This window comes from Salmo trutta, chromosome 2, assembly GCF_901001165.1.
Source record: "Salmo trutta chromosome 2, fSalTru1.1, whole genome shotgun sequence".
Taxonomy (NCBI): Eukaryota; Metazoa; Chordata; class Actinopteri; order Salmoniformes; family Salmonidae; genus Salmo; species Salmo trutta.
The window spans coordinates 36,443,537-36,569,399 of record NC_042958.1 but is presented as its reverse complement, the minus strand read 5'-3'; the positions used below and the strand labels follow the sequence as shown (position 1 = coordinate 36,569,399).

At 41.6% G+C, this 125,863-nt stretch overlaps 4 protein-coding genes across 4 annotated transcripts; 2 read left to right on the top strand and 2 right to left on the bottom strand.

The window, feature by feature from the left end:
- The first annotated feature begins 8,899 nt into the window (after positions 1 to 8,899).
- Positions 8,900 to 35,103, top strand: LOC115154670 (vacuolar protein sorting-associated protein 41 homolog). Its single transcript, XM_029701133.1, has 28 exons — positions 8,900 to 9,098; positions 19,224 to 19,262; positions 20,973 to 21,080; positions 22,550 to 22,627; positions 22,725 to 22,799; positions 23,957 to 24,019; positions 24,186 to 24,251; positions 25,833 to 25,952; positions 26,173 to 26,386; positions 26,503 to 26,600; positions 29,598 to 29,727; positions 29,878 to 29,993; positions 30,136 to 30,192; positions 30,764 to 30,825; positions 30,980 to 31,061; positions 31,274 to 31,366; positions 31,501 to 31,628; positions 31,752 to 31,896; positions 32,204 to 32,245; positions 32,342 to 32,392; positions 32,498 to 32,635; positions 32,948 to 33,002; positions 33,207 to 33,347; positions 33,448 to 33,584; positions 33,919 to 34,018; positions 34,133 to 34,177; positions 34,330 to 34,409; positions 34,532 to 35,103. The coding sequence occupies exons 1-28, from the start codon at positions 9,081 to 9,083 to the stop codon at positions 34,610 to 34,612; spliced, it is 2,562 nt and encodes an 853-aa protein (XP_029556993.1). The 5' UTR covers positions 8,900 to 9,080; the 3' UTR covers positions 34,613 to 35,103.
- A 1,621-nt stretch (positions 35,104 to 36,724) lies between these two features.
- On the top strand, positions 36,725 to 57,070 carry LOC115154654 (titin homolog). The gene is made up of 12 exons (XM_029701107.1): positions 36,725 to 36,844; positions 37,553 to 41,732; positions 41,831 to 42,010; positions 47,682 to 47,840; positions 48,047 to 48,134; positions 48,245 to 48,317; positions 48,414 to 48,522; positions 48,807 to 48,938; positions 49,136 to 49,225; positions 51,720 to 51,863; positions 52,026 to 52,210; positions 55,375 to 57,070. Exons 2-12 carry the CDS (start codon positions 37,554 to 37,556, stop codon positions 55,541 to 55,543), a joined length of 5,508 nt encoding a protein of 1,835 aa, XP_029556967.1. The 5' UTR covers positions 36,725 to 36,844; position 37,553; the 3' UTR covers positions 55,544 to 57,070.
- Positions 57,071 to 58,106: 1,036 nt separating this feature from the next.
- Positions 58,107 to 79,934, bottom strand: LOC115154644 (uncharacterized). Its single transcript, XM_029701094.1, has 4 exons — positions 79,689 to 79,934; positions 67,489 to 68,147; positions 66,603 to 66,762; positions 58,107 to 66,138 (listed from the first exon to the last, which is right to left on the bottom strand). The coding sequence occupies exons 2-4, from the start codon at positions 68,128 to 68,130 to the stop codon at positions 58,679 to 58,681; spliced, it is 8,262 nt and encodes a 2,753-aa protein (XP_029556954.1). The 5' UTR covers positions 68,131 to 68,147; positions 79,689 to 79,934; the 3' UTR covers positions 58,107 to 58,678.
- An 11,442-nt stretch (positions 79,935 to 91,376) lies between these two features.
- Positions 91,377 to 93,544, bottom strand: LOC115154663 (transcription factor Sox-17-alpha-A). Its single transcript, XM_029701118.1, has 2 exons — positions 93,033 to 93,544; positions 91,377 to 92,509 (listed from the first exon to the last, which is right to left on the bottom strand). The coding sequence occupies exons 1-2, from the start codon at positions 93,328 to 93,330 to the stop codon at positions 91,620 to 91,622; spliced, it is 1,188 nt and encodes a 395-aa protein (XP_029556978.1). The 5' UTR covers positions 93,331 to 93,544; the 3' UTR covers positions 91,377 to 91,619.
- Between the last annotated feature and the right edge of the window lie 32,319 nt (positions 93,545 to 125,863).

Sequence of the window (125,863 nt, the reverse complement as noted above, 5' to 3'; positions counted from 1 at the left end):
ATTTAGCACAGTTTTTGAACCTCTTTGAATGTATCCCCTCATTGGGTTTTTATGTCACCAGAGATTCTTAGTCATTAACTATCTAATATAAAGTAATTGCAGAAGGGGGTAGTGGGTCGTATCTACTGTTGGTTGATCATAATTTGGGGAGAAGCAATACTTTGAATGTCAACTAGATGACATTTTATTCCTGCTCAGAGAGAAAATGAATAGCTAATCCCAGCCTGCAATTACATGGAAATGACTTACAATATTATCTTTCTGCTGAAACACATTACATTCCTTTTGATACCTTGTTTGACATTAATGATAAACTGGAATAACTATTCTTTCACTGCCTACTAATGAAGTTACTGGGTGTGTTGGCTAGCTTTGTGTATTGGTTGGAGTTATGCATTGTTCTGGTGGTTGGCGACAGAAAATAAGCATATGGCCGGCTTCAACAAAAAAAACGTTCCTGTCAACCAAAGCATATGTATAATCTCTAGGAACTGTACTTACCAGACATAAAGTGAAATGTGTCCCTCGTTATCAAATGAGCATCAGAATCCAACTTTTGTCCAAACCGCAGCACTTTTTTTTTTGGTGAAGTCGGCTACATTGTGGTATGTTTATTTTTCGTCGCCAACCACCAGAACTAATCACAACTCAGGGTGTCCAACCAATACACACTCTCGATTTTGGGTCCAAAAGCTGTATTGGCCAGAACTGCTCTATGGCTGCTCTCAAGGCTCATATGTTACAGGGAATGCCAATAGCAGGTGTTTCTAAAGGCAATATGTTAATATAATACCCTCTGTTATTTCTAATCAAAACAGCTGGGCATCTATTATTGGCCACTATTCTGGAGCATTGGCCCTCAAATGTAGATAGGGCCTAGGCCTAGGTCATAGCCAAATACACCTAGCCTATGTACTGCTGTCATGAATCTATAGAGATTATAGGGATTACAATATATCTTATTGTTATTGGACACAACAGGCAGCTAGGTGTTTCATACTATTTTAACAATAGGCTACCCTTTTTTCATCTGAGTAGCCGAAAGTGGCAATGCTGACCACTAAAATACTCACAGGAGGTAGTCCCAGGAGGTAGTCCCACATGGCAAACATTTTCTCATAAACAGCTAGTTACGTGCTTCTAACATGTGGCATAACAAATACAACAATTAATCGATTGATGGTGACTCAATATTGCTAGCTAATCCCGGGACCAGTTAACAAAACTCAACTCTGCCTCGATGTAATAGAACAGAGTTGAGCGTTCCTCAGCTACATGTGCTACCTTGATTGATTTCAACCCAACAAAACGGGGAAAAAATGTATATATATATATATATATATATATATATTTTTTTTTTTTCTTTGACGTCACATGTGGACAGTAATGTTAAATTGCATTGTCTAACAAGTGTGAATGTGTTCACTTATTATAATATTCTAAACATTTATACAGTATACTGTCTATAATACATAATGAGGCTAGATGTTTTTTCTATTACTAAAATATGTTTATTTTGTGTTGCACTGTAGCCTATTTCTAGAAAATGCATAGACTAAACTTACTCAGACAACACTGATAGGCCCACAATTGGAGAACACATATTTGATATCCTACAAATGTCCAGAACTGGATAAAATATAAAAGGGAAATGTGTGCTTATGACGTGCTTTTAAGACAAGGTTACAACAAATGTACCTTCTCTGATACCTGCAGGGCCAAAGCCTCTCATGTGTTCACAGTAGACCAGCATGGAGTATTGATTTGGCTGGAATCACTCAGATCTGAGAGAAATGTGTTAGTTGATTGTTTCCCAGCAGGTCCTTCTTCTAGTGATGCGGTGGCCCGGTGGGATAGAGGAGGTAAGAGGTAAAGCCATTTCTAGCTAAGATGCAGCGCTCTGCTTGCATCGATTTTGGGAGGTATAAGTGTAGCTTGGAAGAGTAGCTGCGGCTTTCGCAACATGGGGATCCTAATAAAATACCAAAAATACAAAATAAGCAGGGGTTAAATTGGGCCAGGTCCAGCTGGGTCCGAGACCCGGCACCTAAACTCAGCAAAAAAAGAAACGGCCCTTTTTCAGGACCCTGTCTTTCAAAGATAATTCGTAAAAATCCAAATAACTTCACAGATCTTCATTGTAAAGGGTTTAAACACTGTTTCCCATGCTTGTTCAATGAACCATAAACAATTAATGAACATGCACCCGTGGAACGGTCGTTAAGACACTAACAGCTTACAGACGGTAGGCAATTAAGGTCACAGTTATGAAAACTTAGGACACTAAAGAGGCCTTTCTACTGACTCTGAAAAACACCAAAAGAAAGATGCCCAGGGTCCCTGCTCATCTGCGTGAACGTGCCTTAGGCATGCTGCAAGGAGGCATGAGGACTGCAGATGTGGCCAGGGCAATAAATTGCAATGTCACAGTACTGAGACGCCTAAGACAGCACTACAGGGAGACAGGACGGACAGCTGATCATCCTTAGTGACAGACCACGTGAAACAACACCTGCACACGATCGGTACATCTGAACATCACACCTGCGGGACAGGTACAGGATGGCAACAACAACTGCCCGAGTTACACCAGGAATGCACAATCCCTCCATAAGTGTTCAGACTGTCCGCAATAGGCTGAGAGATGCTGGACTGAGTGCTTGTAGGCCTGTTGTAAGGCAGGTCCTCATGCGCTATCCTTCCTGCAGGCTCATCCTGACATGACCCTCCAGCATGACAATGCCACCAGCCATACTGCTCGTTCTGTGCGTAATTTCCTGCAAGACAGGAATGTCAGTGTTCTGCCATGGCCAGCGAAGAGCCCGGATCTCAATCCCATTGAGCACGTCTGGGACCTGTTGGATCAGAGGGTGAGGGCTAGGGCCATTGCCCCCAGAAATGTCCAGGAACTTGCAGGTACCTTGGCGGAAGACTGGGGTAACATCTCACAGCAACAACTGGCAAATCACGTGCACTCCATGAGGAGGAGATACACTTCAGTACTTAATGCAGCTGGTGGTCACACCAGATATTGACTGTTACTTTTGATTTTGACCCCCCCCCCCTTTGTTCAGGGACACATTATTCCATTTATGTTAGTCACATGTCTGTGGAACTTGTTCAGTTTATGTCTCAGTTGTTGAATCTTGTTATGTTCATACAAATATTTACACATGTTAAGTTTGCTGAAAATAAACGCAGTTCATTTACATTTACATTTACGTCATTTAGCAGACGCTCTTATCCAGAGCGACTTACAAATTGGTGCATTCACCTTATGATATCCAGTGGAACAACCACTTTACAATAGTACATCTATATCTTTTTTTGGGGGGGGGAGGGTAGGGGGGGAGGGTTAGAAGGATTACTTAATCCTATCCCTATCTCACAGTTGACAGTGAGAGAACTTTTTTTTTTGCTGAGTTTATAATCCAAATGAGAGCCAGGCACAGCTGGGACCCAGTACCTTTGGTTATTGGAATTTACTAATGAAAAATTGTTGTCCAATTTACCACAGCCAACAATACGAGTAAGCAACAGCAAAATCAGATAACCCCATAGTAGAATGTTTACCTATTTAATTGTTCAGCTTGTTACATTCTATGCAAGAAAATAATATTCCTCTTCAGGCGATAATATTCCTCTCCCTCCACACAGGGAGAGAAATATTAATGCCCAGTCATTCTACAACATTCTTTAAAAAACCCTAGAGTCGATGTCCGCACCCCCATGGAAATGTAATTAGCGTAATAAAACAATCCCCATAAACATCTGTCAGTTTAAGCTAGAGATATCAGTTTTGCACTGGATGCATCTCCATCCACCGCATCTGCCGCATCCGCCGCTGTCGCACTTCCACATTGGCGGAGAAAGTTGACACTTCAATCGGTTTGGCCTACAAACTATTATATCTCTGGAAAGATGAGACTCTCACGGACATGATGGTGTTCTCCGTTTTGCACTGCGACCTCCATAAGCGTCTTGGGAATCGTCTGAATTCGGTACAGCCAATCTGCCAACTTCGGTCTGTAGCGTCCAAACCGTTTGGGCTCCATACTAATAAGACTCTTACGAACACGTACATGTCGGTTGTGTTGCTCTAGAAGGCCTGCAGGCCTCACAAGACTCGTCTGAAAGTCTCCCTGTACCAGTTGAAAAAATGTATGGAAGTACTGTATATACTGTATGGAGACTGTGCCAAAAATAAGAGGTTAAATACATGTATACATATTTTTTTTTTTTACTGATCTTTCATATATCTCTCAGATATAGGACAGACACTTCAGAACAAACTTCCTTTAGATTGTCCGGCGTACTATCTGTTGTTCCATGTAGTGAATCTGTCATTCAATGCATTTGTATGGGCTAATAGCAGTCCAAAGTCCAAAAATAATTTTTCATCCAATAATTTTATATATATTTTTTGGGATACTTCAAGGGGTCTTTAAATATAAAATCAAATAGCTAAGTGGTCCTTGGTATGACCTTCTTCAAACAATTCCATATACTGTAGCTTAGTAGAACCCCCCCCCCTGCTTAGATAGGGCTTAGACTGTTATAGGTTAATGCAGTTGAGTGAAAACACACCACTGAAAGCAATTTTGATGACCACTGTTAAAAGAGGATGATCAAGGAGCTTTCTAGTGTTACTAGGTTACACTTATTTCTTAAAACCAAGAAATGTGTAAAATGCACAATTTTATAACCTGAGTTTTTAGCAGCGGCATTGGTTTATGCGTCAATGGCATTGAATGCATAGGAAAGACAGGGGATACATGTAACACGGGTCAGGTGTAACAGGTAGGCCTACATTATATTCACAGTACATGATCCTTGGTTGACTGAGTGCCACTGGAATGTTTTGTTTGACATTCAAGTCATCAATATGTTGGTTTTTAGAGTTTGTGATCTAGCTAATAATTAGCCCAATTGGGTAAAAGCAGATGGGCAACTCTCAGCCTATTTATTTATAGCCACTATGCTGCATCAGGTGGGGTAAATTGGGTGATAATGCTTAAATAGCACATCTGCCTGATAATATGGACCAATGTTATTGGGCTAATTTCTGGAGGGGGAAATTACATTTTAGATGTCAGCATCATTCTATTTTAATTCACTTTAGAGTAGAATGTCCTTTTAAAAACTCACTAGAATTGACCTTCTCACACCCTCCAAAACCTGCAGTATGCTGTGATAGATATGTGGCTAAGAGCATTGGGCCAGTATCTGAAAGGTTGCTAGTTCTAATCCCTGAGCCGACTAGGTGAAAATCTGTTGATGTTCCCTAGTTGCTTTGTCTAAATATAATGTGCTTTTGTCAGTATATATTGTTTAGGCTAATACACTACTATAGTGAGATAGAACCGGGTAGAACGGCATATACCTACAGGTACATTTTTCACGTCCCACCTTGTATGATTGAAGACTAAGGATATGCAGGTAGCCTAGTGGTCAGAGCATTGGAGTAGTAACTGCTAATGTTGCTAAATCGAATCCCTGAGCTGACAAGGTAAAAATCTGTCATTCTGCCCCTGAACAAGGCAGTTAACCCACTGTTCCTAGGCCGTCATTGATAATAAGAATTTGTTCTTAATTGACTTGCCTAGTTACATTTTTTTGTTATTCCTGTCTTGATATCACATTGACAAGAACAGATCACCGGAGTGTTAGTGCAATGACAAAAGACTGTTGGGAGAATGATGTCTTTCAAAACATGTGTCTATATTTAGTAGCTGCATTGGTGTCAGAAGTGGGATGGCGTGAGGGACTTGGTATACAGTCGTGGCCAAAAGTTTTTAGAATGACACAAATATTAATTTTCACAAAGTCTGCTGCCTTAGTTTGTATGATGGCAATTTGCATATACTCCAGAATGTTATGAAGAGTGATCAGATGAATTGCAATTAATTGCAAAGTCCCTCTTTGCCATGCAAATGAACTGAATCCCAAAAAAAACATTTCCACTGCATTTCAGCCCTGCCACAAAAGGACCAGCTGACATCATGTCAGTGATTCTCTCGTTAACACAGGTGTGAGTGTTAACGAGAACAAGGCTGGAGATCACTCTGTCATGCTGATTGAGTTTGATTAACAGACTGGAAGCTTCAAAAGGAGGGTGGTGCTTGGAATCATTGTTCTTCCTCTGTCAACCATGGTTACCTGCTAGGAAACAAGTGCCGTCATCATTGCTTTGCAGAAAAAGCGCTTCACAGGCAAGGATATTGCTGCCAGTAAGATTGCACCTAAATCAACCATTTATCAGATCATCAAGAACTTCAAGGAGAGTGGATCAATTCTTGTGAAGAAGGCTTCAGGGCACCCAAGAAAGTCCAGCAAGCGCCAGGACCGTCTCCTAAAGTTGATTCAGCTGCGGGATCGGGGCACCACCAGTACAGAGCTTGCTCAGGAATGGCAGCAGGCAGGTGTGAGTGCATCTGCACGCACAGTGAGGTGAAGACTTTTGGAGAATGGCCTGGTGTCAAGAAGGGCAGCAAAGAAGCCACTTCTCTCCAGGAAAAACATCAGGGACAGACTGATATTCTGCAAAAGGTACAGGGATTGGACTGCTGAGGACTGGGGTAAGGTAATTTTCTCTGATGAATCCCCTTTCTGATTGTGTGGGGCTCCAGAAAAAAAGCTTGTCCGGAGAAGACAAGGTGAGCGCTACCATCAGTCCTGTGTCATGCCAACAGTAAAGCATCCTGAGACCATTCATGTGTGGGGTTGCTTCTCAGCCAAGAGAGTGGACTCACTCACAATTTTGCCTAAGAACACAGCCATGAATAAAGAATGGTACCAACACATCCTCCGAGAGCAACTTCTCCCAACCATCCAGGAAAAGTTTGGTGACAAACAATGCCTTTTCCAGCATGATGGAGCACCTTGCCATAAGGCAAAAGTGACAACTAAGTGGCTCGGGAAACAAAACATCGATATTTTGGGTCCATGGCCAGGAAACTCCCCAGACCTTAATCCTATTGAGAACTTGTGGTCAATCCTCAAGAGGCGGGTGGACAAACAAAAACCCACATATTCTGACAAACTCCAAGCATTGATTATGCAAGAATGGGCTGCCATCAGTCAGGATGTGGCCGTGAAGTTAATTGACAGCATGCCAGGGCGGATTGAAGAGGTCTTGAAATAGAAGGGTCAACACTGCAAATATTGACTCTGCATTAACTTCATGTAATTGTCAATAAAAGCCTTTGACACTTATGAAATGCTTGTAATTATACTTCAGTATTCCATAGTAACATCTGACAAAAATATCTAAAGACACTGAGGCAGCAGATTTGTGAAAATTAATATTTGTGTCATTTTTAAAACTTTTGGCCACGACTGTAGAGAGGTGTCGGGATACTCTCTCCTGAAGGAAGGGGGTAATATAGTGACATTAATCCAACACCTAGCGATATTATCAAGAGGTTCAGACATCTTGGTGTAAGGGTTAAGGTGTTGGCTTGACAGTTGTTGGACCTGGGTTCAAATCCCAGTTGGGGCTATGCATGCTATGTTTAGTAGAATAATAATTAATTATTAAAAATAACAATTTTACTGCAATGACCTCAATAGGTCACGAATAAAAGAATGTCCACTTATAAACCAGGGTTGCTACATATTTATTATTATAGCAGCAGCAGGAATGGATTCTGCAGAGGCGAATTATACACTGTAGATAATCTTTGGGTGCATTCAAAGAGGTAGAGGCCAAAGTGAAAGAGTTGACTCTGCCCGAAAATCTGTCTGTGCAGATTAAGCAGACTTGGCCTGTTTAAAGATGCACTATGCAGAAATCGCTCCTCCATTTCCTGGTTGCTAAAATGCTAATAGTTTGCCTAATTTCAATTTATGTCACAAAACAAGCAAGTATAGTGTAGAGAATCATTGTACCATCTAAATGCTGTGAAATATACTTTCATATTGTATTTTCCGCTGTTTGAAGCTGGCATAAAACCGAAAGTAAAAGCCAGCAAAACGAAACTTAAGAACGGGAAACATAGAAATAATGCACATAGAACAGATCTACTGCTTTTTAGACTTGCGTTCAATGAGAATGACAGATCTATAACACAAAATGTCTATGTGAATTTGGTCAGGTTGCCCAAAAAGTTACATATTGCAGATTTACACTTCCCTCGCTAACTTTAAACATCAGCTATCTGAGCAGCTAACCAATCGCTGCAGCTGTACATAGTCCATCTGTAAATAGCCCACCCAATCTACCTACATCATCCCCATATTGTTTTTATTTACTTTTCTGCTCTTTTGCACACCAGTTTCACTACTTGCACATCATCATCTGCTCATCTATCACTCCAGTGTTAATCTGCTAAATTGTAATTACTTTGCTACTATGGCCTATTTATTGCCTTACCTCCTCACGTCATTTGCACAAACTGTATTTAGACTTTCTTTTTTTCTATTGTGTTATTGAGTGTACGCTTGTTTATTCCATGTGTAACGCTGTGTTGTTGTTTGTGTCGCTTTATCTTGACCAGGTCGCAGTTGTAAATGAGAACTTGTTCTCAACTAGTTTACCTGGTTAAATAAAGGTGAAATAAACAAACAAAAAATATGCTTAAGGGGGCAATGCATCATATATACAGTCATTGGGACAATGAGCGAGTGTCGAATTTGGTCAAGATAAAGGTGAATTGATATTTTTATAGGCGAGGCTTATTTTATAAGTTTCATAATACTTAAATTATAATGAGAGTGATATGTCTTCTACAAAAATATAATTGGCTAGAATGTTCCCACCTGATCGTGCCTCCTCCCGCAATGTATTTCCATTAGTAGAGCGCTCAGTCGACCATCTTGGCAAAATAATAGATCCCCTTTGGTGCAGTCCATTTGACAAGAAAACCTCAGAGACCCATAATACCACACGTTTCCGGTTTCTGTCATGTGATTTTATATGACTTGCATAGTGCGTTTGTCAACAAGAAACCGTTTTGGTATCTGGAGAATTCAGTGAATTCGTTTAGTTTTCTTTTGCGTACCATTAGCTAGCTAAATATTTAAAGCCACTAATGGTTAGTTGAAAACAGAACGCTGTTCTGCAATCGCTTCCAATCATCATGGCAGAAGTAGAGAAGGTAAGCGTAGCCTATCCTCTCATCTGTTTTGCGATCAAATCAATGGACTTTATCTTCGTGCATTGGCTTTTCTAGGATATTATTCTAACAAAATTATTTATTTGCATTTGTAACCTAGTATGCATGTGATGAAGACAGTGCGTTGCTGAAAAATGTAAACAAAGACAACAGTATTTTGCTAGTTATTCGTATAACGCCAGCTTGTAGTCCTAAAACCCGGAAATAAGTTAGCTCTATTTCTTTAGCCAACCCATGTGAAAAATGGGGGAAAGAATAGGGTTTTGGAATACACGCCGAAAATAAGGCCTGAGGTTATACATTTTGTTCTATTAGATGATAGCAGTGAGTTACCATGAATTGTGAATTATGAGCCCTTTTTGTTTTTGTTACATCAATTCTAAAAATGCACAAAGTGATGTTCGCTAATGAAGATCATCTAGAAACCTTCTTTACCACGGACCTTATTTTCGGCATTTATGGTTGATTTTGCAAATACGGGCACTTTTATTTGTACTTTTTTGTTGAAAATGGAACCTCTTGAAACTGCTTTTTATCTGTCAGAATATTTTCTTCACTCTGTCTGGAAACAAGATTGAATAGTGTCTGAGACCATACTATGTAACAATATAAAGATTTTGATCTGTTTCCCCAAATACCCGAGGGGAAATGTCAGTACCACCACGTCATAAATATTGCTATCTTAGTTGAAAAGGCAATTACAGAAATTGTGCCCAAGGTATTTTATATAACATTTCACATTATTTATTTTTTGGGAAGTTTTCTTAATTATATGAATTCATCATGTCTAGATATCCATATATGCCTTGGTGATACTCAAAAACATGTATTTACCACATCAATATTGTAATATTTTACATAAGTCCTAAAATAATCTTAAGAACATGTTCACATATGGGAAAAATCATCAATATCAATTGTAATTTAATACACCTTTTCCTCAAAAATATGTACCTTGATGGTAATGACTTAGTGTTGTGGTAATGACAGCATGGTGGAAATGACATATAAACAACTGATGAAAATAGCATTAAATATTTTTATGTCACATATGTTTAATTTCATTGAAGATATAGAACACACCATTCAAACCTCACAATTTTGGGATTCAATGCATTAGGCAGAAATACATAGTTGGAAACACTGGTTGACATTAAACAAATTATTGTTCACTGGTTGCAGTCTATTAATTCAGACTTGTGAGATAGGTGTGTGTGCTCACTCAATATTAGGTTTTGCCCTTAATACCCTCTTTTGCTCAACGAGAGAGCACATTTCCTCCCAGACTGCGCCATCAAGGATCATATGCCGTTTTGTCACTGGATGAGGCTCAGGGACAAGCCCAAACACATTCTCTGGTTGGTACCATACAATGTCCTCTCTCATTGGCCAAAATAATCGGTTGGGTCCCACACGACTCATCGTCTTGACTAGAGCGCAGCTCTCTGCATCAACATCTTGTATAATACCAGGGTAAGGGTCATATATAAATCATATTTCACAACACTTTCCAATCAGTCCCTCAGGTATGTCAGAAATGGGCTGTATTGCGCTAGGAGATGGCTGTGGTGCTGTGCAGGTTAACGTAGAAGGTTGTGCTTTGTCTGCCTCTGTTTTGGCCCACAGACTGTAATAATTCAACAATCACATAGAAGTGGAGTCATTTGAGGGGCGGGTAGGTCATCATTGTGTAGCTGTAAGACTTAAGGTGAGTGTGGCAGTGTGTTCCTTGACAGGTATGACACCATAACCACTCTTTTCTGGATAGTTGATCTTCTGTTTCTTTGGTTTATTTTCCATTGCCTCCGTTTTTCTAGCTGGGAAAGTTGTGGGGTGGGTTTCAGTTCACCACTTTCTTTTCTCTTGAGATATCTTTCTTTTTGTTTCTTAAGATACTCCTGGTGTCTTTTATAGGATCTTCTTTGATTTTGTTTATGTACACTACATGATCAAAAGTATGTGGACACCTGCTTGTTGAACATCTCATTCCAAAATCATGGGAATTAAAATGGAGTTGGTCCTTTTGCTGATTATAACAGCCTCCACTCATCTGGGAAGGCTTTCCACTAGATGTTGGAACATTGCTGCAGGGACTTGCTTCCATTCAGCCACAAGAGCATTAGTGAGGTCGGGCACTGATGTTGGGTGATTAGGCCTGGCTCGCAGTCGACGTTCCAATTCATCAAAAAGGTGTTCGATGGGGTTGAGGTCAGGGTTTTGTGCAGGTTGGTCAAGTTCTTCCACACTGATCTCGACAAACCATTTCTGTTTGGACCTCGCTTTGTGCACGGGGGCATTGTTTCCGTTTAAGAAATGCTTTGCAACAGAATAGGCCTAATAAATAAGCCCCTGTTAGCCAAGTACCTCAACTCCTCCACAGAGTTGAGAGCAGACTAGTTTTTGAAAGGAATTTCAGACTCCTTTGATTCGCTTTGCAGTTGATACTTAATTTTTTTAAATTCTAGAGCGACTGCCCCTAAAGTAATTTCTCGTTTGACCTATGTGGCATCGATATGAGTCAAACATTTATTCTAGTGCCAAAATTGACTACAAAGTGTAAACAGGATCATTTTGGTCATAAAGTCAGTCTCGTCCAAAACGGAGATTTGCGAGATGATAGGAAAAAATTGTGTCACGGAATGAAGGTACCTACAGTTTTCTGTGGGTTGGATTTATTTTAATCCTGCCCACAACTGGCAGCGCCCAAGTAATCGCCAATTCGCAGCGCACCTACATGCAGCCCGATAATAATGTCCATGGTGAATTTGGTGTAACATTAACTGGCCCGAGGCCTCCCGGGTGGCGCAGTGGTCTAAGGTACTGCATCGCAGTGCTAGCTGTGCCACCAGAGATTCTGTGTTCGAGCCCAGGCTCTGACGCAGCCGGCCGCGACCGGGAGGCCCATGGGGCAACGCACCATTGGCCCAGCGTCGGCCGGGTTAGGGAGGGTTTGGCTGGCAGGGATATCCTTGTCTCATTGCGCACTAGCAACTCCTGTGGCGGGCCGGGCGCAGTGCATGCTGACCAGGTCGCCGGGTGTACGGCGTTTCCTCTGACACATTGGTGCGGCTGGCTTCAGGGTTGGATGTGGATTGTGTCAAGAAGCAGTGCGGTTGGGTTGTGTTTCGGAGGACGCATGGCTCTCGACCTTCGCCTCTCCCGAGTCCGTACGGGAGTTTCAGCGATGAGACAAGACTACCAATTTGGATACCATGAAATTGGGGAGAAAAAAAGGGGTAAAAAAAATACCATTAACTGGCCCAATAGGGATATTAAGAGACCATCAGTAAATTGCACAATGTACATGGGACAATATTTTAAAAGGTCAATAGCTCCAAATTTCGATGATGTAACCCTTTACACTCTTTCCATACAGGTTGAAAATGGCAGATTTGGGCACTGATAAATGCCTGAATTGGAACCCAGTGGCTGTACAGTAACATGCTGTATTTGACCTCAGGCTCTGCACTTCACAGCGCTGTATGGGTTTTGACTGACAGTCGTTCTGAACTTGAACACTGCGTGCGACAAGAAGTTGCACTCATCCCTCCCACTAAATGGGCAGCTTTAGCACATTTTTGTTGATTCAGTGAAGGAAATACTGTATATTAAGAGGACTCGGTGTATTTTGAAAGACGAGATGTTGAGGATTATAATAAATACTGCTTTGTCATACCAGCAAGCCAAGCACTAGTAAGTCCAAATGTGCACTTCACATTTCGATATCATAAAATTGTATGGCGCCATACACTGGGTTATTCTGAAGAAAATGTGCCTATGCTTGCAGTGGTAACGCGTCTTCCGGGCACCTGGGGCAGAGCTGTTGCCTGTTTTGCATGTTATTTTGTCATTAATTTGAGTCACAGTTTGCAAACAATTAAAAAATTGCCATAGATTTACATTTGAAGTGCCCATCCAAGAAGGCTCAAGGTCATTGGCCACAGATAAGATTATGTAAAATCACAACAAGTCGGAAATTGCAAATTCAACAATGAGTGGTTTGGAAAGAATCAGTGGCTAACTGCAGGCGTTGCAAAGCAATCACTATTTTGCTTCCCCTGCCTGCTATCCGGTGGAGAGGGTGTGTGGTCCATGTCTGGGTTTAAGGATTTAAAACATCTGTCTGAATGGGTCTCTTTTCCAAGCTTAAAGGATAAATATTCACACGCAACACCATGGGCCAGAAAAGGTTGAATACATTGGCCATGCTGTCAATCCAGTATGACTTCTGCAGTGTTCAAAACAACTGGAAACTGGGAAAGCTCAGACATCAGCTCTGACCTGAAGATCACTAATGTCATGATTCAACCTTGTTTTTTCCAGAGTTCCCAGTTGTCTTGAAAGCACCATAAATCCACAGAATGCCAGACTTTGATGACAAATTTGCCCACAAGAAGGACCACCCTGACACCTTCCTGTTCAAGTGAGCACAGCACAACAGTCCAAAACGTCCCAAAATGTCTTGTAGACTGCTGCATAAATTATGTAATATGCCAGGGAGATATGTATACTGTAGCTAAGAAAGTAATACTAAGTGTATGTAGTGTAGTAAGCTATTAGTAGCCCATGTGCCTCACCCTAATCATTTGGTCCCTTTCCCCCTCAGAACTTAGCCTACTGTTCTGACTTGGAGGTGTACATGTAGCCTATAGCCTGTTTTATAGAAATGTCATCATTGAATATTTTAAGCGCTTTCACTGTCTGCTTATATGCCCCCTTTATTTATCCTATGGTTCTGACTTGGTATACAGGGAGAATACTGTAAGAACGGCCCATGTTCGGAATTCTGTCGCTGTACGTTTCAAAGTGTTGAACAAATCGTTATATTGACCACGTCCGTCTTAGCTCGCTCATTGTCTTAATCGAAATTACGGCTTGCCTCTTATCGGCCCATGTTCGGAATTCTGTCGCTGTTCATTTCAAAAGTGCTGAATAAATAGTTATAATGACTACGTCCATCTTAGCTCGCTCATTAATGTCTTAATCTAAATAACGGATTGCCTCTTATCATCCCCTTATGCCATAGTTTGTACATCTCAATTGTCAGTAGAAACCACATTTGTTGAAGCAAGTCAGCCATGTCAGCGATGTTTTTTTTTTAAGGCAGTAAATGAGGCTGAATGAACTGTTTGGCTGCCAGACGAGGCTCCGCTAATAGCCAGGTGTAGCAGTGGTAAGGTGTTGGGACTGCTGATGGGACTCTGCTGTTGGGACAGCTTTATGTAGGCCCTAACAGTTTGTGGACACCGTTTGTCACCGTTATAGTGAAATGAATGTATTGTTTAGTGTTGTGTGTTCTTAGTGTGCTCCCTGTACAAGTCAGAACCGTAGGATAAATAAAGGGGGCATATAAACAGACAATGAGAGCTCTTATAATATTTGATGATTACATTTCTCTAAAACAGGTTATAGGCTACATGTGCATCACCAAGTTAGAACAGGAGGCAAAATTAAGAGGTGAAAATATACCAAATTATTAGGGTGAGGCACATTGAATGCCGTTTGGGTATTTGCGTGTCAAAAAAGATGCACGTCACACAACACTATTTGACGTGTTAAATCAGCTTTTAATTTAACACGTCAAATAACACAATTCTATTATAGTATGTTGTGTGTGCTGAATTTGCACGTGTAAGCCAAGCGCCAACACTACTATCCGTAGCACTGTCAAAGTTGTACAAAAAAGTTGGCAAACAAGCACACACCGGGCCACGAATGGGGAAAAATGTAACTTAGAAGAAAAGAGAACCTAAATTGATTGCCAATCAGTCTTTATACGCCTGTGAAGTGTGAAGTGCACCAGTCCCTCCTGCAGCAAAGCACCCCCACAACATCATGCTGCCACCCCCATTCTTCACGGTTGGGATTTTGTTCTTCGGCTTGCAAGCTTCCCCCTTTTAGCTCCAAACATAACGATGGTCATTATGGCCAAACAGTTCTATTTTTGTTTCATCAGACCAGGGGACATTTCTCCAGAAAGTACAATCTTTGTCCCCATGTGCAGTTGCAAACCGTAGTCAGGCTTTTATATGGCGGTTTTGGAGCAGTGGCTTCTTCCTTGCTGAGTGGCCTTTCAACTTATGTCGATTATAGGACTCGTTTTACTGTGGATATAGATACTTTTGTACCCGTTTCCTCCAGCATCTTCACAAGGTCCTTTGCTGTTGTTCTGGGATTGATTTGCACTTTTCGAATCCAAAGTACTTTCATCTCTAGGAGACAGAACGCGACTCCTTCCTGAGCGGTATGACGGCTGTGTGGTCCCATGGTGTTTATACTTGCATACTATTGTTTGTACAGATGAACATGGTACCTTCAGGCGTTTGGAAATTGCTCCCAAGGGTGAACCAGACTTGTGGAGGTGTCCAGTTTCTTTTCTGAGGTCTTGGCTGATTTCTTTTATTTTCCCATGATGTCAAGCAAAGAGGCACTGCGTTTGAAGGTAGGCCTTGAAATATATCCACAGGTACACCTCCAATTGACTCAAATGATGTCAATTAGCTAATCAGAAGCTTCTAAAGCCATGACATCATTTTCTGGAATTTTCCATGCTGTTTGAAGGCACAGTCAATTTAGTGTATGTAAACTTCTGACCCACTGGAATTGTCATATAGTGAAATATAAGTGAAATAATCTGTCTGTAAACAATTGTTGGAAAAATTACTTGTCATGCACAAAGTAGATGTCCTAATCGACTTGCCAAAACTATAGTTTGTTAACAAGAAATTTGTGGAGTGGTTGAAAAACGAGTTTTAATGACTCCAACCTAAGTGTATGTAAACTTCCGACTTCAATTGTATCTCCGTTGTTTATTACATTTATTTATGCAGCAGCATGCAAGACATTTTTGGACTTACCTTGTGAAAGTGGTGCAGCGTTCCTTTTTGGGCAAAATTTGTCATCAAGGTCTGGCATTCTCTGGATTCATGGTGGGAACTTGGGGGGGGGGGGGACAGCCACTCCTTTGAATAGCAGGTTAGTGGTTGCTTTGCAATGCTTGCAGTTAGCCATTGATTCCCTCAAAACGACTCATTGTTCAATTTGCGATTTCCAACTTGTGTAATCTTCATGTCCAATGGCCGATGAGCACCAATTCATTTTATCTACAATTTCTCTTCATTATTTCTCTTCATATGACAAGGATTAAAAAGGATTTGCCAGTAGATTGTCAACTTTATTCATGATGATGACTGCTAGCTAAGACTTTGGAAGTAAGATGTTGACATGATCAGTCCAATTAACGTGATTTGACCTTCATTTTATCTGTGGCCAATGACCTTGAGCCTTCTTGGAAGGGCAATTGTAATATAACACTATGGCAGGACCCAAAGGACTGACATTTTGGATGTCTACCCTTGCTAAGGACTTAAACTTGCCGACGACGTACTGTCCCCATGAGTGACAGAACACTGAGTCAATCCCGGCGCAATGCTCCTATTTTCTGCTGGCTCGCCCACCACCACAGAAAGCACTGAGCTAGGCTGAAACACCTGCATTTTGGAGCTGCCTTACTCAAGAAAACAAAAAAGAGACCGTGTGTGTGCAGCTTTATTAACTGAATTATATATTTTTTGACATTGCTTGCAAACTGATATGTGACACGCTCTGCCCTGAATGACGGGTCGCCACTTCTCATGACTTTTTTTTTTTGTGCACAAATTACGATTTGTTTCCCTGAATTGCCTTGTGAAAACCTAACACTGTCATATCGTATTTTCTAACTTCGCTAGTCATGTTGGCGATATAACAACAAAATTGTGCCCACCTGACCCAGATTGCGATTTATAATGGACACAACAGTAATTATATGACGGCAGGGATGCAAGGTTGTGTTCCAAACAAAACAATTACAAGTTTGCTTGCTTTAATTCCTCAATGGCACAGTGATTAGAGCTAATAGAAAGCACCTTACAGTTGTAGAGTCTTCTTTCAGTCATAAGTGCATTGAAATGACTTAGGATACACTTTAGAGTGGCTACACTAGTTAGTCCTCTCACTCAAACCCTCTACATATGTTTGTCTTATGTTGCACCTACAACATATCTTCCAGGAATATTCTTATCATGTTACTGAATGTATCCAGAGTATTTTAAGATTTCAATCACAAAAAGTATATGTGGAATCCAAACATTACCCTATTGATTGTATCTAGTTGTCTTCACCTTTTGGTCTAATAATTTACAAACTGTTCTCTTTCAATCGCTACCATGGTTATGCATATGCTTTAAATATTTTTTCTGTAAGACAAGTCAAACCAACTTTGCCACAGTTGCACACCAGCCGGTTGAAGCTAATTGGCGAAATCATTTGGCTAACTCTTCCTACCTGCGAACACACACGCGACACCCACATCAATCAAACCACAGTCATGGCCGCTTGCATTTCTTAAAGGGCAATTTCACCACTTTTCAACCTCATTTTGTAAGGCTCTGGGTGTAGTGGGTGCTAAGTCAGGCGCAGGAAGCAGAGAGTACACGATAGTGCTTTATTTGCACACACGGCGAACATAAGCCACCCCACAAATACAGGGCGCACACAAAACAAATGCCCCAAACACTGGGGACTGAAACAGTCCGGAGAACACCCACGACCGAAAACACGTCAGACACAAGCGTGCACAGTAGCAACACACAAACAATCCCGCACACAGAGCAGGCGGGCCTACTGGCTAAAATAACCCGACTAATCAGCCTAACACAAAACAGGTGAAACCAATAAACAGAAAGGGGGAAAAAAGGGAATCGGTGGCAGCTAGCAGGCCGGTGACGACCGCCGAGCGCCACCCGAGCAGGAGGGGAGCTACCTTCGGTAGGAGTCGTGAACATTTGCATTACGTCCAGCACAATACCAGTGTCAACATGTGAAAATGGTGCATTTCTAGGTTTTGGAGAAAAAAATACGATTTAATTAATATCCCATCATGCTTAGGGTCATGTATAAAAAATATTGGGCAGGCCATTATTTTGGCTACCATGGCTATGCCCCCATAGGAGGACAATGTCCCCATCCACGGGGCTATGTCCCTCCCCATCCACGGGGCTATGTCCCTCCCCATCCACGGGGCTATGGCCCTCCCCATCCACGGGGCTATGGCCCTCCCCATCCACGGGGCTATGGCCCTCCCCATCCAAGGGGCTATGGCCCTCCCCATCCACGGGGCTATGGCCCTCCCCATCCACGGGGCTAAGGCCCTCCCCATCCACGGGGCTATGGCCCTCCCCATCCACGGGGCTAAGGCCCTCCCCATCCACGGGGCTATGGCCCTCCTATGGCCCTCCCCATCCACGGGGCTATGGCCCTCCCCATCCACGGGGCTATGGCCCTCCCCATCCACGGGGCTATGGCCCTCCCCATCCACGGGGCTATGGCCCTCCCCATCCACAGGCCACTGAATGGTTTGATGAGCATGAAAACTATGTAAACCATATGCCTTGGCGGTCTCATTCACCAGATCTCAACCCAATTGAATACTTAGGGGACATTCTGGAGCGGTGCCTGAGACAGCGTTTTCCATCAACAAATACCAAATGATGGAATTTCTTGCGGAAGATTGGTGACGCATCCCTTCAATAGAGTTCCAGACACTTCTAGAATCTATGTTAAGACAATTTGTGTTGGTGTTTCCTTTATTTTGGCAGTTATCTGTATGTAGACACTGGTTTGGTGCTGGAAATGATGAATTTGAGGTTAAAAAGTGGCGGAATTGCGCTTTAATGAACCAAATCTAAAGCCAGGCCAAATCAGGAAGTGCAGTTGCCCTTTTAAACCCTTACCATGTAGCCTACCCATGTTTGTCCTCTGTTGTGTCCCTTCCTTTGTTTGCTGAAATCCATACTTTTTAATAAAACGATAATAAAATACAACCACCGACTGTTTCCTCGTATCGACTGAGAGCGACTCGATGTAGTCAGAGGTACACTCCGCCCACTCCCGTCTCAGCTCAACTCCGTTGATGTGAAGTACATCGTGGAGTTGAGTTTGACAGATAATTAGCCAAGTAAAACTCAAACCAAACTGGTCTAAAGCAAACATTGCATCCATAATGTAATGTCATTTTTGCTTTAGAGCTCTCTTGTCTTTTAATAAACATGATTGTATGTCTTCTAGGGAAGAAAACCAAGTGAAGAATCCACAGATGACTCTGAGGTAAGATACTGTGTGCAAACTATGTATATGGCCCGCTAATATAAAGTGGAACATTTTGATTAATATTGGCTGAAGTAATTGTAGAAAATGTATGGGCTGTCTGTGCATTTATTCTCTTCCCACCTGTAAACAAACCAAAACATTTTTTTACAGCAAACGCAAGGCAGATTTAGAGAAATGTTATTATGCAATTTTCCAGATGTTGTGAAAATTGTCTGGATTAACAGCAGAAGATAAAATGTCTGACCCTGTCAGAGACGCATGCAGTTGTGAAGTACACTGTTGCACCACACCTTTTGATTCTGCATACGTTTGTATCATCCAGCTCCTGCAATTGTGTGTCTGGGAATCACTAAATAAAATATAGCATGTCAGACTGCTAGGGAGGGTGAGGAGCAGCCTGTCTTTAAATGATACAGAGAATGAAATGTAAGAAATAGCCAGCACATTGAGCAATTCCACCCCCTACTCCCCAAAGAAAAACCATTCCGAATGGAGAAAGAAAATCTTCACCAGTAAATGAAAAGTCTGCCTGCCCCCTATCACCAGTTCACAAACAGAATCCTCTCTGCACACTAACACTCACAGGTAAACAAGCACCTGGGACTGCATGATTGTATGTCCCCTCTGAATCGCTACAAGCCCCCGCTTATTTAGTTATTGTGGTGTAGCTTGCCCATTCGCTAGGCACCTGTCTCTGTGAGTGGGTTGTCAGTAGACCGACTTGATGAATGAAGTGAGAATGTAGCCTATGTGCTGAAGGCTTTGCCAGAATGGCTAGATCGGAACCAAGTTACATACTCCCACCAGTCCCTTGGTTCATGCTCTTTAGACAGATTCACGTTCACTTGATTGTGTCCCCCATGGGCTGTTGTAATATGACTTAACGATCAGACCCTTGATTTGGCATGCCCTCTAAACATTTAGCCTATATTAATATATTTTAATTGAAATGTGGTGTTGTGGCAAAGTCTCATTAGCCTAACAAAAAGGAAATTTACCACACTAACAAACGTCTGAAAAACGGTGCCTGTAGACCCTCTATGGGGTGTAAATTTGTTGATCTGTGTTAACGCTTTGTAAAACTGTGACAAATGCCCATGCATTAGAAATTTCACAAGGGAATAAACAGGAAATAGACATGCTGGTGTAAAGTGGGAAAGGATGGTTCTTGTAAATTATATTCTTTCCACACACTGAACCCCCCCCCCCCCACACCTTCTCCCATAGTGCTGATAATAGCAGTCTTTGTTTTGTGTTGATGCACCATATAGACGGCCTCAGTCTATGCAGCATTGGTTATAAACTGGGTTATGGGGAATATTCAGGCTGTGACAGCAAATGTACAACAGGAGAATATGGCAGCAGCACACATGCTTGGGGTTCCTAGGAGGGTTGTAATCAATTTATGTTCCTGGGACAGTGTGGCACAGCCAGTAGAGAGGAAGGATGATCTGGTTACAGATGGAGAGTGGACTGGCCTTGGACATTTATTTGTGTATCTAGAAACATTTACCTTGCTGATAGTGAAAGGGAATTTTCTATGGAAATTTTGTATTGAATTTCCTACCTTGCTGATAGGGAATTCCCATACCAAATTCAGATTCTCTATCAGCAAGGTGAATGCATGAATTGGTGCCAGTGTAATATTCTGTGTATTATAGATGGGTTATGCTGGATTGTTTTAACTGAATCCCTCTTTCAAACTAGGAAGAGGACAGCGAGGAGGAGCCTAAGCTGAAGTATGAGCGACTGGCCAATGGGGTGACTGAGATTCTCCAAAAGGATGCTGCCAGCTGTATGACTGTCCATGATAAGGTACAGGTCCTAACCTAGCAGAGCTTTTCAGGCTAAACTACACTAGATTTAAAATGTCATTGTTTACGCACGTTTGCTATATTCAATGTCGGTTAGCATTTTCTTTCTACAATATGGAGAGGCAGGCCATTTCTTTCTCACCCTCCACTCATCCCTTTCACTCGGGGAGGTACACATCAGCCGCCGCCGGCCATTTTCTTTATCCCTTTCTTATTCAGTTTCTTTCAGCTTTTTGCTCCCCTGTTCTCTTTTTGAACGTTTCTGTTTTTCACCGGGCCATCTCTGAGCTGGATGGCTAATCGTTATGGCACCGAGTGCACTCATGCACGTCTGAACAGAGGACGAGTCATACCTGGTTATGTCTGCTCACCTGATGTTTTATTAACCACTATTGATTTTCACTTATTTATTTTTTCTCTCCTCTCTTTGATCCTATAAAAAAAGCAATCGTGCCAGAGTGAGAGACATTGCTGTGCAGAAATTCCACATTTTACCCGACGTTCCTTCTTGCCGGTGTTTTTGTGCTTGTGTACCGCCTGCCAGCTCTGCTACCTGTACTGTGACAAACCCCTTACCCAGCCAACCCCCAGCACCTTTAAAACCACCAGCACTCCGCATTGCCCGATGTTGCCTCATATTTACAGTGCCTGAATCAGAATTTAATTTGAACAATTCCATTCTAATAAATCCTTTTTAAAAGTCACTCCGCCTCGCAAGGTTGACCCCTTTATTTATTTATTTAGGGTATTTTATTTGGGGAGATTGCAGGGGCTCTGTCTGACATGCTCAGCTGTGCCTGTAAATATACGCGTTTCATTATAGGCTGCACTGAAGCATGGTGGGCTCACCGCACACACGGGAGGAAGGGGAGAGGGATTAGGGGGAGGGGCTCGAGCTGGGCCTGTGTGGAAGAACGCACACTTAATCTAATGCCAAAAAGCCTCCCAGTTTTTAAAAATAATTTCTTGTCCCAGCGGACCTACACATACAAACTCTCTCTCACACACACACACACACACACACACACACACACACACACACACACACACACACACACACACACACACACACACACACACACACACACTTCAACACACTCACATACTGTACAGAAGCAGGAAACGTGGGAAACCAGTTGCTGCTCTGTAGAAAATAATAGCTTTATGGTGGGCAGGAGAGGCGGTGGTTGGGTTGCTGGCGACGCGAGGTGAAGCCAGATGTACAGCGCATTTATTATGTTTAACCCTTTTAATTTGAGAGACAAAATACCATTTCACACTGTCTGCTTTAATAAACAGGGTTTTCCCACCCTCTGTAATTTCACAGTTTTTGCCCCAGAGCCCACTGATTCCACCCCACTACTCGCCTCCCCCAGCTATGCTAGACAGTGCATTTTTAATCCTCTTGCCACAGCTTTCAAAAAATCTTGAATTGTCCTAAAGATTAATCTCAGGTTCATTCCATTTCAGTTCCTTGCACTGGGCACTCACTTTGGGAAGGTTTTCCTTCTGGACATCCAAGGAAATCTGACTCAGAAGTTTGAAATTGTAAGTACTCAACTCAATTCCAAATAATCCCCTGCTCTCAGAACGTTCCCAGTCATTCAGTGTCAATGTTGTTGTTGTTGTGGTGGTCTCTCCTCAGAGTCCAGTGAAGATCAACCAGATCAGTCTGGATGAGAGTGGAGAGCATATGGGGATCTGCTCTGAAGACGGCAAGGTGAGATCATCTCTCTGCTCCAAACTGGTGGCAGTACAGAACGAGTGACACTCCACTGGGCACAGATGTCAATTCAACGTCTATTCCATGTTAGTTCAGCATAAATTCATTGAAATTACGTGGAAACAACATTGATTCAATTAGGGAATAGGGTGCCATTTGGAATGTAGCCTAGATCTCTGCACCACCATTAAGTGGCAGGGTGTTATGTGTAATATGTTGAACATCACTGCATTTACCATGAAATTATACAATGTGTTGAACTCATTTCATCAATGCCAAAAGCAAAGGATATTCTTGTTCATATTTAGAATTTAATGGAACTTGTTGCCTGGAGAAAGGGAATTTAGAAATATGGTATGTGCCCCAGTTCCCATATACGTTTTACAAACCAGAAGCTTTATCTTCCTCATACCTGTTTACTTTCATAAATGTACAAATGTATAGGGTTTTGAACAAGCACATGTTCATGCTCATGTTCTAAGGGGAAAGACTCTCCCATCTGTCTGTCTGCCTGGCTGTCAGTCATCAGGTCTCTATGGATACCCTCTCAGTGCTCTCTACCTTCTTGTTATCGCTCCTCTCCTGATCATTATTACCATCCTTCATGGATCCTGCAGTCCAGATATGCTCTCTGATATCGCCTCCTCGCTCGCACTCCAGCGGCAAAACAAGATCTTGTCGCACAGAAAGTGGCGTTGACAATTAAAATCGACGCCGCTGCAGTTGTTCATCCTCGACCAATTCAGTTTGCCATTAATCTGTGTCAATCCCTTCAAATAATCCTGAATCATCTATGGGATTGAAAATGGAGAGTGAAAAGGGCGTGATGTTTCTTTTTGAAACTTTCTTTTTGTCTTTTTTGACTCCCAGACAGTCAGGCTGTGGTACAGTGTAATTGTTACATAAGGTGTTGAGGTAACTATAGTAACTGCGGCTGTGGTAAAGCCAAAGATTAGGACACTCGTATCAAAGCACCAGAGGGTTCAGAGATTCAACCTGGCCACTAATTGGTGACCCAGTGGAAGGGTAGCAGTGATCCAATCAGTCTTGCTGTCCAGAACTCCCCCTGCATACACAAGAGTGCCTCAGAAACGGCTGCAAACACAGTACAGATTTTTTTTTTATACTGACATTCTACACTTTCTCTATTGCAGGTTCAAGTGTTTGGACTCTACACAAGGGAGGGCTTCCATGAGAACTTTGACTGCCCTGTCAAAGTAAGCTGATGTCAAATACATGTACTTCTTTTAACTTCATACTTTTAGTTGAGAGTATGTGTACGAGGTGGTATACTAATATATTGAGTGCATCTCAAGATAGCCCCCATCATTGCTTCTAAACTCTTGATGCGTTCTAAATGGATCCACTTGCCATGTTCTCCAGGTGGTGGCGTTACACCCTCGGTTCAGCAGTTCAAACTACAAACAATTTGTCACCGGAGGCAACAAGGTGAGATTTGAAAGATATTTTTCAATGTGATTAAAGTATATAGCCCATCTCAACAGTGTTAGCGGTGTAGTTGAAAACTGTTGAGCATTAGCTAATGTGGATAGAATATTAGCCATTGTTTTTCAAAATGAATTTATTTAGATTTTGTTCTTGTGAGCCTCCTCCCTTGTGTTTGGTTGATGGCTGTGCACACATACTGTAGGCCTTTGCTGGGTGGTGTGAAAGGCTCTTACTTTCCTTTGTCTCTCTTCTGGAGTGCACTCCGGGGAGAACGGCCCATTTTCACAAAGTGCTGCTCGCTCAACAATGTTTGAAAGGCAATGCTTCACAAGCACACCAAATAGATGTCATTATCAGGAAGGCCCATAGTCTTAGGGTCCTGGACCAGCAGGCACACAGCAGTTTCTTCTCTAATTTGTCTCAGACTCAGAAAACACTTGATATATATTAGGTGTTAATGTTCCCTTTTGAGTTACGAAGACTGCAGTCTGCAGCATCACTTAGTATAAATGATTAAAATAGACCAAAAATCTATACAGTACTGTATTTCAATGACCATTGGAGAGAAAAAAACAAGATGTATACATATCTACAGCACTGGTGAGAGAAAGCTTCTGGAATCATCCAATCCACCTTTCTTTTCTTATGAAACACTCATTGTTAGTGTAACCATTTTCTTTCAATTGGTACTGATTTCTTTCCTCTCCCTGTTCTCAAGACCCTCCATAAAGCGCCCTGTGATGAAAATCAATAAGCCTCAACTGGAGCCACATCCTGTCAAAGGCAATTCAATTCTGTCTCCACAGTTCTGCCAGTGTTATATCCTCTCTTTGTAGAGAACTGTTAACATTTTCAGACTTTTTGAATTAGAGAGGCCGGGGCTCTCTCTCATCTCACTCCCCAGAACATAATACCTATATGGTATTGTACATCCATCTGTATGACACTGAGAGATGCTTTTAAAGGGCCTGAAAGGCTTTTTATGCAGGCCTTTGAGGTGACGCCTCCGCCGTCTACATAATGACTGGAAAGAGTGACTACAGCCATCGTTGTCTCAAAGCCGTTTACGAGAATCAAAGTGATTTCGAGAAATATGGCGAAGGCTTTGTCTGTCAAACCTACTGAAGTAATTAAGTAATCAGGAATTGATTTTGTCTGTCTTTTTTATTATGAAGGTGATCCGTGTTTCAAGACCACATCTTTAATGCAATCTTTAGTTTTCCCTTCCACTTCTTTTGTCACATCATGTCAAACATACACACTGATAGGTTAGTTGAATCATGTGAAGATAGATCATGTCTGCTCACTGAGTTGAAGTAAGTTGGGAAACACAGTGTCTGTTTACTTAACGTTTGTGATAAAGTTAAACACAATCCTCCCGCTCTGGGAGGCCCACTGACACGACAGACTACCCTCCTGTCCCTGTGCTCTACTGCCCTCTGGTGGTGGAAATACACAACCACCAACCACCGCTCCAAGGACACGATTGTTTGTCTGTTTTTGAAACAGTGGTGCTGATTTGGATACCATTGGTGACACACGTGATTCTGATGTGAGTTTTTTTTATGTTACCTTCCCAAGCTGCTGCTGTACGAGAAGAACTGGCTGAACCGCTGGAAGACGTCCACTCTGCACGAGGGGGAGGGCACCATCACTAACGTCCAATGGAGGGCCAATCTCATCGCCTGGGCCAACAATATGGTAAGTAAGGATAACCGTCAAAGCTGCAGATACGTGGCAACAAGAAACATGGTGATTAGTTTGTGGTTTAATATATATTTATGTATTTAATCATTATGATCATTTACTTTATTGTATCTGTTAGGATTTTTATTGCAGCATATAGCATGTCAACTTACATAGATTAGTTCATTAGACGTACAGATAGTGAACATGCTCTGTTTGTCTTGGTCTCTTCCAGGGGGTGAAGATTTATGACATCAGCACCAAACAGCGAATCACCAACGTCCTGCGGGATAACGTCAGCCTGCGGCCTGATATGTACCCCTGCAGTCTGTGCTGGAAAGACAACTCCACCCTCATCATCGGCTGGGGCTCCTCCATTAAGATCTGTGTTGTGAAGGAGAGGGGCCACACAGAGTTGAGAGACCTTCCTAGCCGTTATGTGGAAATTGGTGAGGACATATATTGTAGATAACAAAATGTTTTGTAGAACTTTAATGTAATATAATGTGGGGGTAACGAGCATTAGTTTAGAGTTGAAGAAATGTGGGTTTCTTCTCTCTTGTAGTGTCTGCGTTTGAAACGGAGTTCTTCATCAGTGGCCTGGCGCCTCTAGCAGACCAGCTGGTCACCCTGTATTTTGTGAAGGAGAACTCTGATCACATGGTAATGTTTGGTTAGAAACAGTACATATGTTGCATGATGGAATGGCTTAAGTGGTCACAGCCATGGTATTTAAATGTTGATATTTTCTGTATGTGTGTGTTTACGTCTGTCTGTGCGCGCTCGCTGGTGCGTGCGTGTGTGCATGCATGCATGCATGCATGCGCTTGTCTAAAGTGAAAGTATTCACACCCATTTTACTTTTTCCACATTTTGTTGTGTTACAGCCTGAATGTAAAATGGATTCACTGTTCTACACACAATACCACATAATGTCAAAGTGAGAAAAAACATTTTGGGATGGAAAGCTGAAATGTCTTCAGTCAAGTATTCATCCCCATTGTTATGGCTGCCCTAACTAAGTTCAGGAGTAAATATCACATAATAAGTTGCATTGACACATTCTGTATTCAATAATAGTGGTTAACATGACTTTTTAATGACTACCCCACCTCTGTATCCCACACATACGTATATGTAAGGTCCTTCAATCGAGTAGAGAATTTCAAGCACCGATTCAATCACAAAGACCAGGGAGGTTTTCCAATGCCTTGCAAAGAAGGGCAATGATTGGTAGATGTCAAAAAAAGAAGAAAATAAAGCAGACAGTGAATATCCCTTTGAGCATGGTTAAGTTATAAATTAGGCTTTGGATGGTCTATCAATACATGCATCCTTCCTAACTCAGTTACCGGAGAGGAAGGAAACTCAGGGATTTCACCATGAGGCCAATGGTAATTTTAAAACAGTTAGAGTTTAAAACTTCCTATGGCTTGAATGACAACAGCCAGTGAAAGTGCAGGGCGCCAAATTCAAAACAAAAATCTCATAATTCAAATTCTTCAAACATACAAGTATTATACACCATTTTAAAGCTTTACTTCTTGTTAATCCAGCCACAGTGTCCGATTTCAAAAAGGCTTTACGGCGAAAGCAAACCATATGATTATGTTAGGTCAGCGCCTATACACAAAAAAACACAGCCATTTTCCAGCCAAAGAGAGGAGTCACAAAAAGCAGAAATAGAGAGAAAATGAATCACTAACCTTTGATCTTCATCAGATGACACTCATATGACTTCATGTTACACAATACATGTATGTTTTGTTCGATAAAGTTCATATTTATGTCCAGAAATCTCAGCTTACATTGGCGCGTTATGTTCAGTAATGTTTTGCCTCCATAACATCTGGTGATTTTGTAGAGAGCCACATCAATTTACAGAAATACTCATCATAAATATTGATGAAAATACAAGTGTTATGCATAGGATTATAGATACACTTCTCCTTAATGCAACCGCTGTGTCAGATTTCAAAAAAGCTTTACCGAAAAAGCACACCATACAATAATCTGAGTACGGCGCTCAGACACAAAAACATGCCATACAATATATCCACCATGTTGGAGTCAACAATAGTCAGAAATAGCATTATAAATATTCACTTACCTTTGATAATCTTCATCAGAATGCACTCCCAGGAATCCCAGTTCGACAATAAATGTTTGTTTTGTTCGATAAAGTCCATCCTTTATGTCCAAATACCTCCTTTTTGTTCGCGCCTTCAGTTCACAAATCCAAATTCACGACGCGCAGGTCAGACGAAAACGAAAAAAATCCCATTACAGTTCGTAGAAACATGTCACACGATGTATAGAATCAATCTTTAGGATGTTTTTATCATAAATCTGCAATAAAGTTTCAACCGGAGAAATCCTTTGTCTTCAGAAATGCAATGGAACTGAGCTACCTCTCACATGAGCGCGCATGGCTAAGGCTCATGTCCTGCTGGCAGTCCTCTCACTCAATGAGCTCTTATTCATCCCCACTTCACAGTAGAAGCCTCAAACAAGGTTAAAAAGACTGTTGACATCTAGTGGAAGCCTTAGGAAGTGCAAAATGACCCCACAGACACTGTAGTTTGGATAGGCAATCACTTGAAAAACTACAAACCACTTCCTGTTTGGATTTTTTCTCAGGTTTTTGCCTGCCATATGAGTTCTGTTATACTCACAGACATCATTCAAACAGTTTTAGAAACTTCAGAGTGTTTTCTATCCAAATCTACTAATAATATGCATATCTTAGTTTCTGGGCGTGAGTAGCAGGCAGTTTACTCTGGGCAAGTCAGTCATCCAAGCTACTCAATACTGCCACCATCCATAAGAAGTTAATGATTGTGATATGAGAATTGAGGATGGATCAACAACATTGTAGTTATTCCACGATACTAACTTAAATGACAGAGTGAAAATAAAATATGCATCCTGTTTGCAACACTTAAGTAATACTGCAAAAAAAAATGGCAAAGAAATGTACTTTTTGTCTGGAATACAAAGCGTTATGTTTGACATATTTTCAAGCACGGTGGTGGCTGCATAATGTTATGGGTATGCTTATCATCTGCAAGGAGAAGGGAGATTTTTAGGATAAAAATAAATGGAAAATAGCTAAGCACAGGCAAAATTCTAGAAGAAAAACGTGGTTAAGAATGCTGGAAGACAAATCCACCTTTCCGCAAGACAAAACCTTAAACACAAGGCCAAATCTACAAGTTGCTTACCAAGACGCCATTGAATGCTCCTGAGTTACAGTTTTGACTTAAGTCGGCTTGACTTGAAAATGACTGTCCTAGCTATTATCAACAACCAACTTGACAGTGCTTGAAGAATAAAAAAGAAAAAAAAGAATGGGAAAATATTGTACAATCCAGGTGTGCAAAACTATTAGAGATTTGCCCCCAAAAACTCACAGCTGTAATCACTGCCAAAAGCGTTTCTAATATTGACTCGGGGGTGAATGCTTATCTAATCAGGATATATTAGTGTTTTATTTTTCATGAATAAAAATGTGTACATTTTCGTCCAATTTAGAGTATTTTGAATAGATCGTTACCAAAAAATGACAAATCCATTTCAATCCCACTTTGTAACAAAAAAATAAAGTTTAGTGTGGATACTTTCTGAAGGCACTTCTATATACCATTTGTGTGAGATCAGGAGGAGGAGTTCCGAGCGCGGCCTTGCCTGGACATCATTCAGCCTCTTCCAGAGGGCTACGAGGAAATCTCATCAGACGCCCTGACCGTCCGCAACTTCCAGGAGAACGAGTGTCGAGACTACCGACTGGGTGAGCCAATCAGAAAAGCCCCGGCAAACACTACTCAGTGACACTCTGTATTTACAGATTATTCTAGCTACTATAAACTACTGTGCAGGATATATCATGTACTAAAGATCATTCCAGCGTTCTCTGTCCTGTACCTTCATGTGTCAACAGAACATTCCCAGGGAGAATCCCTCTACTACATCATCAGCCCTAAAGACATTGTGGTGGCCAAAGAGAGAGACCAAGATGACCACATTGACTGGCTGCTGGACAAGAAGAAGTATGAGGTTGGTGTTTATAATCATCCAATCAAGCAGACTTTATGTGGGGACTTCGTATTTTGCTGTGATATATCTTCTGTGTTCAGTACTAATGCATTATAACTGTCGGCTGTTACTGTGTTACCAAAACGTATTTTCTCTCTCACAGGAAGCTCTGATGGCTGCCGAGATCAGCTTCAAGAACATTAAACGCCATGAAGTCCAGGTACTGTATAGGCATTGGGGTTTTGATATTTGTGCATCTGACTTTCTCACATTACTCACGATTCAGTCAGGATTATCCGTAAGCATGGTAGCATCCACCAAATACGTAACTTTTTACTACTTTAATACACACACAAGTGAATTTGTCCCCTAAATTGGGGGGGACAATGTACATAAAGTGCTGTAATTTCTAAACTATTCACCTGATATGGATTAAAGCTGACATTCTGCACTTTAACCTCAGTCATTATCATTTCAAATCCAAAGTGCTGGGGGAAAAAAATGTCACTTTCCCAATACTTTTGGAGTTCACTGCATGTCTTCAAGCCTTGACACACTGCGATCCCTTAGTTTTCTAATGAAAATCTAAGACCTCTACTTTCTTCACTTTAAGTTAGATGGGGCTTTGGTTTTACAGGATTTCTTGACATTAATAATGAGTTACAGATCTGTTGAGGTCAAGGAAAAGAATGAAGTAGATTTTTGGAAACAACATTTGATGAAATTACAGAGGATACAGTCCATTACTCATGTTGTGTTCCCTCATGGAGTGTCTTTTCTTTTGTAATCAGAAAATTGGGATGGCCTACATCAATCACCTGGTGGAGAAAGGTGACTATGACACCGCTGCCAGGTACTACAGCCTTTTAGTTATTTCAGTTTAGTGTTTCTTCTGCAAAATACCAGTGTAAGGAGTAGATGTGGTGATTATTTTCTCTCTGCCTCACTCTCTCTCGTGTTCTCTCTCTCGTGTTCTTTCTCTCTCTCTCGTGTTCTTTTAAGTCCAGGAAGTGTCAGAAGGTGCTGGGAAAAAACATGGAACTCTGGGAGAATGAGGTGTACAGGTTTAAAACCATTGGGCAGTTGAAGGTGAGTCAGGCCACATTGTGACCTTGCAACTTGTGGGAAATTATGGCATTAGAGACTTTGAGCAAGTTTTGGAATTAACAATACTCTCAGTATTGCCTTCAGTATTAACTGTTGTTGTAATTCTCTATCGTTTTCTTTCCCTCATATAACTCCCTCCCTCCCATCTCTCTCATTTTGTTTTCCCACCTCTCCTCCTGTCTCTGCCTCTTCAGGCCATCAGTCAGTACTTGCCTAGAGGGGACCTGCGTCTCAGACCTGCCATCTATGAGATGATCTTACATGAGTTTCTAAAGTCAGACTATGAGGTATGTCTGTCTGTTCCTGATGGTCTGGTGGTCTTTTTACTGCCTAACATTATAACTCGTATTATAACAATTACTCAAGAAGAACCAAATTGAATAGCATTAACCAGCCTCTCTCTGCAACCTCTTTCTCCAAGGGCTTTGCCACGTTGATCCGTGAGTGGCCAGGAGAGCTCTACAATAACATGACCATTGTTCAGGCAGTCACCGACCACCTCAAGAAGGACCCCATGAACAGCACCCTGCTCACCACACTGGCTGAACTGTGAGTGACTCTATACTGGTTTGAGCATTTTGATTGACTTCATTACCTCTCAATTGCTGCAATCCTTATTTTCCTCTGAGATGTATAGTACCACTAAGCTGTGTGTTTCTTCTGTCCATGCAGGTATACATATGACCAGCGGTATGACCGAGCCCTGGAGATCTACCTGAGACTGAGGCATAAAGATGTTTACCAGCTGATCCACAAACATGACCTCTTCTCCTCCATAGAAGACAAGATTGTGCTCCTCATGGACTTTGATAAAGAGGTGGTTCGCCAGCACATGCACAATTGTTTTATTAAGTAGACTCCTTACTGTATCATAGGACCTTGCTACTGTTTAAGGCTGTGTTATGTGTATAATTGTCCTTACTTGAATAATAATATCAACTTGCCTTTTTGAAAGTCAGTCTTTGAGTGCTTTAAACTGTGCAAAAGTCACGGAAAACCTGTCTTGAGTCCTTGTGCCTCATACACACAGCTCTTATTGCATTTGGATTGTCTGGCCACAAAGGTCATAAGTCACTTTCTGTGTCTCCTTGTCTGAAGAATGGCCTTTTCATTTGTGTTGTCAGAAAGCTGTCGACATGCTCCTGGATAACGAAGACAAAATATCGGTATGTGTACTTGGCTTCTCTTAATCTTTCTTGGGGAGTTTGAAATGAAAGCACATGCTGTTCGCTAATGATGATTCTGTCTTCAATGTTCTACAGATTGACAGAGTGGTGGAGGAACTCAGGAACAGGCCTGAGCTGCTACACATTGTGAGTCACACTACAAGTTCTTTAGTGATTATACGTTTTTAATTTCCTATGATTATCTTGATTTGAAAATTGTGTTTAACATGGCATTTCACCTCCTTCTCTCAGTATCTCCACAAACTATTCAAGAGGGACCACCACAAGGGTCAGCGGTACCATGAGAGACAAATTGGCCTGTATGCTGAATACGATCGGCCCAACCTACTGCCATTTCTGAGAGACAGCATCCACTGCCCACTAGAAAAGGTTCTGAGACACTTTCAAAACTGTGTGCTCAAATACAATTTTTGTTAAAAAAAATAATTATTTAACCTTTATTTAACCAGGTAGGCCAGTTGAGAACAAGTTCTTATTTACAACTGTGACCAGGCCAAGATAAAGCAAAGCAGTGCGACACAAACAACAACACAGAGTTACACATGGAATGAAGTACATTTCTTCGAATTTAGATGTATAGTATCTTACCATGTATGTCAGATTACTACATTAGAAGAATAATTAATCATCTTACTTCTGAAACTCAAGTGTGTTGCAACTGCCTTCCCTATCTTTTTTTAGGCTCTAGAAATTTGTCAGGAGAGAAACTTTGTGGAGGAAACTGTCTTCCTGCTCAGTAAGTGTCCCCTTATAGTTTCTGTGACATTAATAACGTTAATGAATAAGCCATTATAACTGGTTATAAATGCTCATAAGTGCTTTATAAATTGTTAGAAATGCTGTTAGATATGAGGTCAAGCTGAACTAAACCTCCAGCCAGTCAGGTAACTAATTGCATTTGGTCTGAGGAAACTGACCCACTGTAACTTGCCCTTCATAGGCAGAATGGGGAACTGTAGACGGGCTCTTCAGATGATCATGGAGGAACTGGAGGATGTGGACAAGGCCATAGAGTTCGCCAAGGAGCAGGATGACGCTGAGCTGTGGGAGGATCTCATCTCCTATTCCATCGATAAGCCACGTAAGTCACGTGAATACAGAAGCACTTTCAAATGATCAGGCCTACTGCATAGTGTTTCCACAGGTGTCATTTTAAGTTTCTGTCTTTTTCCTCTCTCAAGCCTTTATTACTGGTCTCCTCAATAACATTGGGACACATGTGGATCCCATTTTACTCATCCACCGCATAAAGGAGGGCATGGAGATTCCTAACCTCAGAGACTCACTGGTCAAGATCCTCCAAGACTACAACCTGCAGGTAGCCTAGCGGTAGAGCGTTGGGCCAGTATCAGAAAGGTCACTAGTTCGAATCCCTGAGTCGACAAGGTGAAAAATCTGTCAATGTGCCCTTGAGCAATGCACTTACCCCTAATTACTCCAGGGTCGCCGTTGATAATGGATGACCCAGTCCATGACCCCACTCTCAGAGGGTGTCTAAGGGAGAGTGGGATATGCAAAAAACGCATTTCCAATGAAATAGGAAAAATATATCATTATTATATGTCAAAATATCTGCCATCACATAGTGTACCTAGAATATCACTGTAACAACAGCCTTGCCTCTTAAATGTTTTTGTTTCACTGTCTCTCAGATCTTGCTCCGGGAGGGTTGTAAGAAGATCTTAGTGGCTGACTCGCTGTCACTGCTCCAGAAGATGCATAGGACTCAGATGAGAGGGGTCAGGGTGGATGGTGGGTAGTTTTTTGTTTTGTGTGTGGATGTGCAAACTGTGGAGTTAGAACATAATGACTTTGTTAAGCATTAGTTTTTATTGTTTGTGTTTGAATTGTTGATTTCTTTTTCAGAAGAGAACATCTGTGAATCCTGTCACGCTTCAATATTACCATCAGGTGGGCTTACCTTATTTAGCATTATACAGTATAATGTTGCATATTCATATATAGTGTCTACACTTCAGTATTATAATTGGGATGCTTCTTACCATCATTGCATTTGAAGCTATTCAAAACACCTGCGTTCATGTTTTGCTTCTTTGGCGTAGATATGGCCCAGAACTTCAGTGTGGTGGTCTTCCACTGCAGACACATGTTCCACAAGGAGTGTTTACCTTCTCCTGGAACGGTAAGTATCTACCCCATCTCCTTTCATCCCCCTCTCTTTCTCACTTCATATAGAGTATGGACTTTCAGATGAGAGCAGCAGATTTCATGCCTAATATGGCTTTTGCCTTTCTTTTCTTTCAGATTCCTGGGGTCCAGTTTTGCAACATCTGCAGTGCGAAGCGGAGAGGGCCAGGAAGTGGGATAATGGAGATGAAGAAGTAACAGGAAATGCTCACCTTCCCATGCCATCACTTCATCTTTCCCCAGTTGGAGTGAATGGCAGTTAGCTTATTCCTCTGTCACAGTGTGCTCTGTTGTATCAAATGCATAATATGTTGTAATGTTGAAGGTAGACTCCGCGATATGACGTAGAGGCAGAAAGTAAACAACATAGTGTGTACATTTCCGCAACAACTAAGAGCATTGAAGCATGAGGCTCAACTTCTCTGCTGTTTTGGCTCCCTGGCTACCAGGCTGTAACAGTGTGAAGCGAACCTGTGCAGAAACTGTGAGAGCGCAGTCTTGCATCTCGCTCATCCCAATATTTGTGGTGCTTCCTGTGGCCACGTCATTTCGTTGTCTACCTTTAACGGTTACTAAAATAAAATAATAAATGCTGCACTATTTCCTCTTAATTCACTTCTTGCAATTTGCATTGAACCTCAATGATCAATGAATTTAGGATTCCAAATAAAAGGCTTTTGAAATCTCAATGTGTGTTAAAAGGGATCTATCATTTCCACTGTAGCTCATTAAATAATATACTGTATTTAGTAATGGACCTACAAATTCTCTACAAGAATAACAAGACTTTTGGTCTTCAGTGACTCCATTTATTGGAAAGTATCACTTGTTCTATTGAGAAGGACTATACTCTGCTTAGAGAACACAGCCCCGTCTACAGCATCTTCAAACATTATTTTAGTTGGATATCCTTTTGTTGTAGATCTGTCAAATGACTTTGTCAAATGAGTACCCTCATAGCATTTTTCCTAAATATCTCTTAGATTTGATCAGTAGTGCTTTGAAAACTGACAAAGAAAAACAAAGACGAAGCAGCTGTTTTACAAGTGGGATGCACTGTTGAGCACTACATCCTGAGGCGTTCGTACTGATTGTACGGAGATTGTGACAGCCGGTTAAATGGCGTCCTTTGAGAGGGCAAGAACAAGATGTATGTCAGGAGAAGTGCAGTATTCTTAGAGACACATACTTGTAATACGGAGGAGGAATGGAAGGAAAAAGAGGTTGAAGAGCGAGAGGGAGGAAGAGAGTGAGCTTGAATTGGTTAATAATGGCAAAAAAAGGGAGATTTGTTAAAGAAGAATGGTAGAAAGTGTAAGCGGAGTGAGCTATACGCTCACTCTGGTGTTGGTGACGCTCATCGTTTTGTGCGACGCAGACAGGGTGGCGTGAATGGTGAAACAGAAGAGTCGTTGTCTGTCCTTTTGAGTTTTGATGTTTAGAGTCTGCCCGACAAAGGGATGTTAGGATATATAAGTTATCCCGTACAAGCTTTTGTGCCGAATACGTTACAGGTGTCAAGCTTATGGGCATGTGGCAGCAGTGTGTAGGAGGGAGGTTCCTAGGTGTGAGAAGTGTGCAGAAGGGCATGAGACAAAGGAATGTGTAGCATTGGGGAAAGAAGTGGTAAGTGTTAATTATAGGCGTGCCCATGAGGCTGGGGAGCAGAAATGTCCGGTGCGAGAGAGGCAGGTTGAGGTTTCCAGGGTTACAGTAGTGCAGAAGTTGTCATGCTGAGGCAGTGAAGAAAGTAGAGGAAGGTGGGTCAAGGGGGAGGGATCCGGAGAGGAGTGGTTTGAGTAGTAGAGTTGTACCAGTACAGAGGGATAGGCCAACAAGTGATATGTTTCAGTAAGATTGGATTTTTTTGCATTTATAGCAAAGGTTATCAAACTGCAGGGATGGAACGTAAGTCACAGAAAATTGAGGTTGTGGTGACAGCTGCAGAGAGGTATTTGGGTGTGCGAGACTTGATGTCAGAAGAGTTACAGGGTGTGTTAAGTGGTCGTGTCCCATCCTTTCATGTTATTGGCCTAAGGAAGGACTAAATAGATTTAAATAGTGGAGTATGGTGGTGGTTGTTTTGTCAGTGTTGGGTTAGATGTTTGGGTATTTGTTAAAGGGTGTAAAAAAAAAAAAAACATAAAGCAAAGTATAAGGGCGTTATACTCCAGTCCAGTAGGTGGCGGTAATGCAACATTTATTGGATGCCAACTGCCGTTAAACCTAATCGAAAAAGAACTATCGCTTATTATCGCATCAGTACAAACTTTGTAAGTGTATACATTATACGTGTCACTAATTTTGGAATGCTCAACTCGTCATAGCCCCGCCTCCTCAGTTCCGGCATTTTGGCTCCGGAAGTACAGTACTTTTTTTGGTTCACAGGAAAAGGAAAAAGAAACTGCTGTTGGGAAACAAAACAGCAAAGTGAGTTTTAGTGACGAATGTGATTATTTTATAGTTTTCCTATAGTAATACGTATCATAATAAATGACAAGATGTGATTTAGTTTGGCATCTTAGTTTGCTTCTTGCGCATTTGTAGCTAGCCAAAATTTGCTAGCTAACTCGCAACGACGCTATGCTGTCGTTTAACGGTAATTCCCAAGTGTCTTATCTTCTGCTTGCAATCGATTCCACAACAACTAGCGTGCTAATGTTATGCTGAATCGTGAATGGATGGGAGTTTGATTATTGGAGTAACTAGCTAGGTAGCTTTCTTGTTACATTGTTGCAGCTAGCTAACAACATAGCTAACTGTCTAGCCAGTCAGTATTAAGCTGTTGCGCTCATTACAGCAGGCTAACTAGCTAGTTAGTTTTCGTGCTGTTACTTAGGTAACTCGCAAATTCAATTACTAGCTATTAGGCTACAGTAAAATAGTTGAACAATAACCATATCCCACGCTTCGAGTAAGTATTTATTTGCATGGTAGCTCTATCTCTGTCATTGGCTGGCTTACTCTGATAGTTAGCAATGACTTAATACTGACAGACACACATACAAGCTTACTTACCCCATTTAGTGGTTATTGTAGCCTCAATGGGATTGACTGTTATACATGTTCAATAATAACTATGACAACAAACACATGTGCCTATTACCATTCATATGTTGCATTCCTTTTTCTTTATAGAATGCCTGCCCCTAAAAGACACAAGTCTTTTCAGGATCCTCAAGCAAAGAGAAGAAAAATGGATCAGAATGAAGTCGCCATGCCATCCAACAAAGCGACACCAGCCTCTGCAACGTCAAGCAACCCCCAAAGAGAAGCACATTTGCAGAGAAGGAATAAGAAAAAGGCCCCTGCAGAACTAAAAGAGGGAAATAAACCTGTAGGGTCCAGCCGCCATTCCTCCAAGACAAAATCAACCCAAAAGGCCAGGACTAGGACCAAGTTCAATCCACCTGTAAAGAACGCCAAGCTGCTGAAAGCCACAAGTGCCTCCTCAAAGAATCCCAACTCTAAAGGAACCCTAAAAAGACCAGCCAAGATCTTCAAAATTGCTTCCACAGAGTCTGATGAGGAGCTTATCAGAACTCATAAACCCCATTGCATCAGAAAATACTCTAATGGGGATAGAGGTAAGCGTAAAGGGTCACAGTCTAACCTGAATGAAGAAGTATTGCTCTCAGACCCTGTGCAGAGGGATCACAATTATGGTATACCCTCTGCGTCTTGTGGTAGTCATTCTGAAAATGAGGAAAATAAAAGGAAAAGAGTCAGAGAGTCCACCAGAGGCCCAGAGACCCTGAGAGATGTGAAGATGGAAACTCAAATATCTTCAGAACCCTTACCTGAACAATCTGGACAGATGAAGCGGAGCGGTGAGACACATGAGGTGCAGGATAATTCCATTACCACCCCAACAGATGAAGTTAGTGAGAGTATCAATACCAAGCCTGACACAGAAATGGCTCCTCCAGCATCTCCTGAGAAAGCTTCAGACACCATCCATAAACAGGTGAACCAGAATAATTCCATTACCACCCCAACAGATGAAGTTAGTGAGAGTGTCAATACCAAGCCTGACACAGAAATGGCTCCTCCAGCATCCCCTGAGAAAGCTTCAGACCCCATCCATAAACAGGTGAACCAGAATAATTCCATTACCACCCCAACAGATGAAGTTAGTGAGAGTGTCAATACCAAGCCTGACACAGAAATGGCTCCTCCAGCATCCCCTGAGAAAGCTTCAGACCCCATCCATAAACAGGTGAACCAGAATAATTCCATTACCACCCCAACAGATGAAGTTAGTGAGAGTGTCAATACCAAGCCTGACACAGAAATGTCTCCTCCAGCATCCACTGAGAAAGCTTCAGACCCCATCCATAAACAGGTGAACCAGAATAATTCCATGACTAGCCCAACAGATGAAGTTAGTGAGAGTTTTGAGACCAAGACTGACACAGAAATGTCTCCTCCAGCATCCCCTGACAAAGCTTCAGACCCCATCCATAAGCGGGTGAACCAGAGTAGTGAGACACATGAGGAGCAGAACGATTCCGTGACCATCCCTACATATCAAGTTAGTGAGAGTGTAGAGAGCAAGATTGATGCATATAAAAAGTCTGCAGACCCCATACCTGAACTACTAAAACAGAGCACTGAGACACAGGTTATGCAGGAAAATTCCATGACCACCCATACAGATCAGGTTAATGAACATTTAGAGACTAAGATCGGTGCAAAAATATTGTCTCCTCCAGCCATAGGCTTAGTAGCATATAGTAGCAGTAGTGATTCTGAATGTGAAAGTGAGGGAAATGACAGGACGGGACTCACAGAGTCAATAGATGTGAAGATAACTCAAGCATCTTCAGAGAAGGCTTCAGACCCTGTCTCTGAACAGGTGAAGGAGAGCAGTGAGATGAGGCAGATGCAGGAGGATTCCATGACCACCCCTACATATGAAGTTACCGAGGATTCCATGGCCTCCCCTACATACTATGAAGTTACCGAGGATTCTATGACCACCCCTAGTGAGAGTGTAGACGCCAAGCTTGACGCAAATATAAAGCCTCCTCCATCTATAGAAGTATATTCAGAGGAGGCTTCAGACCCTGTCCCTGAACAGGTGAATCCTGAACAGGTGAATCAGATATACATTGAAATAGAGAAGGTGCAGGAAGATTCCATGACCACCCCAACAGATGAAGTAAGTGAATGTTTAGATGGCACGCTTGATGCAGAAATAATGTCCCTTCCACCTTTAGAAGCATCCTCTGAGGAGACCCATACATTCGAAGTTAGTGAGAATGTAGAGACCAAGTGTTCAGAACTTGCACCTGAACATGTGACGCAGAGCACTGAGACACAGGAGATGCAGGGAGATTCCGCGCCAGCTCATGCAGATCAAGTAAGTGAGAGTGTAGACACCAAGCTTGATATCGAGGTAAATTCTCCTCCACCTGTAGTACTATCCTCTGAGGAGACTTTAGACATTGTCTCTGTCTCTGTCTCAGAACAGGTGCTGCAGAGCAGTGAGACACAGGAAGTCCAGGAAGATTCCATGACCACCCCTACAGATGAACTTAGGGAAAGTTTAGGAACAAAGTCGGGTGCTAAAATAAAGTCTCCACCCCTAGAGGTGCTTTTCAGTGCTCTAAAGGAGTCCAGTCTTTGCAAACATCCCCTGTCTCATACGATGCGCTCAAATGTCAAAGAGTTTCTGGGAGTAGAGGATTCTTTAGAAATCACACAAAAAGACTGTGACTTTGGTGTAACAGAGAGCATTGAGTGTACTTTAGACCTGGAGACCCCGATTATTGTCGAGGATATGGAGATCGGCCACTGTGTTGTGGAGGTGGTGGGAGAGAATGGAGATGTGGACAGTGATCTGGAAATCATAGACATCTCTGAGAGGCCAGAGAACACACTTGAGCTAACCAAAGGGTCTGAAGAAGAGTGCAGTGTGGATAAAAGTGAAGATGGTATTGAAAAGAAAGGCACAAGTTCCTCTAACCAAGACAGTACAAATAGTGTTAAGAAGGAAGCTACTAAAAAAACACAGGGTAGCCTGGAAAAACCCAAGAAACAGCAGATGAACCCTCAGGCCCGGACCAAAGCCCGACTAGCAGCACTAGCTGAGCAAAAGGCAGCCGCCTCCAAAAAAGCGAGCAGGCAGCTCAACCTCCTGGCCCTATGTGAAGAAATAGCAGATGATATCGCCACTGACACAATGTTAATAAAGACGAAGGAGGAGGAGGAGCAGGTTGTAACAGTTAAGGCTGAACCCAGCAAGGAGCCAGAATGCACACCGCCTGTCACACAGGCTGAGACTGTTCCTATTCCTACAACTCCTGCCGGGCCCGAGGAACCCTCTCCAGCAGTAGAACCCTCCGCTGAGGAGCCTGCTCCAGCCAAGCCCCCAGCTCCAGAGCCACCTCAGAGGCGTTTCTTCATCAGCCAAGTGACAGTACCCCTCAAAATCCACGAGAAGAAGAAGCTTACCAGGTTCCAGAGGCTGCGGCAGGTGGAGCTACAGCGGGAGAAGAATATGTCCTGGACCATGGTGAAGAAGCTCAAGTCCGATCAGAAGATGATTCCAGAGACTGAGACCAAACCTTCCCCTCCAGCAGCAGTACCTGTCCAAGTGACCACACCCCCACCCCCCTCAGCCAGTCCAGCAGCACCCACAGTAGCTGCACTCTCCCCAACCATTCCAGAAGTAACCCCAAAAGTTGAGCCCCCAAAAGTTGAGCTCCCCAAAGTGACCCCCAGTAAGGGACCCACCCTGAGAAAGAGGACGCTTCCAGCAGAACCCCCACCGATGCCCAACGGGCTGAAAGCTCAGAAGGCCAAGCCTGTGGTGGAGTATAAGCCTTACAAATCCAGGCCCAAGTACTCCTTTGATGACTTTGAATGTGATGACGAGCCGAAACCCACAGTGCAGAAGGCAGCAGTGAGACCTACAGCTACCACTATTCAGAGGGCAGCAGTTAAACCTACAGCCGTTCAGAGGGCAGCAGTTAAACCTACAGCCGTTCAGAGGGCAGCAGTTAAACCTACAGCCGTTCAGAGGGCAGCAGTTAAACCTACAGCCGTTCAGAGGGCAGCAGTTAAACCTACAGCCGTTCAGAGGGCAGCAGTTAAACCTACAGCCGTTCAGAGGGCAGCAGTTAAACCTACAGCCGTTCAGAGGGCAGCAGTTAAACCTACAGCCGTTCAGAGGGCAGCAGTTAAACCTACAGCCATTCAGAGGGCAGCAGTGACGCATACCACCATTCAGAGGGCAGCAGGGAGACCACCTACCACCATTCAGAGGGCAGCAGTGACACCTACACCAGCGGCCGAAAATGGCAAACATGAAGTAACTTTCTTAAACATTGATCTAAAATTATAAAATGCCATTTTTGTGTCAAATTGTATTGAAATTAATTCTTACCCTCTTAATTTCTCCTTCCACAGGACTCGAAACCTACCGTGCAGAAGCCAGAAAACAGGGGTCAAAAAACAGTAGGACCTACCGCCCTGAAAACAGGACATATCACACAGAAAACAGTAGGACCTACCGCACTGAATACAGTACCAACTGTACAGAAGGCCGTAGAGATACCAACCCCTATGTCCAAAAATTGTAAACATGAGGTAAGTTTCTTAGTTGTAATAATACAAATGTATTATTTACATTTCTATAGCGCTTTTCATAGAATGTCAAAGTGCTTCAAGAGCAAAAAACAAACAAGCAATATATCATGACCGGTCAACCAATAGAGGCCAAATCTTTGAAAGCTGCATCCTCCAAAGATGGAGAGGAGGGACAATTTAATAGCTTGAGCGGAGAGAGCTGTTCAGAGGATGGTAGATGGAGTCTGCTGATGATCTTGTATAGGGAAAGTCTGGGTACCAGCCTGACTCTTATTGCCACTGGACTTCTCCGTTTCCACTCTGTGTAGCACCCACTTAGGTGATGCTCTGGGAACCAAAAAGCTCATCACGCAGTTCAGTATAATAGCCAGTCGTCCTCATTACGAGTATTCTGCCTGAGCACTGCTGTATTACTAGATCGAAGCTTCCTGCTTCGTTTATATAAGGAAGTTGGTGTTTGATATTGTGTTTGGCCAGAAGATGTTCATGAAGTTGTGTGGAAGGTAGACTGTTTGTTCAGATCTGCTTCTGTCATTTTCCAGCAATCTGAACCATAAAGGAGAGTTGCCAGTACACAGCTCTGCAATATTTTGAGTTTTGTATTTGTGCTGTATTTCCAGAACTTGAACTTCATAAAGATTGCTTTATTGATTCTGGTGCAGATGTCTTTGCTGGTGCCTCCATCATGGCATATGGTGCTCCCAAGGTAACTAAAACTGGCTTAACTCCAGGTCCTGTTCCTTGATTTTGACTGATTTTGCTGTGTTGATGGACATGACCTTTGTCTTGCTGCAGTTGATAACCAGGCCGACTTGCTGGCCAAAGGACTGGACAGTTTTCTCTTGTAGGTGTGTGTGTAGGTGTGTGTGTGTGTGTGTGTGTGTGTGTGTGTGTGTGTGTGTGTGTGTGTGTGTGTGTGTGTGTGTGTGTGATAAAAGAGCCAGGTCATCGGTGAAGTCAAGGTCTTCTAGAGTAGAATACCAGGTCCATTGTGTTCCTCTTGCCTGATCTTCTGTGGTTCGCCGCATGACCCAATCTATTGTCAGGTTGAAGAGTAAGGCTGACATCACACAGCCTTGACGAACTCAGCTTCACAGCAAAGCTCATGTTGCTCGTTACCGCAGTGCATGAAGAAGTTGCTGTAGAACTGTTTTATGATGTTAACAACATGGTTGGGGATTCCATCAATTCTTAAAATCTTCTTTAGGCTTTTGCAGTGAATGCTGTCAAAAGCCTTCTGGAAGTCAATAAAGTTGTTGAGTTTGTTGCCACTCACTACATTGCTCAATGATGTTTCTGAGAGCAAAGATCTGGTATGTACAGCTCCTTCTTCCCTCCCATGTTCGTTCCTAAGCACTTTGTCTACAGCTGAAGACATCTGTTGTACGATCATTTTGTTAAAGATCTTGCTGGGAACGGATAAAGGTGCGATGCCCCTCCAGTTGTTGCAATCGGATAGAGTGCCCTTAGGTACCCGTATGATGACCCCCAGGGTCCAATCTGAAGGTATCTTTCCCTTCAACCAGATATCAGTGAAAAGTGAAAGGATGTTTGCAGCCCCTACTGGATCGATTTTGAACAGTTCGGCATTGAGGTTATCAGGAACTGGAGCTTTCCCATTCTTTAGTGACTTGATGATAGTGATTATTTCTTCTTTGGTTGGTGGGTTGGTGTTTATGTTTAGATCTTCTAGAGCAGCTTCAGGTGTGGTGTGTTAATTGGATCCACCCGAGGTTCTCTGTTGAGATCTTCTCTGAAATGTTCTGTCCATCTTGCTTCCTGTTCATTTTCTGTTGTCAGGAGATTGCCTTGCTTGTCTTTTGATTTGAGTATTTGACTAGAATTTTCTGCCACAGATTAGGTTAGTGATTTTGTATACTTTTCCTTGCTGGTTGCTTGCTGCTGCTTTTTCAGGTAGGCCCTTTTGTTTCTTCTTACTAGCCTTTTGACTTGTGTAGATTTTTCTGTACTGCTCCTCCAATTTTAGTTTTAGCCTTTAATTTGGCATCTTTTAATTTTAATGTCTGTTCTTTCCTCGATCATTTCCCATGTTTCTGGGGTGATCCATTCCTTGCGTTGCCTTCTGTGTCCTATGGTTTTCTTGCTGCTTTAACCACTTTCCCCCACTTCCTGTCTATATTTTCCTCAGTCGCCGCCTCATCTTTTTCTTCTGTGTTGTTTGAAAGGGCTTGATACTTGTTGCGAACTTGCATTATTAAGGTTTTCTTGATGGTTTGGTACCTCAGCATTAGAGGTCGAGCGATTATGATTTTTCAACGCCGATACCGATTATTGGAGGACCAAAAAAAGCCGATACCGATTAATTGGCCATTTAACATTTTATGTATTTGTAATAATGAAAATTACAACAATACTGAATGAACACTTATTTTAACTTAATATAATACATCAATAAAATCAATTTAGCCTCAAATAAATAATGAAACTTGTTCAATTTGGTTTACATAATGCAAAAACAGTGTTGGAGAAGAAAGTAAAATTGCAGTATGTGCCATGTAAAAAAGCTAACATTTAAGTTCCTTGCTCAGAACATGAGAACATATGAAAGCTGGTGGTTCCTTTTAACATGAGTCTTCAATATTCCCAGGTAAGAAGTTTTAGGTTGTAGTTAATATAGGAATTATAGGACTATTTCTCTCTCTACCATTTGTATGTCATATACCTTTTGACTATTGGATGTTCTTATAGGCACTTTAGTATTACCAGTGTAACAGTATAGCTTCCGTCCCTCTCCTCACCCCTACCTGGGCTCGAACCAGGAACACATCGACAGCAGCCACCCTCGAAGCATCGTTACCCATCGCTCCACAAAAGCAGCGGCCCTTGCAGAGCAAGGGGAACAACTACTTCAAGGTCTCAGAGCGATTGACGTCACGATTGAAATGCTATTAGCGCGCACCCCGCTAACTAGCTAGCCATTTCACATCGGTTACACCAGCCTAATCTCGGGAGTTGATAGGCTTGAAGTCATAAACAGCTCAATGCTTGAAGCACAGCGAAGAGCTGCTGGCAAACGCACGACAATGCTGTTTGAATGAATGCTTATGAGCCTGCTGCTGCCTATCATAGACTTAAATATAACATAACACACAGAAATACGAGCCTTAGGTCATTAATATGGTCAAATCCGGAAACTATCATTTCGAAAACAAAACGTTTATTCTTTCAGTGAAATACGGAACCGTTCCGTATTTTATCTAACGGGTGGCATCCCTTAGTCTAAATATTGCTGTTACATTGCACAAACTTCAATTGTTATGTCATAATTATGTACAATTCTGGAATAAATGTTAGTAATAAATGGTCTTCACACAGTTCACAACGAGCCAGGTGGCCCAAACTGCTGCATATACCCTGGCTGCTTGCACGGAACGCAAGAGAAGTGACACAATTTCCCTAGTTAAAAGAAATTCATGTTAGCAGGCAATATTAACTAAATATGCAGGTTTAAAAATATATACTTGTGTATTGATTTTAAAGAAAGGCGTTGATGTTTTAGGTACACATTGGTGCAACGACAGTGCTTTTTTTGTAAATGCGTGATTCGATGAGAAATTAACAGGCGCCTCATCGATTATATACAACGCAGGACAAGCTAGATAAACTAGTAATATCATCAACCATGTGTAGTTAACTAGTGATTATGTTAAGATTGATTGTTTTTTATAAGATACGTTTAATGCTAGCTAGCAACTTACCTTGGCTTCTTGCTGCACTCGCGTAACAGGTAGTCACCCTGCCACGCAGGCTCCTCGTGGAGTGCATTGTAATCAGCCACAATCGGTGTCCAAAAATGCAGATTACCGTGAAATCGGCCCTAATTAATCGTCCATTCCGATTAATCGGTCAACCTCTACTCAGCATGCCAACATTAAATCTTGTTCCTTTTGTCAGTGGTCTTGAATGTTACAGCTTTAGTATGATGTCGGCAGTCACAAGATGGTGGCCTCTGGCGACATCTGCCCCCTTTCGCACCTTGACATCCCTCAGTGAGCTTCTCAACTTGCCGTTGGTTTCCATTCCATTAGAGTTTTCTATACCCCTTTCTGTAGGATGATGGCGACACCTTCACGATGTTGTCTGTCCTCCCATCCAGAGTGTAGTACTGTTTCTCCAGTGCTTGTTCTCGTGGAACCAGAGCTAGTCCACCTGGCTTCACTCACTCCTAGGATCTGTAGCTTGTATCTCCTCACTTTATTGGTAACCTGTGCCAGCTTTCCGGACTCAAACATTGTTTTAACATTCCATAAGCCAACATGCAGTTTGTATTTGGTGTTCAGTGCTCCCATGTTCACTCACCAGTTTCCCGTAGGCTTTCACTGATGGCGGTCATACAAGTCTTGGAGATCTTTGCATCCAGTTGTAGGATTGTCATTTGTTGCTGTTTCTGTACCTCAAAGGTTTTACGGGATGGGGTTGCTAGCCCCCATACCCAACCGTCTACTTCTGGTTTCAGGAGATTTTGGAATTGGCAGCCAGGTGAAATAAAACATTACTATGTACACATTTACAGTACCGTAAATTCCGGACTATAAGCCGCAACTTTTTTCCCACGCTTTGAACTTCGCGGCTTAAACAATGACGCGGCTAATATATGGATTTTTTTCCGCTTTCAAATTTGTGGGTCCTGACAGCGTGGAGCATTGTCAAAAAATCCACTATCATCAACGGGTTTCGAAAGGCTGGACTGCTGCGTGTTGAAGAGGGCTCAGCGGGGGATTTGCCTCCGGATGAAAGTGACGAGAGCGACAATGAAAACGATCCAATATCGGATGAAGCAATTCTGAGGCTATTCAACTCCGACACCGAAGGAGATGACTTCAGTGGTTTCAGTGCACAGGAGGAGGAAGATAGTGACCAATGACTTTCTTGGTAGGCTACTGTTTACTGCTAATTTTTTGTTGCAAGCCGTGTTTCGTTAAAGCCTATTTAATTTTGTTACAAGCCGTGCTTCGTTAAAGCCTGTGTAAAGTTCATTTGTTTCAATGTACCGGTAGGCACCTGCGGCTTATTTATGTTAAAAAACAAATTCAATTCAGTGGGTGCGGCTTATATTCTTATATATATATATATATATATATATATATATATATATATATATATATATATATATATATATATATATATATATATATATATATATTAATATTATAATATATATATATTTTTATTCTTTAAGGAATACCTGGGATAGGATAAAGTAATCCTTCTAACCCCCCCCCCCTTAAAAGATTTAGATGCACTATTGTAAAGTGGTTGTTCCACTGGATATCATAAGGTGAATGCCCCAATTTGTAAGTCGCTCTGGATAAGAGCGTCTGCTAAATGACTTAAATGTAAATGTAATATTCAGGTGCGCTTAATAGTCCGGAAATTACGGTAGCTCTATGGCAACTATAGAACTATGCTACTTGAAATAACTTTCTTGGTTGTTATGCTGCTTGAGGTAACTTTCTTGGTTGATATTTTACTTTTTTTTAATGCCAGCAGACATTGAAAGCAACCATGCATTTTTTTGTATCCCTGTAGGATTTGAACCCACGACCTGCTAGAGTGTAGCACTAGCAACGCTCTTACCCACATCCTTATCATTTCTTAAATGTTGTCTTGTGTGGTACTGTAACTGTCTTTATCTCCCCTCCTTCCACAGGACTCCAAACTTACTGTACAGAATGCAGTAGTACCTACCGTACAGAAGGCAGACATGCCTAGACCCAGTGTACCAAAGGCAGCGGTGGTACCTATATCTTCCCCCAAAACTGAGCAGAAAGCAGAAGTACCACCTACGGCCAAAACTGGCGAAGATGAGGTAACATCCTTGGACCTGTTATTTCTTTATTAGCATGTAAGAATGGTAGGTTAGTTTCAGAAATTATATTAAAATCCCATTCAATAACTGTACAGGGCACTTCAGTGACACATTAGAAGCAGTGTGGATCATCATACAGCCATTTTTATGGTAAAAATGAATTTGGCGCCAAAATGTATCCCTCTTAACCTCTTGTCTTTCCACAGGATTCCATAGCACCAGTGTCCTCCCCTCCCTCTGAAGAGCCCCCAAGAGATTCTGTTGACAAAGAGCAGTGTGAAGAAAAGCCTGCTGGTACTCTCATGTTTGATAACATCCAAATGACAGTTTGAACAGTGTTATAACACATTGTCATATCATACATTGTGTAACTTGCTTCTTATAGAATGTCTCTTACTTATCAGTTACTGAGATTAAACCCGCATCCCCAGAGGTCAAGACAGAGGAAAAGACAACAACAGAGAAGGCCTCTGACTCGTAAGAATTTACACTCAAATTACAATGACCACATAGTTTTCTGCACAAAAGCTATTTTCCGGAGCAATTCGAACAATGTCTGTGTTTCCATGGCAGTGGGGTCATTCAATCAGCAGGTAATAGCAGTCCCCTCTCTGACGAACGTCTGCAGAAAGAAATCAAGAAACTAAAGGAGACCGACAAAGACGGAAATCAAGCCATTATTGTGAGTGTTTCAGTCCTTCGCCAAATACTGCCTACTGTATTACTGTACTTTGAGTTATCCTTTGTAACACAGTGGTGTTATTCAAAGACTATGCATGTTCTTAGCTTGGTCCCAAATCTGTTTGTCCTCTTACTTGCTGTAATTGTCAAGCCAAAGGTTTGGCATGACAAGGAGTTGGCATGATTGCACAGACTGGCACTCAGGCTAGTATGTTCCTATATTTAGATATAATCTATTAACCGTATGTCAGAACTGACCTAGAGTCTGTGCGTGTCACTTCCTAGGATGCAGGGCAGAAGCACTTTGGCCCAGTAACCTGCGGTGTGTGTGGGATGCTGTACTCTGCTGCCAACCCAGAGGATGAATCCCAGCATTTGCTATTCCACAACCAGTTCACCAGTGCTGTCAGATATGTGGTGAGAATGAGCTGTCTCCCACACATGAATGCGTCCCATAGGACTCTGGTCAAAAGTAATGCACTACTGTATATAGGGAATAGGGAGCCGTTTGGGACGCAGACTATGTGTTGCAACTCATCTTCTCTGACTCAAACATTTCTCACACACACACATCTCTCAACCTATAAACCACTGATTTGTCATGCCGTCCACAGGGGTGGAAGAAGGAGAGGATTTTGGGGGAGTACCCCGATGGTAAGATCATCCTTGTCCTTCCAGATGACCCCAAATATGCACTGAAGAAGGTATGTGTGCTTCAGGCTCCAAATGTACACATTATCACATATGGAAAAACGTTGACTGTAATACGATATAAAAAAAGGCCATTATTAATCTAAACTACTGTATACTTTAAATCCCCCTGATACACACCACTACATATGTCGAGATTTTGTAAACCCCTGATATACAGTGGGGTCCATAATTATTGTCACCCTTGATAAATATGAGCAAAAAAGACTAAGATAAATAATACAAATACTGAGCTATATGGTATGCTAAAAAGAAATTGGACAAGTATATTATTTTACACTAATACAATTGCACAGAGAAAGAGATTTTGTTTAACAAGTAATAAAAAATAAAAACACTTTACAAAATAAAATGTATCATTATTCCCATACCATTATTACAGAGAATCAGGAAAATGATGATACCCTCTACCTATTGGCTAGTTAGCTTATTCAAGCTTTTTTTCAAGATACAACACTGCCCCTTTAAAAAAAACACGATTTATCTGACTCACTTTTCAAAGGTGTCTAGAAATGCACCCATTTTGTGCTCTTGTAGGAAGCAATCACTCCCCCATTGCTGACTGCAAATTGTTTATAACTGGGCTAATAACTAACTAGCAAAGGATATGAACAAATGTACAAATGTGCACACGTCGCTACAGTACAAGTGCAAAGTGAATGGCAAAGGTCTATTTGCATAAAGGCCTACTGCAGCTCTAATTGGTTATGGCGCACATAGTCTGTGTAAGGTGGTACGGGCCTGAGTCAAGCCTGTCAATGCAATAGAATCCTACTCGGATGCGTTCTGCCCGCAACAAAATCTATTGCATAGTTTTTGTTTCGGGATGTTGCATTGAAAGTGGCTAGTATTCCGTTGATTCGATCACAATTCCCACAGTGACGGGAAACATTGATACTGTTAACTAACAGGGAAAACTCTAGATAATTGAAGTTCAATCTTGTGCCGCTTTGCGTGGGCTGATATTTATTTTGCAAGGCAGTCCCAGGGGAGCGTGCGCAGCAGCGCAGCTTAGAGGGAACATTGATTGGCACCCCTGTTTTTCAGTACTCTAGCACCCTCCCCTTGCGAGGATAACGACAAAGCCTTTTTCTAAAAATAATTTTTGAGATTGGAAACAACTTGAGGGATCTTAGACCATTCCTCCATATGAAATCTTTCCAGATCATTGATATCCTTTGTCTGTTCTTATGGACTGCCCTCTTCAATTCAAACCACAGGTTTTCAATGGTGTTCAAGTCCGTAGACGGAGATGGCCATTGCAAAATGTTGATTTTTGTGGTAAATTAACTGTTTCTTTGTGGATCTTGATCAGTGCTTATTGTCTTACTGGAAGATCCACTTGCGGCCAAGTGTCCGCCTCCTGGCAGAGGCATCCAGGTTTTTGGCTAAAATGTCCTGGTACTTGGTAAAGTTCATGAGGCCGTTGACTTTAACAAGGGCCCCAGGACCAGTGGAAGCAAAATAGCCCCATAACATCAAAGATCCACCACCATATTTTACTGTAGATATTAGGTACTTTTCAGCAAATGCTTCTGTTTTTCAACGCTAAACCCACCACTGGTGTGCGTGGCCAAAGAGCCTTACTTTCATAGCACCGGTTCCAATCCAAGTGCCAATGCCGTTTATCTATCAGAGGGTGCCGCAGCACCCCTACTTCCCACGGCTTTGAACACCTTGTAACTGTGGATCCAACATGCCGATTATGAAACGTTGATACTGTAAATTACGAGTTTTCAAATATTGAAATGTGAAGTGCACATTTTAACTCATAGGTGGGTGGTTCGCTTCTTTGACAAAGCGGTATCATTATAATCCTCAACATCTCATCTTTCAGAACACAGACTAATCGTGATTTACAGGATTTCCCTCACTTAAACAAGACATTTGCAAAAGTTGCCCAATTAACAGGAGGTATGGGGGCATCTTCTTGTCACGCACAGTGCTCAAGTTTGTAACTTCTGTCAGTCAAAACCCATACAGCGTTGTGAAGCGGAGAACCTGAGCTCTGACGCCATGTATAGCATGTTACTGTATATCAACTGTTTTCCAATTTAGGCACTTATCAATGACAAAATCTGCCATTTTCAACCCGTATATGGGATGACGGGTGCTGTGAGTGTAATGGGTTAAACACAATTGCTCAGAGAAATACATTTTATTAGTGTAAAATAATATAATTGTCAGATTATTATTATTATTTATTTTTTTAATATACAATATATCTGTGTTTGTATTGCTTATTTTATACAGTATTTTTTTGCTCATATTTATCAAGGGTGCCAATATCCTCTGTACATCACTACAGTTTAATTGTCCTGTAGTCCAGGGTCATATTCACTAGGCATCAAACAGAATGAAAACGGACTAACAGGGAGGGATAAGAAACACTGGTTTTCTGTTGCAAAAGGTTTTGCTACGGTGTGCACTGATGAATACGACCCTGCAAAGAAGTCTTACATAGCCTGTTTATTGGTGGTTTGTCAGGTTGAGGAGATTAGAGAGATGGTGGACAATGACCTGGGCTTCCAGCAGGTTGAGACCAAGTGTCCCTCCCAGACTAAAACCTTCCTGTTTATCTCCAATGACAAGAAGGTAGCTGGGTGCCTTATTGCTGAGCACATTCAGGAGGTGAGAAAGACTGTGTGGGTTAAGGCTGGGAATGTGTGTGTTTGTTGGGAGGGTGAATGTGTGTGTTTGTTGGGAGGGTGGTTGAGATGCAAAGTCAAGAGACTTTATTGTGACGATGTATTCGCTGTTGTTGCATGTATGTGATTGTATGTGCGTGTGCAGGGCTACAGGGTCATTGAGGAGGCGGTGCCCGAGGGCTCGGAGGGAGAGAAGGTGATGTTTGAGCGTCAGAGAGCCTGGTGCTGTTCCACCAACCCAGAGCCAGCCCTCTGTGGCATCAGCCGCATCTGGGTCTTCAGCATGATGAGACGGAGGGGCATCGCCTCACGCATGATCGAGTGTCTCAGGTCAGTCCGTCAGTCTTACTTGGGCATGAATCGAAGAGGGTAGAAAAATCAACATCATTTGCTCCGTGGGGAGGGGGTAAAGGCGTCCGCATGCTTCCCAGCCAAAACAGTTCAGAAGAGTGTTTGCATATTTTGTAGCATTTTGTTTGTTTTGGACTTCGGTAAGGTTTTTTTTCGGCTGTTCGTGCACAATTTATTTTCTCAAGGCAAGCCGAAGTCGGCAGCCAAAGACGACATCCCTTTGTTGGTGATTGGTCAAGAGTAGGTGTTCTTCAATAAAGTCTTTGTCATTCAACGAGAGACGACTCATTTTCATGGACAATTTGCCATTGAGAATTACTGCACCAATCATCTTAGTTAGATGTAAAATTGCGTGACTAAGAGCTCCTCTACAAAAATGTCTAAATGAATGACCGATTTCTTGAGTTAATTCTGACTATTTTGAGGAAGTGTATAATGGCTACGGCGTCCCAAAATGGACAAACAGTACTATTGCCACTTTTGTTCTTCATTTTTCAAGCAAAGTTATTTTAAGGGGGTAAGCTCAGCTAGGTGCCAGCCTAACAGAAGCATGCTGACGCCTTAATGCCCCCTGATTCAGACACATACGCTGAGTGGACAAAACATAGGAACGCATTCCTTATATTGAGATGCACCCCCTTTTGCCCTCATAACAGCTTCAATTCATCAGGTCATGGACTACAAGGTTCCATAGGGATGCTGGCCCATGTTGACTCCAATGCGTCCCGCAGTTGTGCCAAGTTGGCTGGATGTCCTTTTTTGGGTGGTGGACCATTCTTGATACACACGGGAAAATGTTGAGTGTGAAAAACCCAGCAGCATTGTAGTTCTTGTAACAAAACGGTGCACCTGGCACTTACTAGCATACCCCGTTCAAAGGCACATACAGTGCATTCGGAAAGTATTCAGACCCCTCGACTTTTTCCACATTTTGTTACATTACAGCCTTATTCTAAAATGTATTGCATTCATTTTTTCCCTCATCAATCTACACACAATACCACATAATGACAAAGCAAAAATAGGTTTTTAGAAATGTTTGCTAATTTATAAAAAATAAAAAACAGACCTTATTTACATAAGTATTCAGACCCTTTGCTATGAGACTCGAAATTGAGCTCAGGTGCATCCTGTTTTCATTGATCATCCTTGAGATGTTTCTACAACTTGATTTGGAGTCTACCTGTGGTAAATTCCATTGATTGGACATGATTTGGAAAGGCACACACCTGTCTATAGAAGGTCCCACAGTTGATAGTGCATGTCTGAGCAAAAACCAGGCCATGAGGTCGAAGGAATTGTCCGTAGAGCTCCGAGACAGGATTGTGTTGAGTCACAGATCTGGGGAAGGGTACCAAAAAATGTCTGCAGCATTGAAGGTCTCCAATAACACAGTGGCATCCATAATTCTTAAATGGAAGAAGTTTGGAACCACCAAGTCTCTTCCTAGAGCAATTGGGGGAGAAGGGCCTTGGTCAGAGAGGTGACCAACTCTAAAAGAGCTCCAGAGTTCCTCTGTGGAGATGGGAGAACCTTCCAGAAGGACAACCATCTGAGTGGTACTCAGTGATGCTGTTGGATTTGCCCCAAACATAACGCTTTGTATTCAGGACATAGTTAATTTCTTTGCCACATTTTTTATTTATTTTTACATTAGTGCCTTATTGTAAACAAGATGCATGTTTGGGAATATTTTTATTCTGTACATGCTTCCTTTTCACTCTGTCATTTAGGTTAGTATTGTGGAGTAACTACAGCAATGTTGCTCTATCTTCAGTTTTGTCCTATCACAGCCATTAAACTCTAATTGTTTTAAAGTCACCATTGGTCTCATGGTGAAATCCCTGAGCGGTTTCCTTCTTCTCCGGCAACTGAGTTAGGAAGGACACCTGTATATTTGTAGTGACTGGGTGTATTGATACACTATCCAGTGTAAGTAATAACTTAACCATGCTCAAAGGGATATTCAGTGTCAGCTTTTATTTGTACCCATCTACCAATAGGTTCCCTTCTTTGCGAGACATTGGAAAACCTCCCTGGTCTTTGGTTTAATCCGTTTTTAAAATTCACTGCTCGACTGTGGGACCTTACAGATAATTGTATGTGTGGGGTACAGAGATGAGGTAGTCATTTTTAAAAATCATGTTGAACGCTATTATTGCACTCAGAGTGAGTCCATGCGACTTGTTAAGCAAATGTTTTCTCCCAACTTATTTAGGCTTGCCATAACAAAGGGGTTGAATACTTATTGACTCAAGACTTTACAGCTTTACACTTTTTAGTAATTAAAAAAAATGAGTAAAAACATATAATTCCACTTTGACATTATGGAGTATTGTGTGTAGGCCAGTGACGCAATCTAAAATGAATCCATTTAAAATGTAGGCTGTAACACAATTTTCTTTTCAGAAAGTCAAGGGGTGTATACCGTAAATTCCGGACTATAAGCCGCAACTTTTTTACCACGCTTTGAACCTCGCTGCTTAAACAATGACGCAGCTAATATATGGATTTTTCCCGCTTTCAATTTTTTTTCTTTAAAAAAAAAACACATTCTGTGACGTGCTCAGTTTTTTGGCGGCATGAAGCTTTCATTAGACCAATGAAATTGCCGAACGGGTTAAGGTCAAACAACTTTTTTGTTTACTGTTTAGATTAAATCGAGCGCTCTCAAACTTCCCATCATTCTGATTACGGTAGTCATTTTGTCACTCTCATCATGGCAAAGACACAGAGAAATGCATATGATGCAGCTTTCAAGTTGAAGGCAAATTATCTGGCTGTTGGAAAAGGAAATAGAGCTGCTGCACGGGAGCTTGGTCTGAGTCGATGATAAGACGTTGGCAACAGCAGCGTGAGGAATTGACTCAGTGCAAAAAGACAACTAAAGCTTACTGCAAATTTTTTGTTACAAGCCGTGTTTCGTTAAAGCCTGTGTAAAGTTCATTTGTTTCAATGTACCGGTAGGCACCTGCGGCTTATAGACATGTGCGGCTTATTTATGTTCAAAATAATATATATTTTTTAAATTCAGTGGGTGCGGCTTATATTCAGGTGCGCTTAATAGAAATTACAGTATATAATTGAAAAATTTAGTTTTGGAACTTCCAACATTCACTTCTTCTCTCATTGCCCTCCCACAGGAACAACTTCATCTACGGCTCCTACTTGAGCAAGGAGGAGATCGCTTTCTCCGACCCCACGCCCGACGGGAAGCTCTTTGCTTCACACTACTGTGGCACCTCGCAGTTCCTGGTTTATAACTTTGTCAGTGGAACTCGTTCAGACCAACCAAGCCCAAATTTGGTGTAACCAATTGCATCAAGGTGGATTTTTGCTGAGGCCCAGTGTGACTCCTCACCAACCAATCTTGTCGTGGACATCCTGTCACAAGCACATTGTGGCTCTTTTAGACTGAACGTTTAGACTCATCAAAGACTACTGTACTGACTCTTCTGAGGAGAAATCTTGGTTTTTAATCTCAGGTTGAAAACAACAAGGTGTTGTTTAAAAGATTTAAAATCTCCCTTTAATCCCTGCATAGTATTTTGAGACAAATAATATTTTTATTTATGTTTTTTAAATAAGAAACAAGCTTTTATTGGCAGTATTAAAGAGTTGACATGCATTAAGCTTGACAGCAATAGAAAACAAAGAGCATTTCACAATTCATAGTTTTTGAAGATGCACTTAATTTTACTCAAACGGTTCTAAAACAATGTTGTCCTGTTCTAATAATGCTTTTCATTCACGTTGAGCATCTTAAAATGGTTAGAAGTTGCTAATATTAAGATGAGTTGTCATGTGTACACAAGGGGTTGTTCTTACACACTTCCATGTTCATCATCTCTTTACTTTTAACGAAGGGATGCGTTGACCACCTGAGGTTCCATTATGTGATACAGAGTACATTATTGTTAAGGTCACTCTCACAGAATTTATCAGAATGTGGTTGTTTTGATTCTGTTGAGTGAAGTTTTTACTCACCATTTTCTTCACTTCATGATTGTTCTCAGTCTTGCTGCCATGTGTCCTAATCATGTCCATTATTAAAATGGAGAGTCCTATTTGGGATAGTTATCCTCCTTAGGCAGTAAGTAGCATGGACTAGCAGGAAGAAAAACGGAGGTAATAATGGTTGGATTACTGTACGGGGCATTTTTCTGTAGTGCTTCTAGTCAAGGCTCTTTACACAAGTTGCCTCAGAAATATATCTAACTGCAGAAATGTTAAATGTGAGCTGTGATTATAAGTGAATTGGCAAGGCAGTGAGCATTCGCTCGTTTCTGCCTGTGTATGTTTGTGCCTACCGTGAATCATAAACCTCAACCTGACTGTTAGATTTCACTGACAGACTGATCGTACTGTAGACTCCCACAAACGTTCTCGTCCAAACTGCCTTTATATGAGCCCCCCCCACACACCTGAAATCACAATTTTTAATAATTGACTTTCTTCTATTGGCAGAAAATGTTATTCACATTTAGGACCTCATTGATAATATATTAAGAGTTAAAAGTAAATCACGTAATATGAATAATATAAATAATGCCGTTGAAAGGGTTTAAAAGCTCAGGGTTATTTGGTTTTTGAGGGAGTTGAAAACACCATCCATGTCAAAGGTGATTATCACAGCAAACCAAGGGTCAGTTGCTCAGCCATCAAAAAGGGTTGCGAGTCATACATTTTCTGGTATCAATGATTTATTCATCACATTCCCCTTCATTTTGAATCATTTTCTTTTAGAAATATTGTGGGTCGTGTAAGAAAACACATTTGATTTATAAAGAGCTGTCATGTAAATAGTTATTTAAAAATAAAAACTAACCTGCCCTGCTATGGTTGAATTGATTTAAGTTGACGTGTCTCACAGCTCAGTGTTTTGAGCATGAATGTAGTATTCATAATGTGATAACCTTCACAAGTTAAGCTTCATGGTTACATATCACGACTTTGAATAGGTTGGGTGATGAAGGCTTATTCTACCACCTAGTGGACATTCCAACATATTTTCTTTGTACCAGTGGTGGCCAGTACAGACAAAGCCCAATGTTACCATGAAGTTGAGTTGTTTGGCATCTTTCTTATTATTCATTCTGTGACAGACAGGTTTCTATCCGTCTTGCTGTTGAATGTTCTAATTAGAGCCACAGTCATTACCGCCACAGCATGAATCGATGGGTGTTCTATTACTGTCAATCCCATGTATTAGAGTAGTCAGTCACACATTTCCCTGTGAGTTTCATACCAGCTCTCTGAGACTGGCTGATGCTAGTACAGAAAATAATCGATGCTATGACACCAGTCATAGCAACTCAATGGATCTGACCTGGCCACAGTCTCAACTGAAAGGGATTTTGTCTAACATCATTATGTTAGTATATCTTAAATCTGGCCACCATGCTCTCATTCTGTGTCTTTGTAGATGGATTGATGTAAACACTCTCCTGTTAGTGCATTTCTCGCCTCTCCTGTCACAACACCGGGCCTGCTCCATGATTACTTCAGAGAAACAAAAGCACCTTAGAACAACGTGGATACTTCCTCAGGCGGAGGGCGTGAGAAAACACTGAGCTACGTTGATCCTCAGAGCTGCTCTGATACTGATCAGGAAAAATTCTGGAAACGAACGGACTTTTATGAAAAAAGAGGCCAGCAGTAAATCTGAAAAGATCAAAACCAGGAGTTCAGTCTCCATTACAGCATAATTAATGACTACTTCCAAACACTATAGAGGAAATTATTTCCTCAAATGCAGGGCCTGCTGGTGAGCCATTAAACATGAACACCCACAAAATCAGTATATTCACAGAAAAGGAACATCTACAGTAGATGATCCATTTACTAGACAAACACAGGGTAGACGAAACAGGTATAGATTCTGTTTTGTTTTATTGACATATCACAAAAAATAAAGTGAAGAAACACTCAACAGAACAATAAATCACAGCTGCCAGAAATGTAGAAAGGTCATAAACATCTATATACAACTACTGTAATAAAAGTTGATCTGTTATTGCAAGTTATGTTCATGGTTATTATGTTTGTAAATGCAAATCTGGAGCTTTCTGAGTTCACTCTCTTATGTAATGATGCAAGAGAAATGCATGTACACAGATAAATGAACTGTACAGCTAATACACAATACAACATTAAGTACCAGGGGGTTACTTACAGACAATACATTTCTAGAGCATGTGATCAACTAACAATATGTGCCATAAGATCAGTCCAGTGTCTCCTTAGAGAAGATTGTGTAGATCTTTAGGGGGGAAAATCTAATGTAATCCTTTTTAAGATTGAATTTTAAGGCAGCAAGATTTGAAAAACGTTAAAGGGGTGTAGACTTTCTATAGGCACTGTATATGACATCTCCTGGTACCTTGAATACCCTCAATAAGATTCTAAGCTGCCTGTGGAAAAAAAGTCCATATTTAAGTGTGTCAGTCACAGGATGGGGCAGTGCTGGCCACAGGAGAAGTAGAGCATCTCTAGTGCATCTGGTTCCTGTGGGATTTTCATGACATCTGTCTGACCTTTGCCTGTCTGACCTTTGCCAGGCTGTACCACCACAACCTTTCCACCTCCCGGGCCTTCTATTAGAGGGTGCACTTTATTATCTGGCATCTTGAAGTCAGTAGGGGCAAAAGCTATTCCATTCTTCTCAGCCCACAATTTTGGTTTCTCTGTCTTGTCTTTACTGTCCTTTGAGACATCACCCTTAGCACTGCCCTTGCTGACAGGGCTTAGGTCATCCTGGTGCGGGTCTGAGTCACAGCCATGAGGCAGATTGAAATAGGTGCACTTTGGCACCAAAGGCTTCACAGACTTCACTATGTCCTCCAAATCAGTGTGGCCGAAAAGGGAGTAAGGGACGTCTTCTTTTGTATCTTTGCACACATCTTCAGTTGATGCAGATGTGTTCTTGTTGATATCAATAGGCTCTGAGACAGACTTTCTGATCACGTTCTCTCTGAGGAGCCACCTGTCTTTGTCTATCAGGAAACAGTCTCCAGGCCCGACCTGTGCATTGAAGGCGATACACCGTGTTGGATCACTGTATGTGCCTTCAGAGCTTGTGGCATTGAAGTATGATAAGTCAGACATCCCTTTGGTCTGTGCATTATGAAATGGGGAAAGGCTGATCTTACCAGGAAATTGTCTGGACTTTGGTTTCAGGGAAGATGGGGGCTGACTTTCACTGGCACGGTCTTTGACATTGGTATATTTCTTTCCATAAAGCCTTTCGATTGTTCTCCTGACAACGCATTTGGTGATGGATTTCTTCACTGAATCATCCTCACCACTGAACGTCTCAGTTGATGTCTGTGATCGATGACCACCACTGTCAGAAGTCTCCGGTCTGTTGTCAGACAGATCTGAGGTGTTTGGGCTGGGTAGTCTTGTTTGTCCATACTGAATGTCCACAACGCTTTTTGCAAGAAACAATTCCTTTATTGACTTGACCCTATGTCCGTCAGGCTCTCTAGTTATACAACCGTCATAGCTAAATGCCAACAAGGATCGTGGAGCTGGGTGGGACATGACTACAGTCTCTGACGTATTTTTGTCTTGCTCTTTGACATCATCACCGCCTGAGACAGCAGAAACCTCTATTTGGCCAAACGGTTTGATGCCAGTTGTCGCTGTAGTAATGCTTTTCCTTTGCTCTACATCAGCAATCTTCTTATCCAGTATTTTTACTCGCTCTGCTACAGATGGTAATGGTTCCTCAAAACAGTTGGTTGTTTTTGCTTCAGTCTTTTCATAATGTTTATCCTCCTCAGAAGGCTCTTCCTCTAAGGTTTCCTGATACTCCTCTGGGTATGGCTCATCCTCTACACTAACATGTTCTACATCAGAGCCAGACAGCTTCTCTTCATAGCTTACTCGCTTCTCCTCTGAGCTACACTGATTATCCTCAAAGTTTGTTTCTTCTGCAGTATCAGTTTGTTGTTCGAAGCTAACATGCTTACTATTCTTCCCACTAACCTTATCTAACTGCGTACTATTCTGCGTACTATTCTTCCCACTAACCTTATCCATCCTGTCAGCAATAGAATGCTGTTTGAACAAGCTAGGCAGTGTTTCTCTGACAGTATACTCAGTTTCTTTTTGAGTAGTCTGCTCCACCCATAAGTGAGTCTGCTCATCCTGCACGTTAATGTGTGCATTTGCATAGCTCAAGTCATCTTCATGGCTTTCCTCTTCCTCCCCTAAGCTAGCCTTGTCTTCTTCAGGGGTGAACTCTCTTTCTTCTCTACTAACCTGCATCTTCATACATTTAACCCCCTTCTCTTCATGACTTGGCTGGTTCTCAATGTGACATTCCAGCTCTTCCTCTGAGCTAGCCTGCTGTTCTTCAAGATTAGACATGCTTTCCTCACTGCTAACCTTTGCATCCATACGTTTAATCACAGTGTCTTCATGGTTTGGTTGGTTCTCAACATAATGTTCCAGCTCTTCATCTGAGATTGCCTGGTCTTCTTCAGGGGTCGACTTTTTGTCCTCACAGCTATCCTGCAGCGCCAAGCATTTGACCTCTGGCCCCTCATGGTTTGGCTGATCCTCTATGTGACACTCATATTCTTCCTCTGAGGTAGCCTGCTCCTTGAGGGTGGATACTCTTTCCTCATAGCTAACCTGCAGCCCCACATAGCTTGGCTGATCCTCTATGTGACATTGCTGCTCTTCCTCCAAGCATACATCCTCCATACATCTATTTTCTGATACCACATAGCTTAGTTGGTCCTCAACATGACATTCCTGTTCTTCCTCCGAGCTAGCTTGGTCTTTTTCTAAGCTTTCCTTACAGCTAACATGCAGCTCCATGCATTTGATCTCCTGCTCCACATGTGGGTTCTCAATGTAGTATTCCTGCCCTCCCTCCAAGCCTTCCTCCTCCTCCCTGCTAACCCTCAACTCAACAAGTGTAACCTCTGACTCCTCATGTTGGTTTGAGCTAGCCTGGGTTTGTTCAGCAGTGTACTCTCTGTCCTCATTGCTAAGCTGCAGATCCATACATTTGTTCTCCTGCTCCACAAGTGCATTCTCAATATAGGATTCCTGCTCTTCCTCCAAGCTTTCCTCCTCCTCCTCCACATAGCTTGACTGTATGTCCCCTTCCTTCACTTTAGTCTCAAAGGGACACGCTTGCAGTTCCAAATAGCCATCATGCAATGCTAAACTGTAAGCCCGCTCTATGTCTGAGTTTGTCTGTTCTTCATCATGGTCAATCTGTTTGTCGCTACATTTAGCCTCTTCTTCCCAGTTGTCCTGCTCAAGTTCAGAACCTTCCTTATTTGCTGCCTGTCTGCTTCTATGGCAAGTAAAATCCTCTTTAAAGTTTTGTTCTTCTGAGGAGAAGGGCTGCTCTTGCCTACTGCTTTGGCTCTCTGGGATTGGTGACATCTTGTTTTCAGTCACCTCTTTGGGATGGTAAATATTTATAAATCTTTTAATGATGGATTTAACATCAACATTAGCATCAATATTAAGCACATTATCATTTGAAGCCTCTTCCTTAGGGACTGCAGTTGATTTGGCATTTACCCTTTCATCTGGGAATGACTCCACTTTTTCATTTGCTTCTTTAGACATTTCTATTTCATCCCTCTCCATGCTTTCGCTCACCCCGGTTGGAAGGGCTGCCAATGCTTCCTTCAGCTTTTCAGGCAAGTCAAGCTCATGTATTAGCTCATCGATATCCAATGCCTTTTCTCCAATGATGTAGTCCTTCTCTGGGCATGTCTCAAACAAGACATTGTGCTCTGAACTGTTCAGTGTTGAGCTGCGACTTCTGACTTTGCTGTTGTGTTCCTGGAAACCCTTCCAACTTTGAAGTAGTTGTGTGGAAGTTGACTTTTGCAATTCTGACAGACTAGCTTTCAACTCCTCTGCACCCTCTATGTTGGCAATTTCTCGCAGAGACTCCATCATTTTCAAAGCCTCAGCACAGCTTACACTGTTTGCATTCAGTTCAGGTATGTTCCAGTTAGTGAAGCTTTCCTTTAAAGTAATAACAGATAAGAAAGAAAGGAGAGCTTTAGTAGATGACCCAAATGTAGAGGCCACATGGGAGGAGAAATCAGGCAAGCTGTTTGACTTTTCAAGACAAGATGGACGATTGTTGTGTGTGATTTGTCTAATTGACTGAATTGAGAAACAGAGCTTCTCTAGCACAGGTTTCATATCTGGCTGGGGAGGAAGTTTGTCTGTGTGTGACAGTATCTGTGTTTTTGTTAGGGGCTCCTCTGCTGTTACTTTGGTACTGTCTCCCTGATCTGAATTGCTCAGCTTATCATCCCCGTTCATCTCTTTGTGATTCACTAAAGCGGGACTGGGAGGTATTGGCTTCGTCAAAGAGGAATTGAGGTGTACTGGCGTTGATTTGGGCGATAATGGTGTTTTGTGGCTTTTTCTTGGTAAAGGTATATTTTTCAAAGTGGGACTTACTGGTGATGGTTTGCTTTCCAGGGATTGATTTCTAGATACTGGCTTCTTTTTAACCTTGAGACTCATAGGTGGTGACACTATTTCCAATGACTGAGAATACGGTGACAGTCTATTTTTCAATGTGCGATTACTAGGTACTGGTATCTTTTCTGAAGAGAGATTACTGGGAGCATTTCTCATCACAAGAGTTGTGGGTAATGTTGCAATTTCAGGTGAGACGTTGTGTAATGATGTTTTTAAAGAGAAATGTCTTGGTAGTGGTGTCCTTCCTTGTCGAGGACTGCTAGATAATTGGGTATTTTCCGAAGTGGAATCACTGGGTAAGGACTTATTTTGTAGTGATGTCTCTTCCAATGAGTGACTGTTAGGTAATTGTGTTTTTTCTACTGTGATTTGAACAGGATTTGATAGATGGGCCTTCTCCAAAATAGTATTACTGGGTATTGAAGACTTCTCCACTGACGCTCTTTTGAGTGATAGCTGCTTTTCTAGGGAGAGATTACTGATCAATCGTGTCTTCTTCATTGGGAGTTTAGGTGTTGATGGTCCTTTCAGAGTGGAGTGGTTAAACAGTGTTGTTTTTTCCAAAACATGGCCAGTGGGTGATATGGGTCTTTCATCTGATGTGAGACTAGTAGGTGATGTCGACATGAAACATGAGGGACTACTAGCTAATGGAGCCTCGTCTAAGACAATGTTGGATATCTGGGTTTTAGCAGGCAGTGATGTCTTCTCAGATGAGAGACCATTGGAGATTGATGCCTTATCCATCAACACCTTTTCCACAGTAGGATCACTGGATATTGAAGACTTCTCAGCTGAAGCTTTTCTAAGTGTTAGTTGCTTTTCCAGGGTGAAATTACTGACCAATCTTGTCTTTTTTGTTGAGAGTTTAGGTGATGGTGGTTCTTTCAGAGTGGAGTGGTTGAACAATGTTGTCTTTTCAAATACATGGCCAGTATGTGATGGAGCCTTATCTGATGAAGGACTGCTTGATATGGGTTGTTCTTCATCACCTAGACTACTAGGTGATGAACACATGAAATATGAAGGACTGCTAGCTATGGAAGACACATCTAAGTCTTTGTTGGATAATGGTGTCTTCTCCATCTGCGTTTTAGCAGGCAGTTGTGTCTTCTCAGGCAAGAGACTGTTTGAGACTGGGGTCTTCTCTATTAAGGAGCTATTTGGTACTGATTTATTTTCCAATGACAGACCATTTGTGATTGGTGGCTTCTCTTCTGAGATATTTTTAGGCATTGATGTTTCTTCCAAGGAATGACTGTCAGATGGTGATGGCTTTTCTACTGAGATTATTGCAGTAGGAGAGACAGAGAGACCGTTGGAGAAAGGTGTCTTTTCCACTGAGGGATCAATGGGCAACCTTTCCTGTGTAGTATCACTGTGTAATGGAGTCTTTTGCGATGATTGGTCAGAAGGACATGGTAATGTTGTGTTTTCCAAAGCCAGGTTGGTCTGTGTTGCTACATTTTCAAATGTTCTATTTGGAAATTCAGTCGTTTCCAAAGATAGACTACTTGGTATTTGTGTTTTTTCCTTAAACAAAGAAGGCTCATCTTCTTCAGTATCCATTTCACAATTGAATTCTGATACATCTGGAACAATGTCTCCCTCAGTTTCTACCGGAGACATTGTTGGTGTCTCCACATTTTGAGTTTCCTCCACTGGGTCTGGGTACACAGTTGGGAGGGCTTTCTCTAACCAATTCTCAACATATTCATTGATATTAGAAGAGCTCAGATCATTACTCTCTTTATCAATCCTTCTCTCCTCGTGCATAGACCTCTGCCTTTTTAGTGTTCCCTCCACCTGGGCCTCCGTAGGAAATGAAACATGCAATACGTTCTTCTTTACTGAAACTGAAGTCTTGTTTCTATTTTCAGTAACATTTAGTTCTTTCACTGACGATTCCTTTGGGTTTTCAATATTTAAATTGATTTCCTTTCCTTTTAGTTTCTTTTTGTTTTTGATGACACTTCTGGCAGGTTTTGGTCCATACATTTTCCTTATGGATACATTGCTGCTAAACCCCCCAGTTTTCACTCTTTTATTGTTTTCAGGAGCATTTGCATTACTCTCTTTACGTCTTTTGTCTGGTGTTGTAACCTTACGAACCTGGTTCTTTTTCACTTTGGGCTTTGAGAACATTTTCTTGACTTTCTTTACACCAGTGGTGGAGTTTTCTTTGCTTGCTTCAGAGACCCACTCTGGGGTGTCATTGTCTTTGGTGGGCATGGAGAGAGGGGTTTTATGGACATTTAGTACCCTGTTGCGTAGGAGAGATCCTCCAGCCTTAAATTTGGGGATGGTGAACTCAGATGTAAGAGACTGGTCAGCCCTCCACACGCTGATTGACTTTGAGGCTGTAGAGGGTCTACCCAGCTCCAGCTCATTACTGGAGGACAAGTGGGCTGTGTCAGAGGTGGCTGTTCTTCCGTACATCATCCCATATATGGACACACCCTGGACATTGTACTGGCTGTTAGGCAGGAAATTGTCCTGACAGGTCTGCTGCTCGTATATGTGCATTACACTTTCTATGACTTCCTCCCCGCCATTTTGGAACTGCAACATCTCAGCCATGTCTGATTTAAAAGTGGATTGAGTCTTATTGTAATTGCTGATATCTACAGAGCCAACTCCCCTTGGTTTAGGAACTGGCTTGCTGCTGCACTGTCTGACCATGCAGTATTCCTCTTTTACCTCTCCGTTCTCAGTTGTCTCTCTGTAGGAGTTAGAACCTACCATGTTCTCCTGAATCTCATCTCCCAACATTGTTTTGATGCTCTCCACTGAGGCCTGCTTCTGTCTATATCTCCTGGGTCCTGGGGTAGGAGCCCTCCTGGGAGAGACCACACCCACATGTGTTTTAGCATCATCCTTATTGTCTACTTCCACACTGGTAAGTCTGCTGGTCCCTGGAGACATATCATCCTTATCATCATGATCATCCTTTTTAACATTGTACCCATTGATGGTGCCCATGGTGTTGGGTTGTGTTGGTGGTAGGATGTTGGACTCAGGAGAACTGTTCTCCAGCTCAGACTCAGCCGCACTGAGCTGGTTGGCCACACTGGACCTGCTCAGGGTGGTGGTCCAGTGGATGGTTTCTTCCTCTCTGATGGTTAGTCGTACCTTCATTTCCACTGTCATGCTGCCATCCTGGTTCACCCGAAAGGACTTCTCAATGTCATCGTCACCGGGCATGCAGTTGTCTGCCCCTTCACCCCTATCTACATGGTAGGAGTCGCCGTCTGTTTCGGCCACTGACTCCAGAAAATGGCCAGCCTCCAGTTCTACAGATTCTGCGTTGTTACTGGGGAGGTCACACTCACTTCCTGCAATGCAGTGGTTTATCTGATTCACAAAGTATCTCTCTGACGATGGGGAGAAAAGTTTTGATTTGCCGCTAGATATAGGTTTCTTTTTCCCTTTGGAGTGGATCAAAAGAGAGAGTGTAGAACGATGGATGGGTATTTTTTGGGAGGCAAGAATGTTCAGCATGTCAGCAAAGAAAAAGAGAACAAAAACAATAGTTAGGAAAACCAGATCCACAGTCCACACAGTTCATACTGCATAATGACTGGCCGCATATGAAGAGAGTAGGCCTTTGTAGGTCATTCATGGTATTATGGATGATAGTAATGTCTCAGCACTTTCCCACTGCTTATCCCGTACAAGCATGTAGACATGGAGGGGATAGATTACTACTGGACAGACAGTAGCACTGTAGATGTGACACATGAATGTTTAAAAATGCATTTTCAATATTCTCAAAGTAATGCAAAACATGCCAGTTAATAGGCAGATGCTATCCAAATGATTTTTAAAACATCAAGACAAAAACATGCTTCAAAATACATACAAAATGTTGAGTGAACATAATGAGACTTACGGGATGCTGGTTGCTTTAGTCTTTTATTTGCCATTCGTCTAGCAGGCAGCCATGTTGAAGCAGAAGATTTTTGTGTCTTGTAGTTTCCAGATTTAAAGGCCTCCCGACCAGCAGCTACTACAATCCCAGAGCATATAATCAGAGCTGGGAGCCCATCCACCTGCAGACAGAATGAAATATTTTAACTGTAATAGTGGAATAAAATGTTGTTGTGAACGGCATCTATTAATGATTAAAATAGCTTACTTTTAGAATCATGACTTAAGACTAATACTGTATGTATCCAAAATATTTCCATACTGTATGTACCTAAATATGTACCTAAATACTGGTATGTACTTAAATCATGTTTGTACCTAAAGCAGAACTACAATTTAATTGATTTCATACATTTATCAATTCAATTCATCAATTAAATGTATCATTCAATAAATATGTGACACCAGGGCTATGTATGAAATCGATCTCATGACACATCAGCAGAAGATACACATCCTGAGGTCCTTAGCAACACTATCCCAAAATGCCTTCTCAGTTAAAAGGATATAACAATTGAGGAGCTTAAGACTTTCCCTTTTTATGTCAGTTATTTATGGGTCCTGATGTGAGTCCAACTATTATGGATCAGTAAGGCCAATCAGTTAGGGCCAGGTCACCTCCAGTCATGAGGTGAGGCCATCACAGAATAATGCCAATGCATGTTGTGTGAGATAAGAGTTGAGTGCCTGAACCTCCATGTGTTTGGTTACAGTATCAGCACTGGTTTCCTGTCTAACTGGAGCTTGAGATTAAACATATGAAATATGTGTTTTTAAACAATATCAAGCAAATCTGAATTACTAATAGCAGTAACTTTAGTGTCCATAGGCATGGGGAGAGCACTTACCCTTCTTCCATCTGGTGTGTGTAGTTTTAGCACAGGAAAGTGCATCAACTCAGACAAGTAATCCAGCAGAGCCTCAAATGTGGGAGTGGTTCTATTCTGAAGCATCAGATTATGTTTGACACTGGGGTCCCCATTCTGGAATACCATCAACCTCTTAGGTGTGCGTACAATGACAGGGGTATTTATGCGCATGGGCCTGCCAGGGTTCTGTTTGGCCAGCTGCAAGGCCCGACGCCGGGCGCTCATGGGGCGGGTATTGTACCAGGGTGGCAGCTTCTTATTGGCTACTGCCATGTTGATGGGTTTGACCTTCCGCTGGTCAGAGCAGATGTAGGCCTTCCCATCCTCCAGTTCATCTAGTGTGTGCACTGCATGGACCCCTCGGGGGGTGGTGATGTTCCTTACTCCGAATGGCAGCGGGACCTTCTTGGAGAGGCTGTCTAGGAGAGCATCGAAGGTCTTGAAGGTGCGGTTGTTGATGACCATGCGCAGGCCACTGAACTGAGGGTCACCACTCTTGTAGAAGCAGATGCGCTTGGAGGCGATGGGGTCTGTGATATATGGGTGGCGTGACGTGGTCACTGTGTGCCCACTCCCTGAGGACTGGTCCTGGGCGGGCTTTGTGAGCCCCACGTCACTCATTTTGATTGGTTAATAGGCTACAGATAGAAAGGGGAGTTGGATGAAGAAAAAATAATGTTAAACATTAATTACTTGATTATTATGGGATTGTGATATCTGTTGTAGTATATCAGATCAACTTTCAAGGATACAAATCAAACCTGCATTGCAGTGGTATCAGTAGTATCTTAACAAAACATGTTTTTTTCTCTAAATCAAATAAAACGACAGAATAGTTTTGGACGGTGGTTCATTAGCAGGTCGACTCCCCTCAAGGTTCTTATAGATTTTTCCAGTGTCAAAAATGTAATTAGGAGTTGTCTAAACAAACACATTGTGTAAACATTGTTAGGCAGGTTTGATCCTTGTTGGCGTCATTCATTATGGCTGCAGAATCATGTGTCATCAGTCATTAGACTATTAATATCAATAGTATATCATTCTGAAAAATGAAGGCAATTGTGATAACTTATGTGCTGTTAAAACAATTCAATTATATTAAATTCAAATTATATTATTCTTACCAGTGCTGTAAAAAAAATATCTACATGGGAAATAGGTCATAAGAGTCTGGGGGGAAATGCAACAATTGTGTTTCCTAATGTACTTGAATGGGTACACTATTTCAATTATTTCGGATCTATGAACACATGATCATTATGATTACCGAATTATCACAAGAGGGAAGTCCCATTCGCAATACTCATTATGAATAAAGGATGTAAACAAAACCGTCAAAACATTGACTTCTAGCTATTTTCCTCGTTAGGCCTAATTGTTTACTCGTGGCAGATGGAGTGACGTCTTGAGGGCATATGTTGTTTAAGGGATATGGTGACATCAGGTTTAACAGACTACTAGGAAGCGGGAACCTTGCCAAGTAACTGACATTTTCAATTACTTAATTACCCATGTTAAGCTATTATTGACAACAATAAACTACAACCATGAAACAACATTGTAATGCATTATGTATCATTCTTAGCTATTTCAGACTATTGGGTAATATCAAAGTAGTTGAAAATAGTCTGATCCTATTTCTGATGAGGAATTTGTACAAATAAAAATGTGTTCATATAGGGTAACTATTTATCACAGTCCCTTTCGTATCCATCACAAAATATTACTGTAAAGTAACATTAAAGCCACTGTTATATAGAAAAATATATACCGTTATCTATCTTTTATCTACAAGGTTATCTATGTTAGACCTACAAGGTAGCTAGGCTAAACATAGATTAACCTGAACACAGGTATGTGCGATAGCTCAACAACTCCTCTCATTGACAATAAAACAAATACATAAGTGAATGAAAATTTCAATAACATAAAAAGATTGAGTAAACTTACCTAATATCCCATCCTAAAAATCCCAGAAATCCCAGGTGGTGTATCCACAAATGTATCCACAAAATGTTGTCCCGTGCTCTGCATTTTGGCTACTGTTGGCCAGCTCTGTGCTGGGAGCTAAGGGTTATTTTGGGAGGCAACATCATGGTTAATTTGCTTAATCTTTGCTCTAAAATAATCTCCCCTACAACAGTGTTGTGGGAGAAGAGAGGGACTGTGTGTAATAGGCCTGCCCAGATCAAATAATACCATTTATTCAGCTGTCATTCATTGTTTCTAGAACATATATTTGAGAGATTCCCACCTGAGGAGATAATGTGTATTTCTCTGCAAAACCATGACAGTGATTGAAATATGATCACGTTTGTATCTAGGCTCATTGAACATTTAATTTTGAGTGTTAGCCTAATAATTCAAATGTACGACACCCCTTTCCTTATTACACTACCAGTGAGAATAACACGAAATACTGATAAGTGAAATTAGTGCACATTTGCAGGTTTGTCCATTCTGACCACTAGGGCCAGCAGATGAGCAGATGGTAGCTTACTCAATTCTAATTTTCCAGCAAGGCAAGGCCTAATCTCATTGGAGAGACTTCTTAAGGTAATAAGGATTAGGGGGCTTTCAATCAGAGGACCCTCAGAGAGTAGCACTTTATTCTCAATGAGGTGATATGAGGTGTGCACAGCACGTCACGCTCTGCCTTGGCATTGTCAATTCAGGGATACAACCTTTACTTCAAGTTTAGGCCACCTTCCCACTCCTCCTACTTGTAGCAAAAGCAGTGGGTTATGACAGGCAGCAGTAGGCCTAAAATGAGGGATTTGATTTGATTTGATTTGGATCTCTTTTAGTCCCCATTTGGACTAATCTTCCAAGAGTCCTTAAATATTAAAATACAATTTAACAACAATTTTGTTTCATTCACCCGTGCATTGGTTCCTCCTTTAAAAGCTGCGTCATACTGCAGCACACCGTGCAGGCTGCTGCAGCATTCTGTCACGTTATTTAATTGCCAGCCATATTTTACATTAATGCAAGTTAGTGCGAGTTTGACCATCTTTGAGAAGCATTTGATAGTCTCCCATATTGGCATTACTAGAGAATTTAAAACCTTTTTTGTAATAACATAGTACATGGGATTGATTTTATGAGATTTGGCTTAATAAATTTGATTAATATTATGGTGTTTCTATTCCGAGAAAAACATACTTGTACCTTCTAAATGTTCTACTTTTGTGATTCCACATTTCCCTATAGCAGGTATTCCCAAACTGTAATCATAGATTCAGATCCTTCAGGCGAGAAAAAACAGGGGTACGCGCAATGCTGTCGGGTGTACGCCAAATAAAAATGTGATTCACATAAAAAAAGTATATATATATTTTTTTTTTACTTTTATTTTTCTTCACATTTTCAAACGGGGTTATACATTTGGATGAGATTTTTTTCTCACCTGAGTAGCCTCGTTTCACTGCCAAAAATACAATTTAATAATCTAGTGTTCAGCGAAATAACAACACAATGTCAAATACAGGTAGCCTAGTCAAATAATTAACATCCAATCACATTAACCGTTACTCTCGCGGGAATTCCACTAACGGTCCGTATGTAGTCAAACGTAGCTGCTGCTCATGTTGGTATCTGTACTGATGGCGCAAAAGCCATGACAGGGAGACAGTGGAGTGGTAATGCAAGCAGTTGCTCCAGACGCCACTTGGGTACACTGCAGCATCCACCGAGAGGCTCTTGCTGCCAAGGGAATGCCTGACAGCTTGAAAGACGTTTTGGACACTACAGTGAAAATGGTTAACTTTCTTAAACTCTCTTGGGTAGGGGGCAGTATTTTCACGTCCGGATGAAAAGTGTGCCCAAAGTAAACTGCCTGTTACTCAGGCCCAGAAGCTAGGATATGCATATAATTGGTAGATTTGGATAGAAAATTTCAACAGTTTTAGAAACTTTAGTGTTATGTCTGTGAGTATAACAGAACTGATATGGCAGGCGAAACCCCGAGGACAAACCATCCCCCAAAATAAAATTTCTGCCTACCACTGTTTTCAATGGCTGTCACTTTTATTATAAGGCGAAATCCTCCCAGATTGCAGTTCCCAGGGCTTCCACTAGATGTCAACAGTCTTAAGAAAGAGTTTCATGCTGGTTTTTGGAAAAATGAGCCAGAAATTGTCGTTTTTCTAGGTGGCTCCCATTTTGGCTGTAGTGTTTCCAAGCGCGTGGAAGAGAGCGCGTTCTTTGATATTTAACACCGGTAAAGACAATAACGATTCTCCGTCTTAAATTTTATTGTTTATTCACGTATTAGGGTACCTAAGGTTTGATTATAAACGTTGTTTTACTTGTTTGGAAAAGTTTATTAGTAATGTTTGGGATTCATTTTGTATGCATTTTGATGGAGGGAAACTGGGTGGATTATTGACTGAAGCGCGCCAGCTAAACTAAGTTTTTATGGATTAAAGAAGGACATTATCGAACAAAAGGACAATTTGTGATGTATCTGGGACCTTTTGGAGTGCCAACAGAAGAAGACCATCAAAGGTAAGGCATTTATTATATCGTTATTTCTGACTTTCGTGGCGCACCTGCCTGGTTGAAATATGTTTTTCATGCTTTTGTATGCGGGGCGCTGTCCTTAGATAATTGCATGGTGTGCTTTCACCGCAAAGCCTTTTTGAAATCTGACACAGCAGCTGGATTAACAAGAAGTTAAGCTTTATTTTGATGTATTACACTTGTGATTTTATGAAAGTTAAATATTTATAATTCTGTAGTTTGAATTTCGCGCTCTGCAATTTCACCGGATGTTGGCCAGGTGGGACGCTACCGTCCCACCTGTCCATAACAAGTTAAAGCAAGGCTCCTGAACTCTCGTGTATTTTCAGCACTATTCAATGATGTGGGCAGCGACCATGTAACGCTTTTACAACACACAGAAGTGTGGTGGTTATCAAGGGGCAAAGTATTGACACGTTTTTTTTAATTGAGAGATGAGCCTAAAGTTTTCTTTACTGACCATAATTTTCACCTGTCTGACCGCTTGCATGATGACGAGTTTCTCACACGACTGGCCTCTCTGGGTGATGTTTTTTCTCGCCTGAATGATCTGAATCTAGGTTTACAGGGACTATATTTAATGTGCGGGACAAAATTGAGGGTATGATTAAGAAGTTGGAGCTCTTCTCTGTCTGCATTAACAAGGACAACACACAGGTCTTTCCATCATTGTATGATTTTTTTGTATGCAAATGAACTCAAGCTTACGGACAATGTGATATAACGAAGCACCTGAGTGAGTTGGATGCGCAATTACGCAGGTAATGGATGACACAAACAACTGGATTCGTTATCTCTGTCATGCCCTGCCTCCAGTCCACTTACCGACATCTGAACAAAAGAGCCTCATCGAAATTGCAACAATCGCTTCTTCGAAAATTGAATTTAATCAGAAGCCACTGCCAGATTTCTGGATTGGTCTTCGCTCAGAGTATCCTGCCTTGGCAAATTGCGCTGTTAAGACACTGATGCCCTTTGCAACCACGTACCTATGTGAGAGTAGCATGAAAACTAGAGTAGCATGAAAACTAGATACAGGCACAGACTGTGTGTGGGAAATGATTTAAGACTGAGACTCTCTCCAATACAACCCAACATTGCAGAGTTATGTGCATCCTTTCAAGCACACACTTCTCATTAACCTGTGGTGAGTTATTCACAATTTTCTATGAACAAATATGGTTTTATATGTAAGATGGTTAAATAAAGAACAAAATGATTGATTATTATTATTATATTACTATTTGTGCCCTGGTCCTATAAGAACTCTTTGTCACTTCCCACGAGCCGGGGTGACAAAAACTCACCCTCATTCTTATGTTTAATAAATGTATTGTATAGTGTGTGTGTGGCAGGCTTACAATGTCAAAAAACAACATTTGAGAGTGCGCTGACCCTGGTGCTAGAGGGGGTACGCAGCTGGAGGTTGAATGTTTGAAGGGGTACGGGACTATAAAAGTTTGAGAACCACTGCCGTATAGTAAATACATTTACTATTAATACACATTTCCTTTTTGACATAGGTCTAACTTTCCACAGAGTTACAGTATAAAGGTATTTTTCTTACATTTAATTTAACCTTTATTTAACTCGGCAAGTCAGTTAAGAAAAAAATGTGTATTTATAATTACGGCCTACATGGGCCAATTGTGCGTCGCCCTATGGAACTCCCAATTACAGCAGGTTGTGACACTGCCTGGATTTGAACCAGGATGTCTGTTGTGACGCCTCTAGCACTGAGATGCAGAGCCTTAGACCGCAGCGCCACTCGATGACATCTGAACTGTAGGTATTAGCCAGTCATGTTTATGTTCTGTATATCTGCACTCAGAAGTTATTGAACAGCGACCAAATCTGAACTGTACTGACTCTATTTATAGCAAGAGAGGGATTTATTCAGGTGGATTCATTCCTGCTATGTAAGGCCTTGATCAGTACAGTAGGGGACCCAAGGAAAATACTAATGGCAGTTCTACTTACAGTAACAAATGTTTCAAAACAAAACATATCTGAGTGACATGATGTAACAGCAAACATGCATCACATCACAAGGCAGATACCATTTTAAAATGCTGATTGTGTGTGTGTGGGAGCAGCATGTGTTTCTGTGAGTTTACGTGTGCTTGCATGATGTTCCAGGAAATAATTTTGTTTGAGCCCCAACAGACAGACCCGGAAGAATTCACAACTGCCACTGCGGGCTCCCCGTGCATCCACCGTGTGGCCTGTTCCCAAAACCAAACAGAGCTAAACATTTGGAAAAATCCTTAAAAGGAAGCTGGCATGAACAATGGAGTAAGGTCTCAGAGTAAACAGGTAAGCCTGGAGCCTGCATGCCCCTCACTCCAACCCTCTCCTCCAGTGATAAGAGACTGGGGAATGTTTTTAAAGCAGGGGGCTTGGGTTGGGGCTTTATGCCTTGTTGATACTGAAAATACACCCACGCTTCAAGCTTCATCTCCCTTCAATGTTAACACAAGTGTTCTGTTTCTTTAACTTTCTCAGTCAAATTCTACTAAATCAGCTGTTGATATGATAATTTGTGTTTTTTTGTCTTCTTTTCACAAAGTCCCGATTACACTTAAAATCACACACTGCCTAAACAGATATCTGTTTCAACATTCCATGTGCATTGCCACACATAATGTACCACGCTCTATTTTTAACCCTTACCATCTATAACTAATTGGCGCCAAGTTAGATTCAAACCTATGCTGTTAATGGGAAAAAATGTGTGATATGTTTTGGCCCTTGTACCCTTGCTATATTTGGCCTGGTGTTCTCTATGCAGCTGCTCCTGCAGATCTGTCTGGCCGTACACACATCAGACACATCTCTCCGGTGTAATGCTTCAATCCATGGCCACACTCCTCCAGTATGTCACACACCAAGTGTTGGGGTCAACTCCTGCTCTTCAGGTCAACAACATCCAGCATTCACAAAAATAAACACCTTGCTTTGCTCTGTGTTCTAAAGAAGTTATGGGAAGCAAGAAGGAAAAGCTTATTGAATGCATTGTTTTGAATTAAAATATGATTATATGGCCAACGTGGGTTCCTGCTAAGATTCCAACCATTGCAGCTGCCAGGCAACCAATTATATGTAACTCAACTGCAATCTCACCAACAAGAGTCACGACTACAACTAGCCATTCCAATTAAAGACCAAGCAGCTGATCAAGCTCTTATCTAAGCTTTACTCTGTAACATACACCAAAGGAAAAATGTTCATATTTTGGGAGAATTCTTAGCACAGTATGTAATGGTACAAATTCCATTTGTCCTGAGAGGACAGTGAAATGTGGAGTAAAGTGAAAAATCTTTCCAGACAAATTTGTTAACTTCCCAAAATATGCCTGCTATTCAGAATTCCATGATTACATGTTTTAGGGTTAGACCTTATTCCCTTCCCCTTTTCAGTGGAATTCCCAACTTTTGAATGAGCAGTGTCTGCCAAACAGGACTCATGCGGTCAATCCACACACACACACACACACACACACACACACACACACACACACACACACACTTCCAATATCGACAGATCCTCCCAAAACACACATTTGCAAACAGACAGACAGACACCACACACACACACACTCAGAAGTCCCCCACCCCTTCCATTTTCAGCTAGCTGTGCCAGGCTTTTAATCTGCCCGGTGACATCCCTGTGTTTCCGCCATGGGGCAGAGGGAGAAATAAGCACACTCCTCTGTGCGGTAAATCACTCCACACACCCACTCATTCACTTGTTTACTACTATTCAATTAGCCTGCTCTCACAGTGGCTACAATACCCTAACATACTTTTATAATAATACAACAAAACAGTTTCTACACAGTAATTAGCCAGTACCAGTCAAAAGCTTGGACACAGCTACTCTTTCAAGGATTTTTCTTTATTTTTACCAAATAAAAAACTATGAAATAACACATATGGAATCATGTAGTAACCAAAAAAGTGTTAAACATATCTAAAAATATTTTAGATTTTAGATTCATCAAAGTAGCCACCCTTTGCCTTGATGACAACTTTGCACACTTTTGCCATTCTCTCAACCAGCTTCACCTGGAATACTTTTCCAGGAGTTACCACATATGCTGAGCACTTGTTGGCTGTTTTTCCTTCACTCTGCAGTCCAACTCATCCCAAACCATCTCAATTGGGTTGAGGTCGGGAGGTGAGGTCGTTGAGGTGGAGGCCAGGTCATCTGATGCAGCACTACATCACTCTCCTTCTTGGTCAAATAGCCCTTACACAGCCTGGAGGTGTGTTTGGCCATTGTCCTGTTGAAAAACAAATGATTGCCCCATTAAGTGCAAACCAGATGGGATGGCGTATCGCTGCAGAATGCTGTGGTAGCCATGCTGGCTAAGTGTGCCTTAAATTCTAAATAAATCATTGACAGTGTCATCAGCAAAGCACCCCCACACCATCACACCTCCTCCATGCTTCATGGTGGGAACTACACATGCAGAGATCATCTATTCACCTACTCTGCGTCTCACAAAGACACGAAGGTTGGAACCAAAAATCAAAATTTGGACTCATCAGACCAAGTCTAATATCCATTGCTCGTGTTTCTTGGCCCAAGCAAGTTTCTTATTATTATTGGTGTCCTTTAGTAGTGGCTTCTTTGCAGCAATTCGACCATGAAGGCCTGATTCATTTAGTCTCCACTGAACAGTTGATGTTGAGATGTGTCTGTTACTTACATTAATTTGGGCTGCAATTTCTGAGGTTGGTAACTTCAATGAACTTATCCTCTGCAGCAGAGGTAACTCTGGGTCTTCCTTTCCTGTGGCAGTGCTCATGAAAGCCAGTTTCAGCATAGCGTTTTATGGTTTTTGCGACTGCACTTGAAGAAACGTTAAAAGTCATTGAAATTTTCCGGATTGACTGACCTTCATGTCTTAAAGTAATGCAGGACTGTCGTTTCTCTTTGCTTATTTGAGCTGTTCTTGCCATAATATTGACTTGATCTTTTACCAAATAGCGCTATCTTCTGTATACCACCCCTATCTTGTCAACACAACTGATTGGCTCAAACACAATAAGAAGGAAAGAAATTTCACAAATTAACTTTTAACAAGGCATAACTGTTAATTGAAATGCATTCCAGGTGACTACCTCATGAAGTTGGTTGAGAGAATGCCAAGAGTGTGCAAAACTGTCATCAAGGCAAAGGGTGGCTACTTTTACTCTTTTTTGGTTACTACATGATTCCATATGTGTTATTTCACAGTTTTGATGTCTTTACTATTATTCTACAATGTAGAAAATAGTCAAAATAAAGGAAAACCCTGGAATGAGTAGGTGTGCCCAAACTTTTGACTCGTACTGTACATATTATTACAGTGACTGTGGTCATTTGGCTGGCCAATAACTGTCATCCAAAATTCCATGACTGTCACAGCCCTACATCCCATTGTTATGTTTTACATTTTACAATCTTGAAGTGTGCAGAGTAGACCTCTCTTTTGGGTCGGTTGGGAGATACAGTTTACAATGATCACTTAATAACTCACTCAATCATTCAATAACATTGTAATAAAAAGCAGAAACGTGTCTCTGTATGTGCCCAGGGGTCACTGTGCGAGTACTGACCCCAGGGCTGAGTGCCACATGGCTGTTAGTTTTGGAGAGATGCGGGTGGGCGGAGGGTCAGTCAGCGCCCCAGATAGCATTCAGGGGTGAGGAGTGATTTATCCGTCTGTGTTCTGGACTGGGTCTAAATCAGACGACCTTCCTCTGATTAGGGGTCAGTCTCAGCCAGGGCAGCCAGCCAGCCACCGAGCAAAGCAGACCAGATCAGACCAGATGGGCAGCCTGCCTCCAGCGCGACCGAGACACTGACCACCAAACAAATGGAGTTTCCATACGCTGCCCCAAACACACACACATCAGTGAGCCAGGAGTCAACTCAACTGACGTGGCCTTGACATTCCCTCAACCCAACAACAAAAGGATGTGGTGAATCTCAGTCCCCCACTGTTAAACTCCTGTCCCAGTGGACTATTAAACACCACTGTCTTCCTAACGCTCAAAGTTCACTTGAAGGTTACTGCCAACCCTGAGGCCCTGGGTCCATTGTAGGCATTTTATGAACATTGTTAGCAATAGCTGACTCTTTCGATATCTTCAAATGAAATAAATGCACACCCCTTCAGTTCCTGTCATTTTTAATCTTAATTTCACAGTTACAACTATAATTCTGTATTTCATCAATTATCAGCGTTTCGTAATTTTGCTTTGTTTGTTCATAAATGTCCGATTATGTTATCGTCACAGTTTTTTGTAGATAATTGTTATACGCTACCATATGACGAAGAAGTCATTTTCCAGTCATTCAAGACTGCTAATTAGTACAGATTAAAAGCGCTAAACAATACAACGATCTACACAACTATTCCCAGACTGTTCATAACTCTTACAGCCATAACCACTATCTGTATCTGATGTTCTCTTCTACAGTATACAGGGTGGCAGGTAGCCCAGCGATTAAGAGCATTGGGTCAGTAACCTAAAAGTCGCTGGATCGTATCGCCGAGCTTGCAAGGTGGAACAATCTGCTAGCAGTTAACCCCCAACAACAACTGCTCCCCGGACGTGGATGTCTATTAAGGCAGTCTCCTGCACCTCTCTGATTCAAAGGGGTTGGGTTAAATGCGGAAGACACATTTAGGTTGAATGCATTCAGTTGTGCAACTGACTAGGTTTCCTTTTCAGATTGGCAAAGCCTGGAAATATACTAAACAAATCTCATACAGAGTACATGCAGGACATTTAGTGCCCATTTCTGTGCGATTATCAGCCCTCTTTCGATACATGGTAACGAAACTACACTGAGACTCCGATTTTTCACTTTAAAAAAAATACATACCAAAACCACTGATTTAAAAGTTTAACAAACTTTATGCACAATAACTACTTTGAACAATTTACACAGTAAAAAAAAAGAAAGAAAAACTGTGCAGAAGCAAAGTCTATTGACAGAATTATGGTAAAATCTCCCTCAGTTTTATTCTGTTACCAAAATGTGTATCTGCACAGTTCCTCCTGTAAATGGAAAGAACTGTAGTCCTTGTGAAAAATCTGACTACATAGGAATTTTGTAATGCAACGGACTGAAATGTTATTATTACATATCACTGATTACTTGTATAGACCTAATTTAAGAAGACCACATGTGTAATTCAAGGCTTTATCCCTTCAAACTGTAGCCTACATATAGCCCACAACACTCAATCAAATTGTTCACATTCACACACAAAACACCCTACCCCCTCTCCTCTACCCCTCAGCTATTTCTTTGCCCTTTTCTCCTCCCCTCTGTATCTCTCTCTATATAATTTGCTACTTTTGTTTAACACACAACCCTGTTCTAACATTAAAATGAGACAGCATAACCACACAACAGCACAGAATGACATCACTTGAATTACTTTCAAAAACAAAATCACTTCTCAGATCTATGCAAATAGAGCACACAAGCAGAAGTCTGAAACTAAACGGTGACCCTGTGTGGTAGAGTAACCAAACAGTGAGCAGTGATGGGGTTACTAGGGCCCAGGATACCCATCCCTCTACTGTATGCTCCATATTGGACACTGTTGTTCACGTGATGGTACTCTTTCTTACCTCCTTCTTACCTACCAACAACTCCATCTGCAAATCCCAACATCACCTGCACACCTCAGGCCCTGACATCTCACACGGACCATGTGGCACACAGTAGGCATCCCATTAACTTTATATTGGCATACTGGAGTCTCAACACAGTCAGTGTCAAACTGCTTCTGTTCTGGCCCAATGTACAAGTCTGCAAAAAACACAGCAAATACAATATTTGGCCTAATTTGCCAAAACATAGGCTCACAAAATAAGAATTTGTTCTTAACTGACTTGCCTAGTTAAATAAAGGTAAAATAAAAAATAAAATAAACTGGCCTGAAGACAAATCGCTCATCATCAACAACAAAAACAACAATTTAGCCTATTTTCCTGGGCTACTATAGTACTAAACACAACTGTAATCTTAGTTATTTCTCCAAGATATGTATTGGGAGTGAGGACCTGTGTGCTCATTGTTTTTCTATTATTAGTAACACGGTAATACAATTAGCCAGTTAGTCAAATACCGACCCACCCTATCCGTGTCTATGTCGAGAAAACAACAAAAGTATTGCTCAACGTCACAGTATGTGGATCAGCAAAACGTCAGATTAGTTTAGGCAGACTGGTGCATTTTGAGTGAAAATAAGAAGAGTAGTTTCCTGTGTAACCTTACCATTTCAAATTGTAAGTGGTTATGTGATGTTAGGCTACAACTTCAACATGAACCATGTTGCTAGAAAGGAATAGTTTGGTGACACTAATCATTTACCAAACCGCGGGAAAACGATGTAATAATTGGCGGCAGGAGCAGCAGCACGCGACGTGCCTGTGGAAATGTTCAGTTGAAAGCGTGCTACACTGACAAACTGCGCGAGGCTGCCCTCTGGCGGGAAATCTTATTTATCTTTTCAGCTCAGCTCTTAACTTTTTCTAAAGGCATTCATTTGCTGGTACAAAAACACGGTATAATATTATATTCGTTCATTATATAGAACTATAAACATAAAACTATGAACATAAAACGAATTGCATCTAGACACTTCTGAGAAAGCAGGAGAGTTAGCCATCAGTAGTTTAGTGCCTTTTGAATGGGTGTCAATTTATGGATAATAAAAAACTGGGCCTAGATACTGGAAAAGAGACTGCAAGTCTACTTGAAAAAAGGAGGAGAACCCGTCGTCTTTCTTGGGGAACTGGAAGTAAACTGTTTGCTATTTTAATGATACAATGTGTTAATAATTTATTTGAAGTTCATATTAGCTCCAACTTAAACAGAGACATTTACTTTCCTGTGTAGGACACAATCTAAAAAAGCAGGACAGACCTCTGAAATCCTAACTTTAGATCCACTATTAATCATTTGAATACTGTGGGTAAACATATTGGCACATTTTGATTTAATGAATTAAGATAAATATGTTATATTTAAATTCCAATCCTTCAACTTTGAATACTACTGCTATAAGTTATTATTAGTTAGACAGACTATCAACAGTGACTACCAAGCATTAAAGTATAGGCCACCTACCTACGCCATAGATGTCAATATGAGAACAGAATCATAGCAGCTAGGGACTATCTGTTGTTGCAGATGCACCCGTGTGGGTAAGTCCTGTTACTGGCGTTCTCAGCACTTGGTGTGAGGCTATATCCCTGTTGTTTATGCTACGCCAGTGTTTTTAAAATCGCACCTGAACTGACACACACACACACACACACACACAACAAAGGGGCCTGACCCGGGTCATGACACTCTGCCCTCTCTCACTTTATTTAGATTTTATTTTCATGTATCAATTTTTTTTAGGAAATCCTACCGGTGATCCCAAAATGGGAAGAGCGGTGTGATTTTTATGGAGCAAGGTTTCCTCCCGGATGGAGGATGTTCCCAGCCAATCTTTCATGGATAGAGCAAACAGGAGTCATTGGGACAAGGAAGTGTGGACAGGTGCTCTCGGAAAGATTCAAAAATCCACAGAAATAAAACACAATGGTCCACATTTATCATATTATGACTGCCAGTGATAATAGTAAATTTTTTCAATAGGAATTTTGTTTACTGGATTTTTTAAAACAAAATTCTGGTTATATTCGTAGTCATATTATCAAAGGAAATTAGTATTCTAAAATATTATGTAATATCGATGAATATATTTTGTGTATAATTTATTCACAGAGAAAATCATTTTGTGAATAGAAATTACCTTCATTATACCTTGTTTCCAATTATTCTAAACTTACAAAAATATACTTATGTAGTTATTTATTTGGCAATAAAATGTCAGCATTCAGTCATGTGTAACTTTTCTTTAATGGGTGGTTCTATTCAAAAAAACATTTATTTATTTATTCCTAGTTCCTAGTTGATTTATTCCTAGTTATTACTGGTAAAAGTTAGTCACTGTTTGTCAATGAGTAAACTACAATGTCCAGTGACAGACCTGCGGAGGTTGAGACTATTTCCTGAGGTTTCCTTAATTAAGTGGTCTTGACGTATGTGGGATACTGGGCGCAAACACCACCACCACCACTACTACCAGTATTCACACCCCTTGACTTTTTACATATTTTGTTGTGTTACAAAGTTAAAATGTATTTAATTGTTGTTTTTTTTGTCAACCAACTACAGAAAATACTATGCAATGTCAAAATGGAAGAGCAATTCTAACATTTGTAAAAAAAAAAATAAAAAAAAGATTAAAGACTAATATATCTTGATTAGATAAGTATTGAACCCCCTGAGGCAATACATGTTAGAATCACCTTTGACAGTGATTACAGCTGTGAGTCTAACCGGGTAAGTCTCTCAGAGCTTTGCACCCCTGGATTGTGCAATATTAGCAAATTATTATTTAAAAAATTCTTCAAGCTCTGTCAAGTTGGTTGTTGATCATTGCTAGACAGCCATTTCCAAGTCTTGACATAGATTTTCAAGCCATTTTAAGTCACAACTGTAACTAGGCTACTCAGGAACATTCAATGTCATCTTGGTAAGCATTTCCAGTGTATATTTGGCCTTGTGTTGTATGTTATTGTTTTGCTGAAAGGTGAATTTGTCTCCAAGTGTCTGTTGGAAAGCAGACTGAACCAAGTTTTCCTCTAAGATTTTGCCTGTGTTTAGCGCAGCTCTAATTCCGTTTCTTTTTATCATAAAAAGTTTCCTAGTCCTTGCCGATGACAAGCATACACATAACAGGATGCAGCCACCATCATGCTTGAAAGTTTTAAGAGTTGTACTCAGTGATATGTTGTGTTGGATTTGCCCCAAACATAACTCTTTGTATTCAGGACATAAAGTGAATTTCTTTGCCACACTTTCATCTTTACTTTATTTCCTATTTGCAAACAGGATGCATGTTTTGGAATAGTTGAATTCTTTACATGCTTCCTTCTTTTCACTCTGTCAATTAGGTTAGTATTGTGAAGTAACTACAATGTTGTTGATCCATCCTCAGTTTTCTCTGATCACAGCCATTAAACTCTGTAACTGTTTTAAAGTCACCATTGGCCTCATCGTGAAATCCCTGAGCGGTTTCCTTCCTCTCCGGCAACTGAGTTAGGAAGGACACCTGTATCTTTGTAGTGACTGGGTGTATTGATACACCATCCAAACTGTAATTATTAACTTCACCATGCTCAAAGGGATATTCAATGTCTACTACCAATAAGTGCCCTTCTTTGTGCAGCATTGGAAAACCTCCTTGGTCTTTGTGGTTGAATCTGTGTTTGAAATTCACTGTTCGACTGAGGGACCTTACAGATAATTGTATGTGTGGGGTACAGAGATGAGGTAGTCATCGAAAAATCCATGCAACGTATTATGTGACTTGTTGAGCACATTTTTACTCCTGAACTTATTTAGGCTTGCCATAACAAAGGGGTTGAATACTTATTGACTTAAGACATTTCACATTTTTGTTTTTGATTAATTCGTTAAAAAAAATCTAAATACAGAATTCCACTTTGACATTATGGGGTATTGTGTGTAGGCCAGTGACCCCCAAAAAATCTAAATTCAATCCATTTTAAATTCAGGCTGTACACAACAAAATGTGGATACTGTGAATACTTTCTGAAGGCACTGTATGTGCGAGCTCTACTGTGGCCTCGCTTCCCAATACCCCCACCTATCCGCCCTCCATAGGAAAACACAGCGGAGAGGAAACTGACTGCTGATGTAGTCATCTTCTAATCACTACCCGCCTGGACACAAGCTAAAAATGCCTGGAGATGCCATGAGGGACTTAGAACAAGAGTACAGAGAGCTGATCAAAACAGCCCTGGAGTTTATTTACCTCTCTGACTGAATCCCCTTTTCATATGACCAAGGCTAGAGCTATAAACTTTTAATGTAGATACATTCACAGTGTCTGTTCTGCTGTTAAGATTGTTTTTATTTGAGTTCTAGTATTTATTAGTTTGTTTATGTTTACATTGCCCCTTTTCCTTCAGGTAGAAATTACAGTGTACTAATTTAGCATACATCTATAAAAGCTGTGTAGTAATATTGCATAAGAGTCTTGTAAGGCTGATATTAATGTCTCAGGAAATGGTGCTGTAGACCCACTTAGAGAATCACTGATATCGTAACTGAGGTTATGACAAAATGAAGGGATCCAGATAATTTTTCTACACCACCCACACCCACTCCTGCGATAGCTATTTATAATCATATTAGACAAGACAAGGGCCCGAATCAGAGGAAAAATAAACTATTGTGTCACTGCATGGAGCAGATATTGACTTGATGTGGACTATATTTAGTGGCAACACAAATGGACATTGGTCGTTCTGACAGGCAGGGGCTATGAAACTGATCAGGCCCAGAGAAGGAGTGCATTTGCCTGGGATTATACAATAGAACAACCATCCAAACCCTGGTTTAGATAGGGAACAGACACACCCTCCTCTGTTTCTGCAGCTGTCTCACATACTGTATGCAATCCGCTATCAATAACTTAATTGACAGCCAGCCCACTGGGCACACAACGTCATTTCAGTGTAGAAATGTGGGTAATGATTGATTGAGACGTTGATCAATGAGATTTCATCTTTTATTCACCTACTCAAAAAGACAGCCGGAAGTTTGTTGAATTCCCAATGTGTTATCCCTATGCTTTCAACCATCTAAAAGCACAACAAAGTTCAAATGGTAATACAATGTCAAATATGTTGTATTTGTACAATGAGTTAATGTGTTATCAACGTTTAATCTAATAGCACAACCAAATAACCTGGATTGCAGTTGAGATTACATGAAAAGTACATAGTGAAAGAGATCAACGCTGTTTGAGATTCTGTGCAGATTATTACAGCATTTGTGAAGATTTCCACAGACCTGCAACCTTTGCATGCTATCTTGAACATGCACACTTTCTATGATTACATAAAAATACATTTGTAGTTACAGTAACCTCAAAACTTGGCCATGGATGTGTTACTCATTTTAAGGTTGAATAAATACTGTTACATTAGTTTGTGAGATAGCCTTAACTTTAGGCTATTTACTATATTACAAAAGTTATATTGAATTGTGTGTAGTTGACGCAACCAAATATCAACATTTAAAGGAGATGTAACTAATGCTTAGTTAAATCTTAGCCACTTGCTTAATCCTTTTCTTCCACTTGTATTTTGGGTTTAGTTGGATATGATTTCTTAACTTGTCGACAAGTTAGTAGGCTATATACTGTATTGTAAAAGTGATATTGAATTGTGTTTGGTTGTCAACTCAACCAAATATCAACATTTGACGGAGATGTATTTTTTGCGCCACTGACAATGGCACAAAATAACATTGATATGTTGGATTCACATGTCCATCTCAACCAAACATTTAAGTTAAAGAATAGCACTACATCAAATCAAACTTTAAATGCACTTTACATTTTCATTTGATTTAGTCCTATTCTTTCACTTTAGATTTTTGGTTCAGATGTGGATGTGAAACCGAATGTATAAATATTGTGTGGATGTTACGTTCGTTGATTGAAGGATCGGACCAAGGTGCAGCGTGGTAAGCGTACATCATTCTTTATTAGATGAACACCGAAACAAAAACAAAATAAATACAAAACCAAAATGTAACGTTCAGTAGGGCATACAGCACAGTACCAAAAACAAGATCCCACAATCTAAGGTGGGAAAAAGGGCTGCCTAAGTATGATCCCCAATCAGAGACAACGACAAGCAGCTGCCTCTGATTGGGAACCATACTAGGCCAACAAAGAACTAGAAACATAGATTTCCCACCCTAGTCACACCCTGACCTAACCAAATAGAGAATAAAAGGGATCTCTAAGGTCAGGGCGTGACAGTGGACACCTATACATTTGGCAGCGAAGTTCAAGTTCTCAGTCTAGTCTTTTATCATCTGTTGAAATATCTTAACGCCTAGAATAAAAGCATCCAGGCTATGTCATAAGACTCAATTGAATAAAATAAACAAATAATTACAGGGGGCAGTTAGGAAAAACTAATGCTGTGCGAAAAGTCCTCTGGAATAAAGCACATGCTGGGGCAATAATTACATAACCAATGTTCTAAGGTGATACTAGTCACGTCTGAATATGGCTAGTAACCCTTGACAAATACTCTGCTGGAGGCTCGGGGGCAAAGCCAGATTTTTCAAGACAAATACTATTCATAAGACATAGAATGGGTCTTCTCTTTCTATTACAACACAGAGACTGTGTCATTCATAAGGGACATATCATTTTCAATAATGTTTAGTTGTGACATATATTGAGGTGTATCTATTTCTTTGTGTTCAGTACTGGCTAAAGCTGTTTGTGACTTTACAGTATCTGTGAGTGAATGACACTTGTTTTACTATGACTGTGCCCAAATTTACCCCAAAGCTGTATTTGTCACTGTATTTGTGTTTGAATAAAGCTGTATTTGTGAAAGGCAGCTACCTGAGGTGAGATTAGTGCAATGCTGTGATTAAGTGCTTCTGTGTTAATGTAGCGAGCCGCCCAGGCAAGCCTAGTGGTAATCTCCCTGTCTGTTCCCCTCCCACCCCGTCCCGGCCTGGCTGGCCACTCGCTGTCAGACAGACAGGCCTCAGGACTCTCATCACCTCGCACAGTACACAGGAACACACATTAAGGACCTGTTTCCTGGGCTGTAGACTATGTCTATCATTGTGTTCTCTCGTTCTCTCTCTCTCTCTCTCTCTCTCTCTCTCTCTCTCTCTCTGTCTTGTTCTCTCTCGTTCTTTCTTTCTCTCTTTCTCTCTCTCTCACTCTCTCACTCTCTCTATAATCTTTTGTTATCCATTTTATTGCCCTGTATTTTATCATGTATTTTAAAAATGACAATTTGCCACACCAAAACAATGCCCGTCATCTCCTATACATTTATCTGTGATAATATCAGCTGTAGATCAGTCTCTGAGATTTGAGTCGGCTCAACATATTTGTATTCACTGTGGAAATTCCAACAGTTCTTGAGCACACATATTTCGAGTCAGCTGCCACTCTCTCTGGCCTGAATATTAAAACAGCAAATTTACTCAGCGGTTTGCTCCCATCATTTGTATCAAATTAGTGGGGGGAGATAACATTAGCTCTCACAGGGAGCTTCTACCTCCCCACCCACCCCACCCCAGTCTGTACAGGTGACCCCCACCCACCAACGCCACTGATCCTGAGTGCTGCTGTGGTGATAGTGGTCTGAGCCTGTCCTTATGCCAGCCATTAGCTATCACAACAGAGAGGCTAAAGTTAAACCCAGCTGCAGACTGAATTTGCACAGATTCACACCAATTAGACGGGATTTCCCAGCCTAGCCCTAGGGAAAGTGTGTCACCTGTTATAGAGGGGGTCAGCCTGGTCTCATAGACTTGACGTAACATAGTAAATGTAAATCCGGGACACTCAAATTAGTATGATATGTTACGTTTGGTATGGTTACATAAAACAGAAGGTTACTTAACCATTTCACGTGTGAGTTCCAAATATCTCTAACGGTCGCACCAGCGTGAGTTTTTCCATGCTTGTAAAATGCAATTTTGTAACAGAATCCAAAATGTGATTGTTACACAGCAGGACAGTTAACTCACGCTGCCCTCAAACCAAGGCACGCTGCCTGCTAATTATCTATAGGCTATGTTTCAACTTGTCAATTTCAAATTATTTTTATTTTCTAAGAACATTTTGAATTGAGCTGTTTTCCGCCTTCTCATTAATTCACATAAGAAGTAGCCCATTTCACTGTTGCGGACAATTTATGTTTGAGGCTTTACTGAGTCGGACAAACTTCTCTCTTCAATGAGAGCCCAAGCACTTCCCCAGTGCTTCCCCAGATCAAGTATGGAGACATTGCGCATCTCTAGTCAGAACTGGCCTTGCACAAACATATTCCCCCTGGCACATTTTCTGGCTGGTGACGCGTATTGCCTTCATTGTTGTTTTCCTTACAAATAATAACTTTGGTCATGTGTGCGTTCCTATTAAAGTAAGTGCATTATTTTCTGTAAATATCGTGTTGTCATTTCTACTGTAGCATACCGTATGTATGTATGGAGCATAATGTATTTACTGTTTTATTCTCATGTTTTCAAGTACTGGTGACAAATCATTCAAACAGATTCTTGCATAGATTGTAATGGACACATATGATGTGTTTAAAATACTTTTTAAAGGTTGTACTGATTATGATCAGCTAATGCTAAGCTATTTTCCAGCATATAAACTTATCCTGTGTTTGCCCCCCATTTATTGATAAATCCCCCATAAAAGTAATATTTCTGTCACACCCTGATCTGTTTCTTGTGCTTGTGTCTTGTGCTTGTCTCCACCCCCCACCAGGTGTCTCCCATCTCCCCTCATTTATCCCCTGTGTATTTATACCTGTATTCTCTGTTTGTCTGTTGCCAGTTCATTTTGTGCGTCAAGCCTCCCAGCGTTTTCCCCTTGCTCCTGTCTTTTCTATAGTTCCTGTTTTCTAGTTTTCCCAGTTTTGACCATTCTGCCTGCCCTGACCCTGAGCCTGCCTGCCATCCTGTACCTTGCCCCACCACACTGGATTATTGACCTCTGCCTGCCCTGATCCTGAGACTGCCTGCCGTTCTGTACCTTTTGGACTCTAATCTGGATTACTGACCTCTGCCTGCCCTTGACCTTTCATTTTTCCTGCCCCCTGTTCCAGTAATAAACTTTTGTTGCTTCGACACTGTCTGCATCTGGGTCTTCCCTAAAATGTGATAATGATACCTTCCCCGATTTCTACCCCCTATACTTTCTGTTGCTACTGTTCCAATCCCATATTTGTGATGGTACGCTGCAGGGACCAGTCAACAATGATGAGACATACATTATGTGATCATACTCATGAAATGGTCAAGGCAAAAACAAAAGTAGGGTGATTGGTCGGGGTGGAAGGGTGGCCGTATAACGTGTAACGTCTAGCAACCCCAAAGGTGTTTGTACGAATGATCACAGACAACTTTTGCATTTTAGCTAATTAGCAACTTTGCAACTACTTAGTACTTTTTAGCTACTTTGCAACTTTTAACCTAACCTAATCCCAACCTTAACCTTAACCTTAACCCTATCCTTAACTCTAACCTTTACCCCTAACCCCTAGCCTAGTTAACATTAGCTACCTAGCTATAGTTAGCCACCTAGTCATTTAGCTAACGTTAGCAACAAGAAATTGGAAATCGTAACATTTCATACAAATTTTAATTTGTAACATACAAAATGGATGATGGACATCCACAAGTGAATACATACCATATGAAACATAACATATTACACCAATTGGGGTGTCCCGGATTTGTACTTACTAAGTTACGTCTACCCCGGAGTCCGGGTTGGGGGTGGGGTTGCAAATGTTTCATCTGTAGGGCATGTTCCTTTTGGGGTGGAAGCGAGAAGCCTATCTGCATTTTGTGTGTGTTTGGGTGGTTAGGGGATTACCTTATGTTACAATAATACAATAAACAGAAAATAATCTCAGTCATATGCAATGCTCGATTAATGACCATCTTGCGTGTTTTATGTGAGAAAAAAATGCAATACGTTGAGATTAATTAAATTGGACTGGACAGAGCAATTTACCCAAACTAGGATCTGATTAATCTGTAGAATTATAATGCACCTTTTATTTTTCTTGAATATTTCCAATCTCTAAAATGACATCATCATTATGTCTGTGGGAAGGACAGGGAACATTTACCTTGAGATCCAACCTCTGCTTGTGTTACATAGGAGAAATATCAAAACACTGGACATGAACAAAGTGGAGGAATATACGCTTCTGGAACATGCTTCCTCTGAAGAACTAAAAATGGATTCTGGGGTCAGGGTGCTTGACACCTCGAAGAAGAACCTCTTCCTTTCAAAAGGAACATCTTTATTTATAAAATGGTACATACAACTATAAATATATAGGAATCGTTGTCTTGATGTGCTTAACACCTTCCTCATCCATTCCACATCAAATGTCCATATACTTTATCTGTTTTCTGAATTAATCCATGCTATGAAAAACATACAGTATACCTCTTATTTGGCTATAAAAAATATATTTGTATAAATATGTTTAGTCCTATTGTACGACTCTCCATTATTTAGCATAGGTGTAGTAAATACACAAATATTGAATTCTCTCTGCCATTAGTCAGGGGAGACTAAATCATTTAGAGACAGGATATCCGGGACATAAACTGTGCTTCCATGCTGCGAAAACAAGGCGTCATTTGTAAGTCAAACCCTGAGATCACCGCTATTCTAACCGGGGCAGGAAGCCAGACCAGAGCCTTCCACTGTGGATTAACTCTGTTGCCCGGTGAGCCATTCCACAATGTTCCACAACGCTACCATCAGCTTATTCACCATGTATGTGTTTTCTTGAGAATAGACAAAGCATTCAAATATAATATGTATTATCTATCAAATGTGAGCAGATGGCTGAGAGTTGTAGGCCTGTGGAGGATTTGTTAAATGTAAAAATGATCAGATACATGTTTCTAATATTGTTGTGAAATTAATCTAGGCTACCACTAATGTCTATACAGTATAGGAATAAGTGATCTATTTTATGGATAAAAAGCACTTTCAACAAATGTGATAATTAATAACATAAAACACAGGTGTAGGCTAAATGGTCTATAACCTCTTCAACCTCTTCCTGATGTAAACATTGATTCAAATAAACAATGAAAACATTGTATTAATAACTATATGGTTACTTATTACCAAGGTGCATTGATATAATAATTGGTGTAATGCTGTATTTCAACAATGAAAAGGTAGGGTAAAGTAATTAAAAAACAAAAAAGGGAACAAGGGAACAAGTAAGGGAACATATATTTTGGTTCAAAACTTTATTATTCAAAAGTGCAAAAGTATAAAACAGCTATACATACAACGTTCAAATAGTAACTGTACATTATTTATTATCAGAAAATGTATTTATATTCCTCTTCAGAACAAAAAGAAAATACAAACCAATGTGTGAACAATCATCATTACAATTCAGATGTCATACTATGGCTTCTTAGCTCATACAGTGATACACATTGAACGCCCTTCACACAAAAAGAAAATAACATACTGAATTTGAACCCTCAAATTAAAGAGATCCCACTTTTCCCACTGGTCTTCAATTGTAACAGAATGAAAGAGAAAGACATTGAGAGACAGGGAGGGGAGAGAGAGAGAGAGAGAGAGAGAGAGAGAGAGAGAGAGAGAGAGAGAGAGAGAGAGAGAGAGAGAGAGAGAGAGAGAGAGAGAGAGAGAGAGAGAGAGAGAGAGAGAGAGAGAGAGAGAGAGAGAGAGAGAGAGAGAGAGAACACAATGATAGACATAGTCTACAGCCCAGGAAACAGGTCCTTAATGTGTGTTCCTGTGTACAGAAATAGTGACAGAAATAGTGACAGGAGACAGAAAGAGACATTTGAGGTCAGGTTATGTGCTGTAATAGCTTCAGTAGTAGATAGAGACAGGGAGGACCAGGAGGTTAGGAGGTATAGTTACAGTAGAACACTGTGCTCGCATCAGAGAGCACAGAGGATATCAGGCTCTCAGGTCCCTGCATGTTGGCCTCATGTGACCCATAAGACAGGCCTGTCATGTCTCCAGGTCTGGAGGAGTTCAGGTACTGTTCAAACTCACTCCGGTCCACCTCACCTATCAGCTCTGATGGATGCATCTGCTCCACCTGGTCTGCTGGGTGGGAGTCTGGGGGAGGGGAGCGCTGTCCTGTCCCATGTCCTGGGTGTCGCTTGGGGTGACTGGGGCTACAATGCTGGCTGTAGTACATAGCCAATTGGTTGAAAGAGGGGGGCATGGGGCCAGCCTGGTGGCCTTGCTGCTGCTCAGTGGGGGAGGAGAGGTGTCTGTGGAGCATGTGGTTGGCGTGCTGGTTGGAGTGAGGGTCCTGAGGCGTGTACTCTGCCCCCTGGGAGTGGTAGGCGTACGCAGGCATCATGTGGCACTCCTCCTGAGAGTGGCCGGGGAAGAACATGGAGTCTGATTCCACGGCATCCAGTGGGGAGGTGTCGGGGGTAGGCAGGCTATAGGGTTCGTAGGAAGCCCCCCCGAGTCCCTGGGCGTCGCGGTAGTGGCCGAGGGACTGAGTCGACATCTGGTAGCCATGCTCGTGGTGGTAACCCATCCCCAGGCCCTCCATACACACTCGGCCGTCCCCAACCACGGAGGTGCTCTGGTGGTCGGACAGACCATGAACCAGGAACCCTGAGTCCAGACGCTTAATCCTCTTCACCTGCTTCCTCCGCCGGGGTCGGTATTTGTAGTTGGGGTGGTCCTGCATGTGCTGGACCCGGAGCCTTTCAGCCTCCTCTACAAAGGGGCGCTTCTCGGACACAGGAAGAGCTTTCCACGACTTCCCTACAGATCAAGAACAGAGCTCATATGAGTTATATGGAGGCATCAGGCATGCAGACTGGTGGAGCTCCAAAATAGCTAATTGCCAATTTAGTAACAACAGGAGAACACTGATTTCATAACATGATAATATCACTATTATTATTGATCAAAAGCAGTAATTGTTGTAATTAGTTCATTTGGAAATATGAGTTACTTACTCTATATTTGAATGGCCAAAGTAAGGGCAGATAGTTTCCATAATGTGCTTTTTCATGAAAATGTGTCACTACACAAATACTGCAAACCAAAATCATTGAAGTAGGCTACAATAATATTTATCATATCTATTGTAAAATAAATTCATTATGCTTTCACGTGACAACAACACACTGTTTAGAATAACAATAATTCACTAAGGATTTCGTCATGTATATATATATAAAAAAATGAAATACGAAAGAAATACACATTGATCTTTATAAATATCATGGAATAACAGGCTCACAAAATCAATTAAGCCTACTTTATAATTGTATTGTCTTACCCAACATTTTGCTCAACTCCGCATTGTGCAGGTCCGGATTTTGTTGTGCCAGTCGCTTGCGCTCATCCTTTGCCCAGACCATGAACGCATTCATGGGTCGCCGGATCCGCGGCTCAGTCTTTCCACGGTTCTGGTTCCCGGAGCTGGTAGCGCACGACTCGCTCTTCACTTTGGTGTCCCCGAGAGGGCTCAGGGGGTCTGCCCACTGACAGTGTCCCATTCCAGGCATCATGACTGACATCGCGCACCTAGCCTGGGTCTGATCGTCACTGGCGTAACCCGCATCCGGACTACTCATCTCTGTTCTATCGACACCAACCGCAGCAACTCGCACAAAAAAACTGAAGTGCTCCTAGCTGTACTGATATAAAAATGAATGTTAACGCAAGAGTAACGATTCCAAACTGAATGGGAAATATCCGTCACTGTTAGATAATAGCCAGGAGCAGACTAAACTAGAGCTGACTATTCTACCCTGAGGTGGGGATACTATAAGAGCACAGGCAACCAATCAACATAAGGTGTGAGTGCCCACCCCTGAGGCGCAAAAAGTTTGAAGTAACCGCCTTCCAGCCTTATTGGGAGCGCGATACCACCCATGGAGACAAGCTCTGTCGTCTATGCATAATACAAGCAACACATTAGGTGCCCAAACACAGTTCAAGATTAAACAGACGGAATATTGCTATTGTGCATTTTCAGGTTATGATTAAATAAGAACATCTTGCGTTCGTGAAATAAACACCACAAAATAATTTGGGATACATCATTTTAAAAGGATATGGGAAAATAATTTGTCCTACAGCCTATCAAATTGAGCAAATATCAAATAATTAATATCCGAAAAAGTCAACGTTAATGCACACAAACATTTGAATTCAACTAAAATGCTGCTTTGGTGAGAGACACTTGCTCCATTGCTCATGCACCATCACTTTCAAATCTTGTTTTACAGTTTTAGACATTTTTATATCACTTCCCACCTCTTAAGTTTTAACTCTGCCTTAAAGTATATTTTATTCTCACTGTTAGTCAGATGTAAGCCTAATGCACATGGACTATCTCATCTGTGTAGGCCTATTGGGATGATGGATTGGGTAACTGGAAGTTCTAAAGCGCAGGTTTACGCATCATTTTGACAGTCTGCCAGCGTTCACAGAAATTGACTGAGGCTGGATGTAAATGATGTTAATAACAAAAAGCGTTCATAAAAATTCTTTGATGGGGTGCTGTTGAATACACATTTGCAAACAGTTGAGATTAAATAAACACCCATCTATCGGCCTTTGTTGTCTGAAGAGAGTCGCCGGACCCGGGCCACAGCTAGGGGACACCAGGGCCGTCTATAGTGGTGAAAATTGGTTCTCACTCTTCAAGACCGAGCAAATGAAATAAATAAAAAATTATTTGTCACATGCGCTGAATACAACAAGTCTATACCTTACAGTGAAATGCTTATGTACAAGCCCTAAACAAACAATGCAGTTTCAAGAAAATACCTAAAAAAAAGAACGAGATAAGAATAACAAATAATTAATAAAAAATAGAGCAGCAGTAAATAACAATAGAGGGGCTATATACAGGACATACTGGTACAGAGTCAATGTGCGGTCTCAAAGTAATTGAGGTAATATGTACATGTAGGTAGAGTTATTAAAGTTACTATGCATAGATAATAACAGAGAGTAGCAGCAGCATAGAAGGGGGGGCAATGCAAATAGTCTGGGTAGCCATTTGATTAGCTGTTCAGGAGTCTTATGGCTTGGGGGCAGAAGCTGTTTAGAAGTGGACCTAGACTTGGCGCTCCGGTACTGCTTGCCGTGAGGTAGCAAAGAGAACAGTATGACTAGGGTGGCTGGAGTCTTTGACAATTTTTAGGGCCTTCCTCTGACACCGCCTGGTATAGAGGTCCTGAATGGCAGGAAGCTTGGCCCCGGTGATATACTGGGCCATATGCACTACCCTCTGTAGTGCCTTGCGGTCGGAGGCCAAGCAGTTGCCATACCAGGCAGTGATGCAACCCATCAGGATGCTCTCGATGGTGCAGCTGTAAAACCTTTTGAGGATCTGAGGACCCATGCAAGTCTTTAAAGTCTTCTGAGGGGGAATAAGTTTTGTCGTGCCCTCTTCACGACTGTCTTGGTGTGCTTGGACCATGTTAGTTTGTTGATGATGTGGATTCCAAGGAACTTGAAGCTCTCAACCTGCTCCACTACAGCCCCGTTGATGAGAATGGGGGCATCCTCGTTCCTCCTCCTCCTGTAGTCCACAATCATCTCCTTTGTCTTGATCACGTTGAGGGAGAGGTTGTTGTCCTGGCACCACATGGTCAGGTCTCTGACCTCCTCCCTATAGGCTGTCTCATCGTTGTCGGTGATCAGGCCTACCACTGTTGTGTCATCAGCAAACTTAATTATGGTGTTGGAGTGGTGCCTGGCAGTGCAGTAATGAGTGAACAGGGAGTATAGGAGGGGACTGAGCACGCACCCCTTAGGGGCCCCCTTGTTGAGGATCAGTGTGGCGTATGTGTTGCTACCTACCCTTACCGCCTGGGGGCGGCCTGTCAGGAAGTCCAGGATCCAGTTGCAGAGGGAGGTGTTTAGTCCCAGGGTCCTTAGCTTATTGATGAGCTTTGAGGGCACTATAGTGTTGAATGCTGGGCTGTAGTCAATGAATAGCATTCTCACATAGGTGTTCCTTTTGTCCAGGTTTGAAAGGGCAGTGTGGAGTGCAATAGAGATTGCATCATCTGTGGATCTGTTGGTGCGGTATGCAAATTGAAATGGGTCTAGGGTTTCTGGGATAATGGTGTTGATGTGAGCCATGACCAGCCTTTCAAAGCATTTCATGGCTACAGATGTGAGTGCTTCATGTACTGGCACAGTACCAGCAAGGGGTCACTAATACACCAAAGTCTTTCTAATGGCCTTTTACATGTGAGCTCTGTCGCAGGTCCTGGACAAGTTCACAACACTCTCCTCCACAAAAGTAATATGTGTGACTGAGACATAGGCCTAGAGGGAGAAAGTGTATTTACTTAGTCATAGAAGAACAAAAGATCTGCATAAAAAAATCGGAATAAAAGAAGTACAATGTCTTGAACATGGCAATAAAGGAAGTATTTAAAATGTCTGAAAAATCACTTATTTTTAGTTAACCCAGATATGACCATCTTTCCACTGCTCACAAAATGTTTGTGTTAGAACATTATACCTTACCCCTTGTAGTGTCTACAAGCCGGTACTGAGTCATCGGCCTAGATAAGACAGGAGAACAAGGAGAGGGGAGAGACCTACTGTTGATTGAATCAGCTGCAGCCAAATAGCCATGCAGAGTATTAGTGCACCCACACACCTAACACCATTTGAATGTTTTAATAAGCAGTCGAGATCCAAGCCGTGCCCATAGTGGTCAGGAATACAAACACCAGCCAGAGACTGCAGGGGTCCTTATCAGTGTCGGCAGGGCTTAACCTGTCAGCTCTGTCTTTTCTTCGTCTGTCCGCAGGCCGTTCCCATCACGCTGTGTATATACAGTCAGATACAACATGTCAGGCTTTAGCTTTTCCTCTCACAGGTCAAAGAGGGCTGACAGAAATATGAGAGATGCTTATACAACCCTATCGTGTCCCGTCCCGATGCTAGCAGAGGCTCCAGAGCGTACTGGGGGGGTTAGAGGGGTCTTGCTCTGTCCCAGCCCAGCACTGGGCAGGATCTGGTGCTATAATACTGTCATCATCTATTTTACCACTGATGACCTGATACGGTTTTCTCCCTCTAGTCCCATGAGACTGGACAGAAACCGCATGAGTTTGAGTGTGTGTGTGTGTGTGTGTGTGTGTGTGTATCCCTTATGTAAAAAACACATTCATTTCACATGTGAGCTAATGTGATCACATGTGATCTCATGTGAAGCTAATGTGATAATATGTGACCATGTAAAAGCATCATATGAAACTGCACGTGAAAACATTTCAGCACGTGAAAACATGACCTCGTGAAATAAATGTGATGACATGGGGATGCAACATTTCAACATGTGATGCCATGAAACTACACTGACAACATTTGCCTTCCACATGTGAGATTTACATTTTTACTTGTGAAAGTTTTTCACATGTGAAAGTACAATTCCACATGTGAGTGTAAAAATGCAAATTTGACATGTGAGTTGAAAACATGTTATTCTCCTCACGTGAAAAGGTGGTGTTGAAATCTAAATTGTCAACATTTGGTTTCACATGTGAACAACTGACCTCTAGTGTCTCTTTTGTTTTAAAATTTCAGCTAAAGATGTGAAAACAGCAATTTCACATGTAAAAATAGGATTTCACATGTGAAAATGCAATTTCACATGTGGAAATGCGATTTTCACATGTGGAAATGCGATTTTCACATGTGGAAAAGCAATTTTCACATGTGAAACTACACATTTAACATGATTTTTTTGTATGGGAAGTAATGAAATGGTACGGGGGTTTTAAGGTAAGTTGTACGTTGTTCAGCTAAAAGAGTGTAAACATCTTTAATCAACATGATTACATTTAACATGATCACTTAGTGCTGACTTTTAAATATGACCCTGCTGGGATTTGAAGTCCCAACCTATGGATTTGGAGTACAGCTTAGCTTTCTGCTGTGCCACAAAGTCTTTGGCTTACTTAGAAGTCTCCTACAGATTCATTACCTATAATACTTCGCTGCACTTAGCAAAAGAGTGCTATCTGCACTGCTATTTTAGTTTTCAGTAAATCTGACTATTCGCTCATCATTGATTTCATTTAATTATTTCAGCAATTTGAGGGTTTTCGGTATAGTTGTTTAATATTGCTGGAGCGTACTATGTCATTTTTGTTCACAGGGCATCACCTGCAAAATCTCATGTGAAAAATATTCACGTGAAACTTCATGGGAAATATCATCACATATGATTTCATGTGTGAAATTTCACATGTGAAATTAAAATGTATGTGAGAAAAACGTGGAAATTTCACATGTGAAATCATGTGTTTTTTCCATAAGGGATGTGTGTGCGAGTGTGTATTTGCTATGGGTTTGTGTGCATGTGTGTGCGCGAGTGTGCGTGCATGCATATGTGAGTGCGTGCGGCCAAAGCGTGCGTGTGTGAGAGTTTGTGCATGCACCCGCGTGTGTGTATGCCTTGGCTCTCTCCTGGTGTGTGGGAAAGAAAAATACACTCTTTTGATGGAAGAAGTCATAAAGTCTGGAGTTGCGGCCACATTTCCTCTACAAGGTGAGGTTCAGATTCCATCCAGAGGAGGGGAGGGGGCAATAAGGGGAGGTGATACTCCCCGTGCCCATCCCCCCTTATCCCGTGTCCCACACCCCGTGCCTGGGGAGTCTGGAGCTGGGTGGGGGCCAGGGCTCTCGACGCCAGCCTCTGGGCTCCGCGCTCAGGGAGAGGTCACTTGGCTTGCTTACACAATGGCATTATCTCAGTTCCAGCCTCGGCTACTGCAGCGGTGAGCACTTCCTGTCCCTCTGCGAGCACTTCCTGTCCTTGGCATAGTAGCACAAACTGTCCGCCTTCCAAGCAAGTTCTGACACACTGTAGAGCTGCTGGTCGCCAGACTCGCTGTATACATGTCTGTGGGCGGCTTTCTTGGGAATTGCACAATGCGACTGCAGAGTCCTTTGTGTTGAGTTGTGAGGCAGTGGTGTTAGTTTAAATCACTGGTACGGAAGGCGTATATATGTTAGCACTCAGGTCCCCAGACACACACACAGGCTATTAGAGCCTGAACTTGGTCAAAGCCATAGAAGGGCAAAGGGTTACCAATTGACTTACTACTCAAGTTTAAACATTATGGTTAATTCATTGGAAAAAATAATATTATGGATATTCCATCATACTATTTTTTGATAAATGTCTTCAATACTCTTACATGAACTTGCATATTCATTTTTCACATTTCAAGTCCCCCCCCCAAAAAGAAGAAAAAATCTGACATGAAAACTTACACAAATGAATGAATGAATATACAAACGAACAACCGAATGAATGCTAAAACACACATAGTGCATTCACTGACCTATAGGACCTACAGGAAGTGAATACAATACACGTGTGTGATAATCTGTGTGATTTTATGAATGTTTAGTCTAGGTCTGATTATGACTAGCACCTGTCTGAGGGGGAAATGGAGGGGAGGGAGGGAGGGAGAGGTGTTTGAAGGGGGAGGGGGAGGAGTGAAGAGGAGGTAGCATGTACTGTAACAGGTGTTCTCAGACATACACCTTCCACCTCTCTCCATCTTCCATCACATAAGGTGAATGCACCAATTTGTAAGTCGCTCTGGATAAGAGCGTCTGCTAAATGACGTAAATTTAAATGTAAATCACCGTAAATAGAAATCACACATTTCTTAAGATGATTAATGTCACTTTCTAATTGATATGATATGAGATACCATCAGACCCTCAACCTCCATTTAAGCAAGCTGAGCTGTGAAGCAACAGCTTGTTAAGATCACTTGCACTATATATCCTTCATTTTTTGAAGCCCCGTAGAATATAGAAACATAGCTAGCTCTCTAAAGCTGTAATAATCCGGCTATTCAGTATCATTCCTTTTTATTGCGTAATCAAAGCGATGAATGTATGTTTGACAATAATATTTATAACTTACATTTTTTTATATATATTATTGTTTCTTATTATCTCATGACTAATGTGCTTCATGAGACCGATAGCAGATATGAAATGTTGTGCTCAGGTTGAATGGTCAGGTTACGTTCAGATGGCTGATGGGAAAGGTTGTGTGGTGGTTGAGTGTGGTTGTGTTAATTTCCTACTTCCCTGTGTGAGAGTCTGTGACCTCGCCGTTTGGAGTCCACAATCCCACAATCCCTCGTGTGAAGCAGATCAGAAAATTAACCAGGGCAAGATGTCGCTTTCTTTTCTGTCCTCAACTGACACACCTGCCAGTCAATGTTGTTACAGCATAAGATAATGTGTTGTCATGGTTAAATAAAGGCAAATAATAATGTCACTGAATACACCGGCCTCTCTTTGCAAAATGGCTGTGCGTGTGTGTGATAGTGAGTGTATGTGTTTGGGGGGTTAGTAGATTCTCTTCCTCAGGGGAATGCTGGGAACATTCCCTGGGTCAGGGGAAAGGGGTGCATGAGGATGTGTGTGCCTCAGACCAGCAACACAGAGGAAAACCTCTTCCATTGTTCTGGAGGCTTTAATCTGTCAGAGATCTGCAGGGAATCAGGTGGGAATCTCCTTGGGTATAACTTGTCATTGTTATTGTCTGTCCCACAGGGACCAGAGGACTTCTGATACCCCCCCCCCCCCCCCACACACACACACACACAACACTCCATCACTATGGCCTGCATGTAGTTATGATAAAAACAATATCTTGTTTATCTCCACAGGTTAGTTTAGAGATGTGTGCATCCGCCTCATCTCGCCGCCTCGCCTTCACTTTCTGTCTGTTTGATTAAACCCAGTCCTGGGTCCAAGACAAATGTTCAATATTCCTTTAGTCATGCTAACAGGAGGATGTTTGGAAACCTTTCGCCCAAAGTTGTGGTGACCTCTGGATTTGTGGACTGCGAGGGGTCGAGCAACAATAAGACGGAAACGCAAAGTAAAATAATCAAAGTCCCTTTCCTGAATACAGGACATCTATGGTAGGTTTCTTCACTCATGTAGTGTATGGCTTCATAGGATTTAAAACCATTTCTCTTCATTACTGGAATAGAGAAAGGATGTACTGACTGATACAATGAAACTAATGTCAAAACAAACACTCAAAATGTTGAAATGGCAAATCACCAGGGATGTGATTAGAAGGACTAAAAGTAAGATAAGACTTACAGTAAGATTAGACGATGAGTCACTTTAGGTCACTACTGCAGTCTGTGATGTGATGGGAAAGTGTGTGTCTGAAACCAAATGAATCCAGACTTCAATTAAGGTACGGTCTGATTATAGTGACCCCCACCTGTCTGTTACAGTGACATTACCTGTGATTGATAAGTCATTGTGATTGATAAGTCATCCTCGCCATTCTATGATCAAAGGGATAAAAGTCTCACTCACTCATAAATCACAATATAAAAATAGAAGCACTAGAATGGATAGTGGAATTACAGGGGTGACCATTAGTGAACCAGGGAAAGGGAAAACCCTTGTTTCCTTACTCAAATGAACAGAGGTCAGTCCCTAAAGGGAGACAATGGCTGCATCCCAAATGGCACCCTATTCCATATATAGCGCACTACTTTTGACCAGGGCCCTGTGAAAAGCAGTGCACTATATAGAAAATAAGGTGCCATTTCGGTTGTAACCAATCTCTTTCATCTTGACCACTTTTACTGCCCTGACCTGACTAAATTTCCACCAGTGACCACTGCATTGTCTTGGCCCCGGGCTAATTGTGACTGAAGTTTATCATATTTATGACTTTATCCGTAAAGACAGAGGTATGGCCGACTTCCTGACTCTCCAGGCTCCTTTTTAGACCAGTCACATTATTAGGGTCAACATTTGACATCCCCTTCTTCAAACTGTATTGTTTTCGGCAGTGTAATAATGTTCACAAACTGATAAGACCCTATCGATTTTGGGTTTTGCGCAGAGAGTGATTTGTCCCTCACACATGATTGGTGTGATTCAGGGAAGAAAGTGTTAATGTGCAGACACCTATAGAGACACTTTGGGACAGCCTGAACAGTAGCTAAAATCTCTCAGATTTGTGTTGTGAGATGATATGGATGACTGCTGGTGAGAGGATCATAGATTGTATTTAAATGGTGGCATTGTTCCCCTGACAACTAGCCGCCACATAAGTAGTACACTCCACAACTTCACCTGCATTTGACCATTCTGCCCTGAGAAGAAGTCCCTCAATTCATCTCATCTGTCATACATACAGATGATGCATAATAACACCTTCCTATTTCCATTCCTATATTGCAACACATTTAGATGCCTATGCATCCAAGTTTGTGTACCTTTTAACAAACTGGTGAGTGCTGAATATAAGTTAATTCCTAATCGGGGCACTGTGGCCCATATCTGTGAATGGGAGGAGAAAGACAGTGGGGCCTTTGTATGTGACAATCAGGGTGTGAATCGATTCATCAGGCGGTCAAACACTCCTCACTCTTTGATGTGTGGCCTTTGCCTGGTCGAGGTGCTAAAGCGTCACTGCAGAACAAAACGCTGATACCCTCAAAGGTGCTAACTGAACACCATGTTGACGACTGGAGCGACCAATACCGATCAATAGCCTGTGATCAGTGGTCTACTGCCTCTCTCTCTCTCTTTCTCTCTCTCTAGGCACAGACAGCGAATCTGTGGATCAGTATGGTGAAGCGCGTGAGCTGGAGAAGAAGAGTTAACTCTCAGACTGAAGATAAGAGAGACACCATTGCATCCAGCTACATAGAAACACTTGTGTTTAACACCTGTATCACTGATCTGGTTTCATTGGACTTTTAGACTTATTCAATACAGTGCCTTTTGAAAAACGGTATGCTATTGCAATCATGCCAGTACTGTATATTATGGTTATGTGTGGTTTGTTGATTGTTGTGGATCATTGTGTATGTTGCAGATATTTAATGTCATACATTAGTTATAAAGGGATTGCAATTGGGATTTTTTGACATCATTGGTAATTTCCAGAACTTCCTCACAGACGTAGTGACTTCTCCTTTGATGGTTTGTGGTGACATGCTCCTCACAACTCTCATATCCCCTTCATGTACAATGATCACTGCACCGTCATAATGATACTGACATAATAAATATACAGTGCCTTCAGAAAGTATTCACACCTGAATTAGATTAAATAGAGATTTTTTGGGTCACTGGCCCATAATGTCAAAGTGGAATTATGTTTTTCATTTTCTTAAACAAATGAATTCAAAATGAAAAGCTGAAATGTCTTGAGTCAATAAATATTCAACCCCTTTGTTATGGCAAGCCTAAATAAGTTCAGGAGTAAAAATGTGCTTAACAAGTCACATAATAAATTGCATGGATTCACTCTGTGTGCAATAATAGTGTTTAACTACCTCATCTCTCTACCCAAAACACACATTTTTTTTAGGGGGTGGATCAGCTTTAAAATTGCGGATAGATTGTTGCTTCCATCAATGTAATTGACTGCATCATGTCCAATCCCCCTTCTACTTCCAGCCTATACAGTTGAAGTCGGAAGTTTATATACATTTTGGTTGGCGTCATTAAAACTCGTTTTTCAACCACTCCACAAATTTCTTGTTAACAAACTATAGTTTTGGCAAGTCAGTTAGGACATCTACTTTGTGTTCAGTCATTCACTGTATCCCAATTCCAGTGGGTCAGAGTTTACATACACTGAGTTGACCTAGACTTTAAACAGCTTGGAAAATTCCAGAAAATTATGTCATGGCTTTAGAAGCTTCTGATTGTCACGTCCTGACCAGTATAAGGGGTTATTTGTTATTGTAGTTTGGTCAGGACGTGGCAGGGGGTATTTGTTTAGAGTGTTTCGGGTTTTGTTGGGCTATGTGTTTATGTAGAGGGGTGTTTGTTTAGAGTGTTCCGGGGTTTTCGGTTATGTTCTATGTTAGTATATTTCTATGTTCTGGTCTAGTCTTTCTAGTTCTATGTTCAGGGTTATGTTTTGACCTTCAATTGGAGGCAGCTGTTCTTCGTTGCCTCTGATTGAAGGTCCTATATAGAGGGGTGTTTTTGTAATGGGTTTTGTGGGAAGTTGTAATTTTTTTGCATAGCTGTGTATAGCCTGCATTACTGTTCATTCGTGTTCTTGTTTTGTTTTTTCAGTGTTCTAATAAAAGTTAAAATGAGCACTCAACCCGCTGAGCCTTGGTCTACTACATATGACAAACGTTACACTGATAGGCTAATTGACATAATTTGAGTCAATTGGAGGTGTACTGTGGATGTATTTCAAGGACTACCTTCAAACTCAGTGCCTCCACAAGTCTGGTTCATCCTTGGGAGCAATTTCCAAATGCCTGAAGGTACCACGTTCATCTGTACAAACAATAGTACGCAATTATAAACACCATGGGACCACGCAGTCGTCATACCACTCAGGAAGGAGACGCGTTCTATCTCCTAAAGATGAACGTACTTTGGTGCGAAAAGTGCAAATCAATCCCAGTACAACCGCAATGGACCTTGTGAAGATGCTGGAGGAAATAGGTACAAAAGTATCTATATCCACAGTAAAATGAGTCCTATATCGACATAAGCTGAAAGGCTGCTCAGCAAGGAAGAAGCCACTGCTCCAAAACCACCATAAAAAAAGCCAGACTACGGTTTGCAACAGCACATGGGGACAAAGATTGTACTTTTTGGAGAAATGTCCTCTGTTCTGATGAAACAAAAATAGAACTGTTTGGCCATAATGACCATCGTTATGTTTGGAGGAAAAAGGGGGAGGCTTGCAAGCCGAAGAACACCATCCCAACCGTGAAACACGGGGGTGGCAGAATCATGTTGTGGGGGTGCTTTGCTGCAGGAGGGACTGGTGCACTTCACAAAATAGATGGCATCATGAGGAAGGGAAATGATGTGGATATATTGAAGCAACATCTCAAGACATCAGTCAGGAAGTTAAAGCTTGGTTGCAAATGAGTCTTCCAAATGGACAATGACCCCAAGCATACTTTCAAAGTTGTTGCAAAATGGCTTTAGGACAAGGTTTTGGAGTGACCATCACAATCCCTGACCTCAATCCTATAGAAGATTTGTGGGCACAACTGAAAAAGTGTGTGCGAGCAAAGAGGCCTACAAACCTGGCTCAGTAACACCAGCTCTGTCAGGAGAAATAGGCCAACATTCACCCAACTTATTATGGGAAGCTTGTGGAAGGCTACCCGAAATGTTTGTAACTGTGCTATTTCACAAAAGTTCTGAACCTATATACATTATACAAACCCTGTATGTTTTACATTTGTTATCTTGTTGTTATTAGTCCCACCCTCCTATTTAGCCAGCTCGCTAAGTTTACAAGGGTGTAGCTATAGCTACTATACATCCACGCTATGCCAGGTAGTTACATTTTTGCTGTATACCTTTATTTTACGCAGAGAGGTCCAGTCGGGTTTGGTTAAATAGTTATGTGGTATTTGACTGGGTTTCAAGCCTAACTATGTTGTTTATATTACTTCAGGGAATTTTAGCTACTTTTACGTTTGCTGACTTGTTTATTGTTAGAGGTGTATGCTAGCGTTAGTGATACCGAGGCAGGGATAAGCTACACACTGGCTGGCCGCCTAATTGCCAGCTAGCTGATAGCTTTACACTTGTGTATGTGCGTACATGTGGGTATATATAATATTTTTGGGGGGAGGGTGAACTCAGGAAGATGGTGATTGTTTAACTACTTGTCCCTATTGTATATTTGAGAGATGATAGTTATCATCTGGTAAATGTTTTCATTTATACATCATAGCTTGATGTCTTTTTTCCTGACCTGCTGGGGTGCGTTTGTGGTCATTGCTTTTGTTGCCGTGTGGCACAGGTTTCAGGGCGCATTGGGGAATGCCGATTGGTTGACATTTGGGTGTGCGGGTAGGCTCTATTGGTGATTATGAACATACCCAAGGTTTTTGTTGTTGTTGTTGTGGAGACATGCTCAAGTGGGGCTAAATAGTCTGGTCATTATTGTTGTAATCGAATTGTATTTTGTTACTTGACTAACAATATTTTCATGCTACAAGGAACAGTCAATGTACTTCTAATTCCATATACATATAATTTAGAATTAACCTAATTCGAGCAATGCTATGCATAGCAGGTACAATACATCTAGCTTAAAGACTAGCGTCTAAGGATATAGGTTCTTTAACTCCCACAGTTGGGGAGGGGGTTGAGTGGGTTTGTAGTAGGGTCAGGGTATTAGCTCTCGAGATGTTTACTACTTTATACTTTCATAATTTCCTTTTGTACAAGTTGTATACACTCAACACAATTTTGTTTCTTTCCTTTTCCCTATTTCTTATTTTCTTTAAAGATGTCGGCACCTAATAACTATACATTTATGACACTTAACATTAGGGGTACTAAATGCCCAGTCAAGCGCAAACGCATTCTGAATTATCTAAAGCAGCATAAGGTTGATATAGCTCTTCTTCAGGAGACACACTTGACTGACTCATGATAAATGATAAACTGAAGAGAGAGTGGGTGGGTCTATTCATTTTCACCTCTCGGGCAAGAGGGGTGGCCATACTCATTAATAAGCATTGAGATTAAAGACAAAGGGGGTAGGTTTGTGAGCATTCAAGGTTTCATTAACACTGAGCCCATTACCATTGTGAATATGTATGATGATCCTAAAATTTACCAAGACATCTTTTTGAAGTTAACGTGCCCATCATCAGAGATGATAATGGCAGGGGATTTTAACTTGGTACTGGACCCTTCCAGTGATAAATCTTCCTCTAATTGTATCAATCTCACACAGGCAGCTAAAATGTTAAAAGCAGAAATGAAACATTTTGGACTTGTAGACTTATGGAGATTTCACAACCAAAAGGTTCAAGAATACTCATTTTACTCCCCTGTCCATAACAGTTACTTTAGAATTGACTTATTTCTTATTCCTGCAGCCAAGGGAAGTTTAACTACTGGATGTAAGTACTTACCAAGATGTATATCAGATCATTCTGCCATGCTGGCTTCAGTACCAGTCAGTAAAACACAGCCACCCTCAAGAAGATGGAGGTTTGGCACATACTTACTAAATAATCCCACATTTATAAAATTTCAGAACACTCATATAGACATATTGTTTAGCACCAATAACAACTCTGCCTCCCCCCTAATTTTATGGGAAGCTCTCCTTGCGTATCTGAGGGGGAAAACATATCCTTTAGTTCAGGTGCTCGTAAGATGTATAAGGCTCAAGTAGATTTGTGGAGAATGAAATTAGAGATCTAAAAAATGAACATAGTGTAACATTTGACGACTCAACTCTACAAAAATTTGACTCAAAGTGATTGGAATATAACACCTGGACAACCCATAAAGCGGAAAATGCTCTTAGGAGAACAAAACAAAACTACTACAAACATGGAGATAAAGCAGGAAAGTTGCTTGCTTAGCAGATAAGACGAGGGGATGCTAGTAGAGTTATTAGCTCTATTAAGCTACCCAATAACACAATTGTTCACAGTCCTGAGGAAATTAATCTAGTCTTCAGGGAGTTTTATGAAACATTGTACAAGTCTGAAGGGGATGCCCCTGCCACAATGCATGAGTTTTTGAACAAACTGAATTTACAAACTTTAATTGTTTAGGATAGAGAGCACTTGGAGAAAGAGATTACATCAGAGGAAATTAGGGAATCCATTTTCATCACTGCTGGGGGAAAATAACCAAGGTTAGACCAATTCCCTATTGATTATTTTTACCCAAACTAATTGAGCCTCTTTGCAGTATGTTTAATTATGCCATAGAGACAGAAAAGTTCCAAGACACACTTGAACAGGCACTGATCACAGCTTTGTTAAAACCTGGGAAAGATCCTCTGCTTTGTGGGTTGTATAGATCAACATCTCTATTGAGCACTATTGATTCTTGCGAAACTCATAGCTCTTAGACTGGATAAGGTTCTTCCGGACTTGGTTGATATGGACCAAACAGGCTTTGCGGCTTCATTAGATGCGGAAAAAGCTTTTGACCGCATAGAATGGAACTACCTGTTTGAAGTTTTACAGAGGATGAATATTGGACCTAAGTATGTTGGTCTGATTAGATTACTGTACAAATGTCCGGTAGCTCAGATCCTGACTAATGGAAACATTTCCTCACAGTTCTCCCTATCACGTGGCACAAGACAGGGTTGTCCCGCTAGTCCGCTCCTTTTTTCTTTGGCTATAGAGCCACTGGCAGAAGCTTTTAGATCTCATCCATCCATCCATAGTGTTCGTATAGGTGGGCGTGAACATCTGGTCTCGCTAAATAGCCGATGAAATTTTGCTTTACCTCACTAAACCAGAAATTTCACTCCGAACATTAGTTGACGTCCTGAAAGAATATGGGACGTTTTCAGGATATAAAATAAACCTATCGAAGAGTATAATTATGCCTTTTAACAGGGCAGCTATGCAGAACCCAATCTTAGACCAGCCGTTTTGTTGGAAACCACAGAAAATGACATATCTTGGATTGCAAATTCCTTCTGAAATTATTAAGACATATCAACTGAACTATACTCCACTTCTCAAAAAGGTTGGGGAAGAATTGGATAGATGGTGGGATTTACCTATTTCTCTTACTGGGCGGGTCAATTGTGTAAAAATGAATATATTACCAAAATTCTTGTACCTTTTTCAAACCTTGCCCTTTCCTATTCCCAACGTTTTTTTCAAACAACTTAATAGGAAGGTTTCTTCATTTCTGTGGAAAGGAAAACCCCCAAGAGTGAAACTCACAACTTTATGCAAACCATACTCAGAAGGAGGACTTACTCTACCTGACTTCCAGTTGTATTACTGGGCATCTCAGTTAAAGGCTGTGGGGGTATGGCAAGATGCAACAAGTTCACCCTCTTGGAGACACATAGGGGAGGAGTGTCTGACCCCTGCTACATTGGCATCTATACCTTATATTAGCCCACCTAAAGCTTTGTTAGGTCTCATAAACAACCCTTTCATGAAAAACACTTTAAATATATGGATTGAAGTCTGTAAACAAACAGAAGGACTTAGATCTATATATGAACAAACACCTTTTTATAATAACCCCATCTTACCCAAAGCCCTGAGAGGTGGTATTAAGCCCTGAGAGAAGGAATTAAAACATTTGGTAATCTCTATAGAGATGGAGAACTACTATCCTTTCAACAACTGGCATCTCATTTTCAGTTACCTCAAACTCATTTCTTCAAGTACCTATAGGTTAGGCATTATATTGCCACTGAGCAGGGAGGTAGGATTCAGCCCATGAGTAAGCCTATAACTGATAAACTGTGGTTGGAAAGGAAAGGGGTAAAAGGTTTCTCTGAAAGCTTGCATGAAGTGGCATGATGACCTTGGTCTCATTGTTGAGGATGAGAAATGGGGAAAGCTCTTTTTAGATGCTCACCGTCTTTCATTTAACACAAGGCCCAAGTTGATGCGATTCAATATTTTACATAGGGTCTACATTACACCAGATAGACTGTATAAGACCAATTCTAAATATTAAAAATGTTGCTCAAGGTGTAAAACGGAAGTATGCACACTTATGCATATGTTTTTGTCCTGCCCTGAACTAAGCAATTATTGGACAGACATTATTCAGATCTTATCACAGGTCACTAATATGACGGTACCACTAGATCCTTCCCTTGCTCTTCTTGGAGATGATTCTGTTCTGCCAGTTAATATTTGTAGCGAAACCAGATTCATTAAATTGGCAGTCTTTGCAACCAATAAATGCACAGCTATTATATGGAAGAGTGACACTCCGCCAAGCAGATGTGGCTAAAAGAACAATCTTCCTATATTCCATCTGAAAAAATAACATACAATTTATGTAATAAACCCTTTGAATTTACTGATGTCTGGGGGGACTTTCAGCAGTTTCTAGAGATGTCACCTTAGCTGCCTAATTACTACTTTATTCATTAATGTATTATTATTTGTTTTTGTGTTGAATAATTTATTTTGTAGCATGGAATGTGAAGGTCATTCTGTTTCTTTTTTTGTTGTTTTTTTGTTAATCAGTGAAGCTAATACCGGTGGGGGGGTATTAGCTTCACTGATTACAATATATTTATTAGCATTTTTATTTTTTTAATCCTGTTTATCTTAATTTCCATAATTATGAGGTTCTTACTGTGGAATGCAGTGTTTGGTTTTCACCAAACATAATGGGACACATCTCATCCAAAAAGTTGACTGAAGTTTGCCAAAAGCATCTGGAAGCACCTGGATGATCATCAAGACTCTTGGAAGAATGTTCTATGGACAGATAAGTCAAAAGTATAACTTTTTGGATGATGGGTCACATTATGCCTGGCGAAAACCAAACACTGCATTCCACAGTAAGAACCTTATACCAACAGTCAAGTATGGTGTTGGTATTGTGAAGGTTTTGGGATGCTTTGCTGCCTCAGCACCTGGACGACTTGCCTTAATACAATGAATTATGAATTCTGCTCTGTATGAGAATGTCAGGCCATCCTGCTGTGAGCTGAAGCTGAAGCGCTGCTGGGTAATGCAGCAAGACAATAAGCCAATACACACAATGAAGTCTACATTAAAATGGCTAAAAAGCAACAAATTCTAACTTTTTGAATGGCCTAGTCAACATCCAGACCTAATCCCAATTGAGATGTTGTGGCAGACCTTTGATCACCTCCAAAGCCAATTCCTCCTTTGGCTGTCTTTCCTTCCAGTTCTCTGCTGCCAATGACTGGAACAAATTGCAAAAATCACTGAAGCTGGAGACTCATATCTCCCTCACTAACTTTAAGCATCAGCTGTCAGAGCAGCTCACAGATCATTGCACCTGTACATAGCCCATCTGTAAATAGCCCATCCAACTACCTCATCCCCATATTGTTATTTTTTTGTTGTTGCTTCTTGCACCCCAGTATCTTGACTTGCACATTCATCTTCTGCACACCTATCACTCCAGTGTTAATTGCTAAAATGTAATTACTTCACCACTACGACCTATTTATTGTCTTATCTCCCCAATCTTACCTCATTTGCACACACTGTATATAGATTTTTTTCTATTTTGTTATTGACTGTACGTTTGTTTATTCCATGTGTAACTCTATGTTGTTGTTTGTGTCGCACTGCTTTGCTTTATCTTGGCCAGGTTGCAGTTGTAAATGAGAACTTGTTCTCAACTGGCCTACCTGGTTAAATAAAGGTGAGATAAATGTTTTTTTAAATAAATAAACTTGAAACAAGCAACTCATGCTTGAAAACCCACAAATGACGCTGAGTTAAAGCAGTTCTGCATGGAAGAGTGGGTAAAAATGTATCCACAGCGACGTGAGAGACTGATCAACAACTACAGGCTTGCGTTTGGTTGGAGTAATTGCAACCAAAGGTGGCACAATCAGTTATTGAGCGTAAGAGGGCAATTAAGTATATGTCATTGTTGTGTTATTTGTTCACACAGGTTCCCTTTATCTAATATTAGGTTTTGGTTGAAGATCTGATAACATTCAGTTTCAAAAATATGCTAAAGTAGAGAAAATTAGAAAGGAGGCAAATACATCTTCACCTTCACAGCACTGTAACTTTATCCAGCTATACCTGTATCCTTACATGTTTTACAATATAAGAACACCTTTAATTATGGGGATTCTTTAATAAATGTGTCAAAGGGGTCTCTGCGTTCCATTGACCAGATTGGCGCACATTCAAGAAATCTGATTTAATAAAGTGGATATTTGTCAAATCCGTCATGATTTATGTAATGTAACAGGCCCACAATGTAGTTACTCAAGTCTGATTTGGATATATTTGGCTGTTTTTGCTGCATAACATTTAGAAGATGTCCCTTTTCAAGTTTAGAAGAAGTGACTTCTAAATGCTAACTCCTGTTCGTATAAACTGGTTAGCATAGCTAGCATACAGAAATTGTTGTTGTTGTTTTTAACTGCAATGCAGTTGATTGGTGACGATGATACTCAGATTTTCACCTCAACATAATGTGAAATACACATATAAACAACAGCCTAAATGTAGGCTTACCTTTTTAAATACAGTCTAATCAACTTACAGATTTATTCAATTTAAAACAATGGCTACTGTACATGCAGCTCCTCTCCGTGGGCATTATGTTGTCCTATATGGTTCTTAAATGACAGAAAAAGCTGAGTAATGTGCAATGTGTTGTTTTCACACAGCTGTGGTTTTATGGAGGAAATGCGCTGTGTGTGAGTGCTTCCTCTGAGCTGTTCCCTTTATACTAACGGTATATAGAAACACATATTACTGACAGGAAGATCCTACTTTATATTGCATTTTAATTGGCTGCACACCTACACACCCACACATGTTCTCATCACTCACAATGTAAGGACGCCGTACCATTCACTTAACTCTCACACGTAACTTCTATCAAATTCATAGCCTAAAATATGCCTTCAGTGCAGTCATATATCAAACCAGATGGTTCTTGCCAATAATAATGCCGAACAAATTATGTCTGACCTGTGTAAATCATATTTCTTTTCTTCTTTAGATGACAACTTTTTTGTGGATTTGATTTAACTTTTCAGTGCAGAAATGTAATTGAATTAAGATAAGATAATTGAAAAAAAGATGACAGTTAAATGAAAGTATGCAGTTGTCTATGATGTTTATTTTCAGGTTTACTTAAGGTTGGATACCTTTTCGACATCAAGGGGACACTGCTCAGGTTAACCTCTCAGTGTCTGAGTTCACCTGATGTTAAATGACCTGTCAGAGATAATCTCTTGACAGGTCATTTACACACAATGGTGTTGAGCATCCATATCAACTCAGTAACAACTCAGTACCCTCGCCAAGTCAATGTGCCTTGAAGGCCTCAATCTGAGTCACCTCAATCCGAATATAAAGAGCAATAACAGTTTCCTTCATGAGCACCTAAACCTAGATCCTAAACCCCTTCAAAGTCAACAGTAAATAACTAAACAGTGGAGCAGTCTAATTCCATTGATTATGATTTACAGGTACTGTGTACATATTAGGACATGTTAGGACAGCCTCAGTCTCAGCAGGAGGTCCTAATAGGGATACCATACTGGGGACCAACAGCAATGTTATTGAGTGTTGATTACTAGAATGATCAACAGGACAGTGTCTGGATATAGGCATTAAACTTAGCCTCACACTTAACTTTTGACTTTTCCACCTAACCTCAATGACCAGAGTCAGCAGACCAACTTCCCCTATGTGATATTCTCACAAGATAAGAGGGAAAACTCAAAGAGAGCAACACAGTCAGAGAGAAACTGAATACTATCCACTGCCATCAGTATACACAAATACACTAAACAACATTCATACACTGACATAGGCAGCGTCCCAAATTGTACCCTATTCCCTATTTAGTGCACTATTTTTGACTAGGATCCATAGGACTATGGTCAAAAGTAGTGCAATGCATGGGAATAGGGTATGTGCCATTTGGGAAACAGTCAAAGGTATATGGAGACCTCAGAGGAACTTGACCACTTCTGAATGTAAAACATATCTTTCCCGACATTGTGGTCGATGCACAGCAAGTGGACCTTGAACTTTGTAGTTATTGTTACATTTGTGCAGCAGGTTATAAAGCTTTCTGGCTGGGTACCATCCAAAACATTGTCTTATCGCTGGGGGCTGTGGAGTTTGGGCCCTTATCAGATGGCCTTGTGGCCTTACAATAACATTGGCTCTATCAGAGCTGGGCAGACCCCTATCTGGCAACGCTGCCCTACAACAACAATAAATACAGCATGCGAGCAACACACACACACTCAAGATGCTCCCAACCTGGGGTGTATGTGTGTGTGTGTGTGCACTCACTAAAACATGGGAATGATAATAGACTGACCATGACAGTGCTGGGCATGGTCACTATCTGGGGCCATATGTATCATTAGGATGCTGATTTTCCTAGTCTCTTGATACATACTGCCTCTGGCCAATGAGGAGAACAATCCCACTCTACCTGAGGAGCAACGCCATTTGAATAAAGAAGAGACAATATCCCACTGGGGGAAAAAACTGGTTGAATCAATGTTGTTTCCATGTCATTTCAACAAAAAAATGCAATGTGATGATGTTGAATCAATGTGGAAAACTGAATGGATTTGCAAAAGTTATCAACGTAAGGGAATTTCTTAGTTTTCTTCACCCAACTTTTAACTTAAATCCACTTACATGGAGACATTTTTTGTTGAATTGACGTTAGCTCACCATGCTATCTCAACCACGTTAGCTCAAACGTAAATCTAAACAAGAAGTTGAACTGACGTCTGTGCCTAGTGGGATGTGCTGATGAATTGCTGAAAGCAAATTTCACATTTCAAAACCTGCTGCCACATCAACTACCACATTAATATAATGCCAGGCACTAGTAGTAGATTACATTTTTTGATTCACCAGTGTGGTGCAATAAAATAAATTGCAGCAGAATTGTGACGTAGTGGAACGTATCTCTGATGCCACAATATTGTACGGTGGGTGATGCACAGTTTGAATTTCACTTTATTAGCTATGAGGTCAGTCACAGATTTGATGGACCGTTTATTATGAGGTGCAGATCTACTCCCATTGTGTGATGAAGCACAGATTTGATGGACCGTTTATTATGAGGTGCAGATCTACTCCCATTGTGTGATGAAGCACAGATTTGATGGACCATTTATGATGAGGTGCAGATCTACTCCCATTGTGTGATGAAGCACAGATTTGATGGACTGTTTATGATGAGGTGCAGATCTACTCCCATTGTGTGATGAAGCACAGATTTGATGGACCGTTTATGATGAGGTGCAGATCTACTCCCATTGTGTGATGAAGCACAGATTTGATGGACCGTTTATTATGAGGTGCAGATCTACTCCCATTGTGTGATGAAGCACAGATTTGATGGACCGTTTATTATGAGGTGCAGATCTACTCCCATTGTGTGATGAAGCACAGATTTGATGGACCGTTTATGATGAGGTGCAGATCTACTCCCATTGTGTGATGAAGCACAGATTTGCAGAGAAAATCAAAGCTACTGGTTTCCTGTGCTGAGGAAACCCCCTTTACAGAGAATGGCTTTATAATGCCGAGTGCCCGGGGCTTCCTTAAAGATAAATAAAAACATAAATAAAAACATGTCCGGCCACTTAACATTTATTGTTCCTCTTTCAGGCTGTGAAGTAGGAACCATATTGTTTATAATAAATAAGTCCATTAGCAGTTTTGGGCCAGGTGGGTGACAGGGGCCCCGGGATATCCCGCTATGCCCACCCCAGGCACCTATGCCCCCAGGCCCAGGGCAGAATTATTCCATTTAAGGCGGTCGTGGCCTAGGAAGGGGGGTGCTGGGTAGTGGCGGGCTGACTAGGCTGAGGCCCTGTCACGTTTTCTCTAGTGATAAGAGCAGGAGCAGGAAGCCATGCTAGGGCAGGAAGGAAGAGCGCTTAAGCTGCCTGGAAGGTGTGAGAGAGGGAGAGAGAGGGGAACAGGGAGAAGGAGACTGAGGGTAGAGAGAGAATATATATATATGAGAAGGCAAGGAGAGTAGCAAGAGGAGAGAGGGAGTAAGTGAGAGGAGAAGGGAGAGAAAGCAAAGCTGAGTAAGAAATTCAGTTGATTAGTTAACTGTAGTCCAACCCAATGGTTAGTGAAATCTCACTGTCTGTCTAATGAAACATTTTACATTTACATTTTAGTCTTTTAGCAGACTCTCGTATCCAGAGCGACTTACAGGAGCAATTAGGTTTAAACAGGAAACCGCAGGTTTAGACAGGTGTGAAGGACAGCCTTTTGGCCACAGAGTGAACCGGGGCTGTGTCCCAAATAGCACTCTTTTCTCTATGTACTGCTCCACCTTTAACAAAGGCCCATAGGGCTCTGGTTAAAGTAGTGCACTATATAGGCAATAGGGTGTCATTTGGGATGCCACCCTGGAGTTCAGAGGGGAAGTGGGTGAATTACTATATTTGGTCAGAGAGGCCGACGTGTTTGTGCAGGAAACACTGGTACATACACCTGTTTTCCACAGTGTCCTCATACTAGATTCAGTTTGCTCCTAGCAGAACTCAACTAGGCGAAGTGAATGTCTATGCCTCGCATATTCCCTTATAAAACCTTCGCTTGAGAAACAAGAAAACAGAGGCAATAGTATTTGTCGATCTCGAGACACCGTAGCCAGTATAGGCTTCCTTAAAAATAGTCAGAATTAATCTAAGATGACTCAAGAAAGCTGTCATTAATTTTGACGTTTTTGCTGAGGAGATCTTAGTCGCGCAATTTTACATCTAAGATGTTTGGTGCAGTATTTCTCAGGTGAATTTTTTTGCATGAAAAAGAGTCGTCTCTTGTTAAATGACAACAAACACTTAATTGAAGAATCCCTACTGTTGACTAATCACAGATGAAGGTGCGTAGACTTTGTCTACCGAATTTAGGCCTGCCTCAAGAAAATGTTACGTGTGCACGAACCCTTGAACGAACACCAAAACTAACAAAAACTTCACAAGTTGTCATCATAATATATGCACGAAATGACATGTATGGACATTAGTTAGCATAACGCCATATAGTGGTATTAGTAGAGATCAAATGCAGTGGCGGAAATCCCGGGGGACACGGGGACACGACCCCCCCATCCTGGGAAAAATATGATTTGTCCCCGCCAATATATCACTGAAAAATAACTATTTAATTTAAATAATATTAATAATACGCAATGAAAGCAATTGTGCTGATTATAGACACTTAATAGCACGTTTTTAAGTTTCAAAAGATTGCGACCCCCCCACCCTTTGCCTCACAATGGTTTGATCCACTGCCAGTTCCTTAGTTGGCAAGGTAACAGAGGGGTCGTATCCACTGTCTGAAAGGCACTCAATGAACGTAACTGACGTGAGGTTAATCCAGTCAATCGCGCACACACACTAGCTGAATATGCAGAGCTAGCGCGCAAATATGAACTATTAAGCTAGCTAGTACCTATTCCATTTATGTGGCCTCGTCAAAGATGGAATCTTTGCTATCGTCAATTTATTCCAAAATCAGCATGCAGATGATGTAAGTTAGTGCTTCAAAGTCCCTGTGATAAGGTTAGCGATAAACTGGAGTCCAAACTGAACAGAACTACACTCTCTTCTACCATTGTCTTAAATATATTTAATGGTCTCGTTGCAAAAGCTAAATTGTCGCAAGGGAACTTTTATTTATTTATTTTATTTCACCTTTATTTAACCCGGGTAGCAAAGATTATAGCAAACACCACTGAAACGGAATTGGTGCTCGCTAGCTTTGCAAATTCAGCTATTGTTGGAAGCCAGCCAATATGAAACAAACTATTAAAATTACAAAAGGTTGCAGCATATGTTGTGTAAATGGTGAACTCATACAGCTGTCAACTCTTGTCATTTTAATCCGTTTCACATTTGCTAGCTACCTTTTAGATCAAAGCCCAAATAGAATTATAAAAGATAAGATGATAGAAGCCCATCTCCTACTGTAAATAACCTACACACCGTGTGTGTGTGTGTAGCCAGCCAGCCAGGCAGAAAAATGGCAGAAAAATAAAAGACGGACATCAGAGTATTTTTCAGTACACCAAAACGCAAAGTAAGAACCCTAGTAGCCTAATATCTCAAAGACTAGTTGATAAAATGTTCATAAGAAAGAAATGAAATTCTAATGGAAATGTTTCACAATGATGTCATTAGGCAGAGCAGGCAACAGATGGCACACAGACAGCAGAGTTGGGGACAGATATGCAAGGACAGACTGGCAGAGACAGGGAGTCTCAGGTAAGTTTGTTGAGTCTTTGTTTGGCAACATTATGAAAGGTTCTCCATTTTTTTACTTGTAAAATAGGAACATAATTGGAAAATGCCATGGATACCCCCACTCTCAACTTAAACTGGTGACTGAACTAAGATTTGTTAAAGGCAATGGTATTGCTGTTGTGATTAGTTGTGTAGTTTTGGGTACCGGTAGTTAGGAGTACGTCAAACACCTTATTTCTTTGGTTCCTCAATATACATTTACCATATTACAATGTAGGCTATGTGTTACAGCACTACTTTTGGTGTCCCCCTCAGGAATTGCTCTTGAGAAAATTTCATGTAATTGTCCCCTCCAAAGTTGATATCAGATTTTCGCCCCTGATCAAATGTGATAATAGGATCAAATGTAACACCTAGATACAGTGACACAGACCTTAAGTCGCTCCTACAGAAAACATATACAGCGAAATACATTCAAATGGCTCCTCCTTAATAACATGCATCCCTATGACAGCAAAAGATGAATGCTTTCGGGGAAATCCCCCACCCATCCTTATTATATAAAAAGTGCTAATAGCAGCAGTGAAGCCCTGTCACTTGACACACCTGAACTATTTGGGTTGTCACAGTAACAGGAGAGAATCTCAGAATCTCAGCTCTACCACACATCTCTCGTTTTTGTCTGAATTCCCTCTTTTTAATCAGTCTGTTCATCTAAAAAGGATTTAAGGCGACCAATAAATAAAGCTCTCATAATGCCTCTCTGGAAATTAATTTCACGGGAAACGGGTATGGTCATGTAGGTCAATAGTCGCCGCCGCTTTTGTTTATTTTCCCCTCATATGAATGCATGTTTGGAAACTTGGAGAAAGCAATTCCTGTTAACCAAAACTTAACTGGAAATTGAACTGAATTAAATTAAATTGTATGTGCACTAGGATTGACTATATAAAGAGCAGTTGTCAGAGCAATATAGTCTAGTAGGCCTATGGATGGGGAAAAATACAGGTTAGATTGTGGTGTTGCAAACTAGAATGAGCCCTCCCCTGGAGCTAAGTGGTATAACAACACTCTGCCAAGGCACTCAGGGCTCCCTTCTATCCATTCTTCTACTTATTGACATAACATACCTATTATTGATTCAGTAGACCATCAACAACATAAAGGTTCCACACACAAATTGTATTCATATTCCATTTAAACTTATACATGTAGGCCTAACTATTATGAGGTTGTAGGCCTTTTTAATTTTACCGCCCCATGTATACAAATATACAGTATGCTCATCAAATAATACATTCCCACATTTGAGACCTAATGTCCTTGAATTGACTCCTTCTTTATTGAAAGGCTTCATCTGGCGGAATGAGAATTTGACCGGAACCCCATGGGCCCTGGTCAAAAGTAGTGCACTACATAGGAGAAAGGGTGCCATTTGAGACGTACACAGCCTTGTAATAACCTTTAAGTGGGTGTAGTATCCTACTAAGTGGGGGTTTCCCTTGCTGTAAACACTATCAGGTACAGGGGCCTCCCCGGCTGCCACTAAGCAGTAAATAAATATGAGGCTATTGTATTCCTGCAGCCTAACTGTTCTTGCTCTCTCGTGCTGAGTAAACGCACACATACAATGGGAGGCCGGGCTGCTGTGTCATTTGCCATCACCCTGGATCCCCGCTCCAACTCTCCTCACCATGGGAAAGTGGCTGCGGAGGAAAGGAGAGGCCGACAATAAGGTGAGTTGCAACCAATCCTTTTCCTAAATTAGGTTTTATATGGAGACAGCCCGCATATGTATGACAAAACAGGCATCTCACAATTTTTACAGCTTCCACAGTGATGTTTACAGTAAATATAAATGGGTCAGATTCCAACAGGGTTGCATTACTGTTGATATGATTTTGAGTTATCTTATATGGCACTCTTTGGGTCACGTTATTATAAAATTTTCAGAGGAGAAAACAACTCTAGCCCTGGGCTCGTTGTTTTGTCCTCGCAGGGTGTGTTACCGCTGGGAGGATAAACCCAAGCAAAAACTGAAAGTTGGGAGGCTTGGTGGCCACCTTAGGGTGGGTGGCTTCCTCTGCTGTGTCTCCACAGGAAAAAGGCGGACAGCCAGAGTTCCCTGGAAGAATGCGCTAGGAGACCTTGAGGCCTTGAGCTATAGGTACTCAGACCCAGAGAGGCCCCCAGGAGAGGCACATTACTCAGGCCTGTCAATGCTTCAAGCCAAGGAGAGCTGCCCAGGCCTGCCTATGCCAGGCACAGGCGGCGGTCACTGCAGCTCCGTCCCGTAATCACAGATGACATACTTGGAGTAGTTTTCCAGATTGGTTTTCCTGTCTCTCCAGCTGCGAGTGGGCAAACAGCACAGGAAGAATAACAGAGGTTGCAGCCAGGCTCCCAGAAAGTGGTGTTTATAAACAGAGCAAAAATAAAAGTTGAAAGGTGTACTGCTCTCCTCCTGAGAGCCTCAGAGAGAGGGGGAAGTGAGGCCATATCCTATGAGAGTCCAATCTCCCTTAACACCCCCTGCCTCAAAACACCCTGCCACTCAAACCCACACAGTGTTTACAAAAGCAGTGCCACCCCGAATCACCACACTATGCCACCTCCAAATGCTTCCAAACACATCTTAAAAACATTCTGAGACCCCCAAATTACCTCCAGGTGACATTTTTATCACTACAGTATAATGCCATGTCAAACCACACACCTTATACCAGAAATCAACATATAGACTATGTGAAATAACAACATCAAGCTCATGGCTGGTTAATCAGGTGTCAGTGAGCTTTATGTGGTGGCCCTGTTTGCTCAGTCAGTTCAGGTTTACATGGTGGCTATCATGTAGGTAGAAGATATGGCTCATTGCCATACAGTGGTGCTCCGGTCAGCATTGTGACTGCAGCTGAGAACCAGCTACCCTGCTGCTGAGAGGCTGGGGCTGTATCACTCAAGCTTACTCTGCTAAGCCAATTACTATAGATTCTCATGTCAATACAAGCTAACAGGTGCCCACCATGGAGGGGAAACAGGAGGAGGAGGAGGCGGAGGAGGAGGAGGAGGAGGAGGAGGAGGAAGAAGAAGGTGTTAGGGGACAGACAGATTGTGCCCCCAACGAGAGATGTTGTTGGAGTTGCTACTGGAATTGTCATTGTATGGAGATTGTATGTAGTCACACACATGCAAGCACACACACACATGCAAGCACACACACACACACACACACACACACACACACACACACACACAAACACACACACACACACACACACATGCACAGGTATTGTTCTTGTCCCTGATCTTCATACATCGCTAACAGATCCCTTTACCTTTGAGAATAGAAGGTCATCCAGAGAGTGCACATTCCACAGACACATCAAAGCCCATTGAAGAAGAACTGGGAATGACAAGTCTTACATTTTATAAGCGCTTGTTATTGGGATTTAGAGTTTAAGTGTAGAGGAAGGTTATGCTTTGTTTTAACAGTCCACTATTTACCTGATATTTAGAAACAACATAGTAAAAGCAACATTTTTATTACCAAATAAATATGTTTTAATTCCTTTGGGATTCATTGAAAATGGTAGCACTAACCATCACTAGAAAAACACAGTTACACATATCAGTAAATATCAAATAATTACCCATTACCAAATGTTAGCATGTAATAGTTGATGAATACATACTAGTAATAATAATAATGAATAAGTATAATGTATTACACTTGTAAAGCACTTATAGGTTATTACATATACCTATGAGGTTATATCCTGATACAATTCAAGTGACCTCAAACTATTTTGCTAATGAAGTGATGTCCCAGGTGTATTGAGGTACGGAGAAAGCAGGGGGAATCTTTTCCTGTGACGTGTGGACACGGCGACACATCATCTGGAAGGCTCATTAAATCAGTCTCATCAAATCATAAAAACACAACTGCACAACACTCATACACAGTACATACTCAAACGCTGAGTCATAGTGTACTCTGAGACATTCAGGAAGAGCCCTGACGTTATTTCCAGAGGACGTAGTGTAGTAGGGTAGGGTAATGGGCTTGCTAAACAAACTCCAGATGATCACAGTGCGGGTAGCTTCCTGTGAGCAACTCAGTACATACACTGATCTAAGCGTCCAGGTGATTATAAAAAAATAACACACACACACAACAAAAACACACACACAGTACATACGACTACGCTTAGATTGAGGATTGTGTGTGTAATCAGTTCCTATATGTGTTTGTTGACAAGCTCTGGGCTCAGGAGCCTCTAATAGAGTATTGTATCTTCCCAGCAGGTCACAGGGGCCACACCTAGACGCCCCATTCTATTCAGTCTATCTGTCAGACTAAAACCCCATTACTGTAATCAGCTGTCTGGTTTTCTGGTGGTGTCTCCCTGCTCCAAAGGCACCCACTCCACTCAATAGAAGGGTCCCCACTGTGTTCCCCCCTGGAGACCGGAGGTCCCATTTACCCATCTCTTCTCTTCTCTTCTCTCCTTTCCACTCTACTATATCTCCTCTACAACATTAATTCTCCTCCCCTCTCTTGTGTCCTCTCCTCTCTGCTCTACTCTCCATTCTTCCCCTATCCCCTCTCTTTTCTCCTCTACTCTCTATTTTCTCCCACCCCTCTACTCCTTCCCTTTTTCCATCTCCTTTCTCCATTGTCCTTGCAGATGGGAGCCAAAGCCAGGTCCCTACCCAAGTTAGCCAGTGATGGCCTGTGAGACTCAGAGGTGGAAGCCCATTGAAACTGTTGGACTGAGACTGAGACTACCCTGATGAGGTTATTGTAATCTGATTGTCCAAACAAGAGCTTGATTGGAGTTGCCCCAGATAGACTCATAATTAACTGTTCTGCACTTAGATTTTAATCAGAGACTAATTAATGGGTTTTAATAGGACTGGTTGGTTTTTAAGCTTTTCATTTCATTTCAAGCACACTGCACACCTAGAGTGGAAGGTGGTCATTTTAAGCTGGAGTCAGAAATGTCTTGACATGTCTCCTTAGTGTACCACCTTGCCTATTTATTAATTCAATTATTTTCCAAGCTCTTTATGTTGTCCATTCCAGTGGCACGTCTATCAAACAGCCTCTCTATTAAATTATAGCGAGAAATAACATGTAGTCAACATGTAGTCAAGAAGCTGCTGTCATGTTCGTCGTATGGAGTAGACCAAAACACAGCGGGAATGTGTATGCTCATCTTCTTATTTTTTAAAGAAACAAAACAAAACACTTGAACAAAAACAACAACGAAAAACAGTCCCGTAAGGACAAATGACTATACGGAGAAACAACTACCCACAAATCCCAATGAACAAACACCCCTATTAAATAGGACCTTCAATTAGAGGCAACGAGGAACAGCTGTCTCCAATTGAAGGTCAACCCAATAAATTAAGCATAGAAATAGAATAAATAGACAGACATAGAAATAGACTAACATAGAACATTGCCCCCAAAAAAACGAAACACACTAAACAAACACCCCCTGCCACGTCCTGACCAAACTACAATAACAAATAACCCCTTATACTGGTCAGGACGTGACAGTACCCCCCCCCCCCCCAAAGGTGCAGACCCTGGATGCACCTCAAATAAAAAACACAAAAATAAACCCCAAAACAAAATAATCCCAAACTAAAGGGAGGGAAGGGAGGGTGGCCACCGTCACCGACGGTTCTTGTGCTACACCCCTCCCCAATCCTCCTACTATGGAGGTGGCTCAGGCTCCGGCCTTAGTCCCCAACATAACCTGTCCACCCCCGCTGAAGGCTCAGGGCTAAGGCGCGTCGCTGGAGACCTCGGGCTGAGGCGCGTCGCTGGAGACCTCAGGCTGAGGCGCATCGCTGGAGACCTCGGACTGGAGGCCGACTCTGGCAGCTCCGGACTGGATGCCGACTCTGGCAGCTCCGATTCCGGACTGGAGGCCGACTCTGTTGGTTCCGGACTGGAGGCCGACTCTGGCAGCTCCGGTTCCGGACTGAAGGCCGACTCTGGCAGCTCCGGTTCCGGACTGGAGGCCGAATCTGGCAGCTCCGGTTCCGGACTGGAGGCCGACTCTGTCGGTTCCGGACTGTAGGCCGACTCTGTCGGTTCCGGACTGTAGGCCAACTCTGTCGGTTCCGGACTGTAGGCCAACTCTGTCGGTTCCGGACTGTAGGCCGTCTCTGTCGGTTCTGGACTGTACAGGCGCACTAAAGGCCTAGTACATGGGGCTGGCTTTGGAGGCGCCATACTAGGGACACGCACCTCAAGGCTAGTGTGAGGAGCAGGAACAGGACGTACTGGACTAAGCTGACGCACTACAGGCCTGGTGCGTGGGGCTGGCTTTGGAGGCGCCAGACTGGTAACACGCACCTCAAGGCTAGTGCAAGGAGCAGGAACAGGGTAAACCGGACCCTGAAGACGTATTGGAGGTCTGGAGCGTACGGCCTGCACAACCCTTCCTGGCTGAGTGCTCAATATAGCCTGGCCACGCTGAGGAGCTTCCATCGATCGCACCAGCCTTTGAATGCTTCTTCGCAATACAGTGCGCATTTCCGCATAGCTCGGTGCCTTCTTCATTCGTCGCTCCCCATAATAAGCACGGGGAGTTGGCTCAGGTCTCCATCCTGACTCTGCCCAACTCCCCGTGTGCGGATGCCTCTCGGTCTTCCTTAAATCCTCCATAGCTCTGGATATACTCATCCTCATCTCCTCCCATGTCCATCCTTCTTCACAGTGCTCCTTACCCCGCTGCTTGGTCCTTTGTTGGTGGGTAGTTCTGTCACGTTCGTCGTATGTAGTAGACCAAAACGCAGTGGGAATGTGTATGCTCATCTTCTTATTTATTAAAGAAATGAAACAAAACAATTGAACAAAAACAACGACGAAAAACAGTCCCGTAAGGACAAATGACTACACGGAGAAACAACTACCCACAAATCCCAATGAACAAACACCCCTATTAAATAGGACCTTCAATTAGAGGCAACGAGGAACAGCTGCCTCCAATTGAAGGTCAACCCAATAAACTAAGCATAGAAATAGAATAAATAGACACAGACATAGAAATAGACTAACATAGAACATTGCCCCAAAAAAAACGAAACACACTAAACAAACACCCCCTGCCACGCCCTGACCAAACTATAATAACAAACAACCCTTTTACTGGTCAGGACGTGACAGCTGCTGAGAGTCTCAAATCAGACTTTCCTGTTTCCTGTTTGACTTTTCTTCTCGTCCGTAGACAGAGAGACATTCCTGAAGGAGAATTCACGAATGAGCACTATCAGTAGAGAGCAAGTATGGGTAGCTGCAGCCCAATATGGCAACCAGACTAAGAGCAAGTGGTTGTGTCGAAGGAAGTGGGTGTATAGAAAGTGAATCAGCAGGTTGGGCAGATTTCTTGCCACTCAAGACTGTTTTGCATGGCTGATTGGGCTGCACGGCGAGTTGATAAGCAGATGACTAGAGTACTGGTGTTGTATGGAGGTGCCTGCCGACCTGAGGTGCTTCCCACTGGGCAGCTCTATCAAGGTATTAACGGCGGTAGTTAACGTAGCAATATTTCCTACCATGATTTTATTTCAAGTGGAATAGCAGCCGCTCCATGGAAATCTTATTACCATCTAACAAAAAGATATTAATAATAAACCTAAAAACAACCTGTAAAGATTCTAGGCAGATCTCCCATGCATAGTTGTTGTTTTTTATTTATAGACACCGACATCATTCAGTAGGCCTCGTTAAGTTAAACTCAGACATCTCAAAATTCACAAAGTCAAACCGACTGCACATCTCGCCCACTTGACCCATCAAAGCCCAAGAAACGTTCCTGAATAAAGCCCTGATCAACCACATACCTGACAATAAGTGACAACTTCAAGCAGACCGGTGCCACCATAGGTTCCAGAGCAGTGGGGCAATTTTTGTCTCCTGGGGTCCAGAGTTTTTCCTTATCTGTTAACCTAACCAGGAAAACTCTAGACCCTTATAAGGTATGACTGCAATTAATCAGTTGTAAAAAGGTTTTATAAGGGCTATGATGGGACCAGTTTTTCCTAATCAGGTCACATGGTTTTCAAAAACTGGGGGGAAGAAAACCCTGTCAAACTAGCAACCTTATACTTGTTCATATGAATTATATTTAGACTAGATTAGAGGGGGATTTCCTCTACCCAGACACATAGACAACAAGTGATAGACAATAGAACTCACAGGGCTGAGCTTGCTTTATGCATGTTTGGATCATGTAGGCCTACGCAAATAATTACTCACATCTGTCATCACTATTATGACGATTGATTCCTTCCAGTTAATAATTTTGGATTGAAAACGTATAGGCAGCACAGCCAGCCAAATTTGGAATATAAATCAATTTTGA

Coding starts and splice junctions, on each gene's coding strand:
- LOC115154644 (XM_029701094.1), bottom strand. CDS start 68,130: ATGAGTGACGTGGGGCTCACAAAGCCCGCCCAGGACCAGTCCTCAGGG. Junction 66,763..67,488: donor ACACACCAGATGGAAGAAGG/GTAAGTGCTCTC, acceptor TTCTGTCTGCAG/GTGGATGGGCTCCCAGCTCT. Junction 66,139..66,602: donor ACTAAAGCAACCAGCATCCC/GTAAGTCTCATT, acceptor TCCACTCCAAAG/GGAAAAAGAAACCTATATCT.
- LOC115154654 (XM_029701107.1), top strand. CDS start 37,554: ATGCCTGCCCCTAAAAGACACAAGTCTTTTCAGGATCCTCAAGCAAAG. Junction 47,841..48,046: donor CCAAAACTGGCGAAGATGAG/GTAACATCCTTG, acceptor GTCTTTCCACAG/GATTCCATAGCACCAGTGTC. Junction 48,939..49,135: donor CCAGTGCTGTCAGATATGTG/GTGAGAATGAGC, acceptor TGCCGTCCACAG/GGGTGGAAGAAGGAGAGGAT.
- LOC115154663 (XM_029701118.1), bottom strand. CDS start 93,330: ATGAGTAGTCCGGATGCGGGTTACGCCAGTGACGATCAGACCCAGGCT. Junction 92,510..93,032: donor GGAGTTGAGCAAAATGTTGG/GTAAGACAATAC, acceptor CTTGATCTGTAG/GGAAGTCGTGGAAAGCTCTT.
- LOC115154670 (XM_029701133.1), top strand. Junction 29,728..29,877: donor GTGTCGAGACTACCGACTGG/GTGAGCCAATCA, acceptor ATGTGTCAACAG/AACATTCCCAGGGAGAATCC. Junction 33,003..33,206: donor GGAAACTGTCTTCCTGCTCA/GTAAGTGTCCCC, acceptor TGCCCTTCATAG/GCAGAATGGGGAACTGTAGA.